This window comes from Schistocerca americana, chromosome X, assembly GCF_021461395.2.
Source record: "Schistocerca americana isolate TAMUIC-IGC-003095 chromosome X, iqSchAmer2.1, whole genome shotgun sequence".
NCBI lineage: Eukaryota > Metazoa > Arthropoda > Insecta > Orthoptera > Acrididae > Schistocerca > Schistocerca americana.
Genome location: NC_060130.1, coordinates 807727879 through 807872057, shown reverse-complemented (window position 1 = coordinate 807872057; position 144179 = coordinate 807727879).

Below are 144179 nucleotides of genomic sequence, written 5' to 3'. Positions count from 1 at the left end.
CCTCATGCATTGGAGTAAGCTTGGATCCTTTCTAGTATTGTGACCACAAGGTGACCAAGACATTACTGCTCAAGCCTGTCTCACTCTCATGTGGGTCCTTCTGATGCCATCCAGTGTATGAGATTTATTGTGATGACTTACTGCAATTTAAAAAAAATAAAAAGTAAATCTTTGCTAAAGATACCATATACATTAAAGTTAACAGTTTTCTACTTTGAACTGAAATTCACGGTATTTGTTTTCTTCTTCTTCAAGTTAGCTTTATTGTATACGGGTTCCATTTGCTGTCCCACCAGGAAGTTCTCTCATTTTTTCTAGTGACTATAACATTGCTGCATTCTGCAAAGGAAACTGATGATAAGCTCAAACAGATTCCTACAGTTTAAAGGTAATCTAAAAGTGAAAATGCAGTTTATTTTGCACTTAGTAGAAGTACACTGCATGTTGTTCATATGTAAAAAGCAAACTGCCAGCATATGTCACTGAACAAGATGAAGTGTGTATTCTTTGCACTTATAAGTACACTGCATGTTGCTGATGATGTAGACAGCAAACTGCTAGTACATTTTACCAAACAGGAATAAATCGGAAAAAAAGTGGGATATAAGTTTATTGTGCAACAACTGAAAACAAGTGTACTGCCAATTCTCTATACATACTTGAGATTTTGTGCACTTAGAGATTCAAATGTTCAGTGTTTAATACTGTTTGAGGCAAACTACAAGAATTAAAATTTCAATTTTAGGCCTAGTGGATACACTATATTATGCCACATATACAAAAATAATTCTTTGAAACTCTGTACATGCATCAAGTCTTCAGAATGGATTCCTAGATGTTACACATTCTGGTACAAATATCTGTAAGAATTTGGTATGGTACTTGCATGAGACATGATGCTAACTCATCTGGGCTAGAAATGAATGTCTTCAACAGGATCTCTGATCATCACACAGAAAGATTAGCACTACTTCTTCAGTACTGTTGATCTCAAAGCTTGTGAATTCCTGTTGTCACCTTAACTGCATTTTAATTCAAGCTTATGTCTCTTCATGATTTATAATGGGACCATGTGAGGCAAAGCTATTTGACCATGGAATAAGCCAAGAAATAATTCACAGATACCTGATAATGACATTTAAAAACCAGGAAAACAAGCTTTAAAAATGGACTCAAAAGAAATATTTAGAATAGTTTGTTGTTTGGGTCATCAGCCCAAAGGTTTGTTTGCCAGCTAACATCTTCAGTTCATACTGATTGCTGCATGCCACATCATCAATTATTTACCGCACAGACACTCATATATAGGCTTACCCCTGTGATTCTTACCTTCTACCAACTCTTCAACTATGATTTTTCATCAATAACTTACATTATAAAATGTGCCCAACCATTCCATCTCTATGTTCTGTTTTGTTCTTTGTTAGATATACACTGATCAGCCAGAACATTATGACCATCAACCTACTATTGGCATAAACTCATCCACAACATATCAGTGTCACCTGGTGGGGAATGTCTGTTAGAAAGACCCATGAATAGTGCATGTAGTATCAGTGAGCATGCTCCCTGTGTGTAGAATGAGGAAGGCACATCACCTATCTGAGTTTGTAATGCCCCAGAAGCTCAGAATGAGTGCTGTGTGGAGTATTTTCAACACATGGTGAAACCAAGAAGAAACCACGTCCAGATGTTGTGGGGTTGGGCAGCCACCTCTTATTGCAGATGTCTGATGTTGTAAGCTGGGCAGACTTGAAAAACAGGACAGGCAGTAAACTGTGGTGGAGCTAAGCTCAGACTTTAATGCTGGGTAGACTACAGCTGCGCCTGAACACTCAGTGCACCGAACACTCCTAATGATGGGCCTTTGTAGCCGATGAGCCACACATGTGCCAATGTTAGCACCATGACATCAGCAACTATGACTGAAATGGACATGTGACTGTTGGCACTGGATGTTGGCCAATAGGACGGCATGAATCCATTGTCTTCCAGGGGAACAGCTCCTTGGCAGCTGTGCTGAGGGACAAAGACAAGCCAGTGGAGGCTCAATTATTTCTGGGGAACATTCACAAGGGCATTCGTGCATCCAGTGGGGCTCATGCAAGGCATCATGATGGCCAAGGAGTATCGTATACTGGTTGCAGACCATGTACACCCCTTCATGATTATTATGTTTCCTGATGGCAGTGGCATTTTTCAACAAGACCGTGTGCCATGCCACAAGGTCAGGAGTGTGATGGAATGGTTCAAGAAACTCAGTGACGAGTTTCAGTTGATATTAGGGCTCCCCAGCTTGCCAGATCTGAAACTGACCAAACACATCTGGGATGTAACTGAACATGGCATCGTGGCATCAGAGCTCATTGCCCCTCCCCCCATCCCCCTCCCCTCCTGAAGTTATGGGAATTAGGTGATTTATGTGTACAGATATGGTGCGAACTCACTCCAGTGACCTAGCAAGGCCTCATTGCTTCCATGGCATGATGCGTGACCACTGTTTCCTGTGCCAAAAATGGACATAGCGGCTATTAGATAGGTGGTAATAGGGTTCTGACTGATGAGTGTAGTTTCTCATTGGCTTGTTGAAGGATGTCTTCGTACCTGACTCAGTCAATCCCTCTGATTTTCAATAGTCTACTGTGATATCACTCTCAGAGACTTCTGATCAATTCATTTCTGTCTTTCCTGTTAAACACGTTTCATACCCTTACAGAACTGTGCTCCAATGACAACTTTTAAAGGACATTTTTCTGGTCAGAATGTTTATATTTTTGGAAGTTATCAGCTCTTTCTCTTACAGAAAGTCCATTTACATTGAGTAATCCTGGCTACTTTACCTTCCTTGCATATTCCTTCTTTTGATCTACTTCCTAGATAACAGGGTGTGTCCACTTCTTCAATAGTCTCTCATCCAAGTATAAAATTTAGCCCCCCAGCATGTCCACATACTGCACATACCATTACCTTATTTTTCTTTTTGTTTATGTGCAGATTATTACCATCAGCTAGCAAACATTTCATTTCATTCAGCTCCAAACTTGATTCCTGTCAGTTTCAGCAACTACTGGTATGTAATCAGCAAAATGTATTATTGTCTCAAATTATGATAGGCATTTACTTCCTCCATGGTTTCTTCAATATCTGTACTAAATATCAGAGGTGATAATGAACAATGCTGTGCTGGATGCTTTTCTAATTTAGGCCTCTTGTATCATTCTATCAGTGCTGACTGCTCCAGTTTGCTTTGTGTAAAGACAATGGGCTATCTTCCTATTCCTGAAATTGACACTGGACTGTCTAAGAATTAAAAACAAATTCATTTCACCTATCGAAAGCCTTCTTCAAATCTTTGAACATAATGCATGTTCTCTTGTGGTTTCTACATTTTTCCTCTATTAATAAATTGTTAATGCTTTCGTGGCCACTTGTTGACAAACTGGCTATTGGCTTCTGTCTCGGGTACTTCGGCCAACGTTCATCTAATGATTTTACTGACGTTTCACCAGCACGAGTGGCTGGCATTGTCAAAGCTTCACGCTCTACTGCCGGTGGTAAACTGGAGCCGAGCTCATAGCCGCAGACTATATGTAGCTGGCGCGCCAATGTCCGAGGGCTTCTCCATGGTCATTTCCAGTGCGGTTCTCCTCTTGATACCTACGATGGTCGTTCGCTGCAGTATGGGAAGCCAGGATCCATTTACCTTAAGGCTTTCCTCTTTCTTGTTGAAACTGTTCTCGTGTTTTTGCATTTCTACAGCTTCTCTGAACAAGCGTGTCTAATAGTGCTTCTCTACCGCCAGAACTTCCATGTCGGCGAATTTTATTACGTGGTCGGGCTCACTCAGTGTGTGCTCTGCCACGGCCGATTTCTCCACCTGCCCCAACCTGCAATGTCGCTTATGTTCCTTGATCGTGGTGTTGATTGATTGTCCAGTCATTCCGACATAAACTTTTCTGGTATACGGTATATTCCTGACATTGCAAGTGGGTCCCTTTTCTCCTTTGCTGATCTAAGACACTCTTTGATCTTCCTTGTCAGTTTGAAAATCATCTTCAAGCCATGTTTGCGCAATATACAGCTGATTCTGTCCATCACTCTGGGAACATATGGCAGAAAGGCCATACCTGACATTTCTTTTTCTGATTCTCTACTTCGATGAGCGTTTGGCTCTGTTACACTTCTAATATAATTTGTGGAGTACCCATTGCTCCTCAGAACACTTTCCAGGCATTGCATTTCATGCCTGAGGTGCTGCAGCTCACATATTCATCCTGCTTGCATTACGAGTGTATTAATCATGCCCCTTTTCTGGCTCGGGTGGTGGTTTGATAGTTTGTGCAGGTATCGGTCCATATGTGTTGGTTTTCTATACATGCTGTGACCCAGGTTTTCGCCATCCCTTGTAACCAGCACATCTAGAAATTGCAGTTTTTTGTCCTTTTCTACTTCCATGGTAAATTTTATGTTGGCATGGAGGCTGTTCAAGTGTCTTAGGAAATCACCGAGCTGTTCTTCATCATGGCTCCACACAACAAAAGTATCATCAACGTATCTGTACCACACCTTAGGTTTGCAAGTCTTTAAGTCCAGTGCCTGTGCTTCATATTGTTCCATGAAGAAGTTGGCCACCACTGGAATAAGAGGCCTACCCATGGTGAAGCCTTCCAGCTATTCATAGAAAGTGCCATCCCATGTGAAATAGCTTGTGGTGAGACATGCATGGAAGTACTTTGTGATGTCTTGCGGGAAAATGGAACTGATGTGCTCCAGAGCGTCACTAAGTGCCACTTTGCTGGCTGCAGTGGCCGAGTGGTTCTAGGCGCTTCAGTCTGAAACTGCGCGACTGCTATGGTCGCAGGTTCAAATCCTGCCTCGGGCATGGATGTGTGTGATGTCCTTAGGTTAGTTAGGTTTAAGTAGTTCTAAGTTCTAGGGGACTGATGGCCTCAGATGTTAAGTCCCATAGTGCTCAGTGCCATTTGAAAATTTGAGTTGCACTTTCGTAAGCAAACAAACAACATCAAAGCTGACCAGGATGTCATTTGGTGCAAGTTTCAGTATCTTCAGCCTTTCAGTTAAATGTCCTGAGTCCTTTATGTATGTGTCAGTCTTCCCCACCTGTGGCTGGGGCAGAGAGGCCAAGTGTTTTGACAGTTTATACATCGGTGAGCCAGGAGCGGTAACAATCACTCTTAGGGAATGTTGTTCTTATGGATCTTGGGTATTCCATACAGCCGAGGTGGTAGGGCTTCTGTGTTGTGCAGGTTTCTCTGTATGTCTGCCAGCACAGAAGATCCCTTGATTAATCGATTTGTATTCCATGTAATACGCTGCGTCTGATCTGAGCTTAGTTTTCAGTACTTCATCAGATCTAATAGGTCTCGGATCTTTTGCTCATAAACTTCGGTCTTCATTACTACGGTTGCATTCCCCTTATCAGCAGGCAGTACCAATATATTCTTGTCGGTACTGAGATTCTTTACAGCTTGTACCTCTTCTTTCTTCAGGTTGCAAGCTGGTGGTTTTGCTCTGTGCAGTATCCTGGCTGTTTCAGTGCATTTTTCCTCTGCCCTTTCAAAAGGTGGGTCCGAATGGCTGCTTTGGTGTTGGCAATGATGTCAGAATGACTGGATGATCAATCAACACCAGGATCAAAATACATAAGCGACATTTGCAGGTTGGGGCATGTGGAGAAATTGGCCGTGGCAGAGCACACACTGAGTGAGACCGACCACGTAATAAAATTCGCTGAAATGGAAGTTCTGGCTGTAGAGAAGCAGTATCAGACGCGCTTATTGTTCAGAGAAGCTGTAGAAATGCAAAAACACGAGAACAGTTTCAACAAGAAAGAGGAAAGCCTTAAGGTAAATGGATCCTGGCTTCCCATACTGCAGCGAATGACCATCGTAGGTATCAAGAGGTGAACCACACTGGAAATGACCATGGAGAAGCCCTCGGACATTGGCGCGCCAGCTACATGTAGTCTGCGGCTGTGAGCTTGGCTCCAGTTTACCACCGGCAGTGGAGGGTGAAGCTTTGACAATGCCAGCCACTCATGCTGCTGAAATGTCAGTAAAAACATTAGATGAATGTCGGCCAAAGTACCTGAGACAGAAGCCAATTTTCCTCTATTCTTAAACACAGGGCTAAAACTACTTCTCAAGTGCCTTTGATTGTCCTGAAACAAAACTGGTTCTCTCCTAATGTGCTTTTAATTCCCTTTGCCACTTTTCGCCAAAGTATTCTGGAATACTAGACTGAATGTGCATTAATTTTGACATGCATTAATTCTTGATTTCTTTGGAGGGCTATAATCTCATACTTTTCAAAATATGATGGAGTTTTCTCAGTTAAATTAATTTGATTCACAAGCTTGTATAATTCCTGCTACACTCTTTGTCCTGATGTCCACAAGAGTTCCACTGGTATTTCATCAATCCCTGGACATTTTATACTTCTGAATTTGTGTAAATGGTTTTGAAATTCAGAAAAGATTGCTGTATTTCCCTTATCTTCTTACTGTACTGTGTGCTCAATTTAGACTGGCTTGGTTTCTCCTGGAAAATTACAATGTTTCTCCAAGTAAGGTATTGTTTCCATCTTCTCATGTAATAGTCTGCTTCCCTTGCCCATCTACCTTTCTCATCTCTGATCATTGTGCTCCTTATTCTGTGCTCTTTAAAGTGATCTTTAGTCTCTGTGCAGCATTTATATTACACTGTTTCAATTTTGTAATTATCCCATGATCAAGTATTCTTCAGGTTATCTACATTTTTGGACAGTTTCACTTCTGAGTTGCTGTTTAGTTTCAACATTTTTGCATTTTCATTATTCATTTATTTATTAAAGTATAACGTCTGTTATCCATGGCTGTCTGTATTCTGACTTTTTCAATCCTAGTATTTTTCTGCTGCATTTTCATAACCTTATCCAAGTCCATTCCATCAGTTTTCCATACCAGTAACATCTTTTGTCACATTTTCTTTCAAAGCAGTTCGAAATTTTGGTTCCTTCAACTTGTCTAGGTTCCAAAATTTGAATAACTCTCTGCAATTTCTTGAATGTCAACTGGTATTTCATTAGTACTTGGTTATTGCCACTACTAATGACTGCTGTTGCATAACACTTGTAGCCCTTAAGCTGATTCCTAAAACTCAGCTTTACCAAAATATAGTCAGCCCAACATCTTATTTGATCTCAAGGGATCTTCTATGTTCTCGTAGAACTTGGCTCTACCAAAACTGTGGTTTGGTAGTTTTGGTGTAGTACATAAATGATGTCATAAATGGTAGGATTACTGGTATTATTGCTAGAATTGGTAGAGAAAGAAACACAAATGAATGTGTAAGAGAAAAAAAATGGGAGTCAACTTCTCTTTGTTTCTGTTTGTTTGTTTGTTTTGCATATAATTAGAATTGCATATGATTCAGTATTAGTCCAGTGTGTATTTTCGATCTTTACAGATTGTAAGTTGAGTTTTATAAGTAATAAAAATTATTTGATCATGTAAGTTTCACACTTTTATGTAACCGAAGCAATTAGTTTTTATACAAAGAATATATATACATTTGTCATTATGTTGTACTGGATAGACTATCATTCATTACAATCAAATTCAAGAGGTTCTTGTTATTACTGATAAATGCTAAAGCTGTTAGTAATAACAAAAAGATATTTTATATAATTTTGATGAAATATTGAAGCAAAGTTTGATGTATTTTGGTTTCATAGTTTCTTTTTTTATTTTACTGTTTTGTTGAGGAAATTGTTTTCTGGCTCCATATGATAAATCTGTATTGTCTACTCTGTTTTTATTACAACATCTTTCTAATTCACATTACCAATCAAACATTTTTGTATAAAACCTGAATTAAACCTTGACAATTTCATTTTTCTGTAAAAACTGTTCATTCTTAAATAGTAGACAGGAGGATAACAATGTAGAACAAAAATGTTTTGTATGTTATCTGGTCTTTTATGTATCCTCACTCAGTTTCTAAACAGTTCACTGTTTCCAGTTTTTCATGAAATCTGGTAATACACTGATTGCATATACCATATAAAGAATGTGATTGTTATGTCTGATAAGTATGCAGCAAACTCAGCATACAGGTAATGCAGGTATGACTTCAACAGTTCAAATCTGCTAGGAAACCTACCATAGTTCACACTTATTTATGATAGACAACCATAGTTTTACAACTCTACTTCCTTGTCTATGGGTTCTTGAAAAGTTTGTTCACAATGAGTAACTTGTGCCCTCCATAAAATTCCAATCTCTCTTCCCTCCCATTTCACTTGCTTAGGCCAGATGCTCTCATTATTTTCTATTTCCTACCTTCAATTATGACAGCATTTCAGTCTCCCATTATTATTAAATTCTCATCCATCTTGACATATTTCACAAGTTCATTAATATTACAATATACTTTTTCAATTTCATTGTCATCTACATCTGTGATTGGAGTGTAAACTTGCGTGATTAAAATGTCTGTTGAATATCCATTTGGCTTGAGCATTAACATTTTTTCTGTTTGTGGCAAAAAATCCTTTACTGTGCTGCCAGTTTCCCTACACATTATTATTCTTACTACTGCTCTACCATTACCTGATCCAATAGAAATAATCCCATGATGATTTTCCTACTTTTGTTCGTTGCATCATGATGATTACTAAAATATTTATCTGCATCCTTTCCATTTCTACCTTTACATTTCCTAGTTTTCCACAATGCCTTAGCATTCCTAACCAACATAGAATTTTCTTTTTTTCTGATAGTTTCTCCCACATAGCTGTCACTCAGAGATCAAAATTGATAACTCTTTTTACCCTTGGATTATTTTATGCGTGGAAAAGTCATGATGATATTTTCAACAGAGAGCTGCACATATTAGGAAAAGATAATGTGATGGTTTGTGGCTGCCTTCCACAGCCCAGCACTGCAGCTATTGAAGTCACCAAACTGGAGAGGGAATCAAGGTTGCCATACAAAGCTCCATTATTTTTGCCAAGAGTGACTACTTTCCACCAGGATGTCAGTCTTCTGTGTAACATTCCCAACAGAGATATCTGCTGCTTCTGATCTATCAGCTGTATTGGTGATTACCTGGTCCCATTTAGCTCACAGACCACTGCATTCCACATTGTAACTCTTGCGAGAGGCTCTTATAAAGTGCTACCAGCCAAGCCAGATGGATAGATTTTTTTTAAGGAGGTGTTACTATTCCATCACTGTAAATATGTACTTGGAATCTGCCTCACTTTAAACCCCGGGGTAACAAAACACAGTTTCTGCCCCCCACCCTCCCTCAAATTTGCTTAGAGATGTATATGATTTACAGACAGATTTGGACAAAATTAATGACTTTTAATATTTATGAATTTTTCTTTTTGTGGAACAACATACTGTAGACAGCCTAATATACCTCTCCACACTGCTGTGTGCATGTATGCTCAGCACACTTGCTGAAAGGTGCATGTCTAATTCAATGGAATCAGTGAAGAGGATTGCTTGCTGCCAGCTGCCACCCCCCCCCCCCCCTCCCCCTTCCCCAGCAATCAGAGAACAGAGAATGGGGAATAGGTTTGCTTGCCACCCCAGCTCCTCCTAAATAAAAAAAAATTGGAAAATTGGTATACCACTGATATTTTTTCTTCCATATTCACAGATGTAACACAACATTCAAACACCAATGCAGAAGATTTGCATATTTAACAATTATGGCTCATGTAAAATTCACTTAAGCATTGGTCAATAGCAAATGTGTGACTGGTGGGAAGGAGGGTGGTGGTGATTTTGAAGGGGGGGGGGGGGGGAAGGGAGGGTGCAGCAGTGGATAATATATGCCAGCTTTGAGTTTCTGACAGTGAAGACCATGTGCAACAACTTCTTCCTTTCTGGATAAACACATAATTCATCTGTACTGATAACAAGTGGTGTCCTATTTGGTTAGAAATTGGCTTCATTACCTCACCTAAATGACTTAGAAGCAAGACCTCTATAGGAACTAAGAATCACGAAGTGCCTTGGGCACCAATCCTGGAAAGCACACGTAGCATATATTCTCCTGTTATGTAAGGCTTTTGTGTGGTCCCAGCTAGACACTGACTGTTAAATGTATGGAACAGTAAGACTAACATGAATAAATATCATTAATGTCATTCACTGTGAACAAATTAGGCTTCCCGCAGGAGCCAACTGAACCAGCATCACAGTCAATCTCTGTAATCAGAATTATAATCTGTCACAATCTATAATACAGCAACTCTTTGGTGCATATCAGGCATACAGATGGTTATCGGATCCTCATCAGATGTATTCGACTAACTAGCATGTCAGCCATTGAGTTGGCTAATAAAGACAATCGGACATCTACAAAAATATAACTCATTAATAAGTTTATTTACACTATGTACACTTAATAACTGAGATATACATAACTTTGAAGTGCTGGGTGTTCTTCAGTGGTGTTGAGTTATTTACAAAGAGAGTAAAGTTCTTGACTGTAGCCTATAGTCTTGAATGTTAATTCATTTATATAAGTCCCTGAATATTAATAATGCTTAGTTACATTGTGCTACACTAGTGTAATGTCCTCACTGAAGTCTTCTGTACTAATGTTGATAAGTCTATAGATGCGATGAATCTGGGCATAGTTCTGAACTGCAGCTGCTTAAGAAGATGTGCTAGCTAATCAGAGTTGCAGCAGTGAGGCCATGTCACTTTAACGTAGTCTGCTGGTGTCTATGCATGGCACTCCTCATCAGAGACCATGAGCAATGAGAGAGTGAGTTCACTCAGCAGTGCACTGGTGATATATTTAAAAGTGCTGTCTCTCACGTAGCTGTGAGCAGTACACAGTGTGCCATGGGTGGTCAATGAAGATGCCATTGATAGCACACTAGCTTCCATAGGAATGGCATTTAGAGATTATCCACAAGTGCCAAAGGTTATTATGATCTGTGTGGAAACAATGATACATGATGAGGACCATGAATCAGTGCTTACCCACAAGTATAGGCAATGTGCTTCAACCCCCTTCCCACATGATGCTCAAGAGATCTGGTATTATTTTGAAACTGCTGAAGCATATGCACTCAATATTTTGTTTAAAAACAATGTTTTGCATTATATTAAATTAAAACTGCGAATATATCCTTATCAGCACTGGTAGGCTGAGTCGTGGGAGTTCCTCAATTGCAGTTTAACTAGTCCCAATCATTTCCTGGAGATTAGCTTAGCAAAAGAATTAGCAGTGTATGAGACTAGGTCATCATCATCATCATCATCATCATCATTATCATCATCATCATCATCTTCTTCTTCTTCTTCTTTTCTTCTTCTTCTTCTAAGTTTCCAAACCCTGATTGGGGCCTGTTTCAGACATAAGCCTTTCCATCTTTTCCTCCCCTGAGACAAACCTTCAGTTTGAGAAAGAAACCAAGAAACACAATTGTAGCTTATTACATCAGCATAAACAGCCATTGGTTAAGAATTTTCAACAGTCAGCAGATATTTTAACTCTACCCAATTTTAACTCAGTCAATGTGAAATGTCAGCTATCTTTATTGCTTCAAAATATTTGAGGACTGAGAAATAAAATTAATGAATTAATTATCTGCATAGATGAATTAGAGTCTTCAAACCCAGCTGACATAATCTACCTCTCTGAACATCATGTGACCACTGGTATAGAACTTTTAAGTGTTACAGGGTTTAGGTTAGCATCTCACTTTCGTAGATCAGAAATGGAGAAAGGAGGAGTTGCCACATTCATCAGGAACTGTCATAAATTTAAGAACATAGACATTCACAAATTTTGCATAGGACAGCATATGGAAGCATGTGCAACAGAAGTAGAATTTCACAAAAAATCCTTCATAATATTAAGTGTATATCGAGCACCTGCAGGTAACCTTAATCTGTTCGTAAACCACCTTGAAGCTGTACTGGCCCATTTAACAACCAAAAACAAAGAAATATTGGTTTCTCGTGATTTCAATGTAGATTTCCTTAAAGGCTCTCCCAATAAGAACTTATCTGAGCTAGTAACACTATCATTTAACTTAATTCCCACTATAAAGTTCCCCACTAGGGTATCCAATTGCTCACAAACAGCCATTGGTAATATCTTTATAGAAAAGTCCAATGAACAAAATTATATTACAAAACCAATAGTCAATGGCCTCTCAGATCATGACATGCAGTTCCTTCTGTTAAATGTTAACACTGAACAGGATAGAAAATCTGTTAAATCTGAGCTCAAGAGGGTAATCAATAAGCCAAAAATTGATTATTTTAGGACACTCCTCAGAGACATTCACTAGACTGATGTTTACAGTGCTCATGGCATGAATGAAAAATATAACACTTTTGCTAATAAAGTGCTTACCTTATTCAAACACTGTTTTCCCCCAAAACTTACCAAGGTTAGAGCAAAGTCTACAAAGAAGCCATGGATTGCTCAAGAAATATGGGTATCTTCAAACACAAAAAGAGAACTGTATCTGTCAATCCGAAACAGTTCTGATGTTGATGCTATAGCACATAACAAGAAATACTGCAAAATATTAAAGACTGTAATACGGACATCAAAGCAAATATATTACAAGGAAAAGATAGTCATATCAGACAACAAAATAAAGACAATATGGGATATAGTGAAGGAGGAGACCGGTAGAACCAGACATGAAGAGGAACAAATAGCATTAAGAGTAAATGATACATTGGTGACATGTGTACAGTGTTGCAGAACTTTTTAACAAACATTTTATAACTGTTACTGAAAAGATGGGGTTGTCAGGTTCGGTAGATGCTGCTACGGAAAACCTCAGACCAGACATTTCAAGTAACTTCCATAATATGAATTTGACCTTCACTAACCCAGCAGAAATAATGTCCATAATAAAATCTTTAAAATCAAAAACATCCAGTGGGCATGATTAAATATCAACAAAGTTAATTAAAGAATGTGATTCTGAGCTAAGTAACATATTAAGCTATCTGTGTAACCAGTCGTTTATCAGTGAAATATTTCCTGAATGGTTGAAATATGCTGAAGTTAAGACTCTGTTTAAGAAGGGAGATACAGAAATAGCATCAAATTTCCGTCCTTTTTCACTGTTGCCAGCATTCTCAAAAATTTTAGAAAAAGTAATGTACAATCGGCTTTATAACCATCTTATCTCAAATAACATACTGTCAAAGTCACAGTTTGGATTTCACTTACAATGAAAATGTGCTTAATTCATTAGACAAAAAACTGCAGGCAACTGGCATATTTTGTGATCTGTCAAAGTCCTTTGACTGTGTAAATCACAATATCCTTTTAAGTAAATTCGAATATTATAGCGTAACAGGAAATGCTGCAAAATGGTTCAAATCTTATATCTGTGGCAGGAAACAAAGGGTCTTATTAGGAAAGAGACATGTATCGAGTTATCAGGCATCATCCAACTAGGAACTAATTACATGTGCGGTCCCACAAGGTTCCATTTTAGGGCCCTTACTTTTTTTTGTGTATATCAATGACCTTTCATCAGTAACATTACCAGATGCCAAGTCCGTTTTGTTTGTCGATGATACAAACATTGCAATAAATAGCAAATCAAGTGTAGTCTTAGAAAGATCAGCTAATAAAATATTTGTGGACATTAATCACTGGTCCCTAGCCAATTCCTTGTCACTAAACTTTGAAAAAACATACTACATGCAGTTCAGAACTTATAAGGGGTGTCCCATGAGTATATGCCTAACATATGATGACACGCAGATAGAAGAAGTGGACAGTGTTAAATTCTTGGGATTACAGCTATATAATAAATTCAACTGGGAAAAGCACACCACAGAACTGCTGAAGCATCTTAACAAATCTCTGTTTGCAATGCGAATTGTGTCAGACATAGTGGATATAAAAATGAAAAAGCTGGCATACTATGATTACTTTCATTCCATAATGTCATATGGGATTATTTTTTGGGGTAATTAATCATGCCAAGCTAAAGTTTTCGTGGCACAAAAACATGCAGTGAGAATTATATGTTGTGTGAACTCAAGAACATCCTGCAGAAGCCTGTTTAGGGAACTAGGTATATTAACTACTGCTTCCCAATATATTTATTCCTTAACGAAATTTGTCATTAAAAATATATCACTTTTTCAAGCCAACAGCTCAATTCATGGAATCAATACTAGAAATAAGAATAATCTTCACAAGGATTTAAAGTCACTTAGTCTTGTACAAAAAGGTGTGCATTATTCAGGAACACACATTTTCAATAACTTGCCAGCAGCCATAAAAAAGCTTAACAACCAATGAAATTCAGTTTGTGTAAGTACAATCTAACTTCTGCACAGTAGTTGTATTACATGTTTATTACCTTATAAATAAATAAATAAATAAAATTATTTTAAATTCAGTGCATTACTATTTGTAAAATGATTCTTTCATATAGTGTTCATTAAAAATGACAATCATTCCACTTGGGACCTGTGGAATGGTACATTAGCTTATTTTTTAGTTGCAAATATTTGTCATGTATTGTTGTTTTTCTGACATGTTCTATATCCTGGAGGACCTCCTCACTACGGATCAATAGGAATGAAAGTAAATCTAATCTAATCTAATCTAAAACCTCCTACCACATTTCTCTCCACTCTGCCCCAGTCTTCTCTCTTCTTCACACATTCCATCAGTGCAATGATCCATCTTTCTCTTGATCTTCCTCCAGGTATTTTGCCTCCTTTGTCAATTCATGAGCCTATATTGGTATCCTGCCAGTTCCCTTTCCTTTAATGTGTTTACTCTTATCTTTCCTACGGTCTCTTTCATGGGCTTCTCTTTCACTATTACTCCCACCATATCATTACTTACTCTGTCCATTCTGGTAAATCCTATCCCACTTCTTGGAAATTTCATTTCTCAAGCTTGTATCCTGCTCACCTGCCTTTTCTCCACTGCCCACATTTCTGATCCATATGTGAGTATTTGGAGATAATATGCTAGCATAAGACCTGATTTCTTTTGAGTGGTGCATCATTGCTTTATACCAATCTTCTTACAGTCTGCTGGAATCCATGAGTTTGTCCCCTTTCGCTAATCTCCTTATCATTCCTCCCACTGTCTTCTTCCATGCTTCACAGGTAATTAAAACTTCCCACTTTCTTTAGCACTTGCTCTCTATTGTTTATATCCCTTGCTACTCTCATCTTATTCCTCTCTGTCACCATCACTTCACACTTCCTTGCATTAAATTTCAATCTGCACTGTACCACCTCTTCCTCCCATACATTTAGCCTTTCTTGCACGTCTTTTTCTACACTTCCCCACACCATTAAATCATATGCAAATACTATTGCTTTCATACACTCCTGGAAATTGAAATAAGAACACCGTGAATTCATTGTCCCAGGAAGGGGAAACTTTATTGACACATTCCTGGGGTCAGATACATCACATGATCACACTGACAGAACCACAGGCACATAGACACAGGCAACAGAGCATGCACAATGTCGGCACTAGTACAGTGTATATCCACCTTTCGCAGCAATGCAGGCTGCTATTCTCCCATGGAGACGATCGTAGAGATGCTGGATGTAGTCCTGTGGAACGGCTTGCCATGCCATTTCCACCTGGAGCCTCAGTTGGACCAGCGTTCGTGCTGGACGTGCAGACCGCGTGAGACGACGCTTCATCCAGTCCCAAACATGCTCAATGGGGGACAGATCCGGAGATCTTGCTGGCCAGGGTAGTTGACTTACACCTTCTAGAGCACGTTGGGTGGCACGGGATACATGCAGACGTGCATTGTCCTGTTGGAACAGCAAGTTCCCTTGCCGGTCTAGGAATGGTAGAACGATGGGTTCGATGACGGTTTGGATGTACCGTGCACTATTCAGTGTCCCCTCGACGATCACCAGTGGTGTACAGCCAGTGTAGGACATCGCTCCCCACACCATGATGCCGGGTGTTGGCCCTGTGTGCCTCGGTCGTATGCAGTCCTGATTGTGGCGCTCACCTGCACGGCGCCAAACATACATACGACCATCATTGGCACCAAGGCAGAAGCGACTCCATTCGTCCCTCCATTCACGCCTGTCGCGACACCACTGGAGGCGGGCTGCACGATGTTGGGGCGTGAGCGGAAGACGGCCTACCGGTGTGCGGGACCGTAGCCCAGCTTCATGGAGACGGTTGCGAATGGTCCTCGCCGATACCCCAGGAGCAACAGTGTCCCTAATTTGCTGGGAAGTGGCGGTGCGGTCCCCTGCGGCACTGCGTAGGATCCTACGGTCTTGGCGTGCATCCGTGCGTCGCTGCGGTCCAGTCCCAGGTCGACGGGCACGTGCACCTTCCGCCGACCACTGGCAACAACATCGATGTACTGTGGAGACCTCACGCCCCACATGTTGAGCAATTCGGCGGTACGTCCACCCGGCCTATCGCATGCCCACTATACGCCATCGCGCAATGTCCGTCAACTGCACATACGGTTCACGTCCACGCTGTCGCGGCATGCTACCAGTGTTAAAGACTGCGATGGAGCTCCGTATGCCACGGCAAACTGGCTGACACTGACGGCGGCGGTGCACAAACGCTGCGCAGCTAGCGCCATTCGACGGCCAACACCGCGGTTCCTGGTGTGTCCGCTGTGCCGTGCGTGTGATCATTGCTTGTACAGCCCTCTCGCAGTGTCCTGAGCAAGTATGGTGGGTCTGACACACCGGTGTCAATGTGTTCTTTTTTCCATTTCCAGGAGTGTATTTTAATCTCTTGTTCATGCTACCACTGTTGCCATTATCTCATCCATAACGGCGACGAAAAGTAGTGGGGATAGTGCATTCCATTTCTTTACCTCATTTTCTGTTCTAACTAGTCAGTCTTCTATTATGTGAAATAGAGAACGGGGATAGAAAGGGAATGTATGGGTGGGAATTTGTGATTTCCAACCACACAGGACAGACTGACTCAAATTTCCAGCTTATCGCACACTGCAATGCAACGTCCCTTGTCCACTAACCCCCTACTCGCAAACTGTTGATTCCTGTAGGAGTTTGGACAATATTAGTGCATTCACACTCTTATAGAAATGTATATACATATTTGACTGGTGTCTGTTATGTCAGGCATGTCTATCATCTTCCCTCTTCCTTATTTTACACTTGTCACACTTACATAACACACTTACATAATCAGCATTCCAATTCCTCTTTTCTGAGGAGTTTCCCACATATTGCTTCTTTTCACATTGTCATACACCTTCTCATTGTCCAAGAAAACCCTTACTAAATCCTTAACATGTTCACAGTGTCTCTCTTGGAGCTGCCTCACACTAAAAATTAGATCCACCGTCTACCTTTCTGGTCTAATTCCATATTATTCCTCTCAGTCTTCCTCCTACTGTCTTCTCTACCCTCTTTTCCAAATTCTTCTCAAATATCCTGACAGCAAGACCCATCCAAGTAACATTCCAATCATTTTGACATAGTCTTCCACAATCTCTCTTAAAAATTGGCACAGTTGTTCATTTATTCCAGTCTTCAAGTGTCTGTCTTTCATATTGTTCACTTCACTCCAATAATACCAGCTACTCTCACCATATCCACACTTAATTGAGCCAGTTCAGATTTACACAGGTACAGGTAATGTTATATTTAGGGCACATAATTAGCTGTAAAACTCTTCATCCACTCTGACTTCTGATTCCACTGCAAGTCATCCCCTTCATTTGACCAGCAGAACAAAAGAACCAATACCATACCAGTTCAGACCATTCATGACTCTCTCATTTGCCTATAGAAACTGATAAATGAGGAAACAGTTTCCTCGATAAGGTAAAAGGTTATATTTTCTGGAGAAGAAGTGTGGCTGCAAGTGAGGAACAACGACTTATGGTTAGCAAAACCTACTGTGATGCTATGCTACTTTCTACCCCTGATGTGGGCCTAGCTTGCTTCCATCAAGAACATTGTCCTTCTATGTATAAATTCCTTCCCCAGTGCGAGACACCAGGAGCTTTGAGTTAGTTATTTAGTTATTTGTGTGTTCCATGGGCCATAGTTGTCACCTCTTGCTGAGATGTGGAATGAGTAAGTTTTACAAGTATACTGCACTTACTCAGCAAGAAATGTGGCAACTTGTTGGTCATTTATATGAATTCTTATGTTAGGGATGTTTTTTTCATACACACTGTGATTTGCACTTAAGTATGTTCAGTCTCTCTCTCTCTTAAACACACACACACACACACACACACACACACACACACACTGGGCAGGTGGTCACTGATTTTTGTGGCTGAATACCTTACTCCTTTCTGTACCACACTGTTGCTGAATGATAAATAGTGCAAATCATTTCTCCTTCTAGTACCTATTATACTCATGAATCTTATTGGTTTCATATTGTAATTGATTGTTGACAACAATATTCATAAGGGAGTAAACGTACTGAGAAGCCGTAGTCAGTATGCCCTACTGTTTAGAGAGCTGTCTGCCTGAGGTACTGGAATGGACATGACATATTATCCTTATTACAAGGTTCTGTACAACAAGAACTTTTTCCCTCAATGATGAGGTACCCCAGAATATGATGCCATAAGACATTAGTGAATGTGAATAGGAACAATAAGTCAATGTTTCGACACTTTCATCACCAAAGTCTGATATTACCTCTAGCACAAATGTTACAGAGCTTAGATGTTTAAGATGACTTGTAAAATATGACTTGCCATTAAGCTTTGTATCGATATAAAAACATATGAATTTTGAATATTCTGTTTCATGTATTGATTTACTAATGATCACCATCATTATCAGTACTTGTATGGCACACATAAAAATATTCATGTCTAACATCTTCTAAGCATTACAGCATTTATTATTAATTGTACTGGAGTTCATATTTACTTTAGTGAATTATAGCACTATTTTCTTTATTTTCCTCTATTTTATACACAACAATAAAATTACATTAAGAAGAATGAAGGCTATATAGCACATGTTTGTAATGGGTTTACTATGTAATTATTCAAAATTATGTATCAACAACTTATGCAAACAAAAACTGTAACTTACATTTTCTCTGAATTTCATGATGCTAAACTTATTACTTGTCCACCCATATGAGCACATATCCCAAGGTAATTTTGTAAGTACCTGTTGTTGTAATACTACAATCAAGTCAAAATAAATATGTATAATCTGTGAATGTTCTTAATAGAAATATCTTCCTCAGCAGTGGACACCATCCATGGGAGATGTTACATTTAATTATATTCAAGGCATAGTATGAATAGTATTATTTATGTTTGTGATACATGAAGAACTTCCACTCTCAGTGCTGAATGCTCAGCACCTCTGATGTTTCAGAAAAGTGACTTCATAATGGATGTAATGTTGCTATTACTGTATACGTCTTCTTGTGATTTTGTGATCACCTTCGAGAAGATCCTTATAGCATGCAGTGAACCGATTTCTACTGGAATATGTACTGTGTAAGTTTATAGACATCATGTTACAATGAATAAAACAAGATCAAAATGTTAGTAAATTTGATATAGGCATCATGTCCACTGTTAAAGGATCATGGTAAAACTGTATGTACCAAAAGGTAGCTGGAGCAAACCAAAAAATATGAAACGCAAGAACACAGTAGAATATTCCTTAATGTATGTGAAACTGTTGAATGGTCAGAGTGCTTTGATATGACAGTTGTGACGTCATATTGTGTTTGCCGCATAGTATTCACGTCACAGGAAAAGCAGAATGGTGCACTGAACACATTTTGATGAGATTGTGTATGGCTTGTCACTGGCAAGTCGGAAGCCAACATCAGTCAGTGAAAAGAAGACCAGGAGTTAGATGTTGACTGTGTTTGTGGCCGTCCACATAAATTTATCAGAAGGGGGAGGGGGAGGCAAGAGACAAGACTCTAAAATTGCCATTTTGTGTGTACATGAATTGGTCAGCTTTGAAGATGATGTGGTATAACAACTAAGTTTCATACATAACACAAAAAGCTTATTATATCCCAGAGAATTGTAGGTTATCCACCTACTTCTACAAGTGAGTGATAATTCCATATTGAGCAAAATCTCTGTAGTCCAGATTCCAGGTGGAGAAGCAGATGCCCTCTCTAACCCCTCTCCCCTCCAGTTTCCCATAGTGCTATTTCATAGCTATGGATGTGACTCCGTAAGGTAGTAAATGTTCAATGGCACAGGTTGATCGTATCTTAAAACCTAGTATAATGATTGTTATTTACATGTACATCTACATTTACAACTGCATATTTACTCTACAAGCCACCTTGGAGTGTGAGGAGGGTACTTTGTGTAACATTGTCACTTTCCTCTCTTTCTTGTTCCAGTTGCAGATTGTTAGTGGGAAAATGAATACCGGTAAGCCTCTGTGTGGGCTTGAAACTCTCCAATTTTATCGTCATGATCTTTTTGCAAGATATATGTCTGAGGAAGCAACATATTCATTGACTATTCTAGGAACACCTCTAGAGTTGGTTGATCATCTTTGTGATACTTCCGTGCTTCCTAAATGAGTCTGTAACAAAACACACTGCTCTTCTTTGGATCTTCTTCATTTCCTCTATCAGTCCTATCTGGTATGGATCCCATACTGATGAGCAAAATTTAAGAATTGGCCAAATGAGTGTTTTATGAGCTGCTCCCTTTGTTGATGGACTATGCTTCCTGAGGATTCTTCCAGTGAATCATAGTCTGGCATCTGACTTACTCATGATTAGTTTTATGTGCGTGTTCCAATTCAGATGACTCTGCATGCATATGCTTAGATATTTTATGGAAGTAACTGTTTCCAACAATTGTTCTGAAATTGTGTACTCACGCAATAAGGGGTGTTTTTGTCTATTTATTTATAATACGCTATATTTGTTTATGTTGAGGGTCAATTGCCACTCACTGCACCAGCTTCAATTGTCTGCAGGTTTTCCTGAATTTTGCTACAGTTTTATAGGGTCAAGACTTATGAGTATACAATAACATCATCCCCAAAAAGACTTGTGGAACTTCCACCATTATCTACTAGGTTATTTATAACACACATATCAAAAAAAGTTTTGCATCACCCCAGAACTCCTGAAGATAGACACTAACTGTGGATATTGTATCACAGACACAGTCGCTTTCACTGTTCAGAGATGTCACTAAACCTGCCCAAAGATGTAAACAATCATGCATGAGCAGCTCCTATTAGATGGAGGGGGTGTGACAGCCTATCAGTTCCAGTCATTCCACCAGGAAGGAGGTACACAGCTCATGTTGTCTGTAATTCAACCATGTCTAGACAGTCAATACAAGGGTCTGATCGTGTCCGCATTGTTAGTTTGTGCCAGGAAGGACTCTCAACAAGGAATGTGTCCAGGAGTCTCGAAGTGAACCAAAGCTATGTTGCTCGGACACGCAGGAGATACAGAGATGGGAACTGTCGATGACATGCCTCGCTCCAGCCGCCCAAGGACTACTACTGCAGTGGATTACCTTTACATATGGATTATGGCTTGAAGGAATCCTGACAGCAACACTACCGTGTTGAATAACCCTTTTTGTGCAGCCACAGGACATCGTGTTATCACTCAAACTGTGTGCAATAGGCTGCATGATGTGCAACTTCACTCCCGATGTCTATGGCGAGGTTCATCTTTGCAACCACGACACTATGTAGCGCGACACAGACAGGCCCAACAACATGCCGAATGGACTGCTCAGGATTGGCATCACGTTATCTCACTGATGAGTGTCACATATGTTTTCAACCACACAATCGTTGGAGACGTGTTTGGAGGCAACCTGGTCAGGCTGAATGCCTTAGACACACTGTCCAGTGAGTGCAGCAAGGTGGAGGTTCCCTGATGTTTCGGGGTGGTATTATGTGAGGCCGACGTACGCTGCTGGTAAGCCACAGCTTTATTGTTTGGTTAAATTCCACTTTTAAGCTAATGTTTGAAATATGGAATAGTAAACAGTTGTACAGTTCTACTAAAAGTAAATGTCGTGTGACTAGGGCCTCCTGTTGGGTAGACCGTTTGCCGGGTGCAAGTCCTTCGATGTGATGCCACTTCAGCGATGTGTGCATAGATGGGGATGAAATGATGATGATTAGGACAACAAAATACCCAGTCCCTGAGCAGAGAAAATCTCCGACCCAGCCGGGAATTGAACCCGGGCCGTTAAGATTGACATTCTGTTGCGCTGACCATTCAGCTACTGGGGTGGACTAAAGTTTTTCTGGTGTATGTGCATTATTTATTTCTGTTAGTGGAATTCTTTGTAACTTCATGCTTTCTAGTTTAGTTGTGTTGTGGGACTCTTAACTTTATACTATTTCTGGTCACATGATTATGTGTATTTAATTTTTATTGAACTTGTTTTTATGTTCCCATGCAAACAGTAGTATTTTATATATAGGGTGAAAATTATTTAAACTGACAAACTCTAGGAAGCTGCATGTGACACCAAAACAAACATTTTTCTTTGATGTTATATTTTCCTGTGAGGATTTTTTTCAGCCAGTAGAGAAAGTTTTCTCTATACGAAAATTAATTAAACTAGCAAACTCTTAGAGGTTGCATGGGACAATGAAAACACCTTTCTAATGTGCTTTCCTGTGAGGACAAAAAGTAACACAAGCTAGTTTTAATTCCTTATTAACAAGAAACAACATTAACACAACACAATTACTTCAGTTAAAGTAGAGGTTCAAAAAAAATGCCCCCATTTACTTGTAAACAGAGGTTACATGGGTGGGTAATGTTCTGTCTAACATGGTGAAAGATGCAGGAGTGTCTTTAATTCCTACTGCTGGTACCGCTATCTGGGCTACCAGATCATCTTCTAATTAGACAGGGGTTTTGTAAACAAGGTTGCTCATCTGTCATTACTCAAAAAAATTCCAGAGGCGTCAGACCAGGGAATCAAGTAGGTGATATACAGGACCATCATTCCCTATCCACTTTTCTGGAAACTGTCGGTTCAAGAATTGACTCACAGGATGACTGAAATCTGCCAGCACCCCATCATGCTGGAATGACTTGTACAGTCTTGCAGCGAGTGGCACATCATCCAGCAACTCTGGCAATGCTCTGGCAAGGTAATTGCTATAATGCCTGTCATTTCATTGCCTAGGCGGGAGATATGTGTCCAATTAAACAGTCACCAACAACATCTGGTGACACAAACTGCAATTGATGAGTGCGAATTGTGGATGTTGAAGATGCCATCATGCCATCTGTAAACAGCAAAAAGGAACCACTGAAAAAACTGTTGTGAGTGTATAATCATCTGGTTTCAGGTTGTGCACACGCTTTAAGTGAAATGGTTTACAATTGTTCATGAAGGATATTTCTTACATTCATCTGATTTGTCCCCATGTTACATGCAATTGCACAAGTACTGAGAGTGATAATGCCCTCTACCGCATTAAAAAATGTTTACAGGTAATTAAGTTTGTTTTGGTGTCACATGCAACTTCCCAGAGTTTGCCGTTTTAAATAATTTTCATCTTGTATACATACTTAGAAAAAGTAGTACATTCTTTCAAAGGTTTCCAATTCACTCAGGATTTATTGTTGCAATGGTCCATTAGGAGTACATTAAATGATAACATGTACACTTCAATACACAAGCAGTTCTGAGGTGGCATGTATCATCCCATGCCGAAACACTGATATTAGTATGTGGTATTGCCTCCATCGGTGGCAATGCAGTCATACACTCTGACAACCAGTTGATTGTACAGATGGTGAATACTGTCCTGGGGTATGTTGACATATTCCCATAGTTCTATAAGGGTTGTTGGTTGATGACAAACCGTGAATTTACTTTCAAAACTTTTTCTTAAGAATTTACTTTATTTACTAGCAATTCATCAAGAACATTAACACATTTAATCACACTATGTGAGTGTAGAAGTAGTTGCCAGGGAATAACTGATGAAATCAAAATGAAATTGCTTTTAACAAATGGGAATTTTATTCCTAAAAGCTTTCTTTATTTAAAAAAAAAAAAAAAAAAAAAGCGGATTTAAAATTATAAGCAAAAAGCACCCTCTAAATATCAAGTTACAATTTATTCAGAGGCAGAAAGAAACAAATTTTTGAGTGTATGAGCTTACGGGCTGAGAACCTTGCCGCTCCCTTTTGACATGGCCGTAGTCACAACCGCTCACAACAACCTCTGAAAGGCTACACAGGTGTAAATCTGCAACACACCAGGTTACCTTAAGTAAAAGTTTTAACAATTCACACAAGCACACAAAATATGCTCCCCGTAGGAGGGATGGAAATGGTACAAAACACTAAAATTAAAAGATTAACTTGCCACTGACAGTGCAACTTGATTTTAACTTCTAAGAAAAGCCTTACGGTGGAAGGGTGGTAACTTTATATACTGAAATAACCATTTCAATAAAAGCCCATGAAATGCAATCTTATATAAAATTATACAAGATTGGCCAAACACGCTCTACAGTACACATATACAACCTCTCAAGATGATAGGCAAGATAAAAACATATTTCAGTAATTAGGCCATTACACTTCAAACAATAAATTCGTTAACACACCGAATCCGACAAACATGACCGAGGCAACTATTAACTTACGGCAGATTGATATGGTGATTACTGAACAACCCGAACTGCAGGTTGCTCTAACCCGCCCCTACTCCACAAGGGAAAAATGGACCACACAATTCATAAATAACCACCTTCCCTCGGGTGTGCAAATGGAGAAGAGTGGTGGGACAACCCCAAAACAAAGCAGCTGGTGACCTCACCAAGAAAACAAGTAGAATTTAACAAGTAAATGAAGCAACATATCACCAATCACTTAACTTCTAATAAACTGCGATTTCTGGCGAAGACCTGGCCCAGCACCCCCAAAAACACTCTCCTGAACTGTCTGCTGCCAGCCACTTCAACGGATGCAGGAAGGTGCGCCGACCTCCCATCTCACGGCGTTGCAGCCCGCACCGGCCAGACTGATGTCGTAGGTTGACTCCTGTTGCTCTCGTGTCGGCCGCGAAGCCACTACCCTTTGCTATACAGCATGGCCCACTGGACTCACGTGGTGACCTCACATGCGCCAACACTCAAGGCGGATGAGTCAACTTGTGTCTCAGTGCGTGACCGACCAACTGATCGATCCAACCACCAATGACCATTGCCTGAGCAACTCAAGGAGACTGGTGACCTAACGCGCAGACTCAGATGCAGGAACTAAGCCCCCGACCGGGTGACCACTCGTTGAGTTCTCTCACTGCACCACAGTTTCGGACGAGAGACAGATTAGCAAGCTGGGGACGAGGGACTGACCCCAGACTGACTCCAGACTCACCCAGACTGACCAACTGGCGAGCTCATAGCACCCCTTAAATGCACGTGAACACGCAACCTTTCTCCTTTTCCACCAGAGGGAGACAACAAAGGTGCGATTGCCACAGCAGCGCCACCGCCAGAAACGGAGGGTAACTAATTCACACAACGCACTGCAGTGCGCTCTTCAAAACAGCAATTTTTACCACAGCTCAGATGAGTCACACGAATCACTTCTCATTCCATCATACCCCACACATACTTGATTGAAGACAAGTCCAGGATTGTGCTGACCAGGGAAGTTGCTGTACGTCTTGAGAACGTATTGAGTTTGACAGGCAGTGTGTAGGCAAGCATTATCCTGTTGGAACAATGCATCACCTTCCCGTTGCAAGAGCAGCAAAAGAATGGGTGTAACAACATTCTGCATACTCTGGTCAGCATATCCTCCAGAAACATCTAAGGTGAATATGAGCTATAGCTTATTGCATCCCTGGCCATAAGGCCTGGGGTGGAGCCAGTGTGTCTTCTATGAATGCACTCTACAAGATAGCCCTCATCAGGTTTACATCTTACATGCAAACGACCGTCGCTTGTGTGCAGGCAGAATCTGCTTTCATCACAGAAGACCACAGTGCACCATTCCATCTTCCAAGTGATTCTCTGATGGCACCAGTTGGGCTGTGCATGTTGATGCTGTGACAATAGAGGTGTGTGTGTGTGTGTGTGTGTGTGTGTGTGTGTGTGTGTGTGTGTGTGTGTGCCCGCGCGCAGTCCCAGTGCTAATAACAAGTTTGTAACAGTTTGTGTTGACACATCTGGACTCACAAGCCCTCTTATCTCTTTGAAGTGCAGGCAAAATTATAACAGTTTCAATGGGCAGTGGTCGCTGTGGCTAACCACATAATACACTCCTGGAAATGGAAAAAAGAACACATTGACACCGGTGTGTCAGACCCACCATACTTGCTCCGGACACTGCGAGAGGGCTGTACAAGCAATGATCACACGCACGGCACAGCGGACACACCAGGAACCGCGGTGTTGGCCGTCGAATGGCGCTAGCTGCGCAGCATTTGTGCACCGCCGCCGTCAGTGTCAGCCAGTTTGCCGTGGCATACGGAGCTCCATCGCAGTCTTTAACACTGGTAGCATGCCGCGACAGCGTGGACGTGAACCGTATGTGCAGTTGACGGACTTTGAGCGAGGGCGTATAGTTGGCATGCGGGCGGCCGGGTGGACGTACCGCCGAATTGCTCAACACGTGGGGCGTGAGGTCTCCACAGTACATCGATGTTGTCGCCAGTGGTCGGCGGAAGGTGCACGTGCCCGTCGACCTCGGACCGGACCGCAGCGACACACGGATGCACGCCAAGACCGTAGGATCCTACGCAGTGCCGTAGGGGACCACACCGCCACTTCCCAGCAAATTAGGGACACTGTTGCTCCTGGGGTATCGGCGAGGACCATTCGCAACCGTCTCCATGAAGCTGGGCTACGGTCCCGCACACCGTTAGGCCGTCTTCCGCTCACGCCCCAACATCGTGCAGCCCGCCTCCAGTGGTGTCGCGACAGGCGTGAATGGAGGGACGAATGGAGACGTGTCGTCTTCAGCGATGAGAGTCGCTTCTGCCTTGGTGCCAATGATGGTCGTATGCGTGTTTGGCGCCGTGCAGGTGAGCGCCACAATCAGGACTGCATACGACCGAGGCACACAGGGCCAACACCCGGCATCATGGTGTGGGGAGCGATCTCCTACACTGGGCGTACACCACTGGTGATCGTCGAGGGGACACTGAATAGTGCACGGTACATCCAAACCGTCATCGAACCCATCGTTCTACCATTCCTAGACCGGCAAGGGAACTTGCTGTTCCAACAGGACAATGCACGTCCGCATGTATCCCGTGCCACCCAACGTGCTCTAGAAGGTGTAAGTCAACTACCCTGGACAGCAAGATCTCCGGATCTGTCCCCCATTGAGCATGATTGGGACTGGATGAAGCGTCGTCTCACGCGGTCTGGACGTCCAGCACGAACGCTGGTCCAACTGAGGCGCCAGGTGGAAATGGCATGGCAAGCCGTTCCACAGGACTACATCCAGCATCTCTACGATCGTCTCCATGGGAGAATAGCATCCTGCATTGCTGCGAAAGGTGGATATACACTGTACTAGTGCCGACATTGTGCATGCTCTGTTGCCTGTGTCTATGTGCCTGTGGTTCTGTCAGTGTGATCATGTGATGTATCTGACCCCAGGAATGTGTCAATAAAGTTTCCCCTTCCTGGGACAATGAATTCACGGTGTTTTTATTTCAATTTCCAGGAGTGTATTTTCTCCCTTTACCGCTCAGGGGCCAGTAGTCTCTCTGCCAACCACCTAATTGTTGCCTAAAATGCCGCTAGATGGCAGTGCAGGTCTTCTTCGCGAATTTTTGCCGTGTATTCAGAACAATAGTTGATACTTCTTCATTGTTAGCACTGTTCTTGGAAGTGGCGTGCAGTATTCTCTGTAGCTCTTCTTTATACGACAACTTTTTGTAAGTAATTGCTTATATTTATGTGTTGAACATATTTAAGTCTACGTGTAATGTAACTTTAAATTGAAACAGAATTTTCCATGTTTTACAGACAAATTTCTGTGTGGTTAGTGCTGCTAACCACCGTCCATCTGCTCCACCCAGTATATTTTCTTCGCCTCCATCGAATATGTCTAGCCGAAAAGGAATAACTGAGGACGAATGTTTCCGAATTTTATTTGAAGAAATACCTTCTAGTGACAGCAGTGTTGACAGTGATGGCAGTGATGGAAATGACCCCACATTCACGACTAGCTGTGCAAGTTCTAGTCTTGTGCGCAGTCGTGTGTCGAGCAGTAGTGATTCTCGGGATGACCGTGAAATTGATGACGTCAGTGAAAATAATATTTTAACATCTACTGTTCCATCAACAGTCACGGTAAACTAGAGTCAAGAAACAAGTGTTGACCAAGTGCCATTATTTATTGGAGAAGGTGGTGTGACCGCAGAAATAAAGAACAAAGTGAAGCTAAAGCCAATTGACTTGTTTCTTGAATTTTTAGATGAAACACTAATAAAACACATAGTGTTCCAAACTAATTTGTATGCTACACAGAGAGGCAAAACTTTTGTGCCCACCAACGAAGTTGAAATTAAGACTTTTATTGGAATAAATCTTTATATGGGTATCACTAAAAAGCCTAGCTATAGAGATTACTGGAGCACTTCAAAATGGCTCTGAGCACTATGGGACTTAACATCTGAGGTCATCAGTCCCATAGAACTTAGAACTACTTAAACCTAACTAACCTAAGGACATCACACACATCCATGCCCGAGGCAGGATTCGAACCTGCAACCGTAGCAGTCGCGCGGTTTCGGACTTAAGCGCCTAGAACCGCTCGGCCACCGCGGCCGGCTAATGGAGCACTGATCCAGATCTTGGTGAAAGTTACATATCAAAGCTGTTGCCAGTAAAACGGTTTAGTTGGCTACTGAGTAACTTGCACCTCAATGAAAATTTGGTCACTCCCGACAGAAACAGTCAGAATTATGATAAACTGTACAAATTATGTCCATTTCTAGACCATTTGAACAGGAATTTCCAGGATTGCTATAAACCACATCAAAAACTTGCTATTGATGAAGCAATGGTTAAATCCAAAGGCAGATGATCTCTCAAACAATATATGAGGGACAAACCTACAAAAAGAGGGTACAAAGTGTGGATGTTATGTGATCAGTCGTCATACAATCTTAAATTTGATGTTTATACAGGAAAAGTTTCACATTCTCCAGTAGTGGGCCTAGGATCGAAAGTGGTTCTAAATTTAACCAATGGTCTTCATGAAAAGAATCATATTATTTTCATGGACAGTTATTTTACATCATATGATCTGTTGAAGGGTCTAAAATCCAATGGTGTTTACGCTTGTGGAACAGTAAATCCCAGAAGGAAAAACATGCCAAAACTCAAGGAGGAAAAGGAACTGGAAACAGGGGAATTTGATTACAAAATAAGCAATGATGGCATAGTAATCTATAGATGGAAAGCTAACAGGACAGTCAACTTGATTTCAACATGTCATTCACCATCAGATGTGTCCACAGTAACTCGAAAAATGAAAGATGGAACAATAACCAATACCACTTGTCCAATTGTATTGAAAGACTACAATTCTAGTATGAACTATGTGGATAATTTTGATCGACTGAAGTCAGACTACGCTATTGACAGAAAAAGCAAGAAATGGTGGATGAGATTGTTTTTTCACTTTTTAGACTGCAGTGTGACAAACGCGTTCATTATGCACAAAGAAATCGAAATGGAGCAGTTCTCCAATAAAGACTTCCGTCTAGAGGTGTACAAGATCTTGTTGGCTCCAAAAATAGTTTCAGTAGCAGCTAATTTTGCTTCTGTATCCCAAAGTAGTATAGCAACCCAGATCAAATCACACAAACCATACGTAGACGAAAGTATTCGCCACGAAAGCAGTAAACATCAAACAATTCACTCATCATCTAGAAGATGCGCTTGCAGTTCAAAGAAAAATTCTGTGCGAACAGTGTGGATGTGTTCAGTGTGCAAAGTACCTATGTGTTCTGAGAGCAGACAAGAACTGTTTCAAGAGATTCCACGAAAGTTAAACACTAGTTATTTCAAAGTTCAACCACCAAATATCGAATTTGTATACTGTAATTGGGTGGTTATTACCTATAGTGACGACATTTCATGTTAATATTTTGTTGTTGTTTAAGTGAATTTTTACAAACTCAATGTATAAAACATGTCAAAACAATAAAACAAATGTGTTAAAAGTAAAAGAAATTTGAAATTTGCAGATATTTTTTCTTGCCCCACTAGGGTAAATTCTAGTGGTGTTTACCTGCCCCTCAAAGAGTTATCTGTGCTGTGGTAGCTGTACAATCTGCTGCATCTGCCCTTACAGTATGGTGATCCTGGTGGGCAGCTGTGCCTATGGGTGTGACGATGTTCACTTGACCACTGGTACCAGCGTCATTGCACAACTGATGCATAGTGATGGGAATAGCCAAATGAGAACAATAGATTCACTTGGTTGTTGGAAAACAAATGACTCGTTTGGTTGTCGTTTTACATATTGACCGAATTATTCACTCATCCATTCATTCATTCATTCATTCATTTAATTCATTCATTCCTTTCATGTGATACCAGTCTCTGGGAGCAAAATAATGGAAACAGCTGACACATGTTGACTCAGTTATTTGTTCTTCCTTTTCAAGTGAAATGAGTCTTTAGTGTTACTGTTGGTTCATTAATTAATTAATTGGCTCTAAGCAGTGTGGGACTTAACATCTGAGGTCATCAGTCCCCTAGACTTAGAACTACTTAAACCTAACTAACCTAAGGACATCACACACATCCATGCCCGAGGCAGGATTCGAACCTGCGACCGTAGCAATCATGTGGTTCCGGATTGAAGCGCCTACAACCGCTTGACCACAGAGTCCGGCAATTAATTAATTCAGTTGAGACAAACTGCTATTTAGTGGTTTAGTCAACTCTTATTCTTCTGAGTGAAACCAGTCTGCAGTATTTTCATTAGGTGAAGTAAACCAGGGATATAAAATGGTTCAAATGGTTCTGAGCACTATGGGACTTAACTTCTGAGGTCATCAGTCCCCTAGACTTAGAACTACTTAAACCTAACTAACCTAAGGATATCACACACATCCATGCCCGAGGCAGGATTCGAACCTGCGACTGTAGCGGTTGCGCAGCTCCAGACTGTAGCGCCTAGAACCGCTCGGCCCAGGGGTATACAATACACACTGGTGTACAAGTATGACCAGAGGGGTCATCCCATCTTCACGTCTACACATAGACATTTCAGTGGGTATGCCAAAGTTAAAGTAAGCAATATACATGTTCATTAATTATGTACTGGCCATTTAAAAATGATAGATAGATTGCTGTGCATTGTATTGTTATATTATATTTAGCTCAACCTTATATTAATAAATATATTAATTGTATTCTTTTAATTAGTTTTGGATGGAGTTCTAGATTTCTTAAAATTTTTAATACTGAAGGTGTGTCATATGCCTTCTTAAAATCTACAAATGTTATTGCCAGAGGTTTGTTCCATTTCTTGTAGTATGCTAATTTTATGGCCTTCATCGGACCACTCTAGTAAAAACTACAAAGTTGTAAACAAGTTGTTACACAGGGATACAATTTAGCTCAACAGTAACATAATTTGATATTTAGGTAATATAATTATTAGAGTCTAAACAAAGCTTCATTAGCAGTAAAAAGTGGAGCAAGCATTAAATTTCGATTAGGTGTATGTGAAGAAGAAAGGAACATTGCCAAATTTCAGCTACAGTTTGCATTGCATTTTACTGAGAAAGTGTGATGATGTCCATTAATTAAAATGTTTTCATTCAGTCTCTGGATTTAAGTGATTTAACTTATATACTTTATCGCCTTTTCCCGGGAAGGGGAGGGCGAAGGTCGTTGGGGCGGGCGCGTGCGCTGTCACCGTAGCCTTCTCCTTCGGCTGCCGTGGCCAGGGGTACAGCCGGTGCGCGGAGGTGGCGAGGTGACTGGCTACCTCCTCCCGACATCTGCCAGCCGTGTCCTGGCCCTCGCGTAAGAGCAGGATGCTAGCTTCTGACTCCTGCGTCAAGTTAGCAGCGGAGGGAGGAGGTAGCCACTCACCGTTAGAGCATGTCCCGGCAGTACAGTGCTTGCGCCGACCACCTCGCCACCTCCTCGCACCGGCTGTCCCCCTAGTCATGGCAGCCGAAGGAGAAGGAAGGCTACGGCGACAGCGCCACGCGCCACGCCTCCCCTCCTTCCCCCGCAAAAGGCGATAAAATCACTTAAATCCAGAGACTGAATGAAAACATGGTGCAGTGAACACAAACTACACATAAGCATAACAATGCGGAAATCAGCATCAGAGGACAAAAAACAAAAATCTCATCAGACTTTAAATACCTTGGAGTGACATTGCAACCAACAGCCAAATGCTTCACAAAACATACAACAGGACGTGCAGCCCGAGCAATAATAGCAATACAGGACATCAAAAACATCCGCCTACTCAGTCTAGAAACAACCACGAAATTATTCAACACAAAAATCTTGGCAATCCTGGCCTATGAGATGGAGGTTATATGGGACCAGCTGACAGAAAAAAACCTAGAAACACTAGAAAAGGTAAAATCGACCTATCTAAAAAGAGCACTAGCTCTCTCAAAGAGAACAAGATCTAGATTAGTGTACCTGTTAGCGAGAGAGACATTCCTAATTGAAGGCATCAGACATCGATATATTGATGCCACACACCAGGGCTTCCACAAAGCAACTGAAGATCGTGGAGGACAAATGAAAAAAAAAAAATGGCCGGAGTGCTATAGCACCGAAGCAATGACGAACCGCTCATGGACAGCACCAAACTTCGAACAGCGACATGTCGTAACTAGACTTTCTATTCACGGCTTTCATCATCTAATCTGCAAAAACATAACTTATCACAACCCAACCACAACATGTGTATGTGAACGATATCACATAGAAGTGTGCAGTAAAAGAGTGAAATCGATAAATGAATATGCAAAAATGTAAAATGTAAATCTAAAATGTTACGCAACGTAACTGTATATGGCTATTTGGCTGCAGTTTTATTAAATAATAAAAAAAAACTGATGTAACTGACATACACTTGTGTCAGTCGGCTGTCTCACTTCAAGTGAAACCAAACCTGCTGCTGCCCTTTCGAACTCGCCCAGATTTTTTCCTTTTATTATTATTATTATTTATTTTATGGCCTTCATTGGACCACTCTAGTCAAAAATACAAAGTTGTAAACAAGTTGTTACACAGGGATACAATTTGGCTCAACAATAACTTAATATGATATTTAGGTAATATAATTAGAGTCTATTCATATATGAAAGGTGTTTTGCTCTTCTGTCTGCCCAATATTTCTTCATTCTTTCAGATATTTTCTTTCTTTCTTCATCTGAGACCACTCTTCCTGTACTCCTTGTATTGATTTTCATTTGTGGTCTGGTCTGCGGGTCTTGCAGTATTCTGGTTTTCTCTGTCTTGTTTTTTAGGTCATCTACTGTAATTTGGAGTTCTTTTATATCTTCCTTAATTTTTGTGACCCATTAAATGTCGCTCTTGCTATTCCACAATTTTTGTAAAATATTTTACTAATTTTGTTTTATGGAGTTCTCATCAGATGTCCAAAGAATGAGATGCGTTTCTTCCTGATCGTGCTCATGACTGGTTCTATTTTCTCATATACTGTCTCATTTGATGCTATTCGCCAATGTCCATTTATTTTATACTGTTTATTTATACATGTCCTAATTATTCTTCTTTGGTTGTGTAACTGTTTTATAGTGTTTTAATTTTGCATCATAGATAGGCTTTTTTGTTGTATGTAGTTTTGGTAATGTGATTTGCGTAGTTCAGGTTTTTATTCTATTCTGCCATGATGGCTTCTCATTTAGATTGTATGTTATTATTTCGCCTAAATATTTAAATTTATCAACAATTTTGATTTCTTGTTCTCCTATTGTAATTTTGTTTGCAAGCGGTGGATCAGTTAGCATAATCTCCGTTTTTCAAATGATATTCTAAGGCCTACTTTCTCTGGTATTTCTTGTAGTGATTTCACTTGTTGCCTGGCTTCTTGAACAGTGTTGACTTGGAGAACAAGTTCATCAGCGAAGCCCAAGCAGTTTAAGCTAATATCATCTTTTGCACTTCCAATTCTTATCATCTTTGGTTGTCCTTGTACCATTCTCTCATTATGTATTCCAGTGCACAGCTGAACAGTAATGGTAATAGGCAGTCACCTTGTCTTAAGCCTGTTTTTATGAGGAATAGTTCCGAAGTTTCTCCTCTAAACTTCACTTTTGATTTGGTGTTGGTTAGAGCGAGTTGTATTATTTTAATTAGTTTTGGGTGGAGTCCTAGGTTTCTTAAAATTTTCAATACTGAAGGTCTGTGGAGACAGTCATATGCCTTCTTAAAATCTACAAATGTTATTGCCAGAGGTTTGTTCCGTTTCTTTTAGTATGCCATAATCAATTTTAAACTAATTATCTGCTCTGCGCAGCTTCTCCATGGTCTGAAACCTCCCTGATATTCCCCTAACTCCTTGCTCCTTGATTCTTTCATATAGGATCTTGGACAGAATTTTGTATGTGCAATCTAGGAGAGAGATTCCTCTGTAGTTGTCTGGGTTGTTCTTATCTCCCTCTTTGTGTAGTGGGTGGATGATAGCTGTGGTCCAATGTTCGGGGAATCGTTCTGTTACCCAACTTTTTGTTAGAGCCATGTGTAAGGAGGTCTTGACTGTGTCACTTGCATATTTCCACATTTCAACAAAAACCTGATCTTCTCCACATGCCTTACAATTTTTTTGTTCTTTAAGAATTTTTTCTACTTCTCGGAAAGTTGGAGGGTCTAGTTAGGTTTGGTTTTTATTGGGTTATTTATGTTGATTTGTAAGGGTTCTTTGGGTTCCTCGCAATTCAGAAGTTTGTTAAATGCTTTTGCCATGATTTCTACATTTTCCTTGTTACTGTGTGTCATTCTTCCATCTTCATCTTTCAGTATTAGTCTAGGGGCCTCATACTGTTGTAGTTGTTTCCCAAAGATTTTATAGTAGTTCCTGGAGTTGGTTTTATGATAATTACCTTTTTTCTTTATTGTTATTTCATCACCCCCCCCCCCCCCCCATCTCCTTATGCGGAGCGGGCGGGCTGTCAGCGGATACAATTTGCCGTGCCGCTCTTCAGCGACATGAGATCAAAATTTTAAAAAACATTATGTATATAAAAGCTGGACATGGTGGTGCACAAAAATAAATGTTTTGTACAATAAAAGGATAGATCATCAGTTCCGTAAGTTAAAATATAAAAGACTGATTTGGTGATTAATTAATATATAAACACAGATGAATAGAGAATAAGTGTCACACGTGAATATATATAAATAGATAGACGGTTGCGTAAGATAAAACGGAAAGTCCGATGTGGTGACTAATTAAATAGGCACATAGATGAGTGAAGAGATGAGTGGATGTAGACTGCCAGGGATAAGGGTATCATGGGAACACAGCATTAGAGGCAATGCATAGGAGGGGTTTGTGTGTCGTGGGTGCTTGGAGGAGTCATGGGGGGAAGACTTCGGAAGTGGGTGGAGGGGGTTGGAGGGCACGGGAGCCCTGGCAAGGGGAGAGTGGTAGGTATCTCCTAGATCTGGTAGGACAGGTACAGATCAGGGCGCATTTCGTGGTCCGGTAAACGAGGGCGATTAAAGTTTCATTGGGAGAGGATGTGCAGAGTGTGGAGGCATAGTGTGGGGGGAGTGCGGTGGTGGTAGAGCCGCGGCAGAATAACAGGATCAGTGAGCATGGTGGGGACTAAGGGGGGGGGGGGGCAAGATGGAATAGCAGACTGGGGAATTTTCTGAGCCTTCTGGCTGTGAACATTCCCTATTGAAGGGTAGACACGGATGGCGCTCTGGTAGCTATGCCACTACACTATCTGTTGGTGACGACGATGAAACCATTATGAGTACCTCTACCCCAAAATCGACGTAATCCTTTCATATGTACTGATTTTATTTCGGCTGTGTAAATACTGTAAAAATTTAAAATTTTAAGTTTTTTGAATAATGATGTACAGCCATCTGGTCTTCTTGTATTAGCCGTTATTCTGATGGCAACTTTTTGCAGTGTGATTTTTTTTTTTTTTTTGCATCGCTCGACTGACTCCATATTTCTATTCCATAAGTCATATTAGTTTTAAAATATGAGAAATGCACCATTCGCATAGCATCATCCGTTGCTAGTGGTTTAATGTTTCTGGGAACAAATATAGCTAACTTAGTTTGCTTGTTAGTGTAGCAGTGTGGTCTTTCGACAGTAAACAGTTATCTACGGCGAGCCCTAAGAACTTAGTGATTCCTCTGCAATAAAAAAAAACTGAGTGAATGGATCGTCAATGAACTCGAACGGGTGCCATGGCACGCCCGCCCGAACAAATGCAACGAACAGTATCGAACAAAAGAAAATTAAAAAAAGGTGGTTTGAACATATCCAATTCCTGTGATTGCGGCAATTCTTCTATTCTCCTTCTGTTGTTATTACTAAATAGTACTGTTTTAGTTTTCCCTTTATTGAGAATTAGAATGACTGGTACACTCAAGTATCAATTTGCTTTTTGTTATGGTATCATGTAAATTTGTGCCAGTAGTTATGTTAGTGGTAGCATCTGCAAAAAGAATCATTTCGCTTTGAGTATTAAAGGATAAGTAATTTGTGTATATCAGAAACAACAGGGGTCCTGATATGCTGCCTTGTTGTACGCTATGACTTATTTGTCGAAATTCTTCTAATTTTTCTTTCGTTCGAATTGTATTGCTACTGCTTGGTTCCTATTTTGCAGGTATGAGAATACGAAGGGGTCGATGGAAGGAAGTGCTTACCGACGAGAGGATATTATGAATTATTGCATTTTATGAGTTTCGTTAAATTCAAAGGCAAGAAGCTAAATAAAGTACGCGAAAACAGATCATATGGCAGACAGTAAATTCTAGCGGTACCTATGGAGCTGCCTGTTACCAGCATGCCGAGAATCCGAAATTGCACGTAAAATGATCAGACTAATCCTTACCATATTGAGGATCAGCAATTTCTTCTGACGAGCTCTTCAGATGGAACTTGATTCCATCCAATGGTTGATAATGCTGGAGCACATGAGACGGTCTGGTAGGCTTAAATCCTACTGAACATGCGTGTAACGATATAGATTGCAGAACTGCAGATCTACAATCGTCGCCATCGGCCTACCAGTATCGACAGCGCAGTTATCAAGGAACAGGGAACTTTGCCACAAAGTCATCAAATCCCTGTTTGGTTACTGACACCGTACAAGTTACTTGCCACCTATGAAACGCTGATGGTCTAAATCTTGAAGCTCCACTCCCCCACGGCCCACCCCCAGTTCTTATTTAGCGTAACAGTAGCCAGAGATGGCATGTCATTTCATGTAACTGCATCAAAGGAGCCATCCCAACATTCATCGAAATGGTTTACAGAAAACAGGGAAAATGAAATACAGAGCGGTCAGAAACGACGAGAATTGCTTGTAAGGGTGTTGGCTGGCTCTGAGCACTATGGGACTTAACATCGATGGTCATCAGTCCCCTAGAACTTAGAACTACTTAAACCTAACTAACCTAAGGACATCACAAAACACCCAGCCATCACGAGGCAGAGAAAATCCCTGATCCCGACGGGAATCGAACCCGGGAACCCGGGCGTGGGAAGCGAGAACGCTACCGCACGACCACGAGATGCGGGCTAAGGGTGTTGCAGGGGATGTTGTGCTGAGAAATAATTGTTAAGAAAAAAAAAATCGATACTCTGCGTTTCCCAGTTATTTAGCATTGAAGTTAGCCAGTCAGGTAGCTGCATGCACAAATTCGAGCACGCGCTAAAATGCGATCATGCACAGACATCTGTGGGTCCGTGAGTTACCACTTGTTCAAATGCTCATTACCAGTTAAAATGTGCCTTTTTCGGAAGTGATAAATTTCAGCTAGTAGAGCAAAAGCTACGTTCTTTCGGTTTGAGGTAACCAAACAAAGAATAAATCTGGCGACGCTGTCTCTGGCAGGCTGCTTAAATTTGCGCGCGCCACGACCTGATTGGCTGACTTCAGCGCTAAATAACTCGGAAACGGCGCACGGATCGAACTTTTTTCTTAACAATTATTTTCAGCACACCGTCCCCTGCAACACACTTACAAGCTTTTCAGACTGTTTCTGACCACCCTGTATAAGTTTTTGGGCGGATATTTAAAGCCAGCTTCCTACTAATACAGTCCAGGAGGTTATACCATCTCGCTCTATTGGACTGGACTTGATCTTTCAAGAAATTAATAAATGCTTTATTCTTTGAAGTGGAAGAATTTTCGGTTAGTTTAACTATACAAGGATGGTATTAACCGAAGGAACTCGTATTTTTGAGATATAAAACTTTGACTAAATAACCTAACAACAACGAATAAGGAAGCTGGAGATAATGAAAGTAGGTTTGACAGTTTACTCGTAAATACTATGCACGGAAGAAATAATATTTGCATTTTGGGTTTAAAAACATTTAAACACACGTGAGAAAGGGAAACCAGGCCAACACACAGCAAAGACTGAAACATAATGTTATCTGTAATCGAATGAGTAGTTACTGACGATGGTGATACGATATTACTTAGGTACGTTGCATTCTTTCTGCTACGAAACATTACAGATTTGGTATTTCTCATGAGACGCCAAGGCAGCCGTGTCCGCCTTACTTGCAACAGATGCCATGCGACAACCGATACACAGATTTGTTTCGTAGAGACGAAACATCGTTAATTAAAATACCTTAATGTCTGATCTTTAGGAGCTTTATATTATTGTAAGTTGTCTCTTTTTCGTTTACTCTACCCTTTCTTTGTCTGTTAGGTGTTTTATTAATGGAAATTACATAAATTCACTACAGTGAGTCTCCCGCGTCAAACCATTAACGGGAAAGTTACTGTAGACTATATTTTACTGTGTCACCTACTGCACGTCGTTTTATTTCGTTTATGGTTCTTTGGCGTTTTATTGTTATTGATTGTCATTTGCTTTAATCGTCACATATAACTGAAAGAATAAACGCACTTACTTTCTTACATGTAATTCGAAAACAGGCTGTTCGCTCCGACGCGAAAGAACACGTCTGATGTCCGTGCCTGTAGCGGTGCGGAGCTTCATACGCACCTCAGGGAGTAGGTACAGCGTTAATTCTTTATGATGTCTCCCTAGCACCATGTCTTCATTTTAATCTGGCTTCTACCTCTGCAAAATTGTCCCGTAAACTATTTTGTCCTCGATTGGATTTCGATTTATGAGTTTCCAGGAGGCGAGACACAAATCCTCCAGGGAAATTTTCCTCGGTTTTCGCGTTTATTTAAAGTGATGTGACAGTTTCCAAATGGATTACTCTTCGGGCGCGGACTCAGAACAAGCTGGCACTGAAGTAACTCCTCACTCCCTTCAATTTAACTGTTTATTATTGCATAGAACGAAAGGGTTTCCCCGTCCCAAAGGATGTTTCATTCGGAATCAATATTACTCAATTATTCTGCTTACGATGTCCGCGCATCTTGAGCTTTGTCGGGGTGGCAACAGATGGCAGCGCCATGTCTTGATTTGTAGTGATGCTGGCTTTGCAGGGGGAAGGGTGAAGGGTGGCGTGTTCCAGGTCAGACGTGGGTTCTGCAGCTGCGACAGATTTAGCCACGCTGTTTTGCTTCCATTCACGCCGCGTCTCGGCGAAACACATTCTTCCCGTTTGATCGTCGACAGCGAGTGTATGGTTTCCTTAACATGCTCCTTTTAGTACCGGGAAAAAACATACAGAGCGAAAGAAAGAGAGAGAATTAACCAACCATAGCGAGGCTACGCGATTGTAAGAGAATGGACACGTACCGGTAACCCTGAAGTGTAGGGATCAACATTAGCTTTCATGGTTTACATTTTTCACGTTTTCCGTAAATCACTTCTGATGGGTGCCGATATTATTCATTGTAAGAAGTTTTATTCGAGTCCTCCGATCATATTAGCCAAGTTTTGGTTTGGCTTAAGGCATCGTTTCCGATTGTATAAAAATGGTAAGAAGAAAGCTGCCCTTAACTTAGAAATCATTTAAAGAGCTAACACTATTTATCAGACGATATACAGGTTAGCACAAGTCTTTCTGTTCCTTCCAAAGGCTGCTGAACAGAATTTTACTGGCAGAAATTGCGAGGTTCAATGTATAGCATCGGTTATTTATTTCCCATAGTGTACACTGAATTAGTCATTTATGTTACGAAAATCCGTTGTTTCACCCTGCATGTTATCATTAAATTGATCTCCGTACTCTGTAAAATGTAGCAACAAACTTCAGTGCACTATACGTGTATGCATTTGTTGTTGCCCTCTGAATATATTCGACCATAAGTACATTCAATCTCATAAATAGATATATATTTTTAATTTGCCATCAACTGTACACCAGGAGTGCACGTACAACGTGGAATGCGATATAACCCGATTTTGACAAGTTTCAAGATGTTAGAATCTGATTACGTGGCATTCCACGTTTTTTCATTGTCACATGTGGTATACGAAAATGTCTTCTGTGTGAAATATGCATTTTGAAAGCAACAGATAATAAACAGAAATCGATCAAGAATAAATATTACATATACAGCTGATGGCAAACAAATGTCTCGCAGCTGTAACTAGTTACAGACACAAATTTTTCATTTCGTAAGTAATTTTTATATCAACACGACTGTAATTTATGCACACTACAATTAAAATTCAACCATATTATCGTACTTTGTTTTAAATGTGAGCCATTGTAGCCAAGCAGCGTTACTTAGTGTACATTTGATCAAGTACATTATTTTGGACTCTTAATCGGCGCTGATTATATCCCGTCGTAATCGACCGGCGAAAGAAATTAGTTTTCTCTTAGCTAGGGAAATAAAACTGATGTATAATCATTGTAGCTACTTCTTACGTTGATATGTAATTACACGTCTGAGCTCTGAAATGGGCGAGAAGTGACGAGTAAATTTTTTCGGAACGAACTGGCGCTGTGGTAAGACTCTTAAGTCGGTTTCGGGAAGACATGGCTGGTTCAAATCTCCGCTCGGCCATCCACATTTAGGTTTCACATGGTTTCCCCGAAATCACTTAAAGCAAATGCTGTGATGGTTCCTTTGAAAAGAACGATTTTCTTTCCTTCCCATTTCGTGCTAATGCTTCGTCGCTAATGGCCTCGTCGTCGAACGGACTTTAAACTGTAATATTCCTGTCTTCTTTCTAAGATTAACTTTTCGATTTACTTCATGAGACAGGCTTTTTCGTGTTAATGTCATTAGAGACGTATTATGTTCGTGTCGATGATCTATATGATTCTCACATGTCCACTGGTGCATTTTGCATTGATAAATGTTAATTTAGAAATGCTGTCGAGATCCAGATTTGCAACATCATAACAGAAGATGAAGTTCGCTGACTGTGTAGCTGTCAGGAAATATAGAATGTTGTAAGGAAAATCATTAGCCGGCCGAAGTGGCCGTGCGGTTAAAGGCGCTGCAGTCTGGAACCGCAAGACCGCTACGGTCGCAGGTTCGAATCCTGCCTCGGGAATGGATGTTTGTGATGTCCTTAGGTTAGTTAGGTTTAACTAGTTCTAAGTTCTAGGGGACTAATGACCTCAGCAGTTGAGTCCCATAGTGCTCAGAGCCATTTGAACCATTTTTGAAAATCATTAGTAGTATTTAATGAGATAGAGGAATACCGTTAACTAGTCGTAGACTTTTTTTAGAACGGAAGTATCGAAACGTAAATTTCAAAATTGAAGAGAAAACTGTATCATTTATAGAGATCACAAGTAGGAGAAACCTAGAAACAACGAAATAAGTTTTCCCACAAATAGTTTTGTAACCAGTTATTACGGTCTCATCCCCGTGTATGCTTGTATGAGTAAGCAGTGCTAAATAGAATTCCATCTTTAATCTCAAACAGCGAAAAAAGAAATATTTGTGGGAGATGGGAACTTGCCTAGATCAACCAGATAAACTTCTTCCTAGGCTGCACGGTTCAAAAAATGGTTCAAATGGCTCTGAGCACTATGACACTTAACTTCTGAGGTCATCAGTCCCCTAGAACTTAGAACTACTTAAACCTAACTAACCTAAGAACATCACACACACCCATGCCCGAAGCAGGATTCGAACCTGCGACCGCAGCAGTCTCGCGGTTCCAGACAGTAGCGCCTAGAACCGCTCGGCCACTCTGGCCGGCAGCTGCACGGTGGTGATCACTGCCGACACAATATTAAATTCGCAAAACATAAAGAGTCATGTGAGGATTGTCACTTGAAGAATCTGGGTCTATAAAATTGATGTCAACGATTGACTTACAAGGCTTTGTTGAAAACTAGCACTTGGAAGTAATTGGCTTTTGCTCTCAGGCACATTCAAGTTATGGCGTCGCTCCTGAGCAAATTTTGGACAAGTTCAAATATCAGTAACTCAGTGTTTATTACGCATATAAGGACTAAAACGCACGTCTTAGGCTACATGGAATGTTAGATTACTGTATGACTGGATAACTGTACTTATGTAAAGGATCTGCATGACGTGTCAAAAAAATGTGTTACAAGGTGTGATAGTTGGTAGATGGGTGTCATGAGAGCATACTTTGCTAGTAAATGTTCGCAAACACTTCGTTTGCGTGCTAGCGTTTCTGAAATGTGAAGGAGGACGGAGGCAGTTTGGACCACAAAGGCTAAGCAAAGAATAAAGAAGACAATGTGCATTACTGTCAGTAAACAACAGTTTAATTCACACACATGAAGTGTTCAATATGACCGCTCCTACCTTCGATACATTTTGTGTGTTGGAAAGATTCCCGGCATATCAGGGATGACTTCACCTGCTATTTGTACTCGCGCTACAAGATCTTTCGGTGACTCCACGGGTGTCTTGTACACCAATGTCTACGTGTACCCCCAAAAATGAAAAAAACCAGTCGTGTCAAGTCGGGTGAGTGAGGGGGCCAGGCTACGGGGCTTCCACATCCAATCTATCTGTTGTCAAAGGTGTCATTCAAGCGGTCACATACCATACTGCTGTAGTGTGCTGTAGCGCCACTCTGTTGGAAACACATGGCGCTATGGGTGTCTAAAGGCACGTCCTCCAAGAACCTCTCGCAGAATCACGAGGTAATTGGGACCATAGACATACACGGACATGAGGTACAGACCTATGACATGATCATCAATGAGACCTGCCCACATTACTGTAATTTTCATTGCGTCCTTCTCTTCTTCCCTACCTTGCGGGGTCCAAGCTACCCATGTCGTCCTCCACATTTCAGAGAGTGTAGCACACACACGAAGCGTTTTCGAACACACGTGTATATTTCATCTGACGTTAACTAACGTTTGAATGACAGTTATGGTTTGATGTGTTATAGTATTAATTATGCGCATCCGTGTTAAGTGGATGTCGTACACTGCAATCCACTGGGAGATGTTTAGGTTGTATCACAGGAATTGGTATGAATTAACAGTTGACACATGGCGCCATGCAGTTTTTACTTTGATTTCATAGATCTTATAGTCTTTATTTTTCTCAACTTTCGTCATGTCTTCGCTAACTACAAAACGTTCGACTGCGCCAGGTGGCACGTTGGACTCATATTCGGAAGGAGCCAGCTTCAAATGTTCGTTCGGCCATCCTGATATAGGTTTAACGAGTTTTACCTAAAGTGATTAAAGCGAATGACGGGGAACGACCACGTACAGTTTCATTCTAAATCTTTGTCCTTAACAGATAGTGTTCTATTTCTAATAAAACCGTCGTAGACGTCTCGTTACATCTGTCTCTTCCTTTCTCCTTACAAGACGTTTAAAATGTCTCAGTATTCACCTTTCCCTTGGCGGATACTTTCGAAATACAGACGGTGGTGTTGTATGAAAATATAGCTGGAAGAGGGTTAGGAAGGAATCAAAAAATCGGAGACTCTTTACCATCGGGGGCTGTTATCAACTTCTGAGGAACACAGAATTTTTGTTGGATGAAATACTGCAATATTGTCTCTAATGAATACTGAGCACTTAGACCACCAATGCCGAGGGCCGGAAATTGTACTGTCAGCAACGGCTGGAGAGAATAAGTACGTCAGAGATAAGAAGCTGTTGACGTATTATAATACAGACATGGAACAGGCTACATCTGCTTGTCCTGCCAGAAAGCTCGAATGGCTGTCTATGACATTCAGTTGTCGATTTCTTTTCTAGACTGTAGCAGTTCTACGCAAAGATATTTTCTTTAAATGATTAATATTCAGATTGAGTGTTAAACTCCGAATCTACACTCATTTTTCTTATAAGTAATCGTTATTATGTTGCGTGTGATGTTTCTGTCATAAGGATGTTAGAAGTTTGTCAAACCATACACAAAGACATAAAATTTAACAAGAGAAAAGGTTCAAAAAAATGGCTCTGAGCACTATGCGACTTAACTTCTGAGGTCATCAGTCGCCTAGAACTTAGAACTAATTAAACCTAACTAACCTAAGGACAACACACACATCCATGCCCGAGGCAGGATTCGAACCTGCGACCGTAGCGGTCACGCGGTTCCAGACTGAAGCGCCTTTAAAGAGAAAAGGAAACGAAAGAAAAAGCAACATACGTATTGACAGTATCGAATAAAATAAACCAAATCTTAAACAAAACAACCATAAAAATAGCTTTCCGAATAACAAACAATCTAAGAACGAAAATTTGATATGGTAAAATCAAAATCTTGGTTTTTGTCAACCCAGGCATATACAAAGTTTCATTTAACAACTGCGCAAAGATTCGATATCGCTCAAACGGGAAGAAATTTTAGCATTAGAGACAAAGAACACACAAGGAATTGCTACAGCAATTAATCAAGCTATTACCTGTACTTCAAAAACCAAACCTACAAAGCAGAACATATCGAAAATACATTGCAGGTTTTACGTGGAATACCAAAAGGACATGTCATGGACATCCTAGAAGAACTGGAAATATATATGCACACAAAAAGAATCATCCAAACGATATCTTTAATGAAGAAATTGATCTCAGACATAAAAATTATCTAGAAAGTTTTATTAACGGTTTGTACAAGGAGAACTGATAAAAAAATAGGAGACAAAAAACAAAAGATAACCATAGACAAAAATCATTGCAAAATTATAAAATCAATGAAATACAACTAACATCACCTACTAGTAAACTTTACACTGTAAACATAAAGCATCGACGAGAATAAGCTGTCAGTCCAGTTGTAAAAAGTATTTCTCGAAAATATTCTACACAAATAGAACTTACGTGATTATAACAATCCAGCAACAAACAGACAGTCGACAATTTACTCGCTGGTGCAGTTTGGGCATTTGTTCCAATTAGATGTATGTATATAAACTGACTTTTATATATAACTTTATAAACGTAAGTAGACTCAGCAAATGTAACATCTACAGGTTTCCTTGATAATGGCATGGCACTGTAGCCGAAAAAGCTTGTAGTAAATGAGAAATATTACTTATTAAACTATTGCAACTTACCTGATATCATTCATCATAAAATTTGTCAAAAGCCTTTTTTCGTTTTCATTCACAAATGTACTGGTGATGAGAAATTGCATACAACTTCGGAAACTTAATGTGTGTGACTGTTTTAAAGAACATACTCCCTGAAAGAAATAAAAAAAATTGAAAATTAACCAATGTCGCTGGAAACATCACAAACCGTTGTTTTAAAACTGCGTTTGTTTGAAGACTTTTCACAAGGAGGTTTTAGTTTAGCTTTTTAAGGTGTTATCGGATTTTTGTGAGTACTGCATTTTTTTGTGAGTGTGTTAACACACATTGTGGACATCAACAGAGTCTAATGCAGTTCGAGATTTCGTTACTACTAACAAGCTCATACGAATGTAATACAACACGCTCAAGTATTTATGTTTGCATAACACATATAAAAGTATGCGCTGGAGTACCATAGACTACTTATGATTTGTCTTGGATAGGAAGGTCTGCAACTCAAGTTCCTGAGTGAAAATGAAAATTTCCTTCAATAAATAACCGGTGACACTGATAAGCAACTCCTGGAAATGTTATCAGCGTTATTAAAGACAAATTTAATGGAACAGCATGCATTTGGACTGGTTTTGCATCCATTAATCTCCTACATGTTTACATAATGAAATGTTAAAATTGCTTACGAAATTGGAGTCGATTGACGAAGCTATAAAAGTCATGGAAAGATTCGTCTGAAGAAAATCGATTAAATAAAAGCTTTTATGAGAAAATTCTCCTCACAACTAAAGTTAACAGTTTTTGTAGTGCAGCACCACTGGTGAAGCATGAGGAGACCAGAAAGTTTTCACAATAAATAATCGGAATTCTCCACTAAAAGAAAATGTAAACCTAGATCTTAGCGAGATTGGAGACGGTGCGTATATTTCCGTTATTAATATTTATATTACCATCTTTTGTTTGACGTCTGTAACAGCTATTCAAAGGATTATGATAAGTCTTGTAAGACTCTGATTTGGGTCTGTTTCTATTTATTACTTGAAGCATCAGTGCTATTGTTTTGCCAGGCACTCCAAATTATTTGAACATTTTAATCAGTTTTTCTCTGTCTATGAGTCGTGATCTCTACTGAAGCCTTTTAATGCCATACTACCCTTTTACCTAATGCTGTTGTATTGTTTCACTGGGAACTTTAGGGAGAATTTCTAGTCTTCACGGGTCCTCTTTTTTACGCGCCGCCGGCCGGCGTGGCCGTGCTGTTCTAGGCGCTACAGTCTGGAGCCGAGCGACCGCTATGGTCGCAGGTTCGAATCCTGCCTCGGGCATGAATGTGTGTGATGTCCTTAGGTTACTTAGGTTTAATTAGTTCTAAGTTCCAGGCGACTGATGACCTCAGAAGTTAAGTCGCATAGTGCTCAGAGCCATTTGAACCATTTTTTACGCACCACGCTTGTAACACGCCAGTTTGTAATTGCTTCAAATTTTTATCTACGCTGTAGCGCTCAGTACGGTGTTGTGTATACAATTCGTAGAAGCAGTATTCTTCTGTTGTATTAACTTTTATTTTGTCTCCCATCTTGAGTAACTGATAGATTATCTCATCTCACAATTTGTCAGCTACCATCTCGGAGTTGTTGATCCGCTGATTTTTTCTAACTGTCCGAGTAACATCTGCCCTGCACACCCCAGAAGTTTCGAAACGAACGAGTCTTTTTCAAAAGTTTTCTTAATCTCTACACTAATATTTGGTGTTTCCCGCCCATCTGGTGGAATTCTGTTGGTAAGCTTGCACGTGCAATATAATTTTGTTCCACGGAAGTTCTTCGGAGTATTTGGACATGTGTTTCCTTTGTCAGTGAAAATGAGTTTGTCCATCGTGTTTAAGCTTACGATAGACAAAGACAAATCAAAAACACTGATATGTAAGCGTTCCAATATACTCCAGTCCTTTTGCCTTAAATCTGAGTCCCTTCCCTCGGAACTGATAATGAATTCTCGGCAGTCATACCACGGAGTTATATAGATTACAAGCATCAGAACGACTTCTTACGAAGTCATTACACTCACCATCCCTTTAGTAAGCTTGTGGATAAAACAGAAAGTAAGAGAGTGTAAAGTCAGCAACTGACTGATGCAGTTTGCTGCGATAACATAAATCCGAGGGCGACGATGGACGAAATTGCTTCAGTACCTGTATCATAGCTTTGGACACATTAACGTGTCATACTCCAACAGAATAAAGTTTTTTCCTGCGTCTGCGAGCCTCGTGCAACGTCTCATGACGGCAAAGTGATATTAGTACTCTCTAAGGACTGGCTATTATAATCCAGTGGTTTGTTAGCTCAGTAGGTCAGCATTAGAACTCAAAACCAAGGATATGAAAGTTAATGGTAAGATTATTATCTGGCCATTCCTATGACTCTGCTGTCCGAAAAAGCTCTTCGGCTGTGAAAAACTTTAACTTGAACGGATTATACATTAAATTTTAGATGTTTCCGTAACTGGCTGTTCAAAGTGTTTCACGTATCACAGGATGAGAAATATATACTGTCTTCAGTAGTGTCCCGCCTACTGAAGCACGGCCATGGTCAACCATACCTTCAGGTTTATGAACGCTTTACTTATGATTGTGAAACTTTTTTTCTCTGAAGACAAACTGTGCTCCATATTCTGGTTCACATGAAACTAACATCGGATCGAAATAACGCGGTTGGTTAAGCTCTGGAGTATTATTGTAGCGTGTTAGCGCTGGTCCACACTTGTTTCGAACTGAGATCGACGTTTCGAATATTGACAGTATATTGCATATTCGTCAGCTCAGGCACTTTATTTTACTCCTAAAGCAAGGAGGTAATAGGAGGTGAAAAGTTTTTGGTGACAATGAAATGAAAGAAACGACACATGAATAGTCGAATTGAACATGGTACAGACTACGGCGACAAGCGTTAGCAATTTTCATCCTACTGTAGGTCCCCTTGTATTTAAAGGGGTTGGACATAAATATGGAAACACTGCGACAAATGCGTGCTTGAACATAAATGCCAATAGTAGCAAAACCTGCAGGTTTCACTATGGTATATGCCAACGAACGGCATCCGTGCAATGTTCTCAATACGTTGCCAGTATCTACCGTGGTCAGAGCAGTGTCCCGTGAAGCTGTGAGTGCATTATATCGGACCTAAGTGAATTCGAACGTGGGAAAACTGTTGGCGCTCGTATGGTGGGTGATTCCGTAACCAAGATAGTAGAAGTGTTTAGTGTTTCAAAAAGCACCATATCGAAAATTTAAAAGTGTACTGCATACAGGAAAAGCCGAAAAAACGTCATCCACTAAGTCGCAACACAGACAAAAAAGTGTGTTGCGTGAACGTGACAGACAGCCATTGAAGAAGAGTGTGACGAAAAATAACGGGACTGCAGATGCGAAGGTCCCTGCAGGATTTAATGTCGCACTTGTGAACCACGTCAGCACCAAAACAACACGAGGGGAACTCCGTAAGCAAGGAACTGCAGAGCTGGCCGGGATTCTAAGACTACTCATCAATGATGCACATGCCTGCAGCAGGAAAACGTAGTACCGTAGCCATGAAACCTGGACTATGGAGCAATGGAAGAAAGTCGTTTGGTCGGTGAGACTTGTTGCACATTATTTCCAAATTCTGGCCGAGTTTACGACCCAGGAGTGAAACGTGGCCGGTGTTTGGTGATTATTTGGGCAGACATATCGTGGTATCACATTGGCACCGTGGTTACCAACAAGGTCACATTACTGCCAGGGATTATGTGACCATTTTGGTTGATCAGGTCTATCCCATGGTACAATATTTATTCTCCAATTGTGATACTGCGTTGTCAGATGACAGAGCCCCTGTTCACACAGCTCACGTCTTCCAGAACCGTTTCTGTGAACACGAGAATGAGCTGTCGCGTCTCCCATGACCATCACAGTCACCAGATCTCAATATAATTGAGCTTTTGTGGTCTACTACGGACTAGCCACTAATTTTGTTGGAAAACTGGCGTACTATTCCCTTGGAAACCATAGAGAACCTTAATTTATCCATTTCGAGACCACTGAAGGGTGCTTTGAATGCCAACTGTTTTCCTGCAACGTATTAGGACGAAAATGTATTTTTGGTGTATATTCGTCTCCAACCCCGCCCACCCACCCTGTACTTTTACGTATTCAGTTATTTCTGGCACTTCAAATGTTCAAAATTGTGTGTCAGTTTCTAAGGGACCAAACTGCTGAGGTCATCCGTCCATAGACTTACACACTACTTAAACTAACTTATGCTAAGAACAACACACACACATCCATGCCTGAGGGAGGACTCGAACCTCCGGCGGGAAGGGCCGCTCAGTCCGTGACATGACGCCTTAAACCGCGCGTCCACTCCGCTCGGCTCTGGTACTTCAATTGAGACTTACAAGATACTGTAGGAGATCGTCACCCGCAGTTTGTTAAGTACCAAAGTACACTAGCGTTATGTGACGCGGTACAGTAAACGCTACGTTTCACCACTTTCGTCTTGATTTTCAGGTTTTGGCAGTTCACGGCATAAAATAGAAGAAAAGAAAGGATTATCTAGCGCAGAAGAACAATTATCGGCATCAGTGACAATATCAGACTGGTTTTTCATGTAACTAACAGTACTAAGTGTTATTAAAATCGATTTTACCCCGGTACTGCCTGATACTGTTTCTCTGCAATCATATGTCTCAGCTGCCAGTCTTTGAAAATAGTTAAATACTCTACATGACTTTTTTGTTCATACAGACAACTGGTTATTCAAGGAAGGATGAAAGCTGTGCTTATGCTCTGTTTCCCCACCGTCCGGCCATCTAGATAAGAAATATGGTTTCCCCAACACAATTAAGATAAAGCCGGAAGGGTTCTTTTTAAAATGGCACAGCTGGTTTTCTCCAGCATTTTTCTCGAATATGAGCTTGTACTCCATCTCTAACGAGACCATCGTTTACAGGACGTTAAACCATAATCATCCTTCTTCATTCATTCAATCTACTTTCTCATGGAAACATTCGAGGTGGTTCAAATGGCTCTGAGCACTATGGGACTTAACGTCTGAGGTCATCAGTCCCCTAGAACTTAGAACTACTTTAACCTAACTAACCTAGGGACGTCACACACATCCATGCCCGAGGCAGGATTCGAACCTGCGACCGTAGCGGTCGCGCGGTTCCAGGCCGCTCCCGCCGGCATTCGAGGTGCTGCGTTGAATTGTAAAGATTATGAAGGCCAAGGAAGTACATTTCTTATACCGAAAGATCAATTCTTCATAGCTCCTTTAGATTTTACTTTCATTCACCGATAGTCTGTAGCTCATTCCTTTTTACTAATATTTGTATTTTGCGCGTTTGTTTCATATTCAAACTTTATGCAGTCACGAAAATGAAATGTTAAAGCATTTACGATTTTCTTCACAGCTCTGCTTTTGGTTTTTATCGTTCCTCTCAACAGTGTCATTTCTCGTTACAGGTTGCTCACCTTCTCAACTGATTTGAACATGCAGACTTTTCGTTCCTCCCCTTTTCTCCTCTCTTGTAGTACTTTGAAACAGTACGGACGAGAGAGTAATGTGGCGAGTTCCTTCCATCATATATTCGAGTGAGTTGCGAAGAGTCAGCGTAAATTGAACAGTTAACTGAACTTGTAAAGCTTAGCTGCCCCTACTGGAATTGGTTGAATACCCAGACTTTCGAGCAGCCAGCTATCGAATATTCTCGTTCTACATTGCTCTTTCGTCCGCGTTGTCTCTCAGCGAATGACGTCCCACTTTCCCTGTATGCTCGTTTTAGTGACGTATAATTTTCATCGGTAACGTACTCGTAATGCTGTAAAATTGGCGATATAATCTGAAAACAGAGAAGAAAAGGCACAATGAAGGCTATAAATAATTTTTCTGCTAGAAATTAGTCCTTCGCTATTGTCATAAGGATAAGAGGCATATCAGTTGAATGTTCAACTCATATACTTCGTCCACTTGAATCACGAGCGCATGGGTGTCTGTGTATGATTGGTTCGAGAAGACACTAACTGAATAGCCCATAAGTGTTCACGAACCTGATTCCCTCTGATGTTTCTTCTGGTTGAGAGATGGTTATCCGCACTGTTCGAAATAATTAGGGTGTCTTTCCGATCCACTCGCATATGGATCGTTGGAAGTATAACTATTTAAATGCGTCTGTGCGTGCCATAAAAAAATCTAACCTGATATTCGTGGACCCAAGGAAGTGATAGGTTTGAGACTGTGTTATATTCCTAGATTCTGCACTTAATACTGTACTGGTTCCTGAAACTCTGTATGTTGACTTTTGCGTGATTACTGGCATGTATAAAAGTTGGACAAAAACATCAAAACACAACACATTACCACGGCTAATACCGTGCATGGAACCTGTTGGTATTCAGAACAGCTTCCGGTCGTCTGGGAATGGATAAATAAAGGTCTTCTATGTTTTTCAAGGGAATATTATACCATAGTGGAAAACTCAGGAAACGATGATGGGGGCGAATAGCGATCACACACCTTTCTCTCCAAAGTAGACTTCAAAGGCTCAGTAATACTGAGATCTGGTGACTATAGTGGGCAGGGGAGATGTGACAATTGATCCTAGTGCTCACAAAACCAGTTCTGGACGATCTTTGCTGTGTGAACAGCGTATCTGTTGTCTTGGAACACAGGGTCACCACTGGGGAGCAAACATTCTACCACGGAATAGACTTGATCAGTCATAATGGTCCCAATAATCCTTGCAGAGTAACCATGGTACCCATGGAATATCACGATATGGCTACCTAAATCATCACCGAACCTCCGCCATATTTCACTGTTCGGACGTAAATTCGACCAGAAGCTGGAAACAGTGTGATGCAAGAGTCATCCGACCAAATGACTTGCTTCCATTGCTCCATAGTCCAGGTTTTATGGCACCGCTTTCCTTTACGTGTTTCTCCAGCACTGAGGAGTGGTTTCGAAATTCCAGCTTGCCCAGCAATTCCCAGCTTATAGAGATCCGTTTGTGTTGTTTTGAGCCTCGCGGTCTTATGCGTCTTGCACGGTCCGCGCGGCTTCCCCCGTCGAAGGTTCGAGTCCTCCCTCGGGCATGGGTGTGTGTGTTATCCATAGCGTACGTTAGGGACCGATGACCTAAGCTGTTTGGTCCCATAGTAACTTTCCACAAATTAATTAATTCCGTGTTGTTTTGGTTCAAATGGTTCAAATGGCTCTAAGCACTATGGGACTGAACATCTGAGGTCATAAGTCACCGAGAACTTAGAACTACTTAAACCTAACTAACCTAAGGACATCACACACATCCATGCCCGAGGCAGGATTCGAACCTGCGTCCATAGCGGTCGCGCGGTTCCAGACTAAAGACACCGGCCGGCGTTGTTTTGGTGCTGAAACGGCTCTCGAACGCGACATTCAATTCTGCAGTGACTTTTGCACTTGTCGTCATATTATTTTTCAACACAATCCTCTTCAATGACCGTCTCTCACCATCACTCAAGACATACTTTTGTCCGGTTGTGACAGATGATGTTTTTCCGCTTCTTCTATATGCGGTGTAAATCTTCGACACGGCGCCTCCTTGAAACATGAGACACCTCGGCTACCTTGGTTAGGTAAACACCACCATACGAACATCAATTCTTTGTCCTCGTCCGAATTCACTTAGCCCCGGTACAATGCACTCACTACCACACAGAACACTGTTTTGACCATAACTGACCAGTGCAACATACTGAATGTGTTGCGCTGGTGTTGTTCGTGCTCAAATACAACAGCACAACCTGCAGACTTGGCTAGCATCTGCATTTATGTTCAAGCATGCATTTCTCGCGGTGTTTCCATGTTTTTGTCCAACCCCTGCATCTTCATGTGTCTTCCAGATCAGGTAGTTCAGAATTTCCATGACGCTTTCCCTTGTGTCGAACAAACCTGTAACTTTTCGTGCTTCTCGTCTTTGTGTTCGTCCAGTATCCCATTTCGTCTTGTTCGGTATTCTACACGTTTGAACAAAACTCTACATCGAGTGTTTTACAAGAAGTCTCTTTTGTAGGTTGACAGCATTTTCCCAGTATCCTACCAATGAACCGAAGTCTGCCACCTAGTTTACATACTATTCAGTCCATGAGAGCATTTCATTTCACATCCCTAGAAACTATTGCACTTACGTATTTGTGTGAGTAGACTGATTCCAATTGCGTTTAATTGATATTGTGGTCATAGAGTACCACTTGTCTACGTTTTGTGAAGTGCACAGTTTTTAGTTTTAATGCAAATCCCCAATCATTCCACTACTTTGGAATCTTATTATCGTCAGACTCTGTGTAGAATTTTCCAGATAGTATTTCATTCCAGATAACTGTATTATCTGCAAAAGTCTGAGGTTACTGTTAATATCGTCTGCCAGGTAACAAACGAGCGAGATACCGCATATATCAGAAATGTTCGTGTTTCTGCAATTGGCACTCCATTTTCTAGCGTCCACAGCTCCACTCACTATCTCCAAAGACAGAATGACAATACGTAAACTCAAATAGCAACACTGAACTACAAATAAAAAATGACGAACGATAAATAAACACATAGCAACCGTAATGCCAACAAGCAAATCAAAAACGATATGAACTTATGCACCAATCTAATACCGGGTGATCAAAAAGTCAGTATAAATTTGAAAACTGAATAAATCACGGAATAATGTAGATGGGGAGGTACAAATTAACACACATGCTTGGAATGACATGGGGTTTTATCAGAACCAAAAAAATACGAACATTCAAAAAACGTCCGACAGGTGGCGCTTCATCTGATCAGAATAGCAATAATTAAATGGTTCAAATGGCTCTGAGCACTATGGGACTTAACTTCTGAGGTCATCAGTCACCTAGAACTTAGAACTACTTAAACCTAACTAACCTAAGGATATCACATACTCCCATGCCCGAGGCAGGATTCGAACCTGCGACCGTAGCGGTCGCGCGGTTCCAGACTATAGCGCCTATAACCGCTCGGCCACCCCTGCCGGCAGCAATAATTAGCATAACAAAGTAAGACAAAGCAAAGATGATGTTCTTTACAGGAATGCTCAATATGTCCACCATCATTCCTCAACAATAGCTGTAGTCGAGGAATAATGTTGTGAACAGCACTGTAAAGCATGTCCGGAGTTATGGTGAGGCATTGACGTCGGATGTTGTCTTTCAGCATCCCTAGAGATATCGGTCTATCACGATACACTGGCGACTTCTGGTAACCCCAAAGCCAATAATCGCACGGACAGAGGTCTGGGGACCTGGGAGGCGAAGCATGAAGAAAGTGGCGGCTGAGCACACGATCATCACCAAACGACGCGTGCAAGAGATCTTTCACGCGTTTATCAATATGGAAAGTTTTTTTAGGTTCTAATAAAACCCCATGTCATTCCAAAGTGTGTCAATTTTTATCTCTCTATCTACATTGTTCCGTGGTTTATAAAGTTTTCAAATTTATACTAACTTTTTGATCACCACCGGCCGGAGTGGCCGAGCGGTTCTAGGCGCTGCAGTCTGGAGCCGAGCGACCGCTACGGTCGCAGGTTCGAATCCTGCCTCGGGCACGGATGTGTGTGATGTCCTTAGGTTACTTAGGTTTAATCAGTTCTAAGTTCTAGGCGACTGATGACCTCAGAAGTTAAGTCGCATAGTGCTCAGAGCCATTTTTTTTTTTTTTTGATCACCCGGTATTTGACTATTGTCACATCTATAATGCCGCAACCTGCACTACAACCGCAACACCCGCTCATATGGCTCAGTTGACGCCATACTACGAGGGTTATCCAGAAAGTAAGTTACGATCGCTCACGAAATGGAAACGACTATGAAAATCCGATAAAGCTTTGCACAGATGTGTTGGGCAGTGTCTCTAGTATGATCCTAGGTAGAATTATGTCGCTCTTTTCATTCCTGAGCTCTTAGTGAGCGCGTAAAGATGTTATAGAAAATAGTCTCTCCCGCCAAGCACGAGGGCCTGGTGAGAATTGTCCCCTGAAGCTATGCAACCAACATTACATAACTGTCGTGCGGTTTCTTCTTCAAGACAATTCTCAGCCTCATTCTGCAGGGGCAATGAAGATGTTCCTGCGTCGTTTCAATTGGAAATGTTTGGTTACCCACAATACAGCCCGTAATTGTCTCCCACTGAGTTTCATCTCTGCTCAAACGAACCGTTGGCTATGAAGACAACATTATGGCACGGACAACGAGCTTTAGGCCAGCGTAGAGAATTGGCGGAAAGCACTGGCGGCTGCCTTCTATGATGAGGGTATTGGAAAGTTGGTACAACGCTACGACGAATGTCTGAGTCAGAACGGCGACTACGTAGAGACGTAGCTGAAAGGTGTAGCTAACTGTTACAAACGAAACATTTCTGATTTTCAGTGTGATTTTCATTTCGCTATCAATCGTAACTTACTTTCTGGACAGCCCTCGTAGAAACAGAGTTTGTGGCATTCTATGTGAACGGTAGCTGATGGTATCACTGCAGTTTACCACTAGCTATGGAGTCACTGTAGCTGCGAGTGTCAACCGCGCTTAATAAGTCGTTTATAAGCGTCTACATTTGCTAGAATTTAAGGTAACTGCTTGAAACGCTTCATTCTGTTGTAGTCTTCCGAGGCCGTTCATTTTCCCGACATTCTTAGAGTTCTCAACCAGTCTGTGGCATCGCACTTTAATTCCGTGTAGAACAAGGAGTAGGTGGACCATACCGCAGCGTGGTGTGTGTTGCGCTGTGCAGAGGCAGCGCTAATTTCTGTTGCAGCGGGGCGGCGTGCGGCCGTTCGTGACGACGAGGCGCATAATGAGCATAAAAGTGGTGATGATGAGCGCAGGCCCCGCCCTGCAGCCAATGAGCGCGGCCGCCGTCAGCCACCATCACGCAAGACGCGCCTCGCCGCGCCACCGCCCGTCTTCGTATTGATCTGTCACCGCCCGCTACCCGCCGCCGGCCGCGCCGCTGCTTCGCTCCCAGCCAAATCTACTTTAAGGCAGCGGCGCGCTCACCGCTTCTTATCCACTGGCTGCGCGCCCATCACGGGGGTGCTGGCAACGGCACACTTTCCTATCACCTCCTGTCGTCACTGCACCGCGAGAGGGAGGGGTCGAAAGCGATCCGTAAAATCGTTGCAAGGTGAATCCCTTTGTTAAACGGATGGACTTTGTGGCAACATCATCCGACTCGCTAAAAGAATTATTCGTCAGAACGTGCTTCCAAGTTGCAGGCAGATCTTCAATGCTAACGACATTTTACGGAAATGTTTTATTATCAATGTGAAACAGTCCAACTGTCATCATCTGTGGTCATCAGTCCCCTAGAACTTAGAACTACTTAAACCTAACTAACCTAAAGACATCACACACATCCATGCCCGAGGCAGGATTCGAACCTGCGACTGTAGCCGTCACGCGGTTCCAGACGGAAGCGCCTAGAACCGCACGGCCACACCGGCCAGCCAAAATATTTCAGGTTCCACGCACGAAATCCTTATTAAAAATGAAATTCACTTATTTTTATAGCAAATCTTTATATATTTATCCGAACATTTGTACAACGAAATCTAAATTACAACGAGAATACCCGTGGCGGGCCTCATAGAAATATGCGGCTTTATCCACAATAATTATTCACTAATCTATCCTTTTGGCGTTTACAATGCAGTACCAGAATATCTGCTCAGGCTTTTGTATCTCTTATATTACGACAACTGTGTTGCAACTGCGATTGCGTATAATGAGCATGACAACCGAATAAAAGACGTACTGTATGTTAAAAAATGAGGACGCTAACTTCGCAGTTGTGTAATACTTTTCCACGGAAAAATATGTGACGACAAACAGCCCAAAAGCCTCGAACAGTGCGTGTTGCGCTAATTGTCGTACGAATTTTAGTTTTGATTTTTTGGAGAGGATTTAATATACGATCTAAGGCAAAGGCTTTAGTGACGGAGTTCTCCTTTAGTTGGTCAAATAATGTAGGAATTGATTACCTGTGTCTTTCTTGAAAAAGTAATTTAAATTTAGTGATTTAAACAAACCACTGAAAATATCGATGAAGATAGAAAGTTTGTGAATTGAAGCTTATTCTGCTGTATCCTTCTTTCGTTTCATTCCGTGGAATTGTCACAGACGGTCCATCTAAGACAATGTTGCGGAACATTTAATTAGATGTCCTTGAACACTACGCAAATTCTCTTTGCTTATGATATTCCAGAGAATTGTTACACAATTTAAAGTAATTGTAGGAGTGTTTCCTTAGACAAGTCAATAATTATCTTCTCGAAAACTGCAAAAAAATACAAAATATATTCAGTCATTCGAGTTAACAATTTTGAGGGAAACGTAACAATCGTTAAGAGTCGCTAAGAGTCGACTTTTTCTACTGCACAAAAATATTTGTACAATGTGACATGGCATGATAGCTATGAACTACTACAGAGGAATCCCAAATATTACAGTAATTTGAGTCAAAGAAACCTACTGTTGGGTAGTGTTTGCGAACATACGAGGGCTGTCCAGAAAGTAAGTTCCGATTGATCGCGAAATGGGAACCACAGTGGAAATCAGAAATGTTTTATTTGTAACAGTTAGCTACACCTTCCAGCTACTTCTCTACGTAGTTGCCGTCCTGACTTAGACGTTTGTCGTAGCGTTGTACCAACTTTCCAATACCCTCATCACAGAAGACAGCCGCCAGCGCTTTCCGCCAATTCTCTACGCTGGCCTACAGCTCGTTTTTTGTGCCAAAATGTTGTCTTCATAGCCAGCGGTTCATGTGAGCAGAGATGAAACTCAGAGGGAGAAAATTACGGGCTGTATTGTGGGTAATCAGACATTTCCAATTGAAAACGATGCAGGAGCATCTTCATTGGCCCTGCAGAATGCGGCTGACAATTGTCTTGAAGAAGAAACCGCACGACAGTTACGTAATGTTGGCTGCATAGCTTCAGGCGAAATTTCTCACCAGGCCCTCGTACTTGGCGGGAGACACTATTTTCTAGACATGTTTACGCGCTCATTGTGAGCTTAGAAATGAGAAGAAGCGACAGTGATGCTGTCTAGGGTCATACTAGAGACACTGCCCAACACATCTGTGCAAAGCTTTATCGGATTTTCATAGTCGTTTCCATTTCGCGACCGATCGTAACTTACTTTCTGCACACCCCTCGTATCTGATTTCCTACCAACTGTTCTGAATTTCTTCTGTACATTTATTTGTCCATGCATAACTGGAATGGGTCTCTTGTCTTCAGTTTATTTTTCAAAGGCGCCGAGAGTACTGACGGTCTTTTCATGTTAGGAGAAGGGGATGCTGTAATACAGCCTCAGTACAGAGAAGATAATGCCATCCTTATTTCATACGAGGGCTATTCGGAAAGTAAGGTTCGATCGATGGCGAAACGGCAACCACAGTGAAAATTCAATGAAACTTTGCATAGATATGTTGGACAGTGTCTCTAGTATACCTGTCGATCGCGTAACGTCGCTCTTCTCAGTTGTGCGCGCACAGTGAGCACGTAAAAGTGCTTGGAAAATAGTCTTTCCCACCAAATGTGAGTGTCTATGAAAGATTTCGCCTGATTTCATGCAGCCCGCACAACGTAACTATCACGCATTTCTTTCTTCATGACAGTTGTCGGCCACACACTGCAGGGCAATGAGGACGCTCCTGCAGCGTTTCCGATGTGAAGTGTTTGGTCACTCACCGTACAGCCCGGACATAGTTCCCTCTGATTTTTATCTCTGCTCACATGAGACAACATTTTAGCACAAACAGAAAGCTGCAGATCAGCGTACAGAATGGGCAAAAAGCACAGGTGTACAATGCTACGAGAAATTTCTCAGTCGGAGCGGCGACCATGTAGAGAAGTAGCTGAAGATGAAGCTAACTGGTGCAAAAAACATTTTTGATTTTCACTGTGGTTTCCATTAGGCAACCGATTGGACCTTACTTTCCGAATAGCCCTCGTATAAATAAAATATAAGCTATATAGTTTCTATAGATACGAGTTGCATGAGTACTGGGAAGGGGTGTGGAAATTGTTACTTATATTGCTTAGACACAACTAATCTCTGTTCGGCATAAACGTTGACGATAAGTGTGTTTACGAGCAGTAAAGCGCATATATTGCTACTTTTTCAGCAGATGACATAAAAGTTCTGTGGCTGTGTTGTGAGATATGTTAAAAAAACAGCTATCGATCACTAACTTCACGACATTTTTCTGTAACTCATTTTATTGTTTCTGGTCCTTACAGCTTTCGAACGTTTCGTTCATCTTCAAATGGACGCATTGTTTTTGGAGATGACCTATTAATCAGCTGTTCAGTGCTTTGATTGCCATGGTAGCTTACAGTAAATATATTTCAGACTGAAACTTCCTGGCAGATCAAAACTGTGTGCCGGACCGAGACTCGAACTCGGGAGCTTTGCATTTCGCGGGCAAGTGCTCTACCAACTGAGCTACCCAAGCACGACTCACGCCCCGTCCTCACAGCTTTACTTCTGCCAGTACCTCGTCTCCTACCTTCCAAACTTTACAGAAGCTCTCCTGCGAACCAGTAGCTCAGTTGGTAGAGGACTTGCACACGAAAGGCAAAGGTCCCGAGTTCGAGTCTCGGTCCGGCACACAGTTTTAATCTGCCAGGAAGTTTCATATCAGCGCACACTCCGCTGTAGAGTGAAAATTTCATTCTAGATATTTCAGATTGACAGATCATCGAAAAGGAAAAGAAAATTGAGGATAAACTCAAGTTGTAATTGTATGAGAAATGAGTAGCACAAGAACTTAACAGTGAGTGTATCGTAGCTGCTTTGAATGCTTGCAATTTTTTTCGTGTACAATGAGATATTGCACTGAATAAATGTAACGGAATAACTATGATGCGTGTTTTATATATTCAAACACAGCTGATAAAGTGACTCATGCAAATAATGTAAAGAACAGAAACAGATATTTCTGTACGTTTAAGATGTTCGTCAGTCTTATTTATTAGATTTTACTGGAACTAAAGAAAAAATGTACACTCATAGCTTACGTAAATGCGTGAAGAAATGGTAACAGTTGGGCTTGTTATTCTTAAGCGTTAAAAATTCTCTGAAAGATACTTGTCCGTCTACTTTTTGTCTCTCTGTAGCAGGGAGAGAAAGGTAGCAGACGGGGTCTAGTAAACAGCATAATTATATCCTTACTGTATAAAAATCGCAAATTTAGTTACAGAAACATTGCACGAAAAATGGACCACATCGACAGAAATTCGAAAATGGCGCAGAGAATAGGATTGGTCTTCGTCCAGCTATTTAGTTATCCGTTTTTCACAGAAGAACCAAATACTACATCAAACTTTAGTACAAAAATTTACTCTACATTGTCCAGGTGTATTCGAAACAGTTTTAGAAATCATTCTGGAGATGCTATACAGACATTATGTCACAGCAGAATACTGCTTTATTCTAAAGCTATATACTGTACTCGGTGAACATGTAATGCAGAAGTTGGACAGATGATGCTACATTGCACACGAGATAGGGAAATTTATCACTGTTCTTTTCTTCAGATACGTAATTGCATTTACATCTGCGCAGCACTCTATTGGTTTTTTCAAGTGAATCTGTTTTTATCATAATTTTTTATCACAAATTAGATAATTTTTTAAAGGAAGTTACGTAGAGTAAACGACAAGAAACCTTTCTGCACGGATTACTTTTAATTATTTCTTGAACATAAAGATTCGGTTAAAAAGGTAACTATTGAGGGCAGTTCCATGTCAGAAATTTGCCACAAGAAACGTATTAAATTAAATCTTAATAGCAGACATAATTCCAATTAGAGTATCGACTCACCATTTAAAAAAAACCTCTTTCACGGAATTCTGCTGTAGCGGGAACTGTTGCAAGAGATACTTCTGTAACATCTTGGATACAATAAATTTATAATGAGTGTTGAAAATGAAATAATAGAGATAATCTTCATTTGGAACTACTCTAACAATACGGGTTTCGAGTACAATACTTTCTCTCGTGTTGTGGTCTGTAAAGTTGTTTAAAGAAAGTGTGGAAACTTTGAGATTAAAAGATATGCTAATTTTCTTTCGGAATTTCAACATTTTGATAAAATGTCGTTGACCTCACTCACCTGAATACGAAGTGTAACGCCTTTATTGATATCTCTTTTTTTGTATTAATGCTACGATATGTCTCAGTTCGCTACTATATCAGTGCTAAAACCTCGGCTCAAAAACCTATTTACAGTGTAAGAAACACTAGAATTTACACGTTTCGAAGGTCAAGGGTTCATCTTCAGAATTACTGTACAAGAAATTTCTAAGAGCGATCAATATAAAACATAAACAAGAGCAATAAAAATAGTAAAATAAGGTGACTGCTTACCTTGCAGCCTTGTCTTCTTAACATGCACATCCAAATCAACGTAACTGATCAAATGCTAGATTAAAACGGAGTGGGATACGTTTTCCATAGGTACTGGCAGCTTCACAATCATGGACTTACGCGTGCACAGCCGGTGTGTCATTCTAAAAACCACATCCCGTAGACAAAACACAGAAATAACACGAGTAAGCTCTTCATGAATGTAAACATGAAATAAAAGAGATACCGAAAAAAAAACTTGATGTATAACCATGCTGGGTAGCCCGGAAACTCGAATTCTGTCGTGAGCAGAAAGTTAACGGTATACTGTAGAGACGCTGAATGATTATACATATTAAAAAAGATGTGCAAAGTTTTGAGAAAGTTATTTGTGTCACTCGTAAGTTGTTCATTCAATGTATTACAATTTCCCGCGCTATGTACATCTTTAATTTAACAGATCTAGTTTGTTGGCTTCCTCCTCTATGTGCAAAACTGCGGTATCTTCATAAGTTCCTATCATGAGGTAGCCAGTTTCGTGAATATGAATGACTACGGCTTACTTCTCTCAATTATTAAGCCGAAAAGCGTTCCTACGTCCTATGTACCTTAACTTAAAGGACCTTCCAGCTTAGCCTATGTAGTTCGCATTGCAGATGTTGCATTCAGTTTTGTAGGCATCGTTTCTCCCGTATTTGTCGACTTCATGTTATAAATTGTTCCTGGATTAAATCGCAGCGTGGTGTTTGTCTTAAATAGATAAGATTTGGAAATACTAGCCACTTTCTGAGAAATTATATAGAAGTGTGAAATTTTGTATTTTTTAGTATTCCGTGCGGCGTTCTCCTTTACATTCGTGCGCTGTTTCTGCGTGTGTTTTTTATGATAACCGTTAGCCCTGGCTAGCTGTTTTATGACGTTCAGCTCAGTCATTGTGTCTTTCTTATTCATCTACATTTACATACATACTATGCAAGCCTCGGTATGGTGCATGACGGAGGGTTCCTTGTACCACACTGCTAGTAATTTTCTTGCCTGTTCCATTCGCAAATATAGCGAGGGAAAAGTGAGTGACTATATGCCACCGTACGAGTCCTAATATTTATTTTCTTGCCTTTGTGTTCTTTACTCGAAATGTACGTTGGTGGCAGGAGAATCGTTCTGCAGTCAACTTCAAATGCCGTTTCTCTAAATTCTCTCAGTAGTGTCTCTTGAAAAGAACGTCGCCCTCCCTCCAGGGAGTTCCATTTGAGTTTCCAAAGAGTCTCCGTAATACTTATATGTTGATCGAGCGTACCGGTAACAAATCTAGCAGCCCGCCTCTGAATTGCTCAGATATCTTCCTTTAATCCGATCTCGTGGGTATCTCTATCAGTACTCAAGAATGTGTCGTACTAATATTATATACTCGATCTCCTCTACAGATGACCCACACTTTCCTAAAATTCTCCCTGTAAACTGAAGTCAACCATTCGCCTTCCCCACCACTATCCTTACATGATCGTTCCATATCATTATCGCTTTGAATCATTACGCCTACATATTTAATCGACATGACAATGTCTAGCAGCACTTTACTATTACTGTATTCGAAAATTAAAGAATTGTTTTTCCTATTCATCTACATTAACTTACATTTTTCTACATTTAGAGCTAACGGACATTTATCACAACAACTAGAAATTTTGCCCAAGTGATCCTGTATCCTTGTACAATCAATCAACGGCGATACCTTCCCGCACACAACAGCATCATCAGCAAATAACCGCAGATTGCTGTTCGCTGTGTCCGTTCAATGATTTGTGTATGTAAAGAATATTAACGGTCCTATCAAACCTCCCTGGAGCACTCCTGACGATACCATTGTCTGCGATGAACCTTCTCAGCCGAGGACAACGCACTGGGTTGTATTACTGAAGAAGTCATCGAGTCACTCAAATATCTGGGAACCTACTCCGTATGCTCGTACCTCCGTTAACAGTTCGCCGTAGGACACGGTGGCAAATGTCTTTCAGAAATCTAGGAATATGGAATCTGCCTATTTGCCCTTCATCCGTGGTTCGCAGCATATAATGTGAGAAAAGGGTAAGCTGAGTTTCGCACGAGCGGGGCTCTACATGCTGTATGTATTAGACATAGAAAGGCAGAAATTTTTTGGCTAGTCAGGTGACAAGAGTTACTGTGTATTAAAATATCTGTTGCAGTCTTCAAAGGCGTGTCTACCATATTCCTTCATAATATTTAAATCGAAAAATTGCAGTTAAACATTACGGAAAAATCGAAGTCGCTACTATACGTTAGAGCTGTGACGTTAAACATGGAGATAAGAAGTTTAAATCCAGGTAATAGAGAAAATTATCGTCACAAGCATTTGGCTAAAAAGAAGAGGGAGGTAGTAGCGTTTAGGTTAACATCACTGGGCAGTATGGTAATGTTGTGGGCTAAATCACTTAGCAGCGTATTATGGAAGAAAGACTTGGGACGCAATGTGATGCTAACCGCAGCAGCCCCATACGCTATGTGACAGCAACTTCTTCTTCCGTTATCAACAAAGCAAAATATACAACATTAAATTCCAAACCCACTCATCGCTCTAATCTACAGTAAACAAATGCATTTAAGAGACAACTTCCACAATATCACTAAGGGAAGGCCCTTTGTACGCAAAGGAAGACAAACTTTCCAGTTAAGTGAGGTCTCCCACTAAAAAATTACATACGCTTTTATTTTTCTATGCCAGGCATTTGATTTTTGTGTACCTTGTAGACGTTCTGACACTCACAGTTTCACAGATGAATTCTTAAGAATATCACATTCTGGCTCTTAAAGGCATGATGTATCGGTCGACTGCCCATCTGGCAGAACAGGTTTGCATTCCTGCTACATGTTCTCAATCCCTGTGATCAGGGAAAACTCGTAGCTATTCATAGAATCAGATAGTCGACTTCCGAAATTACTCGAAGTGGACAAAAATTAGGCAAACTGGGGTTAAAATTAATTAATTATGGAATTTGAGGATTTCGGTTCAGTCACTAACAAACATCGCGGCCACCCACAGGGTCACTAACCCCAAATTACGCCAATTTTGCTCTCACTTAGCGGTGCCGTCGCAAATTAAAGGCAACAAAATGAAGCAGCATTTTACCGTTGATTCTTTATACGACAGTCAGCTGTTTTAATTTTCTATTTGTAGCTCGTTAGTTTATTTTTTAATTACGAATTAGTGACTCGTGAATAATACGTTTGTCAGATAAGTGTGAAGTGAAGCTATTTATTGTTCAACTTACAGGGTGACGCAAAACAGCTTTTACAAAGTTTTTGTCTACCACGACATAGTACGGGGTGATAGATTTTTCTTATCATATGTATACTACAGAAATTTAATGGGAAAGGTTTCCAGAATGATTTACTTCTGCAGAAACGAGTGTGCAGAGTCTTGAACTGAATTCTGTGATGAATTACCGAAGATCACGATTTTCAACTGCACGGATATTTCTTGAAATTGTGGTACGAGTGTCCTGGCGTGTTGTAGGTACATCTGAAAGACTCTGTCCTTTAGATAGTACCAAAATAATAATCATACGAATTGAGATCGGGACTATAAGGGGGCCATTCTACACCATGTCCAGCAGCTTCAACGTATGGGTTCACAGTACCCAGTGGAGGCAGATCTGTTTGTTGACGTCGCCTTGGAGAAGGAAGTGTGCCTCATCACTAAACCTGATGCTTAACCCTTAACGACTGTTCCATTTTCAAGCGCCTCAGTCAGATCATCTGCAAAAGAATATTGCTGCTCCACATCTTTGCCCTTCGAAAGTGGGTACAGTTGAATTTTGTATGGGAAGAGTTCAATTTTCTCTTTCATTATCCTCAGGAGAGACAGTAATAACATCCTGAGTTCCTATGCTGAATGTCTTTTTCATTCTCCAGGGTTTCAGCTGAGGCTAGTAGTCCTGAGTGGTCTTTCCTTGAGTCATGTAGGTATCCAGTCTTAACAAAAAAAGAAAAAAAAGAAGGCTTAAATTTTGTCGTCACACGCGGGCTTTCTTTCAGTACTACAGTTTCACGGAGAAAAGGTAATTCTGGATGGCGCTGTTCTTGAATAGACTAAAATGTGCTGTTGAATACGCTCTTCACAATAACAATACGTCCAGAGCTTTTGTAAATTATCTTTACCATAAACAAACGTTGTTCCAACGTTCGTGCTTCCATTCTGAAAAGCGAACTGAGGCATTTTTGAGTGATCTATAGAATTTTCGGAGCTACAGTAGTACCACAAGGAGAGTCCTTTAAGGCATACGATTGAACCACAGTAGACAAACACTTTACAAAATCTATTTTGTCGAGTGGCTCTAGGCGCTTCAGTCTGGAACCGCGCGACCGCTACGGTCGCAAGTTCGAATCCCGCCTCGGTCATGGATGTGTGTGATGTCCTTAGGTTGGTTAGGTTTAAGTAGTTCTAAGTTCTAGGGTACTGATGACCTCAGACGTTAAGTGCCATAGTGCTCAGAGCCATTTGAACCAAACCTATTTTGCACAACGCTGTATCTCTATTATCTATTTTTTCTGCGTCTGTTGTGATTCTGTGCGAGTGGAACAACCTGTATCGGAATTAACTGTGGGACAGATTCACCCTTAAGAATCAGTACTGGTTTAACTGTGCACAACGGATTGAATTACAGCCTTAGAAATTTTCGGCCGTTGGCAGTGAACTTAAGATAGGATGTTCACAATTCATGAGAGAATTTTTGCTGACTACCTTCATCAAAATCATGATTTGTGTGGTTCTGAATTTATTCCAAAAGTTTATAGGTGCAAAATAAGAAAAAGACATCACAAGAAATAGCTTGATGCACAGTTAATCCTTGACAAAGAATGAAACTGGGATAATATAATGAATGGCTGGCAAAGTTAATTTGTCGGGGAGTCGCTGTGCTAATCATCATCTCCCTGTCCTACTGAAATGATCGCAATCTGTGTAAGCATAGATAACAGTGGCTGTATGGTTTCAAAGAGAAATTGAAGTTGTCAGTGTAACTGTGGCTGTACTGTCGAACATGGGAAGACTGAAAAGTAAATGATGTCGAGTCCCTAAATTCTGTTTGTTCGAACATGCCGGTGCTACAAGTTACTGTCAGTATACTCGTCGGTGCCATGTGAGCAGACTGCTGATGGCGTGGCCACCTGACACACCTCTGAGTGTGCTGCTATGATCTCGAACACTGGACTCTACCTGTCTCCACTGCCAATGAGAGCTTCCTTCCAAGTCTGCCATTCCGGATTCCCGAAGTATGTCTCAAAGTTGAGCTGCCAAGAGCCAGAAGCCGAGAGTCGAAGTTGAGAGACCGAGAACCAAACGCAAGTTCCGTCTTTTTAGAAATTAGAACGAAGCAACCCTGCATTTTGTGCCAAGAGAATTCCGTCAACCAATCGTTAAAAACTTGCAATTTCTCCATCAATGGCTTAACTCTCTTGTTATTAAAATTCTACCACCAAATGCTGGTAAAACGTCAGATCCAATCAGCTCATTTTCCGCCCTTCTATTCTCTAAAATGTCAACTCAAACACTATGTCGTACTGATGTCACACGACAGACACCAATCAACGATTTTTTAAAGTATTCATGCGGTTTCCTCTGGCCGTAGCAAAGAATTAAGGTAAAAAAGTAATTTATTTCCTTGGTAACAGTCTTTTGGCCACGTGCAACCTGTGGTGTCACCGCCAGACACCACACTTGCTAGGTGGTAGCCTTTAAATCGGCCGCGGTCCGGTAGTATACGTCGGACCCGCGTGTCGCCACTGTCAGTGATTGCAGACCGAGCGCCACCACACAGCAGGTCTAGAGAGACGTACTAGCACTCGCCCCAGTTGTACAGCCGACTTTGCCAGAGATGGATCACTGACAACTACGCTCTCATTTGCCGAGACGATAGTTAGCATAGCCTTTAGCTACGTCATTTGCTACGACCTAGCAAGGCGCCATAGCCTTTGATATTATTTTATGAAGCATGTACAGTCAAGAGAGATGTTCTACAATTATGGATTAAAGTTAAGTATTACATCAACTACGTACTTTATTTGCTACTATTAATTCCCTTAACTGTTCCAGACCTCACGCCATACTGTGTGAGCTTAAAAGCGTGCATTTCGGCCTCCTCTAGCAATACGGTGTTGGCTCTTCTGCCAACACTTCACAACCTGCAATTTTTAGGGTCCTCTTTTGGTGTGTTTTAGGTTAGTCAGGAGACAGCTATCTCACACAATGTTCTTTTCCACCCACTGCTTCGCCAAAATTCCTTGCAGCAGACCTAAAACTTTCAGTGTATCTTTCTCTAACAGCACAGAGCATCATTCCCCAGCTGGACATTGCCTCTTTACTATGTTTTTCCACCTTGGCTCAAGTTGTTCCTAACTGAGTGACTCTGTGCCATGATTGCCACTGTCCGGTTGTCCGGTCCTCTCTTTCCCTGTGGACAGTGCATGTGGCCCTCTCTGCCTTTACCTGCATGGTCCAGCCAATTCTCAAAGCAACTTGTCCTTTATCTGTGGAGTTCCGTCGGCTTGTGTTTCTCCCCAAATGTCAAGTCCCCAACACTCCACAGTTTGGAAATTCTCACAAACAAGTCATTATAACATGCATTAGGTTAATTGTAGTACAGTAAAAAAATAAAACGCAGTCGCCGCTAACAATCAGTGTCTTCGATTTATCCAACACAAAAATTTATCTGCACAATCTGAATAAGTTTAATTACGTTAAATCAAATCTACCTAGCAAACTGAATGAGAAGTGAGCAGCCAAAACGGCTTGATGCTTTTCACTGTCTTTCTCTCTAGCCTGTTCTTTTCAATTATTTATTGGAAACCCTTAGAACAAGACAAGATAGGTCAGGTCGCACACTCCCTGAGAAGATGGACACCTCATCCGAATGGCATTGCAGGACAGACTTGCGTCCTCCTTGGCTCTGGCGCAACAGTAGAACAGCAACAAATCATGTACTATTAGGGGTGACAGTCCGTCGCCATTTATTACGGAATGGGTTACGTGCGTGTCGTCCATTTTTCCGCCTACCTTTGACGAATGTGCAGAAACATGCTAGGTGACAACGGTGTATGGAACGACGTCACTGGTGACAGAAATGGCATCAGATAGCGTTTTCTGACGAATCCAGGTTCTGTTTGTTTGAAAATTGTGGCTGCATTTTGGTTCGCCGCAGACAAGGGGAGCGGTATGATAGTGACTATTCGCGCAAGACATACAGCGTCAACTCAAGACCTTATGGTGTGGGGTGCTATTGGGTAAAACCACAAATCACAGTTGGTGCGTGTCCAGGGCACTGTGACCAGTGTGGCCTATGTGAGTGACACCCTGGTATCCGTTGTCACACTCTTTCTGCACATCGCCGCAGACGCCATTTTTCAACAAGACAATGCACGAGCACATGTTGCTGCACGAATACGTCCCTTCTTGGTGTCACAGGATGTCAGCATTTTATCCTGGCTCGGTAGATCACCAGACTTGTCACCAGTCGAAAATGTGTGGGATATAGTGAAACGACTAGTGCAGCGTTGTGACCCAATGCCAACCACCATAGATGAACTTTGGAACCGGGAGAATGCAAGATGGATGGCTATACCACAGGACGCCGTTCACGCCTTAACACGCGTCGATGCCACCACGCATAGAACACGTTATCAGGGCCAATGGCGGACTCTATGCCTACTGGGCAAAAGAACACATTCTGAACCGAGTTGACTGAAATGCCGGCCGAAGTGGCCGTGCGGTTAAAGGCGCTGCAGTCTGGAACCGCAAGACCGCTACGGTCGCAGGTTCGAATCCTACCTCGGGCATGGATGTTTGTGATGTCCTTAGGTTAGTTAGGTTTAACTAGTTCTAAGTTCTAGGGGACTAATGACCTCAGCAGTTGAGTCCCATAGTGCTCAGAGCCATTTGAACCATTTGACTGAAATCCTAATCATTCCTGTCAGTATGACATCCTATCTCTAGTCGTTCAAGGTGTTCCGTTTTATCTGAACATGAGTGTATTTCGTTTTTTTACAATGATGTAAAGTTTTCACTACCATATAGGAATATCGAGCAGTAAAATAAATGTTGTGCTTTCCAGTAATAAGAGTTTGATATACTAAAAATTTTCCTTTCCTGTAAAATATTGTTTACTCACAACAATCCAGCTTTTCGTTTTGGCATCATGTTTAATGTCCAATTTCATTAGCTTGCAAACGTAAAGGAGTGTGTGCGCATGGACCAGGGTGGGAAGAGCTAGTTTCAAATGCCACCCCCAATGATCTTTATTTCTGTGTTTAATGATTTCTCTGAAACATTTGATTTAAAAGACGGAAAGGTGCCTTCATCACGGTCACGGTTGATTTGCTTCTCATCCTCTAGATGTTGTGCGCTTTCTCTAGCTTTGTCACAGTTGATTACATATTATATAGTGATAAAGGAAGAAAAGAATGAACTGAATTCGCCATGCGTTAATATTCAGAATTAATTTCACTATGGTCCTTTAGTTTTTGGCAATAAACTTTTCTTTTAATTCTTTGATGTCATCAGTTGCTTGAACTTTTTTGGTGAAAGAAGCTTTAGTTTATTAAAAATTTTACTGGATTTTGGTTTGTTAATAAGTAAGACAACACATACAACCTTCACTTTCTGAGGAATATCTATTTATAAAAGAAAACCTGCATTTATTTGTGATTTTTATACGCTATCGTTATGCGTACTTCATGAAGTAGTGAGAGGGATTGAGCAGTGGTGAGGCCGTAGCTGCCATTCATGGAGGTCAAGATGTCCAGCCTTTAGCCGAGTTCTGGATTTGACAGTTGGGACGAGCAATTGTTGCCATGAAATGGTGGCAGAAGCACATCCAAAAACTAGCGTCTCTTACGACAGGGCTAGCTAAAGGGGACTGATATGCTGGAGGCATGCGAAACGTGCTTATATGTCTTATAGTCGCAAACACCGCCGACATGACTACATGACGACTCCTAATAGTCTAGTAGAAAGTTTCTGCAATAACCACCAGTCTCTAATTTCAAACCTTTTAAAACATAAGTTTCATGTTTACAGTGTAACTAGCGACCTGCGCTGCCTTCGAAAGAGAGGCACTAACAAATAAACCTACCCAAGGGGTACACTTCGATTTTGATCGGCTTTCGGATATTTCGTAGTGTAGAGCAAAATAAGACACATATTTTTTTATAGACCGTTACATTGATGAAACACCCCATTGAAAAAAACTAAGATTTATGTTTATGAATGAATACCGTTGAAACGGCGACAGATACAAAAAAACTTCAAATAAAACGATGCTTCCAGATTTGTCAAAAAAGTAATTTTTTTGGAAATACGCAACACCCTTCCCCACACTATTATGGTTTTCATTTTTGTATTCGATTAACAGCAGAACGTATAGCATCGTTAATATCAAATTCAATCATATATGATGAAGTGGTATCCCAAAGACACATTGGTCAGTAATAAGCTAGAAATATCTCTATATCGCAGTACTTGCGCCTGGTATGTGTCTGCCTGCAGCTATAATGGTCTATTTTGTATAACTGTGTATTAAGGCATTCAGGGATTTTGCTAGAATTTCAATCTCTGAATGGTCGTCCTGCACGCAGTTAGAAATTGAAATTTGACTGTTCAGATTTATACTCATTGGCTCCTCCAGTCAGTACAATTTTCAATTTTACGGTCTCCACAAATTCGTAAGCTTTTTCCCCTGAATTCTTCTTTATTCGTTATTAACGCTTGAAAGATGGATTTATTGATTTTCCTTTAAACAGTTCGATGTCCATTTCGAAGAAGCCTTGAACAAATGCTGTGATAAATTAGCATCATCCCTTACTTGTAAAGCCCACCTCTTTATATCTAGGTCATGTATCTTGAACTGATTTATCCATGGAAATTTGAAATTTATCTAATACATGCCTGGAAAAACCTAATAACTTTTTATTTCTCGGTCCGGCACTCAGCGTGTACCTCACACCACTCCGCTGCCTGTGTGCTTGTGTAAGGCTGGTTCAAATGGCTCTAAGCACTATGGGACTTAAGATCTGAGGCCATCGGTCCCCTAGACTTAGAACTACTTAAACGACATCACACTCATCCATACCCGAGGCAGGATTCGAACCTGCGACCGTAGCAGCAGCGCGGTTTCGGATTGAAGTGCCTAGAACCGCGCGGTCACAGCGGCCGGCCTGTAAGGCTGGTCGCCCAAGGGAAAGAGAGGGGGAATCATCTCTTCCTTTCGGCACCTGTCATGAAACTGCAGTTGTTCAATGTGCTTGGGACACAATATCAAAGCACATTCAGCATTTCTTTGATCCGAACAATTCTGCGCTACCTCATTACTGTACAGATTTACAATAATGCTACACCAGTAATCTAGGAACAATTTCAAATACAACATAATTAAATCTTCTAAGGTTATAACTTGAAAAAAAAAAAAATACACCAAATGTAAATAGAAAACGCAAATACAACACGAGATATTTTATAAAAGTAAAAGGAAATCTGTATACAGAACAATTTCTGTAGAATATACATTTAGAATACGTTAATCTGGAAAAGACTTATTAAACAACCCAATATGACAACTGGTGTTGAAGTGGCCACATATCGAGAACGGGTACGACAGTACAGAAATATTTCTAGCTTATTTCTGACAAATCCATCTTTGGAAGATCACTTCATCATACATGATTGAATTTGGTATTAATGATGTTATATGTTTTCTGTTAGTTTAATGTCGAAACGGAAAACAAAATAGTGTATGTGGGTGGGGGAGGGTTTCCAAAAAAATGACTTTTTCGACAAATCTGGGTGCACCTACGTAAAGTACTTGAAAAACCGTAGAGTTTTAATTTGCTTTTTTATACGTGTTACCGTTTCAACGCTATTCATTCAGAAATATTAAACTCAGTTTTTTTCAAGGGGGTATTTCACACCATTAACGGCCGTGGCCACGTATAAAAAAATATGGGTCTCTTGTTGTGCTCTACACTAAAACATATTCAAATCCGATCAAGATCAAAGTGTATCTCTTGGGTAGGTTCATAAGACATTTCTGGTGTAGCGGTAATAAGTCATATACACAAACCTTTCTCGTACATCAGCCCACCTATTATTTAAAACCGTATCAAAATCCCTATACCTGAGACCGTTCTTCACCAGTGGCGCCCGGTGGGATGGAGTTTAAAAGAGGCGGCACTACTGTCCAAACACTCCTATGCAACATTTTGTCTCTTCAGAACAATTTTTAACGGAGAAAATATAGCATTTAATATATTAACAACTGACGTAATTTAAACCTTCCGCTAACACAATTTTCTACTCTAATTCCAATATATAAAAATTTTTACTCACAAATATGTAGTTTTTATGTTCTCTGCAGGCAGGACGGTAATTTAGGAAATAAAATTAAAACGATGTTCTTACCTTAATTCATAGGTTTGTAGACGAAGTCCACTGTCCTCGCCTTCCCTTCACCAAAGTGGTCCATTACAAGCTCATTAAAATGATACACATTCAGAAGTGTTCTATCTATACAGCACATAGCCAACGTATTCAGTTTCTTTTCTTTCATTGTCTTTTAGTGAAAATCTTTATTCTTTTCAGTGTTAAGAAACATCTCTCACTTTTCGCTGTAGTCACTGGTATCATTTCACTGATTCCGGTAAAAAACTTTCTAAATTATTCACATAGATACAGTTCAGAAGTGTGAAAGCTCCGTTTGCAGTCTGTAAAGTCCTGTGGCAGTTTATTTTCACTGAAGTCAAATAAATTCTTTGTCGGGGAATAACAGCTCGTGCCTGGAAAAAACTGCTGGAATAATTTAATTACTGACATGTAATTGCTAAATGGGAAACGCTAGTCGGTGTTAGCCATAACAAGGTCACAGACTTCCTTTGCAATAATTTTACATGAGTCTACAAAACGGAAACATTTTGGGCCGGCGATTTATCGATTTCCATTCCCGATATCCCAATGATGATCGAGATCAAGAGAATTTCTTGGCAGTTGTATCTCTGACTTGAAATTAGAGACAATCTTAACAGCTTTCACACCATCAACATCTCTATGTTGCAGCTGATTAAACAGGATGTAGTAGTGTGGCAGGACCTTATTGAAAAACTCAAGGCAAAAGAGAAACTCTCGGTCGTTGTTGAGAAGTTCAGCTGCTTTCCTGGTTGTTGGATAATCATTACTATAACCATCATCAATGAAGCCAAGGCACTCAGTTTACTTCTTTTTTGTTCACACATCGCGTTCCATCTTGTGTCAGCATACCTTGGAATATGTTTCTTCACAGCATTATCCAATATGGCAGTTGCTGTCACTCAATTTGAGAAGGAAGCAGCGAATGCCTGAAAATTCCTAAAAAATACTCTAAGTTCTTTGTGCTGTGTTGCACAGCGCTCTACAATGAGGCTGAGTTAGTGGGCGTAATAATGTACAAAATCTGCTCTTTCATAGACTGCTTTCAGTCTTGCCTGTATCCCATTGTATCAAATTTTAATTAAATATGTGCCACTGAAACTGAACAAAAAATGAGAATTATCTGAAATATCAAGATTCTCTGGAGTAAACTTCTCGTCTTGTCCCCTAGTTCAAACTTCTCACAGAACTTAACAGAGTCGATCAAGTTGCTGAGGATCTAACTGCTCTTACAAATATCTTCATTAAACTTCTTAATCCTCACTCTGTAAGCTGTATCCAGCTGACACTTTATATCGACGCACACTGGTCGGAAATCCAAAACAGCTGACAAAAAGTAGGAAAAAAATTTTTTTCTAGGGACTTTCAATCGTTGGAGTATTTGTAGCGGTACACCTAGTATGTATTATGACCGATAAGAAAGGGGTATCGTCTGTATCTGGCTCAAGAACGCACTTCGTTCGTGAGTATAGGACCTGCCGCGTTGTTTACTCGTCGTGCGTCGAAAGTTACACTAAGTTCGGACGCATGAAGCATCGCGAAAAGCTAACGAGTTTGAACTCTGCAAAATTGATCTTTATCCAGAAAGTAAGTACGATTTGAATGTGTTGCTCGAAATTATTCAAATGGTTCAAATGGCTCTGAGCACTATGGGACTCAACTGCTGAGGTCATTAGTCCCCTAGAACTTAGAACTAGTTAAACCTAACTAACCTAAGGACATCACAAACATCCATGCCCGAGGCAGGATTCGAACCTGCGACCGCAGCGGTCTTGCGGTTCCAGACTGCAGCGCCTTTAACCGCACGGCCACTTCGGCCGGCTCGAAATTATTATTGCCAATGTATGAAATAGTAAATCATTAATGAAAATAGTGGTATTTTTATTGGTCACGTTCCGAGAAGTCCTGCTGAAAAAAGCAATAAGTAAAAACCCTGCCAACCCCCGCTCTTAAGCCGAATGCAAATAGTAGCTTAAACATTTCTTCAAAACATATCTAAAAATTAGCTGCGACTAGCTACGAATTCGCTTTCGGTTATAATTTTTAAGTGATGATGTGTGCTCTCTTGGCAGTTTTTCGTAATGTTTGCGTCTGATATATTGTTTATAGGAAATTAGTTAAGATAATTCTTCTGTTAATGCTATTCTTCCATTTTCTACAGAACCTCTGGATAATACCGAAGAAATTTCTTTCACGAGAAAGGAAACTTTCATATTTGTGAAATCAACGTGGTCACTGACATTGTTGAGATGAAGGTGACAAAAAAATGGAAGCATCCATACATATTGCTGAAAGTCTGAAAGATGCCACGGCTAGATTGGTATCGGAATTCAAGAAGAGGTGGCAATAAGTGAGCGGGAACGAAATCCAATTCTTCCAAAAAATAGACGAGTGACTCAACGTTCCTGTGTCTTCCACAATTAAATATGAAGGTTCGAAGACACAATGGGGCGTCCTTCCACAAGCTGGAACGATCTGAGTAATCGGACGCAACGAAGGAGGACAGAAAAGGTTAGAAAAGAAGGTACCGTCCACGAACTGGCCTACGCTACACAAATGGGTCTTCGTGCTTCTGCAGATGTAATTAGCAACATCACACAAGGCAGTCTATCAAAAGCACCATAGTACCAGAAATCTATGGAACGCGTTTCAGATGATGTGGTGTCAGGAAACGAAGCGTTATCGCCTATAATAGAAGGTAAAATGATCAAAAGTCTGTACCAATTAATATGTTCTGTAAGCATGAACAAGAATTGTAAATTATATTCGCCAATAAATGTGTATTGCATGCTAAAAATTGCGTTATCCTGTAAAGTCAGAAATTTCCGCAACTGAAAGTGGAGCCACAATTGGACTAAGCATGAAACACTCAATAAGGCAGTCTACTCCTCAGGGTCACCTGCTGTCACCAGATGAGTACCTGTGCGATCGACATCCATTGTGTCTGAGGGCCCAGCGAGATCTAGCTCAGCGGACGTCAGAATCTCCACCTCATCCTCAGACACAGAGCTTGTAGGTAGTGGTGGTCTGGGTGCCACTACAGTGCCTTGGTTCTTGGGTTTCTTTTCCTTTTTAGGTTTCTCTCGCTGCTCCTTATGTTTGTCCGGCGGGGAGGCTTCACTAATTTAGTCTCAGGGACTGAGGAGGCCCATGAAGCCCTACGACCAGCTACCTGTGGTTGTTTCAGCCACTGACTGGTGTCAGCTTTGCCACTGGTAGAAACCTGGGAAGGGAGTGACCCAAGGCATCCCTTCCTGGCGAGAGGAGTCGAAGAAGACTTACGCTTCTCCGGCTGAGAAGTGGGGATTGACGTCCCCAATGGTTGAGGGGGTGTTGTTCCTGAAGTAGGTTGTGCAAGAGCAACAGGGAGGGAAGTGCCACCCACCATCAAGGAGGCAGATGGAGTCTGACGGCTCTGAACGCCAATGTACGCGACGGAACGGAAGATGGTAGAACCGTTGTCGTAGTGGCGGCGTAGGTTGACGTCATATGCACAGGATGTAGCCTCTCGTATTTTCTCTAAGCCTCGGCGTAGGTCAGTCAGTCCAGGGTCTTGTGTTCCATTATTTTTCTCTCTTTCTGGAGAATCCTGCAGTCTGGCGAGCAAGGCAAATGGTGCTCTCAGCAGTAGACACAGATGGGAGGCGGGGCACAGAGAGTATTGGGATGTGAAGGTCGTTCACAATTCAGACAGGTGACGCTGGAAGTACAGCGGGAAGACGTATGACCGAACTTCCAGCACTTAAAGCACTGCATCGGGGGAGGGATGTATGGCTTTAGGTCACAGCTAGGGCGTCTTTCCACGGTTCGCGCGGCTCCTCCTCTCTGAGGTTCGAGTCCTCCCTCGGGCATGGGTGTGTGTGTCGTCCTTAGCGTAAGTTAGTTTAAGTTACATTAAGCAGTGTGTATGTAGAATTATATACTAAGAACAATAACCAAGTAGGGACTGCAGCGACTCAAACTAACTTGGCCAGCCCAGTGCCAGGGGCAAGTTCACTGGGATTAGCTGGGTGAGCAGGCCACAACAGTAGGTTTATATATGAACTGACACAACTGTAATGCTGCAGAGTAGATTAGAATTAGAGTACATTGATAAATGAGAGTAACCTTGTTCATAGGTATGCCAGTACTTGAAAGTTTCTCGTAACAAATCTGCTTTGTTTTCATGTTGCATCACGTATAGACCCACTAATTAGATAAGGTGGTGGGTTTTGATGTATCATTATATTGTATATTGTATTGTATCAATAAAGATTTTTTTTTAAAGTGTAGTGTGTAAGACTAGGGACTGATGACGTCAGAAGTTTGGTCTCATAGTAACTTACCACCACGTCACAGTGGTAGATCGTCACCTCGACCTTCTCGGGTAATGTGTCACCCCCGAAGGCCAAGATGAAGGTGCTGGTGGCAACCTGATTACCCTAGGACCCTAGTGGACGCGCCGGACAAAATGGACACCTCGCCGCGCTAAACTGACGTGCAGCTCATCGTCAGGCTACAACCAACAGGGTACATAGCAGCCCCACCACAACGGACTCGCTACCGTGCTGGATATCAGGTGCAAACGAGCTAAGAAGTCCATTACCGTCGACAGCACAGAAAACGATACTGCACAGAGGATGAAGGAAAACGCACGCCGGATGGTGACCTCACCCAACAGCTGGAGAATGAACGGAAGTGCAGATCCGCGTCGACGAAGGATGCGAGAGGTCTCAGCGCATGATAGACACTATGCACCATGTAAGGCGCCCTTCCTCAATTGGCTCGCAACTTCTGGATAATTTTGAATAATGGAGGCCAGACCCTACAGAGGACCATCTCATTAAGGCCGAAACGTGTGAGACTCCCTTCAGTCACCTCTTACGCAGGCAGAAATACCTTGGGCCTATTCTAACCCCCGGTTCCGCAGGGGGTGACTAGATGGATGGTTTCACCATCGAGAGGACGTGTTGTGCGCGTGAGAGGCGAGCTTCTCGAGCTTTGAGCTCGGGAGAACTTCGCATTTGATGGTTTCTGCATACAAATTATGCTAAGAAAATATTTAACATTTCCTTCTTATAGCGGAGAAGTGGTGAGTTTAAAATCTTCTAAGAACGGCAAGAGCTGTGAAGGCCTTGGTCGAAACAGCTTCTCGGTCCCAGAAGGAACTAGAGATCGTTAAGAGGCAAGGTGGTCCTCCGGGGGATGCTCGTTAGTACTCCAAATACCAAAGGGAACAACTGTACTAAACCGAAGTCCAACGTCATCGACAAACAGTGTCCAGTTCTCAGTGAGTACATACACTCCTGGAAATGGAAAAAAGAACACATTGACACCGGTGTGTCAGACCCACCATACTTGCTCCGGACACTGCGAGAGGGCTGTACAAGCAATGATCACACGCACGGCACAGCGGACACACCAGGAACCACGGTGTTGGCCGTCGAATGGCGCTAGCTGCGCAGCATTTGTGCACCGCCGCCGTCAGTGTCAGCCAGTTTGCCGTGGCATACGCAGCTCCATCGCAGTCTTTAACACTGGTAGCATGCCGCGACAGCGTGGACGTGAACCGTATGTGCAGTTGACGGACTTTGAGCGAGGGCGTATAGTGGGCATGCGGGAGGCCGGGTGGACGTACCGCCTAACTGCTCAACACGTGGGGCGTGAGGTCTCCACAGTACATCGATGTTGTCGCCAGTGGTCGGCGGAAGGTGCACGTGCCCGTCGACCTGGGACCGGACCGCAGCGACGCACGGATGCACGCCAAGACCGTAGGATCCTACGCAGTGCCGTAGGGGACCGCACCGCCACTTCCCAGCAAATTAGGGACACTGTTGCTCCTGGGGTATCGGCGAGGACCATTCGCAACCGTCTCCATGAAGCTGGGCTACGGTCCCGCACACCGTTAGGCCGTCTTCCGCTCACGCCCCAACATCGTGCAGCCCGCCTCCAGTGGTGTCGCGACAGGCGTGAATGGAGTCACGAATGGAGACGTGTCGTCTTTAGCGATGAGAGTCGCTTCTGCCTTGGTGCCAATGATGGTCGTATGCGTGTTTGGCGCCGTGCAGGTGAGCGCCACAATCAGGACTGCATACGACCGAGGCACACAGGGTCAACACCCGGCATCATGGTGTGGGGAGCGATCTCCTACACTGGCCGTACACCACTGGTGATCGTCGAGGGGACACTGAATAGTGCACGGTACATCCAAACCGTCATCGAAACCCATCGTTCTACCATTCCTAAACCGGCAAGGGAACTTGCTGTTCCAACAGGACAATGCACGTCCGCATGTATCTCGTGCCACCCAACGTGCTCTAGAAGGTGTAAGTCAACTACCCTGGCCAGCAAGATCTCCGGATCTGTCCCCCATTGAGCATGTTTGGGACTGGATGAAGCGTCGTCTCACGCGGTCTGCACGTCCAGCACGAACGCTGGTCCAACTGAGGCGCCAGGTGGAAATGGCATGGCAAGCCGTTCCACAGGACTACATCCAGCATCTCTACGATCGTCTCCATGGGAGAATAGCAGCCTGCATTGCTGCGAAAGATGGATATACACTGCACTAGTGCCGACATTGTGCATGCTCTGTTGCCTGTGTCAATGTGCCTGTGATTCTGTCAGTGTGATCATGTGATGTATCTGACCCCAGGAATGTGTCAATAAAGTTTCCCCTTCCTGGGACAATGAATTCACGGTGTTCTTATTTCAATTTCCAGGAGTGTATATAGTTTTCATTGCGTGTCTCCAGATGTGAAAAGAAACAACTGTGTGGCCAGAAAACAAATTTGCTCATGTCGTTCCTAATTTTTTGCACTTCTACCGATTTTTTTCGCACTCTCTTTCTTTTATAGACACATCAAAAAAGTTTTGCATCATCTCGGTTCCGAGAGTTTCGGAACCTGTACAGAAAATTGGAATAGAGATCAACATAAACATCATTTCCGCCCGTTTTATTGCTCATGAAAACCACACATTGCGTGTTGTGCCACCATACAGCGAGACCTTCATAGGTGGTGGTCCAGATTGCTGTACACACCGGTACCTCTAATACGTCCTCTTGCATTGCGGCATTCCCTGTATTCGTCGTGGCATACTATCCACAAGTTCATCAAGGCACTGTTGGTCCAGATTGTCCGACTCCTCAACGGCAATTCGACGTAGTTCCCTCCGTGGTGGGTCACGTCGTCCATAAACAGCCCTTTTCAATATATCCCAGGCATGTTCGATAGGGTTCATGTCTGGAGAACATGCTGGCCACTCTAGTCGAGCGATGTCGTTATCCTGAAGGCAGTAATTCACAAGATGTGCACGATGGGGGCGCAAATTGAAGTCCATGAAGACGAATGCCTTGCCACTATGCTGCCGATATGGTTGCACTATCGGTCAGAGGATGGTATTCAAGTATCGTACAGCCGTTATGGCGCCTTCCATGACCAACTGCGGCGTACGTCGGCCCCACATAATGCCACCCCAAAACAGCAGGGAACCTCCACCTTGCTGCACCCGATGGACAGTGTGTCTAAGGCATTCATCGTTACCGGGTTGCCTCTAGGACGATTGTCTGGTTAAAGGCATATGCGACAGTCATCGATGAAGAGAACGTGATGTCAGTCCTGAGCGGTACATTCGGTGTGTTGTTGGGCCCATCTGTACCGCGCGCTGCATGGTGTCGTGGTTGCAAAGATGGACCTCGCTATGGACGTCGCGAGTGAAGTTGCGCATCATGCAACCTATTGCGCACAGTTTGAGTAGTAAAACGACGTCCTGTGGCTGCACGAAAAACATTATTCAACATGGTGGCGTTGCTGTCAGGATTCCTCCGAGCCATAATCCGTAGGTAGCGGTCATCCACTGCAGTAGTAGCCCTTGGGCGGCCTGAGCGAGGCATGTCAGCAACAGTTCCTGTCTCTCTGTATTCCCCCCCCCCCCCCCCCCCCGTGTCCGAACAACATCGCTTTGCTTCATTCCGAGACGCCTGGACACTTCCCTTGTTGAGATCCCCTCGTGGCATAAAGTAACAATGCGGACACGATCGAACCGCGGTATTGACCGTGTAAGAATGGTTGAACTACAAACAACACGAACCCAGTACCTCCTTCCTGGTGGAATGACTGGAACTGAGCGACTATCGGACACCCTCTGTCTAATAGGCGCTGGCCATGGATGGTTGTTTATATCTTTGGGCCGGCTTAGTGACATCTCTGGTAAAAGGGACTATGTCTGTGATACAATATCCACACTCAACGTCTATCTTCAGGAGTTCTGGGAACTGGGGTGATGCAAAACTTTTTCTATGTGTGTACATTCAGTTTACTAATTCTGTCTCTCTAAACCAGAGACTGTAAAACTTAAGAACGAGGTAGATAAAATAAAATAACATTCTCACTACTTGATGGAAATGAATGAAAGTGCGGGAGCATGTTGTCAAGTGTCTGCCAGTCGTACACAGGAAGACTGACGTCACACGGCGTGAGGTCAGCGTGACTATACCGCCAAATGGGGTTGGCCCCGTAGCTCGAGATAGTTGAAGGAACGGGAAAAGACAGAGTGTATCAATTAGCAATCACTTAAGGTCCACTGTGGTGGTGTTCTTAATTACAACATGGCCAGGAGACAACATCTGGATAACTTTACACGTGAAAGACTCATCGGAAAAACGGAAGAAGGACGAAACGTGACGAGTGTAGCCCAGGAGTTTGATATTTCTCACAGCCTTGATTCACGTATTGGGGAGCTTCCCGAAACACATACTCTGCCGCTCGAAGGAGAGGATGTGATCGATCACGGTCAGCTACAGCAGCAGATGACCTCTACATTATGCGATAGACAAGAAGGGATCGACTTCAAGCAGCGGATGCAATTGCAACCATATATAACACGACTGCAAGGCACGCATCTCACGTTCCACAGTGGCACTGGGACAGCATGGAGATGATCTCATTGGCCGACAACTAGTTCCTTGCGTTCTGTTGACACGCGCACATCAGCGACACTTTTTGCGATGGTGCCAAGTGCGTAGGGACCGAAACAACGATGAATGGGGTGCCGTGTCCTTCTTGGATGGGAGCAGATTCTGTCTGAGTATTGATTCCGGATGTACTCTCATATGGTGAGAGGCGGGAACACCTAATACACTCATGAACACTGTCAGACATGATCAATTTGGTGGTCCAGGTGTTCTGGTGTGGTGAGGCGTTGTCTAGGCAAATTGACCTCCGACTCTACATCTACATCTACTTGCATCTACATTTAGACTCCGCAAGCCACCCAACGGTGTGTGGCGGAGGGCACTTTACGTGACACTGTCATTATCTCCCTTTCCTGTTCCAGTTGTGTATGGTTCGCGGGGAGAACGACTGCCGGAAAGCCTCCGTGCGCGCTCGAATCTCTCTAATGTTACATTCGTGATCTCCTCGGGAGGTATAAGTAGGGGGAAGCAATATATTCGATACTTCATCCAGAAACGCACCCTCTCGAAACCTGGACAGCAAGCTACACCGCGATGCAGAAAACGGTACGCTCACCAGTCAACGTGATTGTGGCGCTGTACTCCTTCCCCGTGTACGGTACGTCTCTTCATTGGTGCATTCGGCCCTGACTACATTTTTTGGATGACGATGTACGATCGCACTGTGTAGCACAGATGGAGGAGCCTTGCAACAAGAGGATTTTCGGTGAATGGACTGACCTATCCGTTCCCCATACTTAAATCCCATCAAGCACGTTTTGGACGCGTTGGAGACACGTATTTCAGCACGTCCACATCCATCTAACAGTTGTCAACCGCTCTGGTGCAGAAATGGAACGTCCTATCATGAGAATTCCTCACCAACATGGTGCCCAGCACGCGAGCACATTGCAGAGCGGGCCACTGCTATCCACGGTGATCACACACCTTACTGAGAACCATGTCCCGACCTCTGTAATTACAGGAAACCATCATAAATCGTGCTGACTTCCACGTAATAATGGCCTTTGAACAAAAGTGTCACTTCTGTTCGTCCCATTGCATGTTTGTTTCAGTTACCTTCTGTACCATACAGTAGAAGATCTTTCTATGTATGGTCCAAGTTTCATCGAGCTAGGTTATGTGGCAATGACACATGATGCGAAAGCTACTCTCGACCAACGTATCTTTTCTGAAGCATCAGAGGTAAAATACGGTAAGCCGTAGCATTCTTTCAATCAGAACCATAAGGGGCAGTCAAATGAAAAGGAGACAAATAAAAACTAAGTAAACTGTTTATTATTATCATTCGTCCGAAGCAAATCTACGACTGCGATTGTCTTCCTCCAGGTCTTCAAAAATATGGTAATCGCACGGAGAGAGTTCGGGACTGTATGGGGGATGGGTAAAGACTTTCGGGCGGAACTTCTGCAACCTCGTCAGCAACCATCATACATTTCCAATCTCTCCCCGTGCGGTTTCCACAGTTTTGGGACCCCAAAGAAATATTCGTGGCTTTTGATTTGTTTCGGACGAAGGGGTGCACGTCCAGATACAATCATGGCTCGGCGGGCAACGGCAAACATTTTTCCACGAAGGCAATGACCGTCTTGTATCGCAGTGAGATAAATGTATTAACGGTTATGGCGATTATTTTCGAAATAATAAACTGTCTACTTAATTTTTTCCCATCTGTTTGGCCCCTTATATTAAATGCTGCAACATGCTTCTCTGACGTCTTTTGTAGTACTCATAATAATCTTCGCAATTATTGGCTAAATGCAATTCAGTTATTCGCCTTTTATCGTTTTGTACATTAAACATCCACTCGAATGGCATAGTATCCGAGGAGATAGTGTAGCGGTTGCAGATGGGTTGTCAACATTAAAGTATCACGTTGTCAGCCAAATATGGCACTAAATACACTATTGTCGTTGTGATCTTCAGTCCGAAGACTGGTTTGATGCAGCTCTCCTCGCTAATCTATCCTGACGTAGTCTCTTCATCTCTGTATAATTACTGAAACCAATATCCATTTGAAAATGTTTACTGCATTCGAGCTTTGCTCTCCCAAAGCTTCTCGTTGTTATCAAATCGTCAATTCCTTGATGCCTCAGGGTGTGTCGTAATAGCCATTCCTTTCCTTTAGTCGGGTAGTGCCATAATTTGTTTTTACTCCAGTTTGGATAATTGCGGTACCTCCTCGTTAGTTGAATGATCTAGCCATCCAATCTCCAGCGTTCTTCTATAGCACCAAATTTCAGAAGCTGCTATCATCTTCTTGTCACAGCTGCTTATAGTTCTTGTTTCAGTTCCGCACAAGGCTACTCTCCAGACGAATACTATCAAAAAGATATCCTAAAACTTTACACTCGCTATTAAAAAATTTATTTTCTTCTAGTATGCTTTTCTTGCCATTGCCTGTCTACATTTTGTATCCTTTCTGCTTCTGCGATAATCAGTTATTTTGCTGCCCAAATAGCAAAGCTCGCCTACTAGTTTTAGTGTCTTGTTCTGTAATATAATTCCCTCAGTATCGCCTGATTTAACTCCTACAGTCCATTACCGCTGCTTTATTTTTGTTGGTGTTTATCTTGTAGCCTCTTTTCAAGGTACTATCCATTCTGTCAAAGCGCCCTTCCAAGTCCTCTGCCGTTTTTGAGACAATTACAGTGTCATCAGCAATATTCAAAGACGCTATTCTTCTCCCTGAACTTTAATTTACTTTCCAAATTTCTCTTTGGTTTTCTTCATAGCTTCCTCACTTAACAGACTGAACAACATCGGAGATAGGCTACAACACTTTCTCACTCCTTTCTCAGCTACTGCTTCCCTTTCATGTCCTTCGATACTTATAACTGCAGACTTGTTTCTCTACACGTTGTGAATAGCCTTTCGCTCCCTGTATTTTATCCCTGTTGTTTCTAGCCAGTATTGTCAAAAACTTTCTTTAAATCTACAAATGATATAAACGTAGGTTTACATTTCTTTAACCTATCTTCTAAGATAGCTTGTACGGTCCATATTGCCACACCGTGTTTCTACATTTCTCCGGAACCCAAACTTTTCTCCCTGAGGCCGGTCTCCACTAGGTTTTCCTTTCTTCTGTAAATGACTAGTGTCAGTATTTTGTAACTATGAATTATTAGACTGATAGTTCTGTAATATTCACATCAGTCAGCACATGCCTGTTTTGGAATTGGAATTACTACATTCTTTTTGAAAGCTGAGGGTATTTCGCCTGTTTCATTCATCTTGAGGACCATGTGGAATAATTTGATCATCTCTGGGTCTCCCAAAGATATGAATATTTCTTATAGAATGTCGTGTATTCCAAGGGCCTTGTTTCGACTTGAGTCTTTCTTTGCTGTGGCAAACCCTTCTGGCAGTATCAAATACTCCATTTAATCTTCATTCACTTTCTCTTCCTTTTCTACAACATTAGTCTCTAGCTCACTTCACTTACATATAGCCCTTCTAAATATTCGTACCACCTTCCAGCTTTTCGTTCTTTGGTTAGTACTGGCTTGCTATCTGAGACTTGTTTACACAGCTACTTTTTTTTCTATAGGTGCCATCTATCCTTCCACTACTCAAGCATTTGTCCTCCAACGATACTTGCCGTTTTGGTATTTCTATCAGTACCATTTTAGACGTCTGTTTTCCCCTTTGCCTACTCCATGTGCTACATTTTTATGTTTTTATCTACTCTGTATTAAATTCAAGGATTTTTACTGGGCTTTTCTTTATACCTATCTGATGCTCTGTTGCCTTCGCTATTTCATCTCTCAAAGCTACCCCTTCGCTTTCTATTGCATTTCTTTCTCCTGTTTCAGTCAGTCGCTGCCTAATGTTCTCTTAGAAACTATCAACAATTTCGGGTTCTTGCAATTTATCCAGGTCCGATTTCTTATCTCTCAGCAGTTTCTTCAGTTTTAATCTACAATTCGTAAATAATAAATTATGGTCAGAGTCCACGTCCGCCCTGGGAAATGCTATAGTTTAAAATCTGACTTCGAAATCTCTGTCTTACCATTACATAATCAATCTGAAATTTTCCTGTGTCTCCAGGTCTTGTCCACGGATAAAACATTCTCTCATGATTGTTAAGGATACATGGTACTTTTTTGGCTCAATATTATGTTAAAATCAGCACCTGTGTCTTTCATGCACTGTTTATAATGCATATGTTTTACAGTTTTTTTGTTGATATCAGGTAATTCATCACACTTTCTAAACAAATTAGAATATTTTGAATTTTTCTAACCTGTTTAGGGTTATTAAAAATTACAAAGAAATTGATGTAATTTTTTTCCAAAATGCTTGCTCAAATTGAGGTACCATTTAACCCAATGTTATACATTTGAAGGAGACCCAAATTTTAACAGATATGCACTACATGATGGCTGAAGTACTAGACCTATTTAATTCCACCTATTATGTATATTACAAGGATAAATAAATATCACATCTTACATTTTAATTTTTATAATTTTTTTCCTAATAAAAATGTTATTTTTTCTATAATTTAGTTGATTCTGCAATAAAGCTTAGGTCTACTACATAAGTATGGACTATTGCAAGATACAGAAAGAAATTCGTGCAACGATTTATACACTTTAGGAAGTATTTGTACCTGAATTCTGAAAAATACAACTTGCGGGAAATTGCGAATGAAGATATGAGTCCAATTAAACTGTGCCTCAGAACATTCCTGAAGCATAGTCTTCATCCTGCAGCATTTCTTCATCTTCAAGCTTCCACTTGGCATTCCTTTTAGCACTTCTTGCTTCTTTGGTAACTTGAAGAGCGAATCTTTCAGCTTCATGCACCCGTTGTCTGTCACACGCAAGCAATTGTTCTTCCATATTAGAGCCACATTTTACGGCTAAATTTCTCAGGACTTCCAACCTTCCTATCACTCCATCATTGAAACATGTCATTGCATCTAGTACACCAACTTTTAATGTATTTAGTCCTACAAAAACATTCTTGGGTAATCTTTTCCATATACAATGGTTGAAACTTTCATTTCTATTCTGAGTGCCCCCAGGAAGACATTTACTAAGCAAAACGGGGTCACTCAGGCCTCTAAAATTTGGTTTTATTTCATTCATAACAGGATCAGGAAGAGAATGCTTATAGTGGTACATTTGCCCACTTTCTTTTGCTTTTTGGTAACCACACGAAGACTCTGCTCCTTTAGGGCAAAGTCCTTGAACAGAGTGAGCTTCCTCAATCTAGCACCCATCCTCATTTGCACATGTCAACAACACTCCAGTTTTGTTACCAAGATATCACCATAAACATTGAACTCATTAATTTTATTGAAAACTTTAGAGTCCCCATCGCTTAGGTACTTCGTATATCTGACATTATAAACGGGCACCGACCTCTGAAATATTTTTAGAGCTCCATCATACTCCATACCTTCACTGTAACCATCATAATTTTAGAACACTGATGTTTAATATGTACTTCAGTGTTACCATGGCAGGTGTGGCAGTACTTAGATAAGCACTCAACATCAACAACTTCTCCATTCTCCAGAGAAGTAGCACTTACAACACCATTCAAGGAACGATGTCCTCGACGTTGCCATGTCCCATCAAGTGCAACAGCAGTGTCCCTAGTTCCACTAATATTTAGTTTCCTCTACTGCATGTTTCATAGATGCTTTACACACAACCGTCAAGGCACCTGATAGTATTTTTATGTACTTGCTGAACATACTGGGAGGAGGAGGAAACTCCATCAAGCAACAAAACGTTTGAGCAGCCTTTTTTTCCTTTTCATATTGCACGCATTGTATACACTAACTTCAGATTCACAGCATTTGAATTATGCACAATGTTCGAAGTCATTGTCGAGGTAGATTTATTGCAGGATCTACACAGAACAACTAATTTTGACGCTAAACCCTAAACACTTCCAGTTATATCCAGACGGCCTACACCATCACGTTGTTTACATTTCGCCACTTCCTTTGTCAAAGAAGATAAGATGCCCACATCAGCAAGAACAAATCCACTACAAACAGCGTCATTGTTAACACAAAAATTTGAATCACCAGGAGGCGTGCCATGTGGGAGTTTCTTCCCTGAACAACTGATACATAGGTTACTTTCAACTTTGTTTGTGAACTGGTTACCATGGCATTTCCTTTTATTGAATTTATTGATGCGTGGCATAGTTCATATTTATTGCAAACTAAAGGATATGTACTTCCACAAATATATGTAGCCATTGGGCAACAAACATTCAGTAGTGCGTGAACAAACTGCTTCAGCGAAACAAAAGTAAATACTAGCAAAGATAATCATTTACACACACTAGAAACCTGCTCTGTTACCAACATATATAATGTATCATATGTATAATCGCTGGAAACGGAAAGTCCACAGTTCTTTTCGAAATAATACTGGTTTCTGCAACTGAAATAAAGGGGGCATGGCAGCATACATGAATGTAACTTTAAAATTCGGTATATATAGGGCAGTTTTCATTTGAAACCCTGTAATGTATATATCAATGCAATCAGGAGAGACTGTAGAATTTTAGGGGAGCCGGAGGTGCCTATGCTGCCCATGTTAAAATCACTAAGTTTGAGGAACATTTATGAATAAACTACCAAATAGAAAAACTTGAATTTTTTTACATATAGAGTGGTTTAGTATTGCAGTTATGCCAGAGGGATTTTGGAGTATCTTTTCTAGTTTCCTTCCAATTATTTTTTTTATTAATGACCCAAATTTTTTGCAAATAATTGCTTTATAATTAAACTGAAATGAAACTACTAAACATATTACCAAATGGCTGTGTTACAATGTAAGTTTGACCACTAGGAGTGCTGTATAAAAATTTCATCTCTCTAGCTTGAGTGGATTTTGAGAAAATGTTCCTTATATTCGAAAAATTCTAATTTACGGGAAATGGCTATCAAAGTTTCTCAATACATTCCTGCACTATAGGATGGATTATCAGGGTCTTCTTCTTCATCCTCCAAAAGCTTCCTCTTCTGTCTTCTTTTCTGGCCTGTTGTTCCATCATACGTCATATGCCTTTCTCTTCTTTCTGCTCCTCTTATCCTTTCTCTGTCAATATTTCTTAGTGCTCGTACAGTGTTCACCCCAGCTGTAAATCCTAATGCCTTCAGAACTTCACACTTCACACTGTTCCCTTGGTTGTAGGTTGCGATTGCATCATAAATGCCAAAGTGCAGTGTTTTTATGCTTACAAACACCCTTTTAGGAATCACTTTCCAAATCAAATTGTTTACGCTCTCATTAGGATTCTGCGTCTTTTCGTGTAGACATCTGTGTAACAATTCTGGCTGTGCTAAGTCATGAAAAATTGGTTTTATTGTTCCCTCCTGATTCTTGTACATACTGCATATTACCCGCTTTACACAAGAAGTATAATACTACCAACAACAGGCGCAAGACTGAACTAATTTGAAACGGTAAACAGCAAAGAGACGGTGTTCCGCGCTCTTATTCATTGTAGTATCGCAACTTGGTATTAGTGGAGAGTCATGTGCGGTATTGGGGCCTTCATCTGTCAGTGCACAGAACTTTCATGGCAAGCGCTTCTTCTCGCAGTGGAAGTTTCTCACGTGTAACGCAGGCAGAGACCTGCATATGAAGGCATGGCTGCTGATGCTATAGACAAGGAGGATGAAGGGAATTTATACTGCCACATGCTATCCACAAGCCAATCCAGCAGAGAGAATGATGTGAGAGCTGATAAAGCTTTTTCAGATCTATTGCAACAAAAGGTGTGACACTTGGGATGAATACATCAACGATTTGGAGTTAGTGATGAATCAGATTCCTCAAGACTCAACCAAGGTGGATACAACCGAACTTTTAATGAATCAAGAACCAGAGTACAGAATTAGAGAAATGATTGCTTTTTCATTGCAGTGTCTGAAGAGGTGTAGAAAGGTGATTGCGGTGGAAATTGATGACGCCAGGGAAAGGGCATTACAACAGCAGACGAGGAATGCACACAACATGAAGCAGTGTTTCTTCCACCGAGGACAGAAGGTTTTGGTAAGAAACCATCGCCTCTCCTGTACAGAAAAGGGTAAATGCACAAGTTTTTCTCCCTGTATGTTGGGCTGTTCCATATAAAACGCTTGGTTTTTGCAAATGCAGCCATCCTGGGTATGATAGAGGGAAAGAGGGAAATTTGAACATACCACTTCTCAAATTTGAAAGAATCTGTGCAATAGGTCTGTCTTAGTTAGTGGTACGTAGCTTGTGTGAGTTAAGTAACTCGATTAGTTATATGCTCCTCCTCATATGTTGTTGTTTGTGTTTAGTAGTAAGTTTTTATATAATTTGCTTTTATGAGACCTTGATTTCTACACTTTGTGTACAAGTTCGTATCTTTAGGGAGTAAGTCAGGAGTGGAAAGATGGGCAGGGCGTTGCAGCTAGCTGTACCCCCGAAAATATATTTTTTTTGTTAGATGTGAATGTCTGTTTGTGCACATTTACAGGTGTCTCGATCGCATGGCGTGATAATCCCAAATTGCATCAGTGTACTTGTTTTGCAAATGTTTTAGATCATGAAATGCAGCTACGATCAGTGAGAATCGTCGGTGGATTCTGATGATGTATGTTATTTGTTCTTTTTCAGAAACCTCAGGAAGGTATAAGATAACAGAATGTGATGTGTTTATTGTTCCTCTAAGATTGTATTTTTTTCTTCTCGTGCCTCACCTCATTTTCCTTTGAGTTTCTATCTGCTCGTTGCGTGAAATAATTTTTGTTGTAGGATGGTAAAATTTCTGTAGGGAAAGCATTAGTTTCTGTGACCTATATTAGAGTTTGGAAGAGGGTAGCCAATAGTATTCTGATGTGAGAGGTAACTTTTGTGTGTGGCATGAGGCTGATTTACGTATTTTAAGTTCTGCATGATCACTGAAGATATTGTTATGAGTTTTTGACGTACTACCAGCTGCTAATTATGCCCTGGTTTAATTGTTGTGATGTTTTGAGTATTTGTCAGATGACAGCTTTTGTCAATAGAGTACTGAGCGATCTTGACCGTGTTTATGTTCGGAATTGCGTCTTCCTTTGGATGGTTTATGCCAACCTTTGTGAACGAGCCGTACATACAGCACATCTCACTTAAACGATAACATGGACAGATCTATGGTAGAGTGCCAGCAGTTTGTTAAACTTTTGGGGGTTTCGAGACAAGAGTAAGATTATGAGTAATTAGATTACCTAAGTCAGGATTTGCACCTAACTTATGCTGTGGAAATCATATATTCTTTGCCTTGATTCACGATGTTAATTAACAACAAACATCACGCTAAAATTCTCTTTCATTAAATTTTTATCCTCCCTTTTGCACATTAACATTTACACGGATGTTATTCATGGGAACGATTAACGTCAGGATTACCATGTGTCATTGAAATGTTGTGCACAATTATAAAATTTGCTGATTAAATCTTACAACTGTTGTAGGAACAGATGAGCCTAGACAGATGCAAGAAGAGGAATGAGGTAAATTGGTCCTCCTTTTAAATGAGCGTAGCCTTACACAATCTGAGCTGTGTCTCAGAGTGAGGGAAGTTTTGATGGTACTCTATAAATCAAGCCCACGTGAAAACATTCCATTTTGCGGAGAACCATTTGATGTATAAAGACAGTTAATTTCTTAGGAATCACAAACACTGTCAATAATTTTTCATAACAATTCACTGCTTAATGTAAATTAGTGGTAGATGAAACTGTTTAGTGATGCAGTTCACGTCCATATCTACTGTGCTCATATCATATTTCTTAAATAACAATTGCATCTGGTCCATTGGGGCGACACTAGAGCCTATTTTCAACCTGTCGGATCAGTTCATTTATTTTGTCTCGATCTGATCACAGTTCAGTACATTATGTAACTTGTAAATAGTAAAGACAAATAAGGACACTTTATTATACAGACTATTTGATGCTATGTCAAATGCTGCTAGTTATTCGGTCCCTGTGAGACATAATGTTTACACCAAGTCCTTCTGGCACACATATTTCCAAATATTAGTCTTCCTTGCTGCACATTCATACAAACAAGTTATTCTATAATTGTAATTTCAACATCCCAGTGTTGCAAAACATTTTTGTACGACATCTAATGATTCTTTTGTTGTGGTAATTATGTGTCATAAGCTGAAATTGGTGGGAACAGCTCCACAGAATATGCATGTTGTACACAGATTTTTCAGTACGTAGCACAAGAAAATGTTGATTAATTAAATCATTTAAGTATCAGGCCTACATCTTGAACCCAGGCCAGGAGATAATTTTAATGAAAATTAGATTTATGTGATATGCAATGGAGGTTCCTGATATTGCTGCTACATTTTATGTTCAAACTTGAGGTTCCGTACTCATCTTCGTGTCATGTTTTTCGTTATAAATCAGACAGGCAACATTATGCTCTGCTATTTTCTTTATCCTGATGGAAGACTGTAAGGAGTCCTTTTGCGTTGCGGTGGTTGTTTCAGTTGGTTAATTTTTGGGATGCTTAATCCAGATGACGAATGAGTGTTGCTATTTTTGGGATGTTTTCATTCTTTTCGAGAGAGGGATGAAGGAGTGATATGATATTAGTGTCATATATCACTAAGCAATGTTATTCCACTTTCTACCACTATTCGATGGGTCTTTTATTGAGAGTACTAGACATGTGGACTTGAGACGAAGGATTCGGGAGGACGACGGTTCAATCCCGTCTCCGGCCATCCTGATTTAGGTTTTCCGTGATTTCCCTAAATCGCTTCAGGCAAATGCCGGGATGGTTCCTTTGAAAGGGCACGGCCGATTTCCTTCCCCATCCTTCCCTCACCCGAGCTTGCGCTCCGTCTCTAACGACCTCGTTGTCGACGGGACGTTAAACACTAATCTCCTCTTCCCTCCTCCTTGAGACGAAGGTTTTGCTTTTTAGCACTGGGAAGATGCACTACCGGTGTGGTAATATTAGTGGGTCGCTAACAACAAAAGAGTTATAGGACAGTTTAAAGGATCTTGAAATCTAAGTCAATACTCAGATCAACATTAATTACTTGATCTGATGAGTGACATAAATGCCGGCCGCTGTGGCCGAGCGGCTCTGGGCGATTCAGTCTGGAACCGCTTTGCTGCTACGGTCGCAGGTACGAATCCTGCCTTGGGAATGGATGTGTGTGATGTCCTTAGTTTAGTTAGGTTTAAGTAGTTATAGGTCTAGGGAACTGATGACCTCAGATGTTAAGTCCCATAGTGCTTAGAGCCATTTGAACCATTTTTGACATAAATCACAATAAAATTACCAGAGAAAAAAGTTCCCTAAAGCTCACATCAAACAACAAGATGACTCGAACACTGTGGGAAAGTACCAAAAATGTGGGAGACTGTATGGAGAAAACGCAACAACATCTGTTCACTTGGTCAGCTTGCTAAATCAACCTCAACGATACAGCAAGAAGCTACAAATGATAACCAAATCAAGCAACACACGTTGCGTAGCAAAGGAAGCAAGCAATGAGCTGCTCAGAATGTGGACCGTGCTACCACATTTCCCCAACCACAGTAGCACTCGCTGATCAACAGACTGCAGGCGGAACGCCCAACACAGCTGCCTGTAGCAGAATATCCCAGAATCTTAGTTCACGACCATCAGCTGCCATACTTTTGAAAATGGCATATGGAGGGGAAGACACATTGCTGTTGCCAGTGTGACAGACGAGAATATCGCTTATTTCATGAAAAGAAGGGGGAATACAGCAGAAAATACCCAGCCTTGGCATACAAAACGCACATTAAGAAACACAATGTTGGTACCGGGCTGTAGTATCATCTCCTCGAATGGTCGGCTACTTCGTGCAAAGTACAATGGTTACACTCTGAACTGAGTTCGACCCGTTGACCATAATTTTGGATCGAAAGTAACTGCTTTCCCATACTGGTCAGGGTGCACTGCAGCGTCTCGACCTTTGATGATCGTGCAGAAAAGGCAAAAATGTCAATTTCAATTATTCTCTGGGGATGGCAGTAGTGGCATGGCACTTTCTGCTCTAAACTAGGTCAGGTGCCAGTACTGATGGAAAAGACTCGCAGCAGGCCACAGCCTCACTTCCACTAAAGCTGCCTGTCTCCCTCGGGAGGTTCGCATCTCCTAAAGAGATTCACTGACTGCCTTCTGCCAACAACAGGACACTGAACAGAAGAACAGAAAAAAGGAGATGATACCTATTTTTAAAATTATGTTAGTGTAAATTTAACATGTGTTAGTATAAGTTACTGATCTACCACGTTTTGTTATCATGTGTGTATTTCGCGTTTCAGATGCTTGTGTATGTTGCAGTATTAAAAATTATAATATAGTACACTTCGAATCCATATAATACAACTTTAATAATTAATTGCTATTTTGGAACTACTATATATATATATGGAAGGTGTGACTGTCACGGTGTCAGATATCGATTTTGTTTACAGTGATGACAACTGCAACGACAAAAAATGAAAGATACGGATCTGTTTATAGCGTTGGCAATAACAACGACCATACATGAATGACGTCCAGTGGTGACATTAAATGTAATTACACTTAACTCACTCGTCTTTGATATCTTCCTCTTGCACAATTCCGCGTGATGTGTATGCTGCCTGGAGGAGACTTTTTTTTTGACGTAGCTATACTTCTTAAGAAAATTGGCAAAGTCTCACAAGGAAATTCTCTGCTCCATTACCATTTTGCAACTATCGAACCACGTGTTTTTTCTTATATTTGTTCTTTTCAGACATTTTGTACAATATAACTCTAATGGAAAGTCAAAATCGCTATTTTTGAACCAAGTTTGACCCCATCTATCCATCACAACTCATGCAGTTTCTGGTGCCGTGGGTTGGCAGCAAATGGTATTCCCAACGGAAGTCCAAACAATTTTGCACAGTACTCAATCTAGGAATCAAATCGCGCCACATGAGAGTAATACTAGTCGAAACATTGCTTGCTTTAGTCATCTCTATGTGATTACTGTCTATCAGAAACAGTCGCAAAAATCTGGCAGTTTTTTTTTTTTTTCTTTTCCAAGCGGCAGTCTTGTATAAACACGCTGTGAAACGATTGTTTATGGTATATATGGTGTGTAGAAGCATACGATAGACGTAAGTGAAGTAGTCTCTCAGAATTAATTATGCCGCTGTAATTTGCAGAAGCAATTAAAAATATATCCACATCAAAATGTTCCCGAAATTCGCAAATAAACCATTGAAACGATTTACAATAGATACAGTTACATTGTACTGACATTTTATTATTTTATTTTGTTATTATCTCGACACAAGACATTGCTTTAATGCGTATTGAAACAGTCACTCGGAGCGAGATTCTTTGCCGCAGAATATGTCATCGCTGCAAACAAAATCGGTATCTGGCTCCGTGACAGTCGCGCCTTCGATATATATCGCTTCCAAGCGTTCTTGAAAATTACCGGTAACTGACGACTGCGGAGACAGAAAGGACATCTGGCCCCAAAATTAAATGGTTCAAATGGCTCTGAGCACTATGGAACTTAACGTCTGAGGACATCAGTCCCCTAAAACTTAGAACTACTTAAGCCAACTAAGCTAAGGACATCACACACATCGATGCCTGAGGCAGGATTCGAATCTGCGACTGTAGCGGTCGCGCCATTCCAGACTGAAGCGCCTAGAACCGCTCGGCCACAGAGGTCGGCATCTCCAAAATTAAATAAAATAAATTTACCGCATCTTGAGTACAGTGGACCCTGTGCTAGAAGGGATTAACGCGAAGAACCAGTGAGTTACTTCATCTTCATACTGACACAGGCAAGAATCTTTTAATTTTCTTTTCAATATGCTGTCTTTTAAGGGAGAGGAATCACTTAAATGTAGTTTTTACTCCGTCGCCTAAAATGTTAGTATTTTACGATTTATGAAATAATCCTCTGAGTTCTAAACTGAATTCGTATAAGAAAAGTGACATTTTAGATACTTATCCGCATGCATCTGTATATAATGATGTTGATTTATCTTTAATTTACGTTATGTATTTAAATTTATGTTAAATTTACGAACCATTGCTATAGTTGTATTTTTCTTCTTTTCTACTAAACGTTAGTTACTGTAAGAGGAATGGTAATTCATTAGCATTAACTGGAATCGTATTAACATCTTTCTTCACCTCTTTCGATGTTCAAGACAGCAAATGTTACGTAATACAAGCGGCATGCAAGGTTCTCTAACTCTCGTGCAAGCAAATAAACTGTCATATCGCATGAGGCTCCCCTACATTCACATCGAGTGGTTGACAAGCGTTTCTGGTCAAATTTTGTCGGAATACGCATTTCTGAAGAATGGTCTCGTTCTCCGAGCCGCCTGTTTGTCGGAAGAAAGAGAGCAATTTCGTGGCGCATTAAGGAAATCGTAAATTTTATCTGGCGGCTGTGAGGGATGATATCTCGCCATCACGACAGAATGAGTGTTGCGAACAGTGGCGCGGGGAAGATAGCGGAGGCCAGTGCAGCGCCTGCCTGCACGTGACGCCCAACCCCGGCACGTGTTTGCCGGCGCCCCAAACGGTCTTATTAGCAAATTGCTGCTCTCATGTGTCTCCGAGTGTCTCCGAAGTCGTGAAATGGTACGCAGTAACTTATCGCGAACTACCTGCAAATGGAAAATAATGACGCAATGTGGAGCCTCTATTTGAGGCTGCCATTAGAAGTTTTATGTCTTTACAGAGATCCCTTTAGCTCGGCAGACTGAAACAATGATTACCTCTAAGAACCTATTCCGCACTTCTTCAGTGTGCAAAATTGTTTCAGTTTTACTCAACTTATGGACTTCCACTTTAGTTAATGTAGCCTAATAGAGAATAAATGTTGTTGTTTCGACCTTTTTTCTGTCCGAAGACTGGTTAGATGCAGCTCTCTAGCCTACCCTAGCCTATCCCCCGCAAACATCTTCATCTCTGCATAACTACTGCGGCCTACATCCATTTGAACCTGCTTAATGTACACTTCTGGCCACTAAAATTGCTACACCACGAAGATGACGTGCTACAGACGTATAATTTAGCCGACAGGAAGAAGATGCTGCGATATGCAAATGATTAGCTTCTCAGAGCATTCACACAAGGTTGGCGCCGGTGGCGATTCCTACAACGTGCTGACATGAGGAAAGTTTCCAACCGATTTCTCATACACAAACAGCAGTTGACCGGCGTTGCCTGGTGAAACGTTGTTGTGATGCCTCGTGTAAAGAGGAGAAATGTGTACCATCACGTTTCCGACATTGATAAAGGTCGGATTGCAGCCTATCGCGATTGCGGTTTATCGTATCAGGATATTGCTGCCCGCATTGTTCGAGATCCAATGACTGTTAGCAGAATATGGAATCGGTGGGTTCAGGAGGGTAATACGGAACGCCGTGCTGGGTCCCAACGGCCTCGTATCACTAGCAGTCGAGATGACAGGCATCTTATCCGCATGGCTGTAACGGATCGTGCAGCCACGTCTCGATCCCTGAGTCAACAGATGGGGACACTTGCAAGACAACAACCATCTGCACGAACAGTTCGACGACGTTTGTAGCAGCATGGACTATCATCTCGGAGATCATGGTTGCGGTTACCCTTGACGCTGCATCACAGACAGGAGCGCCTGCGATGGTGTACTCAACGAAGAACCTGGGTGCACGAATGGCAAAACGTCATTTCTTCGGATGAATCCAGGTTCTGTTTACAGCATCATGATGGCCGCATCCGTGTTTGGCAACATCACGGTGAACGCACATTGGAAGCGTGTATTCGACATCGCCATACTGGCGTGTCACCCGGCGTGATGGTATGGAGTGCCATTGGTTACATGTCTCGGACACCTCTTGTTCGCATTGACGGCACTTTGAACAGTGGACGTTACATTTCAGATGTGTTACGACCCGTGGCTCTACCCTTCATTCGATCCCTGCGAACCCTACATTTCAGCAGGATAATGCACGACCGCATGTTGCAGGTCCTGTACGGGCCTTTCTGGATACAGAAAATGTTCGACTGCTGCCCTGGCCGGCACATTCTCAAAAAATGGTTCAAATGGCTCTGAGCACTATGGGACTCAACTGCTGTAGTCATAAGTCCTAACCTAAGGACATCACAGACATCCATGCCCGAGGCAGGATTCGAACCTGCGACCGTAGCGGTCGTGCGGTTCCAGACTGTAGCGCCTTTAACCGCTCGGCCACTCCGGCCGGCGGCACATTCTCCAGATCTCTCACCAATTGAAAACGTCTGGTCAATGGTGGCCCTAGAAACTGGCTCGTCACAATACGCCACTGTGGTATCGTATTGAAGGTGCATGGGCAGCTGTACCTGTAAACGCCATCCAAGATCTGTTTGGCTCAATGCCCAGGCGTATCAAGGCCGTTAATACGGCCAGAGGTGGTTGTTCTGGGTACTGATTTCTCGGGATATATGCACCCAAATTGCGTGAAAATGTAATCACGTGTCAGTTCTAGTATAATATGTATGTGTCCAATGAATACCCGTTTATCATCTGCATTTCTTCTTGGCGTATCAATTTTAATGGCCAGTAGTGTAGTTAAGCCCTTGTCCCGCTCTACAATTTTTGCAATACACTTTCCTCCATTACCAAATTGACCATTCCTTGATTCTTTAGGACATGTTCTATCAACCGATTCCTTCTTGCTGTCAAGTTGTGCCATACATTTGTTTTCTCGGTAACTCAATACACTACTTCCTCATCAGTAGTCCGGTCTACTCATCTAATCTTTAATATTCTTCTGAAGCATACACATTTCTAAAGCTGCTATTGTCTTGTTGTCTGATCTGTTTATGGTCCGCATTCACTGCCATATCAGGTTAGACAGCCCAGACAAATACATTCAGAAAAGACTTGCTGACACTCATATTTACGTACCATGTTAACAAATTTCTCTTTAGCATAAACGTTTCGAGTCATCTTAATGGACTCTGTATTACGTAATGTAGGACGATAGCTCTGTAGTGCCTAGAAGGGAAGAAAACACGGTCCAAACAGGCTGTAATATTATTTATTTCATGTTTCTGCTACCAGTCACTTTCTATTTTATGCTTAATCTAACATAATGCAACGCGTTTCGAACATGTACTGTTCATCTTCAGCCGTTTATACATACATACATACATACATACAGAGAAATGCTGCCTAAAAATAAACAGTCTTCAAATAGCTGTTTATTTTTAAGTAACATTTCTCTGTATGTATTTATGTATGTATAAACACCGGCCGGGATGGCCGAGCGGTTCTAGGTGCTACAGTCAGGAACCACGCGACCGCTACGGTCGCAGGTTCGAATCCTGCCTCAGGCACGGATGTGTGTGATGTCCTTAGGTTAGTTAGGTTTAATTAGTTCTAAGTTCTAGGGGACTGATGACCTTAGAAGTTAAGTCCCATAGTGTTCAGAGCCATTTGAACCAAATGTATAAACGCCTGAAGATGAACAGAACATATTCGAAACGCATTGCATTATGCTAGATTAAGCATAAAATAAAAAGTGACTGGTAGCAGAAACTTGAAATAAATAACTATCCCACACAGTCACGGTTCAAAAACATAGCCATTATAGCTGAAAATAATCAAGGCTGTAATATATTTATCGTCAGTGCTATTAGTTAATTTCGGCTAAGTAACAACTTTATCCACTGCGAGCTTGCTATAGTTCCACCGCCATGTGTACACACCGCAATTCAGTGTGCAGTGTTTGATGGAAGCTCATTCGAAGCGTTGTTAATAGAAACCTTTCCTGTCCCATTCGGGAAAAATGTGTGAGTGAATGACTCCGTGCGTGTCGTAATCACTCTCAGCTTGTCATTCTTCTTCTTCATCATCACTCTTTCAGAAAACTGTTCTTGTGGGAGTCCACATCCTCAATATATATTAAGAAAGAAAACATGGTCCAAACAGGCTGTAATATATTTTTTGTCCGTGCTATTAATTAATTTCCACTATTAGTCGTTTTGAAGCATTCATCACAGAGACAAGATCCTTTTTTTATCGTGACTGTCTAGAAAGCTAAAGCTTAAGCTCGGACAGCTGGCCCATTCGCGCCATTCGGTACTGACCGACCGCCATGCCACCCTTTGCCAATGGCGTCATTGAATGCGTTGTGGGAGGGAGAGTGGGTCCAGCGCACCGCTCGCCCGGCCGCAGTCAGCTTCCGAGAACTGGGAGCCGTGACTTCTCACTGAAGCGCGCCCTCGACTGGCGTCGCGAGGCTGAGTGCACCCGTTCCGGTCCTTCTACCAAGGAAAAATTCCTGTCAGTACCGGGAGTCGAACCCAGGTCCTCCGTACTGTAGTCAGACAAGCTGACCACTTTCTTAAAATCTTAAATACAGGTTTTATACTTTAAGTGGTATTACAGTTTAAAAATGAAGTTGGTTTTAGTGTTGTTATTTTCTAACTGCCTAATACACACATTAATTTAGAAAAAAGGAAATGGCGTTTGCTGCTTTACAGCTATGAGAGAATTCTGTGCCATAGCATTCTGTACATCTTATTTTTCCAATAGTCTTCTTCGGCTATATGAAGGACAGCACACTAGCCAGCATTCGTATGGTTGGTTGGCTGATTTGGGGGAGGGAATGAAACAGCGAGTTCATCGGTCCCATCGGATTAGGGAGGGATGTGGAATGAAATCGACCGTGCACTTTCAAAGGAATCATCCCGGCATTTTCCTGAAGCAATTTAGAGAAATCACGGGAAACCTATATCAGGATGGCCGGACATAGGTTTGAACCGTCGTCCTCCTGAATGCGAGTCCAAGTGTGCAGCGTGCGTTATGATGTCATCCAGTGATCGCCAAATATGAGAAACCATCAGACGCTCTTTAAAAACATATTTCTCGAAGCTTTCGTAAATCGCTGTAGCCCTCTTAGCAGCTGATGTCATGAATTATTTTCAGGAATTTCATGGATGCGAGCAATTCAGACCCTAATCTGAAGCGGCAATGTGTGTTGCTGTGATGTAGCGCTGGCTGCAGAGAATGCAGGCGCACCTCTATCTCCATGAGAGTGTGAAACTGAGCAGCGACTGCTGAAGTTTGAAATAACACTTTCATTCTCTCGTCAACAACTTATTTTACTACCACCCAGTAGCCTTCAATTGTTGCATTATTTTCTTCTCTTTAAAAATATTCTACAATCTACAGTGTCCGCAGCCAGTCCGAATATAATATTTAGACTAATAGTAATATTGCATTGTCGTATTTAAAAGTCATATGGGAACGATATCACAAATCAGACATTATTTGATATCATCATATTTGATACGAAATTTTTGAATCCTGCGGTGTTAACTGGCGTGTTTCACTAGGAATCTGTACAGTATCTCATTAAAAATGTCAGACACCCCCATGTAATGCGGAACTGACAGCTACTACATGTGACAGGATGTGGGGAGTATACATACACAAAAATTTGTGTAAGTCAGGGATATTTTTTAAACACGTCATAAAATCCCAAAATAAGTTACCAAACTGACATTGATAACTTGAAAGCCTGTTCTCAACCTAAATGAATGCTTACGGAACTCCCATTAGAGAAATTTGTTTTAAACGTAGACTGTTCTTTCCAACTGAACTGAAGAAGCAGTTGAGGTTCAGTCCAATTTCATCCACGACACCAACTGGGTGTAACAGCGTAAGTATTTAGTAATAGTAAAGGAGTATTTAGTAAGGAACTCAATTCATAAACGAATATTTTGACAGTTACTCTGGAAAATGACCACACCAACAATTTTTTTAGCTATTTAGATCATATGGGAGGACCCTTGAAGTTAGCGAAAGGAATCACTAGTGAGTTCCAAAACGATGCGAACAGTCCAACTAGACAATAACTGGTCGTAGAAAGTTAAAAAGAATCAGGTTCAATGGTCCAGCAGCTCTTCACAATAAAAGTTCAAATAACACAATTTATCTGTGTCAATCACTTTTTATTTTCTCCGACGACGCGTTTCGAGCGTTTATACTCTCATCTGCAGATGGAAAACAGAGATATCTTGTTACATGCGTACCAGCTGGATGCAGCTAGTTGTTTGTTTTGATTTCATTTTGCTACAAAAAGTATAACACGCATTTGTTATCATCATGTATAATCTCAATGCCGTTTTTTGTGACAAAATGAAACCAAAACAAACAAGTAGCTGCATCCAGCTGGTACACATATAACAGCGTTCAAGCCATTATAAAGACGAAGGATGAACCCATCCCATATCAATGTCCAGTGATAGGGGTCCTTATATTTTTTATCGGACAGTGTGTATGGCTGAATTAGAGAGTAAATGCTTGTAATCGGCCGCTAGGCAGTTGCAAGTGTGACTGAGACTCATGCATTAATGGTAAAATAAATGAGATAGTGAGAAGAGAATCTTGATTTATCTGTTTTTACGATACACACATTTATTATTATTTCCTTTTGTTTCGATTGACAGCCTTTAATGAGAACAGGGGAGTGCTCAAAGGTTGTTTTAACGCCATTTATAATATAATTTTAAGTGCTTAACTTGCCATGCTATTCTCATGGAATAGTCAGCACTTCATTATTTTCTAAATTTCTGATATACTTCTGTATAACTACACTGCATGCTGACTTTTGTTTTAAAATTTAGTATTGCTTATATCAGCTCCAACGGATGTAGTAAAAGCTGAGAACGAACGAAGAACTGTGATGCAGGCCTTGGTATTACATTCAGAAGGATCGGCGCTCAAATCTCCATTTGTTATGTGACTGGATTTGTGGTTACCTGTCAGAGAGGTCACAGTTCGTAGTAATTGACGGAAAATCATCGAGTAAAACGGAAGTGTTTTCTGGCGTTTGCTGTTCCTTATCTATATAAACGAATTGAGAGACAATCTGAGCAGCCGTCTTCGGTTGTTTGCAGATGCCACTGTCGTTTATCGACTAATAAAGTCATCAGAAGATCAAAACAAACTGCAAAACGATTTAGAAAAGATTTCTGAATGGTGCGAAGTGTGGCAGTTGACCCTAAATAACGAAAAGTGTGAGGTCATCCACATGAGTGCTACAGGGAACTCGTTAAACTCCGATTACACGATAAATCAGTCTAATCTAAAAGCCGTAAATTCAACTAAATACCTAAGTATTACAATTACGAACAACTTGAATTGGAAAACACATAGAAATGTTGTGGGGAAGGCTAACCAAAGACTGCGTTTTATTGGCAGGACATTTAGAAAATGTAACAGACCTACTAAGGAGACTGACCTTTACTACGCTTGTCCGTCCTCTTTTAGAACAATGCTGCGCGGTGTGGGATCCCTACCAGAGAGGACTGACGGAGTACATCGAAAAAGTTCAGAGAAAGGCAGCACGTTTTGTATTATCGCGAAATATGGGACAGAGTGTCACAGAAATGATACAGGATTTAGGCTGGACATCATTAAAAGAAGGGCGTTTTTCGTTGCGACGGATTCTTCTCACGAAATTCCAATCACCAACCTTCTCCTCCGAATGCGAAAATTTTTTGTTGACAACCACCTACATAGGGAGGAACAATCACCATGATAAAATAAGGGAAATCAGAGCTCGTACGGAAAGATATAGGTGTTCATTCTTTCCGCGCGCTATACGAGATTGGAATATTAGAGAATTGTGAAGGTGGTTCGATGAACCCTCTGTCAGGCACATACATTTGATTTGCAGAGTATCCATGTAAATGTAGATGTTCATCCTGATTTAGACTGACCACAACTCCCCAAAACCAATTCCTTTGATGAGGACACTGTCGATTCCATCACTGGCCTTGTCCTAAAGCGCTAGAAGTACGTCTCTTATCGCCACGCCATCGACGATATATGAAAGATACAGTTCCTTGTTTCTTTCCTAAATGACAGGCAAAAGAATGCTGCAGATATGAGATACAAAATGTCGACGAAAAAGTGAGCTATATACAACGTCTTTTCGCGATGCAATCACTATAAAGGGGCTGTATCGCGACGTTGACATCTCTCACTGGTTACTAATATCGAGAAAGGACGATATACCTCGTCGCTTGTCTACTGAATAACGAAACTTTGCGATATGTTGATAAATGAATCATATTAAAATTTATGAAAAATGCTGATAGTGGAAATGGAATTTGAGAAAACTAGCCTGATAACTTTCATATCTTTCTTTCCTCTCCTTGGCAGTTCTTCTTCGTGTCTCATTTTGTCTTTTAATGTAAAACCAATCATTTACTAATTTCGAGAGGCAGTTGCTGCACTGCGTATTGTATTTACTGTACCTGGTTGAACCAGATGAAATATTATGCGAAATAATGTGGGCGACTCCAAATGTTTTCATGTAATTCATCTATCATTAAACTTTTCCAGTTGTGTTACAGAATCTTGGGTTAAATAATACAACGGAAAAACAGCGAGAGTTACAAATTTCGTTTATATTTACTTAATGACTAGTTACAGATCAGGACCCATTTTCAAACCATCCAGAGAGTAAAAATGGTGTTACTCAAAATATAAGAACCATGTCAAGATAATAAACATATACGTTTAAAAAAATGCAAATGAACAGTTACAGAGGTTACAGATAACTCTTATACGAGGGTTGAATGAAAAGTAATGCCTTCACCCTCGTTAATTGGGTTTGGATGGGAAAATTTTAATAAATCAAACGCAGAAATAATCCTTAGAATGTGATCTTTAATTACCAATATTCACTTTTCCACATAATCACCAGCCAATTGGATACGTTTCTGCCAACGATGAACAAGTTTTCTGAAGCCATCCCGGAAGAAGTCTACACTCTGTTTCCGCAACCACAATCTCACAGTTCTCTCACCGTCTCCATTAGAAGCATAATGATGTCCCCACAGATCGTCTTTCATTACCGGGAACAGATGGAAGTCAGACGGTACTAAATCTGGAATGTATGGAGGATGCCGTACGGTGGTGAGATTCGGTCTCAGAAGTTCTACTGTGGTGGCACGCGAAATGTGTGGTTTGGCATTGTCATGCTGCAGGAAAACGTTTCCCTTTTCCTTTCGGACCCTTTTTAGTCGTCGATTTAGAGTTCGCAGCGTTGTGATGCAACACTCTGAATTTATTGATTTTCCATGATCAAGGAAATCAACATGGATAACACCATCTGTGTCCCAGAACACTGTGGCCATGATTTTTCCAGCTGAGGGCTGTGTCTTGAATTTCTTTGTCTGGGGCGAGTCTTTGTGTCGGTATTCCATAGACTGATGTTTCGTCTCCGGGTCGCAATGGTGTACCCACGTTTCGTCTCCTGTCACAATTGAATGGAGAAAGGCGTCACCTTCATTGTCGTAAAGCGAGACGAGTTCCTGGCAAATTTCAAGTCTGTGTGCTTTCATTTAAGGGGTCAGCATCCGGGGTACCCATCGTGCACAGATCTTCCACTAGCCAAGCAAAGCAATAATGTGACCCACACGTTCTTGTGAAATGCCGATTGTGCCTGCAGTTTTTCTCTGAGTGATACGACGGTCGTCCTGAATCAATCTGTCAACATTTTGCTTGTGGAACTCTGTGGTTGCTGTCACAGGACGTCCAACTCTTTGTAACTCACGTCAGATGTTCCCGCCTCAACATCTTTAAACTTACTCGTCCAACGACGCACAGTACTCACATCAACACAATCACCATAAACTGCTTTCATTTCCTGATGAATCTCCTTTGGGGTGACACCTTCTGCAGTCAAGAATTCACAGCACGTTGCTTAAATCGCATTGACCGACCGTCTGCTCAGGGTTCCATACTTTACACTGTAACAATACAACCGATGAATGCTAAGGCTTCCCGCCAACTGGAGCTGTAGAGAAGAGGCTATAGAACAAGCCAGTACCTGCCGCATACCAATGCTGTCAACTGCTGAAGAGTTACGAAGGTGGAGGCATTACTTTTCAGTGAACCCTCTTATAACTTTTATATTTTGGGAAACACCATTTTGAAACTTGCAAATTTCACTTTTATTTATTTGATGACTAGCTTCCAATCGCGACACATTATCAAATGATGATCATTATCTGTATGCTTCGCGACTGTTCATCTGAACTTTGTTATACGTATTTGTTTGTTATCTTCAAATTTTTTTTTATATTTTGGGAAACACCATTTTCAGTATGTGGATGATTTGAAAGTGTGTCCCGACCCGAAGCTAGTCATCAAGTATATAAAAGCGAAATTTGCAGCTTCGGCTGTTTTATCGTTGTATTGACTATTGTGAATCGCGTAACAAAACAGATTAATTTAGGTACAGCTGGGGGAGGAATAACAGCACAACATGAAAACTTTTGCAGAAGTCTCCATTGGTCACGTCACGAATAAATATTGGACTTGATGCTTCGTCAGGAGGAACAAAAATCAATTTACAGTGCGGATATTCAGGTTTATATTTTCCGCAGTTTATCTGAATTGCTTGAAGCGAACAGCGGGATGGTTTCTTTAATTAACAAGATTATGACTGATTTCCTTTCCCATATGAATGCAGTACGGGATTGCACCCAGTCTCTAATGATTTTTACGTCGACGGACGTTACCGCAGATCTCGCTTCTTTGTTTTCATAAAATGATCACAGAAGCATCTGGGTCAATTTACTAATGCGGGAAAGTTTCGATGAAAAATTCGATTCAGACTTGAAACAGTGTAAACAATGATGGCGCACGGAAAAGGGAGAAGTGGTCAGTCCTGTGAAAACATCCACAGCTGAAATGGGAAAGAAGCATATTTCCGAAGATTTCAGTTTGTACAGAGAGGCAGTGCACTAATTAAAAGCGATAAAATCGTCATTTGGAACAGTACGTTCATTTCCGTTTATTCAGTAACCGTAACAGCGGGAACGGGCGACACTCCGAAATCGAGCCGGAATAAAACAGCCCGAATCGTATTTACAAACAGTGCCTTCCCTTCAGACAAGTAAGATTTGGAAGCGGCTGCAGCTCTGCGCGGAGGCCATTCCGAGAGAAGATTCTAAAGCTGTCCCATTTATTGTAGGTGGAGCGGTTATCCGGTTTTATCACGGGACAAGCGGCGAGGCGAGCACGAGCGCCGCGCATTGCGATACGCGCAGGCGGAGCTGCGCGCGCATCCCGCCCGTCGGGGGAGGCACAATTTATTGCGGGCAATTCATTTCATAACGTTCGTTTAATGGAAACGGGGGAATGACAGTGGTGGCTGGGTCGCTGGCTATAAAGCACGATATAATGGTCACGGTTTCCGCGCAGCCAGAGAACTATCTTGTTATGGGAGCTGATAATACAGCCGCCGCTACGGGTAGCCGGCGCGACCGCCCCGCTCGCCGATCTGTATGCGAGCAGGAGGCAGCAGTTCCCAGTGATAATACTGCTGATAATATTATTCATTCGTTCAGCCCAATTTGTTATTTCTATCGCACGATCTCCGACTGGCATTGCTATTGCTCTGCTAGCGCTTCTGAGTTGGCCCAGCTTCCGCAGCGCAGCGCTAAGCTACATTGTAACCTGTAACTTTGTGTAATGACAAGTCGTTTTCTTACACGATTTTCATTTTACTGAGGCGTACCGACTGTTTAAGGAGGTGATATTGCAGGCCGCTTTCAATTAAAGTGTTACAGAAACACGTGCCCAGTCTTCAGTGAGGCGTTGCAATATTACACGTAAAACAAACGCCGCAAAAATGATTCAGCACGTAAGGTTAACTTACTGCAACAATTTATAGATGAATATAAGACAGTTCACAACAGTTTTTTTTTCATTGGAGCATTTGAATCAGTCTATATTCACTTAAGTCTTCCAAGTAGAGATTCAGCTATTCAGTTTCTTCTTCTGCTCCCAAAGCTTTTTCATTGTTTCCAACATGACAGCCCATCCTTCCTCAGTTATGACGTATTGTTTTTGTTTACGCGGTTCTGGTTTATGTCTCGCGTCTCTGTTCTACTGCACATTCAATTTCTTGCACTTTTCGCCTCCGTAACTGCACGGTCATCGCGCTGCATTGCTAACCGAAAAGTACCGGATTCGATTTTCAACTAGATCTGAGATTTCCTCCGCTCGGGGACTGGGTGTTGTGTTGTCTTCACGTACGTTTCGTCATAACTGATATTCAACTATTGAAATGGCTGTATGGGAACGTCCCGAAAGGTAAGAAATTTTTCAAAATCCTGTATTGTTACATTTAACTCAGATAAATCATCCTGGATCTATTTGGATCACTTGTCCTTGCTTTTGAATAGTTGTTTCAGTAGCTTAGTTTCAGGTGATCTAGGCGTATGGCACATTCCGTCTGTTACTGACTCGCTTTCCCCATACAACACTTCACTAGGCACCAATCTACGTTGTTCATCTATTCCGTGCTTTTTGTTCGGATCATTCTTCTGTCTGCCTTACGTAGTTTATCTGCTGTTGATCTGGCGTTCAGCGCAAATAGTATTCCACTTGCGCATGTTGCTTCCAGTTTAACAACGGAGTAGTTGTGTCTGAAACTGTCGTTCATTAAGAGAGATTTCTTCTTTTAGGTTGGCCAGGTTTTCCATTGTGCTGGTTTCAGTTTAGTTGTCACGCTTTCTATTCAGCCACTTTTTGGTTGAGTTACAGGCTATGGTCTTACCACGATATTTGAATTCACTTTTAGTCTTAATTTATTTGTTATCACCCAGTCGAACCGCTGGTGTTTTCGACCTTGAAGGATGGCGTCATATCCGTTTTCTCGAACAAAATTTGTAATACAAATTTTGCTGCTATTTTTGCAAGCACTTCTGTTTGAAGTTTAGCCTTTTTCAAATTGTTTGCCAGGAATCAAGTTCGTCTACGAATGGTAAGCAATTAAGTTTGGTATTTTTTTCCAGTTTTAATGTTTGGTTGGCAGTCTTATTTTATATTCGCATGACTTTCTCCAATGCACAGTTAAGCAGTAAAGGTGAGACTCCATTCACCTGTTGAAGGCCAGATAGGATTTCGAATAGTTCAGACAATTCACCTCCAAATTTATCTTTTCATCTGATATTCTTAAGAGTGAGTCCGATGAAGTTTATGAGCTTTTGTTGTGGACGAGATTCCTGAAGGATTTCAGTAATGACTCACGATGGACATTGTTCCAAAAGAAACAGTTACGTGAATTTATTAGACTACGTCTTGGCGCACTTTTATAAACTTAGTACTATTTGTGATACGAACAATTAAAGCGTTCCAGAATGAGATTTTCACTCTGCAGCAGAGTGTGCGCTGATATGAAACTTCCTAGCAGATTAAAACTGTGTGCCGGACCGAGACTCGAACTCGGGACCTTTGCCTTTCGCGGGCACGACTCACGACCCGTCCTCACAGCTTTACTTCTGCCAGTACCTCGTTCCCGCGTTCGAGCCACGGTCCGGCACACAGTTTTAATCTGCCAGGAAGTTTCAATTAAAGCGTTTCTTGTGATTTAATTTCCTCCGTAGATTCCGTTTGTCGTCCGATCCCACGTACAAAATCTAATATAACATGCCCCGCTGAATTTAGTGGCCAAAGGATGTATACAGTGCGGTCGAAACAGTGGTCAGTGAATGTTAAAGAATTCGGTGATATATTGCCGTGCGGGAACTTCAAGGTGAGTCCGGACTCTACCTGTCAACGTCCCGAAACTGATTATGATTGCGTACTGAGTCTTTTGAATTCTTGGCGTACAGTGGTTTGCGACATAGTAGTTCGTTCGTTTTATTACCTATGTTACCTTAGCGTCTTTATAACAATGATAATGGCTGCACACCAATGCAAATGCGCGTAACACGGAATGTGTGTCGTACTATGATTAAAACTTTTCCGTTGACTCATGGTACTCGCTGTTGAGAAGACAGAAACACTCTTGCCTCTTCGCCTGAGTATTCAGGCCGGCCGCGGTGGCCGTGCGGTTCTAGGCGCTCCAGTCCGGAGCCGCGCTGCTGCTCCGGTCGCAGGTTCGAATCCTGCCTCGGGCATGGATGTGTGTGATGTCCTTAGGTTAGTTAGGTTTAAGTAGTTCTAAGTTCTAGGGGACTGATGACCACAGAAGTTGAGTCCCATAGTGCTCAGAGCCATTTGAACCATTTTTTGAGTATTCAGTTTCGTACTGACGCGTCCTGTCTCGAGTTTTATTGGGGGCAAGTAAGCAATAATACAGTATGGATGGGTTTACGCATGCAGTGTTTTCCGACAGGTTTCTCGTGTATGCAGCAGCGACGTGCAGTGGGGGAACAGCACAACAAAACAACTAAACTGGTCAAAAGCGGACGGCGACCTTCTTACATAGCCTCCGTATCTGCACGTAAGCGTTAAACAAAAAAAATGGCTCTGAGCACTATGCGACTTAACTTCTGAGGTTATCAGTCGCCTAGAACTTAGAACTAATTAAACCTAACTAACCTAAGGACATCACACACATCCGTGCCCAAGGTAGGATTCGAACCTGCGACCATAGCGGTCGCTCGGTTCCAGACAGTAGCGCCTAGAACCGCACGGCCACTCCGGCCGGCGTTAAACAAAAACCAGATCCTTTATTGCTGGGCTGGAGCATAATGAGTGTGAGAAATATGCTAGAATACCGAATCTTGAGAAGTTCGTGCTCAGAGCGATTGGTAAAATGCCGCCTTCAGATGACGGCGCCTCGCTCAAGATCTAAACTCACTTGGTACAAAATATTTGGTCAAGTGTACATCCACAACTGAGGAATATATTTATAGAATAAAAAGCCGCTTCAGTTGCTAGTAATTTTCCACGTATATTCCACGACTGGTTTCGAATCTTAAAGCTTCAGCTTCAGGTGCTACCAAATTATTGCGACATCATATATGTGTGGTGGACGGTTTACTCAGTCACTGGGGATCACACTCACTTCAAACAAACGCATTGGAGTATAAGACCGACAACCACAGCGCCCTCCTGGACAGCAACACACGAAAGTGGAATAAATAGAACATTACTAGCAACTGAAGCTGTGTTTTATTCTATAAATTAAATGAAACAACTGTCTCGAGAATTTTACGTGGACAACATCTGCATCCATATCACCCATAAAAGGCGGGGGCATTATAACTACGGTAGCTGTTCTGCCACCATGAACAATGAGCAGAAAACCACTATTTTACTCATAAACTGGTCTCGAAATGCAAATTATCGAAATCCGCCTAATCGATATGAGATATTACTGATATGCAAATACATAATATTTATACACTCCAAGCAGATTGGAGCAGTCATTGACATAATATACCCGAATTAGAAGAACCTTTCGCAGGACAGACATCTTGATTTAGGTGTTCTGTACTTCCCAGAAATCATTAAGGCACATTCTGAGATGGCTTCTTTTAGAACGACAGAGCTTACTTCCTTCCCCTCCTTGACCATCACAAACTTGTACTCCGTCTAAATGACTTCCTCGTTCACAATATTTAAAACCTAATCTTGCTTAACTTGTTCTTCACACACACACATTAGTTAATTACTTCACGTTCTGTTTTTGTAAACCTGCTAAATTTCTATAACGAATAATCAGTATTTTGAATATTATTTTTGTGGATTTGCAGTGACAAATCTACATAGAGCGTTGCGTACCTATACAGTAGCAAAAATGCTTAAAGGCTATGTAATTTTATGAGTATCTTGGAATATGGAGTAGCCTTCGTTTTTCTGTGACTGGGGAAATATCTTTTTTGCTGTTGAAGAAGCACTGCAAATTCATATTGTAACGAGAGAGAGATACTGTTGAAACATAGCTACTTTAAAAATGCTGTAAAATGCCATAATGACTTGAGTTCAGGTTTTCAGACTAGAATATGTAGCGCTGGGAAATCGCCAGCTTACATAGTTTCACATTTGCACTTGACACTAGGAATCATATTGACTTACAGTTTGGATAACGATGGATTGAACGTGATAGTCGTGATATATGGTCAGCTTGGTCCCTAAGCATGGCACCGATGGACTAATCATTTGCGATCATGTTAAGAGCATACTTTACGAGACTGACAGATAGTGCTTACGCATGATTGATAAGATCGTCACAGCCGCTGAACCTGTGACTTCTCTTCTGGGAAAGTCAGATTGTGTTAAAACGTCCATGGCACATTCCTATACAGGCTGTTGTAGTCATGGAAGATAAAATTTTGAGCGTTTCATTTATAGAACGAGTATTATGTTGTTATGTACAATATTGTACTGTAGAAGTGGTTATAACATTGCTCCTTGATTTTAAATTGCCACTATCTGTTTCTGCATATACAAGGACTCTGTTATGTTTAAATTGCGTGTCGAACACGTCACAGGACCTCTACCACATTCACGTTAACATCGAGCGAGGTAGCCTGTTTGTTGAGGTACTGTCCTCGCATTCTGTAGCGCTACGGTTCGAATCTAAAACTTTAATTAAACTTAGTTTGATATTTGGAGTTCTGATACTGCAAGCTATCGTTAAAATGTGTAATATTTTGGACTATGAAGTTACTAATTGTGTTAAATGAATACATATTCCGATTTGAATTAAACAAAATGATACTGGAAAACGGAACAAGGAAAAATTCAGAGTGAACTATAAGTGTAGAAACTGAATTATCTACGAGTATTACGAAACGTTATTGTTTGATTTCTTTATAGGAATGACTACAACAGACAATTTTAAAAAAAACGTTATTTTGATTTAAGGGGCTTAAATAGATAGAGTAACGGAACTCTGATAGATAAATGACTTCGCATTTCCATTAGTTAAACATAAATACTCTTCGCATAATAACTCAGCAGCTTGAGACACGGGTAACCTCTGAAAAGAAATAGTTTTGTCATCCTTTGGCTAGTGAATGGAACCCACTTTTTGCAGTAGCTGTTGTAGTCGTCTGGCATGTCTGACTGGCTTAGGGCGACCATAAAAGGAAAGAAAATGACAAAGCTCTTCTTAGTACTAAAGATCATTGACGGAGAAAATCGTAGTTATTCTCGACGTGAAGAAATCTCGTTCGAATCCCTGTACTGAAAGAATTTATACCATTACATTTGGGCCACAAAGGGAGGGTAGGTGACTGCGTGCGGCTTCTGATCGTTTGAGTCAGTGTGCCCGTATTCTGTGCGGAAATCTACAGTTTATTTGCAGTGTCTTATTATAATAGCATAAAAAACAAGAAATAATGAACATGGTGGAGAGTAATAAGTTCTTAGGCATGCATATTGATGAATACTTAAACTGGAGAAATCATATAGCGGACCCACTAAAACGTTTAGGTTTGACTACTTTTGGCATGAAAATAATTGGCATCTTTGAGGATATAGAAGTCAGTAAGTTAATATATTTTGTGTATTTTCATTCAATGATGTACTTATGTCATATGGGATAACATTCGGGGGTAACTCGACGCTTAAGCAAGAAGTATTCATTACTTATAAGAATGTGATTAGAATCGCGTCTGGGGTTCTCACACATACACACAAACACACCTTCCAGGCATCTCTTTCATCTACATCTACATAGATACTCCACAAGCCACCATACGGTGCGTGGCGGAAGGTACCCTGTACCACTACTACTCATTTTCCCTCCTGTTCTACTCGCAAATAAAACGTAGTCAAAATTATTTCGCATGACTGTCTGTCTGTACCCCCCGCGATGAATCCATAGACATCCCAGTCTATACTATACAGGTCAAAGTCGCCTCCATGTAGTATTGCATGATCTGGGTATTTACGAGGTATTGACCGTCTTTGAATGATTCTAGAACTGCCACAGCGGAACTGAGTGGCTGGTAAAAACATCCAACAATTAACTTAGTTTCAGCTGTACCTGTTATACGCGACCAGACGGCTTCACTGCCACGCTCAACTTCGACCTCAATGGAGACAATATTTTTGTCAACTGCAATCAAAACTCCGCCTCCGTCTTTCCGATATATGTTCCACGACTCGCTGAATATCTCAGAGCTTTTCACTTCGGGTTTCAGCCAGCTCTCAGTCCCAGGAATAATTTGAGCGCGAGAATTTCCTGGAGGGCAGTAAAATTGGAAACTTTATTACGAATACTTTGAAAGTTTACTGAAAAAATTGTGACAGTCGAAGTGTTTTTATTCTGAACGCCGTTTGATTTTCTTTGCTGTGAATCGACTGACAAGTGTTCATTAGAGCACCTCAAACTACCGCCTAGTTTCAGCTCGATGTATTAGCCATTGGCTTACATTGATTTTTTTTTACTTAAGCAGTTTTTTATCAACAGTTCATCTGAGTAAGAGTAATAGAGATATTCATGATGGCCGGAGTGGCCGAGCGGTTCTAGGCGCTACAGTCTGGAACCGCGCGACCGCTACGGACGCAGGTTCGAATTCTGCCTCGGGCATGGATGTATGTGTTGTCCTTAGGTTAGTTAGGTTTGAGTAGTTCTAAGTTCTAGGGGATTGATGACCTCCGAAGTTAAGTCCCATAGTGCTCAGAGCCAGCCAGCCAGAATTCACATCTACAGCACTAGAAGGGACACTGATCTGCATTACCCGTTAATGAATCAAACTTTGGCACAGAAGGAGTGAAATACGTAGCTATAGAACACTTTGACAATTTACGCATGGGCATAAAAAAAACCTGATAGATAGCAGAAGTGTTGTCAAATGTAAAGACGTTTCCCCATAACTAACTAACTAGCACACCTGTTAGGGATGGTAAGCATGGCGGACAAATTGTTGCTTTTCCGAGAGAAGCAGCGTATACGGTATCACTAGATTTCAGTTCTCTATCTTTGACTGTATTCAAAAAACAGATAAAAGTAGATCCCACGTTTATTCATCTGCACCGAGTACTTACGCCTGAAACGAAACTCATATTTTGCGAAGAACATTATCAATCCTTCTAAACCATACATTTCCACTGGGTGATTCACGACACTGGGTCTCCAGATGGTTTTACGTCAGCGGAGAATTGTAAGGATTTTCGAACGACGCGAAAAGTGTGATGAACTTAGCTTTCAGTAACATTTTGATTTCTCTATACATTTCTGGCCCTATGACTCCATCATCACACGTATTTTGCTTATCACGTTTTGCCCGGTTTATGAGCAACATGAAGTCGAAGAAGAGCGCTTACATTTTGCGAGAAACTCGCGTTAAATCATAAAAAACACGAATCAAACAAACGACATCAATCGAGAGGAAAATGAAAAACAGTAACTTACCAGAGAAGATAATCGTTGATGCTGTAATATCGTTTCGAATAATATCGTGACTTAAGGTGGGTTTATAAAACATCCTGTATATTCAGTCTAGTTATTTCTGCAACTATACGAATATAATTAAACTAGTAATTTGTGATTTTTATTTTTTTCTCCAGACTCTGTGTCTACAGAGACCAAAATTGCAAGATTGAAGTACTTTTACAGGCACAAAATACTTCGGAATTCGTATTCACAGCCTCAAATACTCAAGTGCTCCATAAGCGATTACAAAATTAATAACTGCGGAAAACAAAGATCATTCACTTCCATATACAATCACAAAAATGTGTATCGACTTATGACTGATGTATCCCTCAACAAACTTGAATAATGAAGACCACTGCAGGTATATGTGACAATATGAAGAACAGCATGAGTATTATTCGTTCGAGAAAGACGATGAAAACAAATGTTCCAGGAGGTCACTTCACTTCTTGCATGAGTCTATGCAACAAGTGTTACACATTTGAAACTGTAAATATTTTATCGATCTTAGGACAACTCATCTGAAACCCACAGTCCATGCGTTTTGATAAAAACACGCACGGCGCCTGACCGTGAGTGTATCAATTCGAAATCTGTAACGATATCTTTTTTCAATAAAATAAATCAAAACCAAATTGTGGCTGATTGCTACTGTGCACTACAAAGATTTTGGATCACACCAAAGCCAAGTTTCTCCAATAATCTCATTACTTGACAAAACAGATTTAAGAACATTTACTTTTCAAATGCCTCTGCAGTGTGCCACACTTACGTCCTCGAAAGGTGCAGTGCACATTTTCCTCGATAGTTTACAAATATTTCTCTGAGTAGGTAATGATTAGTAATACAAGGTGCGTCAGAAAAATGTATATACACTTTGAACTGTCATAGACAATTTATTTCCTATTCTACAAGGTTAAATATCTGTGAGAAAGTAATGTTATGTTTCTTCAACAGATGGCAGCAGTGACAAGGAAGTAACTACAACATGGCGGACGTGCGTTTGAGCTTTGAAGTGCGGAAGCAGATAATTAAGTGGTTCAAATGGTTCAAAGGGCTCTGAGCACTATGGGACTTAACTCCTAAGGTCATCAGTCCCCTAGAACTTAGAACTACTTAAACCTAACGAACCTAAGGACATCACACACATCCATGCCCGAGACAGGATTCGAACCTGCGACCGTAGCGGTCGCGCAGTTCCAGACTGTAGCGCCTAGAACCGCTCGGCCACCCCGGCCGGCAATTAAGTGGTACTGGAAGTTTGAGAATGTAGCTGCGGTTCTAAGACAGTGGAGAAGTGAGTATGGTACAGAACCACCTTCAAGGTTAACAATTATACGTCTACGAGACAAATTCGAAATTCATGGAACAGTGTGTGATGTGCATAAAAGTCGATCAGGGCGACCTCGTACAGCTACAAGTGATGATTCCACAACTGCGGTCTTGGAACTGTTTCAGCGTTCACCTCAAAAATCTTCAAGGCAAGCGGCACGTGAGAGTAATGTAAGTGCTAGTAGTGTGCTACGCGTTCTGAAGAAAGGCAAGTTTCGTGTGTACATTCCAAGGCTGGTGCAACAGCTAAGTGACGACGAACCAGACCGAAGGTTAGAACATTGTGAATGGGCTCAGGAGATGGTGAGACGTGAACCGGGATTTATGGGTAGCATAATTTGGTCGGATGAAGACCAATTCAGACTCAATGGAACTGTCAATAGGCACAATTGCGTGTACTGGGCTGAAGATAATCCTCACGTTACAGTTGAAAAGGCTGTGAATTTGCCTGGTGTAAAAGTGTGGTGTGGTTTGTCTGCAATGGGACTCATTGGGCCTTTCCGCTTTGAAGGTACTGTTACTGGAGAAACGTACATAACAATGCTTGCTGACTCCATATTCCCTGGCATACGTGCATTATACGGTAATGATGAGTTTTATTTCCAACAAGATGGCGCCCCGCCGCACTATCATAGGGACGTACGAGCATACCTGGATCACAATGTGCCAGGCCAGTGGATAGGACGCAGGGGACCAATCGAGTTTCCTGCACGCTCTCCAGACCCCACGCCGCTGGATTTCTTCTTATGGGGCACAGTAAAAGATGAGGTGCACAAACGTAAACCACCTAACCTGGATACACTTTGGAATGAGATTCAGGCGGTGTGTGCAGAAATCCCATTGGACACTTTGGTACGATGTACGGAATCAGTGGTGACTCGTACTCAGAAATGTATTCATGCTGAAGGCCACCAGTTTGAACATTAATCACATTTGCAAAGTACATTTATTTTTCCAATTGGACTTTAAGCTTTCCATTTCCAGAAATTTAATATTGTAGAACGGGAAATAAATTTTCTATAACGCTTCAAAGTGTGTATACATTTTTTGACGCACCCTGTATTTTCCCTGACATTCAAAAATGCAAACCCATTACTTTCGGAAAACTAATGTAAAGAAAAAAAGGAAAAAAAACGACAGGAGACAGAGATTTTAGTAGGCGAGTACAGGTGCGCACTTCTGTTCCTCAGGCAACAAGCGTAGCTCATCATACTCGCATTCTTGCAATTAGCAGGCTCATAAAGCGCTTAGCTGCATTTCGCAGGGATTTACGAGCGTCGAATTAATATCAGAACGAGTTTTAAAGAGCATTGGCGAAATATTCATCGTGCCGGCGCCGGCTATTTAGGGCAGACGCGAGCGCCATTGTTTTCGGGTTGGCGCGGCGCATGGCAATGAAGACAGATGAATGGCCGAGCTCCGTAATAAGTGCGCCACCCTAAATTAAAGCTATTGATCACCGACGCAGGGGCGCAGGTGTCGCCGCACCCAACAATTAATAAGTGTTTCGGCGCTAAACCTACATTTCCCAAATTACACCTTTTTTCCCCCTCTCTGGCGTCTAATTTAATTACGGCTCTGATTTAAGTCTCTACGACGAAATTTTCGGCCTCCCATTTCCCTTTTTATTGCACTGTTATTTATCCCTCGCCTTTTACGCTAACTTTCCATTATTCTAGTCCGCACCGCGGATCTTCGAACAATTTGCTCAAAATTCATTCCTTCCTCGCAAAACTAGCTTTATTTTGGTGTTGTCTACTTGCAAAATTTATAATTGCTTGTTTTTCAAAAACTGGTATATAGCCTGTAAATTTCATTTTTAACGTAAGCTATAATTTTACATCTGTCTGGACATAAGCTATGATCAAAAGTCATAATTTTATAGGGAAAAACATTCCCATGAATTTTGTTAAACTGTAGGCGTACAGAAGAAAAGATCTACACGTAAGACCGATACGTTTGTAAGCTTCGTGAATTGTTAACAACAATCCTTTCTTCGTGTCTGTTTATTGTTTTGGAATATACAACCTCTTAGAAATTAAACGGAATAACGTCACTCTCTGGACGGAAAGAGAAATCAAATGCATGTTTTCCTTTAGTAAGCATGACTGACTGTATTGTCAGTCTTTACATGCTATTAATTGTATGTCTGTTTTGGACGTTCCACTTGGTAGAGTATGAATTTCTGGGAATTATGGATTCGGTAAACGTTTATTCCCAAGGAATTCACATGGATCTTAAAGTTACTACACATTTGAAATCAAATTCATGTGTTTCTTTTTATTTTTCTTCGCTCTTGCCGTAGTCTGATCTCTACCGTGCCGGCCGCTGTGGCCGAGAGTTTCTGGGCGCTTCAGTCCCGAACCGCGCTGCTGCTACGGTTGCAGGTTCGAATCCTGCCTCGGGCATGGATGTGTGTGATGTCCTTAGGTTAGTTAGGTTTAATTAGTTCTAAGTCTAGGGGATTCATGAGCTCAGGTGTTAAGTCCCATAGTGATTAGAGCCATTTGAACCATCTCTACCGTAAGCGGGGCTACTTGCGCACCACGGGACTGCTTGGACATGCTTCCCTATGGTAATTTTATTTACGACTAGCGGTAAATAATTGATGCTGTAATTTTTTCTGAAAGCACGTTGGTTTTATCCAGTATTCCAATACACCATATTATTCCCCATTCTTTTGACTACAAAACCCTGTTTTTCAACATAATTTCCGTTCAATGCGACAACCTTACGCCACCTTACTGGGAGGCCCTATACGTCCGCATGATACCACTCTAATGGTGGACGTCGGAACCAGCGTCTTGCTGCATCAATAACCTCCCCATCATCCATGTACTGCTTGTCGCGGAGTGTGTCCTTCATTGGGCCAAACGGATGGATGTCGGAGGATGCGAGTTCCGGACTATAGGGTGGATGAGGAAGAACAGTCCAATGAAATTTTGTGAGCTTCATTCGTGTACGCAGAATTGTCTGAGGCCTTGTGTTGTCATGGAGAAGGAGAAGTTTGTTTCCATCCGTTGATTACCTCGAATGAGAGTGTCCGCACGTTCCAACATTGCAGGGGTCACAACACTGTCCGGCCAGCCGGCACGTAGGACATCGGACAGATTTGCGCGACCTTGTTGCGATGATGACAGATGCCATGCCCAACGACTCATCGTGCTTTTATTTAAAACCAGGTCTCCGTAGACATTCTACGAGCGTCTATGCATACCTGCGATGCTCTGGTTTTCCGCCAAAAGAAACTCAATAACAGCTCTCTGCTTGGAAGCACCTTCCCTCCGATACAAACGCCACTTTGAAGGCCACATATAGCTCCGTCACCTATCGCAGAATGTTCCACGATGTCCCATCACAAATTCCGTATTTTTAAAGCCGAAACTGGTCGAGAAAAAAAGTGTTACATTTGTTATTAAGCGCCCTCCGTATATTAGTTGGCCTCCATTATTATTATTATTATTGTTATTATTATTGTTTCAGTAAAGTATGGTTTCCATTGTTAGAGGTAATTAATCATCAAAAATGGTAAGAAGATATGAAAAAAAAACCTGTATTAAGACCATATGCCAACTTTAGAAAGGAGGATATGTAAAAAGCCAAATATCTCGTGAAGGAGGAAATGTCGAAGAGGGCCGCTGCCATAAAGCTCAAAGTTCCTCGGCCATGGCTTGTAACAAGCTTGTTTAGAAAGAATCCTTGGCCTGTTGGACATCCGACAGTTTTGAGTAAAAATGAAGAAGCCATCATTGCGGAAACTCTTGGTACGGTCGCAAATTGTGGATTTCCGCTGGCACAGAGAGGTTTCAGGGTTGCTGTCAAAAGCCTCGATAAAAAGGAGACAGTAGTAGCTGTCTTGAAAGATAAAACACCCATTCCGGATTTCCTTTATCCATTCATAGCTCGAAACAACCTGTCAATTAGAATTGCTTCCAATATAAAGCAGTTCAGACCATCTGTAAATCGTAATGTGGTTTTGAACTTATTCAGTAATGCTGAACTTGCTCATCAGGAAGTGAAAAGCACAGATTTCTGCTATTGTGATGAGATCAACGTTACAGATGATCCTGGATGGTTCCGAGAAACACGAGAAGCGCAGAAAGGGTACAAGGGCGTTTCCGAGCTTCAATTAGCCTTGTGGTATACGGGAACGCAAATAGAGATCTACTTCCTCCTATGATTGTGTACAAGGCACAGAAGGTGTACGACAACTGGGCTGAAGGCGGACCAGCTGGTGCAAAATATGCCAGCAGTCCAAGTGGTTGAGTTGATATCAACCTCTTCGAAGCGTGGTTCTTTGAAATTTTATTGCCACATGTTGAAGCCACTCGTGATCCTGAAGATACAGTGGTATTAAGAAGGGCGTTCAATAAGTAATACAAGACATTTCCGTTCTCGGGCAATTTCGGTTGAAAAAATGCGGAATTTGTTGTGGGACGTCGTAGAATATTCCCGCTTCAGACCCTAAAGTTTCATGGAGTTCCGATAGGTGGAAGCGCTATACGTAGCCTTCAAAATGACATAGGCCCTTGCAGAATGTTTACGGAGACCTGGCGGTGAACGAAAGCACAGTGAGTTTGATGTCCTCCCTCGTGGTGCAACGATCAACTCTAAAGTGTATTGCACTACCCTCAGAAAATTAAATAAACGACTTCGGTGGGTTCGTCTTCTCAACAATGCAAACGAACTTCTCCTTCTTCATGACAATACAAGGCCTAACACAAGTCTGCGCACTCGGGAGGGGATCACAAAACTTCATTGGACTGTTCTTCCTCATCCACCCTACAGTCCGGATCTCGCACCTTCCGACATCCATCTCTTTGGCCCAATGAAGCAGTGCATGGATGATGGGGAGATTATTGATGGAGCAAGACGCTGGCTCCACCGTCGGTCAGTAGAGAGGTACCATGGGGCATACAGCCCCTCCCCCCCTCCCCCCCTCCACGAAGGTGGTGTAAGGCCCTCGCATTGAACGGAGATTGTGTTCAAAAATATAGTTTTATAACCAAAAGAGTGAGGACCAATATACCGTATTGGAATCCTGAATGAAACCAACCCGCTTTAAGGAAAAAAAAGTATTGTGTTAGTTATTTAATACCCCTCGTATTTGGAGACAATCTTGGTACTCACTTTTCTCGTCAAGTGGTTGAGGCAAGCGGAAACAGTAAAATTTATGTCGCTCTATTCCCACCAAATGAAAAGGAAACGGAAAGAAATCTTGGACCAATGGAGAAAAGAGAGTAGAAGCCTTGGTTGTATTCAACAAGAACGTTTTCCTGTCTTGTTAAACAGACTATGGATTGGAATTTGTGAAAATGTGTACAAAAGTTTAGTATAGTTTTTAAAGCTACCGGCCTGCATCCAACAAACCCTACTGATGTGTTGAAAAGAATTCCTGATGGATTAGAGAGTGACAATGATGAAAGAAATTTAGGTGAAAGTTTGGCACAGTTATTGAAGGAAAATCGTTGAAGTTGTGAGACGAAGACTCGAAAGAGAGGAAACAAGGTAGCACCAGGAACAAATGTATCAACTACACATGTGCAGGACATTGAAATGGAACCTGCTGTAAGTTTTTCTGTGTCAGCATCGGCATCATACTGCAAAAAGGACTTTCATCCCCGAGTACCCAAAATCTTCGCAAAAACAGACCAGTTTGTGTAAGCCGCAGAACAACTGTAGACGCATCTAGTTGCAGTATTTGCTGTATAAACTGAATAGATTATAGATGCAAATCTGATTGATCTGAATTTGTAAAATGCCGCGATTGGATTTTTGGCCCATGCAATACTAGGAATACTGATCCGTACTACAACTGTCCCCGTTGCGAGGATTCAGATGATGAAATTGTGGACGCTAGTGAAAGGACAAAGAGTTCGGAATTACTTTTAATATCTCTTAGATATTAGTTCTTTGAATGGCTTCCTAATATTACTAGACGTTTATAGCATTTTCACTTATTTTCAGTAATTTAATAATTTCGTGTTAGTGTGTTGTTTTTCATTTTATGTGACATTTATGTATGACCACTTTCTTTTGATTTATTTCCAGTTTTTAATCATTCTTTGCTATTTTTGTTTGTTCAACAAATGTAAGGCTTTAATGTTCATCAAACAATTTCTGAGAAGAATTAAAATGAGCACAGAAACATTTTTTACTTGCTTATGGGGTAACATGACAGCCTTAAAGGTTATAACCCGTTTTCATACGAAATAAAGCAAGGTCTTCAAGTAGCCCCAAATACGGGATTACTTAGACCACCATGTTTTTCTTTTTTTATCAATATTTTCCAATTTTGCTATGAAGAAAGCTAACCTACCAGCTGGGTTGTTACATAGCATTTTTTTAATAAGATACTCATAATGAGAATCCTACGACCCAGATCAAAACCACACTTAAAGGGTGTCCAAGTAGCCTCATTTTAATGTAACTAAAAGCGGCATCTGAGATTTAGGTGGACCAACAACAGTAATAGTCTATTAGTATTTATGATTCCTACTTACATGACGGAAATCATTTGTGTACGTAAAACGACAAGATAATAAACCAATGGCTACGAAATGAACTCCACACATATATGATTTTCGTGTTTTGACAACGTTTGCATGAAATGAAAGATATTTTTCGTATTTTCATTTATGTGAAACACCTCACAGCTGTCATGGTGCCTTAGATTACTACCACAGGTCTCATGGAAACCCAGAAGAATGTCCCCCATAGCATAATACTGCCCCCGCTGGCCTGCGTCCACGCACCGTGCATATTTCGAACAGCATTTCACCTGGATGGCGGCGAATACAGACACGACCAACAACCTGCTGTAACAAGAAATACGATTTAGCTGACCAATCGAGACACAGCCATTGATCCATGGTGCCACCTCTAAAATCCAGTCCTCGCTGCAATCATAAATGACGACGTCATTGTGGCAACATGCGAACATGTAGGACTAGTTTGCTGCGGAGCCCCATATTAAAAAATGTGCCTTGAACGATGTGGTCCGAAATGATTTTAGCTACACCAGTTTCGTACTCTGACATGAGGTCTGCCACAGATAGCCGCCTTTCCTACTTTACAGTGCGTGCGACCCAGACGGCGGTCAGTATCGCAGAGGACAGTGGTCGTAATGTTTTGCTCATCAGTAAGTACACTAAGTCTGAATACTTTTACATATATTTTAGAGTCTCCATTCTATTTGAATTTGAGCCAGCGCATACGTACCACCCATGTTATAAACTTTTGGTCGGCCGCTGTGGAAGGGCGGTTCTAGGCGCTTCAGTCCGGAACCACGCGGCTGCTACGGTCGCAGGTTCGAATCCTGCCTCGGGCGTGGATGTGTGTGATGTCCTTAGGTTACTTAGGTTTAAGTAATTCTAAGTCTAGGGGAATGATGACCTCAGATGTTAAGTTCCATAGTGCTTAGAGCCATTTGAACCATTTGAATTTTATAAACTTTTAGGGGTTTGTGACTCACAAACAAGAAGCGTGTTAAACAATCTAATGTGTACGCCGCCACCTGATGTCACGTCACAAATGGCATCTATTGTGTAACTTTTAATAAATTTCTCCAAAAACATCATGCAGTTGTTTATATTCATCACATATCCTTTGAATTAGGCAAAATACCTTGTTTGAACCAGTTTTAATACATGATCGCATATGTAACGCACACAAATGAAAATTAAACTTTTACAAGTAAATATAACAATGGCCCACAGTGGAAGTGTTTCGAAAACCAAAGTAAACGGTTCTTATAGATTTCTATGCTCTGAACGCGAATATCACAGTTAAAATTGTTTCCTAGCTCAGGGGTACAAGTAAGCTGGGACTTTACATTTCCCATTTATTGCTACCGTACTCAACAGGATATATACATTAAACGAATTTATCTAGTTCATTTGCGCCGTGTCTTTGCCTTTCTCTTGTGGATGATGTCTGGAGTATCTGTCTGTAGCACACAGCAGAAATTAGCCAACATAGCAGTAGTCAACCGGCCTATGTTCTGCTTGTGCCTGCTTAGCTGGGTAATAACGTGCTTACCTCAGGTGCAACGGGCCCAGGTTCGATTCCCAGTCGGGTTGGAGATTTTCTCCGCTCGTGGACTGGGTGTTGTTTTGTCCTCAACATCATTTCATCTTCATCACCGGCGCGCAAGTCGCCCAATGTGGCGTCGACTAAAATCAGACTTGCACTTGGCGGCCGAACTTCCCCGAATGGGGCCTCCCGGCCAACGACGCCATACGCTCACTGCATTTCCATGAGAGAAATGCCCTGGTGGAATCGCTCACTGAATGTACTACAGTTCTCGGGAACACATCGCGGTGGGCGTAAAGGAAGTACATCTTCGAGGTCATGTTGCAGCCAATGACCTTATATGCATGATTGAGTACGTCGACAAGGTTCCTGTAATTTTTGGTTCTCTTGTTTCCCACGAAGAATGTTGCCACATTACGAAGACAATGTCAAGCATGCTGCTGATCAGGGGTTAGAGTGATCTCAAAGTGTATTCCCCCTCAACTGCTGGCGAATCTGTCGAATAATGAATATCCCCTTCGCGATCTTCTCTGGGCTTGAGTCGTGGAAACATCTTATACAGATACTGAAATGCCGCTTCATTCATGTGCACAGTCTTAGAAAATGATGTCATGAGCCCCAGTTTAATGTGCAATGGACGAGAACAATTTGGTTCGGATTCACTAGAGTTTCTTCTGAAACATTTTTTGATCCAGACAATACTGTTGTTCGTGGGGGCCATTCGTTCTGTGTGAAGTGTCCCACTCACACAGGTAGCAGCAATACGTAATGTAACCTCCCTGCAAACCCAACAGAATCGCAATGACATTTAAACCTCCTCACACAAGTCGTTCACGACTATTGAAATTAACACAGTTTACAGAGGTTTTCAACATGGTATAACTTTCTTTAGCTAAGGCAGCATGTGCGACAGGGATGTATGGCTTATCTATGCTATTGTGCAACAGTACTGACTTCAAGCTCGTTTTCGAGCCATCTACACTCCTGGAAATGGAAAAAAGAACACATTGACACCGGTGTGTCAGACCCACCATACTTGCTCCGGACACTGCGAGAGGGCTGTACAAGCAATGATCACACGCACGGCACAGCGGACACACCAGGAACCGCGGTGTTGGCCGTCGAATGGCGCTAGCTGCGCAGCATTTGTGCACCGCCGCCGTCAGTGTCAGCCAGTTTGCCGTGGCATACGGAGCTCCATCGCAGTCTTTAACACTGGTAGCATGCCGCGACAGCGTGGACGTGAACCGTATGTGCAGTTGACGGACTTTGAGCGAGGGCGTATAGTGGGCATGCGGGAGGCCGGGTGGACGTACCGCCGAATTGCTCAACACGTGGGGCGTGAGGTCTCCACAATACATCGATGTTGTCGCCAGTGGTCGGCGGGAGGTGCACGTGCCCGTCGACCTGGGACCGGACCGCAGCGACGCACGGATGCACGCCAAGACCGTAGGATCCTACGCAGTGCCGTAGGGGACCGCACCGCCACTTCCCAGCAAATTAGGGACACTGTTGCTCCTGGGGTATCGGCGAGGACCATTCGCAACCGTCTCCATGAAGCTGGGCTACGGTCCCGCACACCGTTAGGCCGTCTTCCGCTCACGCCCCAACATCGTGCAGCCCGCCTCCAGTGGTGTCGCGACAGGCGTGAATGGAGGGACGAATGGAGACGTGTCGTCTTCAGCGATGAGAGTCGCTTCTGCCTTGGTGCCAATGATGGTCGAATGCGTGTTTGGCGCCGTGCAGGTGAGCGCCACAATCAGGACTGCATACGACCAAGGCACACAGGGCCAACACCCGGCTTCATGGTGTGAGGAGCGATCTCCTACACTGGCCGTACACCACTGGTGATCGTCGAGGGGACACTGAATAGTGCACGGTACATCCAAACCGTCATCGAACCCATCGTTCTACCATTCCTAGACCGGCAAGGGAACTTGCTGTTCCAACAGGACAATGCACGTCCGCACGTATCCCGTGCCACCCAACGTGCTCTAGAAGGTGTAAGTCAACTACCCTGGCCAGCAAGATCTCCGGATCTGTCCCCCATTGAGCATGTTTGGGACTGGATGAAGCGTCGTCTCACGCGGTCTGCACGTCCAGCACGAACGCTGGTCCAACTGAGGCGCCAGGTGGAAATGGCATGGCAAGCCGTTCCACAGGACTACATCCAGCATCTCTACGATCGTCTCCATGGGAGAATAGCAGCCTGGATTGCTGCGAAAGGCGGATATACACTGTACTAGTGCCGACATTGTGCATGCTCTGTTGCCTGTGTCTATGTGCCTGTGGTTCTGTCAGTGTGATCATGTGATGTATCTGACCCCAGGAATGTGTCAATAAAGTTTCCCCTTCCTGGGACAATGAATTCACGGTGTTCTTATTTCAATTTCCAGGAGTGTAGAAGGTCTACACAAAGGCGATGTACTTGAGGACAACATTATAGAAACGGAAGAGGAGGTAGATGAAGACGAAATGGGAGATATGATACTGCGTCAAGAGTTTGACATTGCACTGAAACACCTGAGTCTAAACAAGGCACCGAGAGTAGACAACATTCCTTAGAACTACAGATAGCTTTGGGAAAGCCAGCCCTAACAAAACTCTATCATCTGGTGAACAAGACGTGATACAGGCAAAATACCCTCGAACTTCACGAAGAATATAGTAATTCCAATTCCAAAGAAAGCAGGCGTTGACAGATGTGAAAATTACCGAACTATTAGTTTAATAAGGAACGGCTGCCAAATATTAACATGAATTCTTTTCAGACGAATGGAAAAACTGGTAGAAGTCGACCTCGGAGAAGATCAGTTTGGATTTCGTACAAATGTTGGAACACGTGAAGCAGTACTGACCCTACGACTTATCTTGGAAAAAAGATTAAGGAAAGGCAAACATACGTTTCTAGTATTTGTAGACTTAGAGAAAGCTTTTGACAATGTTGACTGGAATACTCTCTTTCAAACTCTGCAGGTGGCAGGGGTCAAATACAGGGAACAAAAGGCTATTCACAATTTGTACAGAAACCAGATACCAGTTATAAGAGTCGAGGGGTATGAAACGGTAGCAGTGGTTGGGAAAGGAGTGAGACAGGGTTGTAGCCTATCCCCGATGTTATTCAATCTGTATATTGAGCAAGCAGTAAAGGAAACAAAAGAAAAATTCGGAGTAGGAATTAAAATCCATGAAGAAGAAATAAAAACTTTGTGGTTCGCCGATGACATTGTAATTCTGTCAGAGACAGCAAAGGACCTAAAAGAGCAGTTGAACGGAATGGACAGTGTCTTTAAAGGAGGATATGAGATGAACATCAACAAAAGCAAAACGAGGATAATGGAATGTAGTCGAATTAAATCGGATGATGCTGAGGGAATTAGATTAGGAAATGAGACACTTAAAGTAGTAAATGAGTTTTGCTATTTGGGGACTAAAATAACTGATGATGGTCGAAGTAGAGAGGATATAAAATGTAGACTGGCAATGGTAAGGAAAGCGTTTCTGAAGAAGAGAAATCTGTTAACATCGAGTATAGATTTAAGTGTCAGGAAGTCGCTTCTGTGAGTATTTGTATGGAGTGTAGCCATGTATGGAAGTTGAACGTGGTCGATAAATAGTTTAGACAAGAAGAGAATAGAAGCTTTCGAGATGTGGTGCTACAGAAGAATGCTGAAGATTGGCAGTTGACGATAAATGACGAAAAGTGTGAGGTGATCCATTGGATTTCGATTACTCGATAAATAGTACAATACTCAAGGCTGTCAATTCAAGTAAGTACCTGGGTGTTAAAATTACGAACAACTTCAGTTGGAAAGACCACATAGATAATATTGTGGGGAAGGCGAGCCAAAGGTTGCGTTTCATTGGCAGGACACTTAGAAGATGCAACAAGTCCACTAAAGAGACTGCTTACACTACACTCGTTCGTCCTCTGTTAGAATATTGCTGCGCGGTGTGGGATTCTTACCAGGTGGGATTGACGGAGGACATCGAAAGGGTGCAAAAAATGGCAGCTCATTTTGTATTATCACGTAATAGGGGAGAGAGTGTGGCAGATATGATACGCAAGTTGGGATGGAAGTCATTAAAGCAAAGACGTTTTTCGTCGCGGCGAGATCTATTTACGAAATTTCAGTCACCAACTTTCTCTTCCGAATGCGAAAATATTTTGTTGAGCCCAACCTACTTAGGTGGGAATGATCATCAAACTAAAATAAGAGAAATCAGAGCTCGAACAGAAAGGTTTAGGTGTTCGTTTTTCTCGCGCGCTGTTCGGGAGTGGAATAGTAGGGAGAGAGTATGATTGTGGTTCGATGAACCCTCTGCCAAGCACTTAAATGTGAATTGCAGAGTAGTCATGTAGATGAACATGTAGATGTAGATGGGTAGATCACATAACTAATGAGGAAGTATTGAATACAATTGGGGAGAAGAGTAGTTTGTGGCACAAGTTGACTAGAAGAAGGGATCGGTTGGTAGGACATGTCCTGAGGCATCAAGGGATCACCAATTTAGTATTGGAGGGCAGCGTGGAGGGTAAAAATCGTAGAGGGAGACCAAGAGGTGAATACACAGAGCATATTCAGAGGGATGTCGGTTGCATTAGTTATTCGGAGAAGAAGAGGCTTGTAGCACGCAGAGCTGCATCAAACCAGTCTCAGGACTGAAGACCAAACAACAACAACATTTTTTCAGATATTTGTTAGACTTTAACTTATTTACTGTGACAGAACGAAATATTTAATTAGTATAGCTCGTGTAATTATTATTCATAATTTTAATTATTAGAATATAAAGCAAAATTTCTACTTCTCCCTAAAGTTTGGATGATCTTGACACATGATTGTATGCGTTAGACAAAATGGGAAACAAAAGAAACAAATAACAATAAAACTTAAGAAAATGAACTTTTGCAAAAGATCAAGAAATTATAATCACCTATTTAAATTATAAAATCTGTATAAATCATATAAAGTGATTATGAACAATATTCGCTAGTCAAATTGAGTTCATCACCGTATACAACACATGTCTCATGGAACCTTCTGCTGCACTGGCCAACACATTTGACCCAATTTTGTTCAGCAGTATCATCATAATAAAAACCGTCTCGTTCACCACAGTAGTTATCTTTGTCCTTGAGATTTGCAGACGAGCATGCTAAACTCGTCCCTGAACGTCGCTTTGATTGCTATGTGGATGCTTTTTCCCGAAGTTGTCTTCGTTAATTTTCGGATGTGGGAACGACAGATACTTGTTTTCTAGACATTTTTCTTCCAGAAACCTTACTTTGTACAACTGGCACTGGTGATACGGCGATATTTCCTCAAATGACGACTGAGTAGATGATGGCCAGACGGAGTCATTATCCACAGCAATGTCATCTCATACTCTAACTTGATCATTATCGTGTGGTGTAGTGAGCAATTCATATTCAGAGACGTCGCCAGCCAATACATCTGGATTATATGGGTAGGTCCCCCATATTCTGAACCTACTCGTTAGACTGTCCGCGGTTGCTATTTGTCCAAAGCTTGTTTAAATATGTCGGCGAAATCTTCCTTTGTGATATTCTTTCCTGGGCGATGACGGATGAAGCTTCGGCGCGCCTCGCCGTAAAAGTGTTTCAGGATTTTGAAATAAATTACATCAAGAGGCTGACGCTTATGTGTTCTGCGCGGAGACACTGCATCTCAATCCCTAACTGTGATGCTTTGTCCAGCACGTTGGGATCTTTACCATGGGAAGTGTAACCATCCAAAACAAGTAAAATGTTCCCTTGAGGTTAGTGTTGTTCAGCTGGTCCAGGAAGGAAGAAAATACATCACTGACCATGTATCCGGATTCAGACATCTGAATCGATGATCCAGTTGGCAACCCTTTTGAATATGAGGGTTTCTGTCTAACGCTCTTAATGATTACAAATGGTGGAATCGGATTCGCATTTTGCACTGCTGCAAACCATTACGGTCGCAGCAGAACTCTTTTTCTCCTGTAGTAGCATGATAAACGTCCTTCTCTCCTCTCGGAGAAATGACCTATCGCGTTTTGAAAATGAACTGAGATCCAGTTTCGTCCGGATAGAATAATCTAGAAACAACACTATAGCGAAATTGTGCACCTTAAGAATAAATTAAAGTCGTAATTTTAGTATTTTCTTGAGTAGTAGTGTGTATTTCTTCAAAAATGTTTTCTGTATCTATGATTTTCTTATCTCAGTAGATTTTGGATCTCGACTGATTACAGCAATACATGAAATATATTTACAGTTGCGAATATGGAAATCCATCAGCTGTGTAATGCAATGACGGCGATGATGAAAATTTGTGTCAGACAGGGACTCGAACCCGGATTTCCCGCTTATCGCGAGCGGTCGCCTTGCCATTTTTTCTATTTTTTTAAATGTGGGAATTTGTTGTATTTTTAAATTTTTGTTTATTTATTTTTTAATATGTTTGTAATTTGTATTTCCTGTACACCACACCGAAAATAAATGTACCTAGCACCGCATCGTGCTCTGAGTAAACAAAACAAATATCTCGGTATATCTCGGTATTCTCCTATACCGAGGTAATACATATGGGGAAACGAAAAATGTGCTTCGTACATTATGCAGAAGGGTTTGTCGCTACTCTCCTTACGCGTCATCATCCAGATACTTCTTCACGCATGTCGTATGTTATTCCACCGATAATCGGACACGTTCTTGTCAGCTCAGTCAATGGGTATCTTCTCCCGCCCGTTGATGATCAGGCTGCGCGCAAGGTCACGTAGGGCACTCTTTAAGCAACAAATATTGTCCATATTTTGGGTTCCGTACAATCTTGCAATGACGTTCTTGTAGGTGGTTCCAAAAGTTCAGTATATTTTTACGTCCATCGTGAAATAAGTATTGTACTGGATGCCCACGGACCCACGTGACTGCGTTGGTTTTGGTGCGCGGGAAATACTGTTCATCCGGAAATAGTAGAAGCCGAGGTGTGATGTGTTCCGGAGTCAGTCGTAGAAAATACTGCTGTGATGTACCATGTGGATCGCACGTCTGTATCCAGTGTAACCGTTTGTATCATCCGCCACGCCACCTTCCAGCTAACCTGAGTGTTTTTGGCCTCTTCGATGTTTGCTGTAGGACGCAATATTATATCCCGCGCCGACTTCTGTTTCGTCGGTGGTACTGAGAGATGGACATAACTGTGTTCAATGCAAAAGTGCCCGAAGTTGTAGAAGGGTGGGGGTATGCCTTGGGTCGTCAGCGGGGGCATAAGGGAGGACTGAGCTAAGGAGTCCAGCAGCAAACCTAACTTTCCGAGTGGTGGCGCCACGGCTTGGATGTGCGAGCTGCCGGCCGCTGTGGCCGAGCAGTTCTAGACACTTTAGTCCGGAACCGCGCTGCTGTTACGGTCGCAGGTTCGAATCCTGCCTCGGGCATGGATGTGTGTGATGTCCTTAGGTCAGTTCGGTTTAAGTACTTCTAAGTCTAGGGGACTGATGACCTCAGATGTTAAGTCCCATAGTGCTTAGAGCCATTTTTTGATGTGCGAGCTGACAAACAGGGCCACCGCTCTGTCGTGAACATGGTCTAGGCCAAGAGCTCCCCTTTCTGGGGGAAGGGTCAGCGACTCATTACAGACTTTGAAGAGCATGCCTGTACTGACGTAGGCTCCCAATTCCGGTAATAGACGTACCATCAGTAACGGTATTGGAAGGTCACGCGCTATGTGTGAAAGGCGCGATGCGAGGTAAACATTGACGAAGTTTGTCCTCTGAAGAATGTTGAGGGTCCGCAGACGAATATTGGAGATCTGGACCCGAATTTGTTGTAATAAGCGGCGGTAGTTAAGGGCCGCAGTGCGCCGTATGTCGTCGTGAAACTCTACTCCGAGACATTTGAGAGTTGAGAGTGCCACGAAGCTGTAGGGGGTCGACACACGCTGGGGACAACCCGTCTCCTATGGCCATGGCGACCGATTTGGTGATGTTGAGACAGCTGCCGGAAGCCACACCGTATGCAGTAAACCATTTTAGTGTCCTGGTTACATCGTCGCGATTACGAAGTACGAGAACCAGGTCGTCTGCATATGCTGTACAGCGAAATGTGACATCTCGTATGGTGAATCCGGTGAGGCTTTGGCGGAGGCCACAGAGGAGAGGTTCCAGTGCCAGAGCGTAGACAGGGGGCAGAGCCTCTGTGAATTGGGAGATAAAAGTCCGTGGGTGCATAACATTGTTCTCCTCTCGATAGTGTTGGAATCTTCGTAGGCTTAAGTACTTTCTATGGTCGAACTGCTCCTCGTGTCTTGGAGCACGTTCATTTCCTTGACCCTCCTGTATACTGTAATGTGTTGGCGGTGTACTGTCTTCTCCGTTAGCACTGTTTTGTGTTTTCGCTCTGCGAGTTGCACCGTTACAAAGGTAAACAGTTCTCATGGCTGCTTCGTACCGACCTCGGCTCTGCAACTATGAGTGCCACCGTATCTTGCCCCATCACGACCTGTCTAGCTGCTTCAGTGGGACTTGTTTCATAAGTGGGAGCATCTGACTGGTTCTGTTCCGTGCTACTAGCACTGCCACCGTTTAGAAACTCTGTGTCCCTAGTTAGCGGTGTTATATTTCCTGCGCTCTCTTGTGATTTCACCGCGTCCCCAGTTATCTGCGTGCGAAGATTTTCGCGTTCTTGCTGCACGATCTGCGCGACCCTTTCGTCGATGGACTTTTCCATCTCCGCCACTCTCTCTTCAACTACTTTCTCGACATTAATCTGTGATGACTTTCCCGAACCTTTGCCAGTTTGTCCAGGCGATATTTCAGTTCAGTCATTTCCTTTTTTCCGACGGAAGCCGCCGTCTTAGTTTGCTAGCGAGCCTCTTGGCAATCCATTTCGCACCACGTGCGACTCGTCTCACCAGAACTGCGTCCTTTTAAACTTCGCCTAACTCTTTCTTAATTTCTTGCGTGAAGGAAAGCATTTTTGTTTCCAAACCTGTGCGCATTCGATCTAATTTCTCTTCGATCTTTCTGTTGTTATCGTCTATCTTTCTACTTATCTCTTCCGTCTTCCTACTTTGTGCGTCTAAATTTTCCTTGATATCTTCCTTCTTTTCTACCATCTTTCTTATTAATTGCGCGAGTGACCACTCATCTATCTTCACAGTTCCACCAGGACATCGCGGTCTCCGCGAGTGCCTAGCTTTCTCTACCCGGTGATCGTTATGGTTAAATTCATATCCGGTTGTCCTTGTTACGGTGCCATCCCGACTTGCCCCGAACGCCGGAGGCCCACTGTAGCAACGTCTGTTTGGTATCTGACTATAATTTTCCTGCCGGTTCAGATTAATTTTACTACCACGGTACTCGAGTTCAACTTCAGATTCTGAGTTGTTTTCTTCATCATTAGTATAACCATAACCTCTGCTTCCCAAGTTTTCCGTGTTTGATCGTTCTGGCTGCATTTGCTCATGTTCAATCGAAACCTTGTGAACTTCTGTGGCTGCCAACATTCTATTTTCCTCATTATGGCCTTCTATATTTCTCTCACTAGCCCGCGTTCGCTCTTCCGCCTTGGCTTGGCTACGCGTCCTCGTGTAAAAAAAAAAAAAAAAAAAAAAAAAGGTTCAAATGGCTCTGAGCACTATGGGACTTAACATCTATGGTCATCAGTCCCCTAGAACTTCTTAAACCTAACTAATCTAAGGGCAGCACACAACACCCAGTCATCACAAGGCAGAGAAAATCCCTGACCCCGCCGGGAATCGAACCCGGGAACCTGGGTGCGGGAAGCGAGAACGCTACCGCACGACCACGAGCTGCGGGCGTCCTCATGTACAAACGATTATTACCCTCAAAATAACAATTAACTACACAAAAATTCAGCACATAAAACACATATCAAATTACAAAATGAATTCAAATAAAACTTCCAGCAAAAGACAAGAAGAAGAGAGAAAAAAATTTTCGGTGATTTTGCGAAAACTACACTTATGCACAGTATAGGAAGCCCATGACATGCGCGATTTCTCTGTCACTGTCCCACCAATATTTCAACATAGTCGTAGGTTACTCTCTCGCGTCAGTACATATACAAGAACATACAAACTACATAATACATTAAATATCATGAAAAACAAAAAAAAACAAAAAAATAAAAATAAAGAAATCACCACAATTCAGCAACAACAACAAAATTATTTATTTCAATCACCAAAATCAATAACTGAAAGTAGGGTTGCCTTTAAGAAAAATTTAGAAAATCCGACTACGTCACAAAATTGTCTATTTATGAACAATCCTGGCAGGGTCGCCATGTGTAAACTTGTTTGTCCGTCGCTGACATAGAAGATCGCAAATCTTCTTTCCTCCCTGTCTGGGCAAGTTATGCAGTGACTAGGGTACACGTAAAGCTTGCTGGGACAGGTTAAATGCTAGCTACAATGAAGTCGATAATTCGATTGTAATACTGGAATTTAATTTTGATATTTCCCATAATTGACAAAAATTACAAAAATGTGAATTTTCTTTGACCACCCACACATTCCTGAGAATGGCACACTAACTAATTTGCAATTACGCTCCCCAATTATCGGTAGCTACGTTGATGAATACTCGGCACCTTGCAAGGATAACTACAAGATCAAGAATACTAGATAAGTTGTTGGAAGTGGTTAAGCGTTGGTGAAAATCTCGCTTCTGAGCACACAAAGAGCTCTAAGCGCAGAACTCTGCACGGAACGCGCGTTGGTGCAATGCTGCGATACAGACCGTTTATCTCCCGCGTTGTATCTAATCGTGTAGACCAATAAAATGCGCAATCCTACACCTGTAGTGAAGGTAATCACTCAAACTGGCCTTCTGGTGAAGATACCGATAATTCGAATGACTCTGCCGTCTCCGAATCACAGCACTCCCAGTCTGAGGTAATCTCAATTGAAAGTTGATTCTCAAACTTTCACCCACAGGACAGCGCAAATCCTGCAAGTTAGAAGTCAGATGCCAACTTTCTTTTGAGAAAACCCGTAACGCGAATACGAGAAAACTCCCTCTCTTCACTATTCTGCACAGAGGAACAATTCGCGTCTTAGATCTCGCGGGATGCTTCCTAACTCGCAGACGTCCAAGTTGAAGTCCGCTCCCTTCGAAGACGATGGTCAAGACGCCGTCTCCAAGTCCGTACCGCTCGATGGATGAAGGCGAAGTCCTCTTTCTCCACAATTCTCCCGAAAACGCGGCTGAAGAATACTCAGTTTCGGCCAATGTCGAACGCTATGACATCGCCGAAATCCCTCCAACGCCATTTTTTTGATTTTACCCAATGGTCGTGTCGGTCATATCGCCCCGAGGCAAACGAAATTCCTGTCTTCGCCACGTGCTACGGCCAGCTGCATACTTTATATTCTACTATTCTCAACTTCGACACTTTTCACCAACACTTTAAGTTAGTTACTTAATCATGCAGACATGTGTGGAATACTACTCGAGAGTGCCTCATATTCATCGTAAGTCAATAAAGTATTATTAATACTAATGTTGACAAGCTAACGTGTAACTGCCCAAATCCTAGCACCTTACAACGCCTCTCTCTCTCTCTCTCTCTCTCTCTCTCTCTCTCTCTCTCTCTCTCTATATATATATATATATATATATATATATATATATATATATATATATATATATATATATATAGGCGCATATACAGGGTGAGTCAGGAGGAAAGGTACATGCTTTGAGGGGCGACAATATTAGAGATTCTGAACAAAAAACTACATTGACATATGCTTTATTCTGAATGATTTCCGAGATAGAACACATTTAATTTCACTTTTATGCATTTTCTTTTGAGTAACTCGAAAACCACTCCCTACGGTGAAAACGTGTCACAGCACAAAGTTTCCTACAGAAAATGGTCTATTCAGGTTTTTCTCTTGCACTAATAGTTTTTGAGAAGAGAGCGCGAGAATATTCAAAATCTCGCGCAATGCGCGTGCGCTGTAACTTGGATAGTTTTTGTAGGCCAATTAGAGGCAGTTTTCCAATTTGGTAGACCGCAAATGTCCCGTATCACATTGTACGTCTCAGCTTCCTCTACAGTACTGTGTTACATTGTAAACAATTACAATGTTTGAAAATACAGAAAAACTAATACTATCACCCCTCCTGACTCACCCTATACATGTACGGATCCTCTTATGACTGCCTTGGTAAGTTCAGTGCAGATGCACAGCAGGGCGCGAGCCTCGTACGGGGGTACAGAACTCGCTACGAGGAAGTAGGTGAATGGACAGTCGACGCTGCTAGTGTGTGACAGCTGAGAATTTGAGTCGGATAGGAAGTGTGTTAAGAATGCCAATGGCGGTTAAGGGACTCGCATGCGATAAGAAGGAGATCCGGGTTTGAGTTCCAGTCCGGCATAAGTTTTCAGCTCTCAGCATCGAATCATTTCTGTTCATGACTGCTGCTAGCGTCCGTCTTTCCGTCGAAATTTGATGTTTGCCGCCGCTGAACCAACGAATAATGTCGTGTCTGTTCTTTTGGACATATCTGTTAGAACGGACACCACAGGTATGCATCTAGTGACTCTAAGTATATCTGTGGAATTGTGAGTCAGGCGATGAACGGAAAGTAAGAAGAAAAACTATATTAAGTCAACTTATGGTAATTCGTTACTATTGTTACTTTTCAACGAAAATACCTGTCGTTAAAACCGGACAATGTAAGCGGGTTGCAGCAGACGACACGGAGTTCTTAGAGATAGTGGAATCGTAAAAGAAACGGCTCATTTCGTGTCGCTCAGACAATAAAATGACAGGGAAGACATTACTGCGGGCGTGTATTGTGAACTTCTGAGAAGCGATTATATCACTAGGTTACAGTTTTAAAAGTCTACATCTACATCTACATACATACTCCGCAATCCACCATACGGTGTGTGGCGGAGGGTACCTCGTACCACAACTAGCATCTTCTCTCCCTGTTCCACTCCCAAACAGAACGAGGGAAAAATGACTGCCTATATGCCTCTGTACGATCCCTAATCTCTCTTCTCTTATCTTTGTGGTCTTTCCGCGAAATGTAAGTTGGCGGCAGTAAAATTGAACTGCAGTCAGCCTCAAATGCTGGTTCTCTAAATTTCCTCAGTAGCGATTCACGAAAAGAACGCCTCCTTTCCTCTAGAGACTCCCACCCGAGTTCCTGAAGCATTTGCGTAACACTCGCGTGATGATCAAACCTACCAGTAACAAATCTAGCAGCCCGCCTCTGAATTGCTTCATGTCCTCCCTCAATCCGACCTGATAGGGATCCCAAACGCTGGAGCAGTACTCAAGAACAGGTCGTATTAGTGTTTTATAAGCGGTCTCCTTTACAGATGAACCACATCTTCCCAAAATTCTACGAATGAACCGAAGACGACTATCCGCCTTCCCCACAACTGCCATTACATGCTTGTCCCACTTCATATCGCTCTGCAATGTTACGCCAAAATATTTAATCGACGTGACTCTGTCGAGCGCTACACTACTGATGGAGTATTCAAACATTACAGGATTCTTTTTCCTATTCATCTGCATTAATTTACATATATCTATATTTAGAGTTAGCTGCCATTCTTTACACCAATCACAAATCCTGTCCAAGTCACCTTGTATCCTCCTACAGTCTCTCAACGACGACACCTCCTCATACACCACAGCATCATCAGCAAACAGCCACACATTGCTATCCACCCTATCCAAATAATCATTTATGTAGATAGAAAACCCCAGCGGGCCTACCACACTTCCCTGGGGTACTCCAGATAATACCCTCACCTCCGATGAACACTCCCCATCGAGGACAACGTACTAGGTTCTATTACTTAAGAAGTCTTGGAGACACTCACATACTTAGGAACCAATCCCATATGCTCGTACCTTAGGAGTCTGCAGTGGGGCACCGAGTCAAACGCTTTCCGGAAGTCAAGGAATATGGCATCCGTCCGATACCCTTCATCCATGGTTCGCAAGATATCATGTGAAAAAAGGGCGAGTTGCGTTTCGCAGGAGCGATGCTTTCTAAAGCCGTGCTGATGCATGGACGGCAACTTCTCTGTCTCAAGGAAATTCATTATATTCGAACTGAGAATACGTTCAAGAATCCTGCAACATACCGATGTTAAGGATATTAGTCTGTAATTTTGAGGATACGTCCTTCTACCCTTCTTATATACAGGCGTCACCTGCGCTTTTTTCCAGTCGCTCGGGACTTTACGTTGGGCAAGAGATTCGCGATAAATGCAAGCTAAGTAAGGAGCCAATGCAGTAGAGTACTCTCTGTAAAACCGAATTGGAATCCCATCAGGACCTGGATATTTATTTATTTTCAACCCATTCAGCTGCTTCACAACCCCCAGTCTATGAAAAGTGGGAGGAAACAAAAATAGCACAGTAAAAGCAAGAGTATCAAGTATTCACCACATCTCATAATGTTGTAGTCAGTTTACACAACATTTCGCCAGGTCAAGCCAATATTCTTGAATCTGAATAGTCTGTATGATTATATGTAAATACGTTTCAGCTTATCTTTATCTCAGAATTCAAATGACGCTATAATTTTGTATTTGCTTCTCGCCATTATGCGATAAAGAAAATACTATAGAGGTATGTAAATGTCGTTGTGTCTCGTGACACCGGCTTCAGATTTGTAACAATTTATGCTTGCCGTTACCGTAGTTACGACAAGAAGTGTGTCTACCAATATATGTGATAAGAATTTGATGGCCGGTGTTAGTGATATTTTATGAGCTTGCCCTAGTCCAGCAGGTGTCCATCTCGTCAATGGCGTTCCGACTAATGCTACACCACGTATCTTCCTGCATCTAATGTTCTTTCCATGGACGATACTTGGCACCGTTACTTGTATTTGACGTTCATTTATTAATCCAGTCATTGTCACAGATGTCCATAGGTTTTATGACCTTCCGTCCGATCTAACTGTGCCTTGATTTAAATTGTTTTTTATGTAGAGGTTGATGGCTCTAAGCACTATGGGACTTAACATTTGAGGTCATCAGTCCGCTAGATTTAGAACTACGTAAACCTAACTAACCTAAGGACATCACACACATCCATGCCCGAGGCAGGATTCGAACCTGCGACCGTATCAGCCGCGTGGTTCCGGACTGAAGCGCCTAGAACCACTCGGCCACAACGGCCGGGTAGAGTTTGAATCCTTATGTTACGAATTACCAGCGATTCAAACGGTTCAAATGGCTCTGAGCACTATGGGACTTAACATCTGATGTCATCAGTCCCCTAGAACTTAGAACTACTTAAACCTAACCAACCTAAGGACATCACACACATCCATGCCCGAGGCAGGATTCGAACCTGCGACCGTAGCAGTCCCGCGGTTCCGGACTGCAGCGCCTAGAACCGCACGGAATGACTAGCGACTGATACTTCCTATTGAAATTCATTTCGTGTTTATAAAACTCTCAATGGCATGAATGTAACAATTTCTATGTGAGCGACGGGGGACGTTTACGGTATGTAGTGTGTTACCATTGCTAATCACATTTCCATGTTCTAACACCCCTTTCTGCTTAAGTATTTTAGCTGCTGAATTCTTTAAAGCAGCATCAGCAGCTTCATGTGTGACAGAGGAATAATAAGACATGGAGTGCAGTTACGTTTCAAGAACAATCGCGACTTCCATATGAGGTAGTTTTAGGAAAGAGCAAGCAAATAATTGACTGGGTTACCGGACCGGTAAATACGAAATGGGTGAAAACGGGGTTTAACATCCAGTCACAACGACAGCGTTAGAGATGGAGCACAAGCTCTGGTTGGAGACGGATGGGGTAGGAATTCGGACGTCTTCTTGCCAAAGGGACGATATCAGCATTTTCATTAAGCGACTTTGGTAAACCATGGGCAACCTAAAACTGTATTTCCGGGCAAGTACTTACACTATGATCTTCATAATTGCGAGTTTGGTGTCTTAACACTGATCAACACGGGTTTAGTTTCTTATCAGCAAGTCAATTATGTCATAGATTTTTAGAGATTTGATCTATATATACACTGAGGTGATAAAGTCAAGGAACAGCGATATGCACAGATACAGATAACGGTAGTATCGCGTACACAAGGTATAAAATAGCAATGCATTGGCTGAGTTGTCATTTGTACTCAGGTGATTATTGTGAAAAGGATTCATACGTGAGTATGGCCGCATGACGAAAATTATTAGACTCTGATCGTGGAATGAAAGTTGGAGCTAGACGCATGGGACATTCAGTTTTGGAAATCGTTATGGAATTCAATATTCCGAGATACGCAGTGTCAAGAGTGTGCTGAGAATACAAAATTTCAGGCGTTACCTCTCACTACGGTTGGCCTTCACTTAACCACATAGAATAGCGGCGTTTGCGTACAGTTGTCAGTGTTAACAGACAAGTAATATTGTGTCAAATAACTGCAGAAACCAATGTCGGACGCACGACGAACGTATCCGTTAGGACAGTGCGGCGAAATTTGGCGTTAATGGGCTACGGCAACGTACGACCGACCCGACTCTCTTTGTCAACAGTACGACATCAAAAAATGGCTCTGAGCACTATGGAACTTAACTTATAAGGTCATCAGTCCCCTAGAACTTAGAACTACTTAAACCTAACTAACCTAAGGACATCACACACATCCATGCCCGAGGCAGGATTCGAACCTGCGACCGTAGCGGTCACGCGGTTCCAGACTGTAGCGCCTAGAACCGCTCGGCCACCTCGGCCGGCAGTACGACATCGTCTGCAGAGTCTCTCCTGGACTCGTGGCCATATCGGTTGGACCCTTGACTTCTAGAAACGATTGCCTGGTCAGATGAGTCCCCATTTCAGTTGGTAAGAGCCTATGGTAGGGATCTAGTGTGGCACAGACCGCATGAAGCCATAAACACATGTTGTCAACAAGACATTGTGCAAGTTCGTGGTGGCTCCATAATGGCATGGAATGTGTTTATATGCAATGGCCTAGGTCCTCTGATCCAACTGAACCAATAATTGACTGGAAATGGTCATGTTCGGCTACTTGGAGATCACTGCAGCCATTCATGGAGTTCATGTTCCCAAACAACAATGGACTTTTTATGGATGACGCGATTGGTTTGAAGAATATTCTGAACAACTGGAGCGAATAGTTTAGTTACCCAGATTGTCCGACATGAATCCCATCGAACATTTATGGGACATAATCGAGAGGGCAGCTCGTACACAAAACTCTGACCCGACAACACTTTCGAAATTGGGGTCGGCTATAGAGGCGTCATGGCTCAATTTTTCTTCAGGGGACTTCCAACGAGTTGTTGAGTCCATGCCATGTCGAGTTGCTCGCTATTAGGAGTTATCCCATGACTTCTGTCACCTCATGTGTATTAATAAACGAATGTTACCTGCCATTCTTTTTTTTCTTTTCTTTTGTCTGTATGTGAGGCTAATCTCAGGAACAACTCTAGTGGTTTTAATACGTTTTTCAGTAATAGACGGACTGATCCACAACGAAGATGTGTGTACGTAATTCATCACGGGTACGCCAGCAAGTCGTCCAGCTGTAGATAATTAATGCTAGCAGTGCGAAACCTCGTCGAGTCGCTAGTTTTATATAAATTTTGGAAAGAAAGAGGATTGTAATAATAATAATAATAATAAACCAAAAAGCTTTTGATAGTGTACCCCACTCATGGTTACTACAAATATTGGAAATATACAAAGTAGATCCTAAATTGATACAGTTCCTAAACATAGTAATGAAAAATTGGAAAACCACACTTAATATCCGAACAAATTCAAATAATATCACATCACAGCCAATACAGATTAAGCGTGGAATACACCAAGGAGACTCATTAAGTCCTTTCTGGTTCTGTCTTGCTCTGAACCCACTATCCAACATGCTAAATAATACAAATTATGGATACAATATTACTGGAACATACCCACACAAAATCACACATTTGCTATACATGGATGATCTAAAACTATTGGCAGCAACAAATCAACAACTCAACCAATTACTAAAGATAACAGAAGTATTCAGCAATAACATAAATATGGCTTTTGGAACAGACAAATGTTAGAAAAATAGTATAGTCAAGAGAAAACACACTAAACAAGAAGATTACATATTGGATAACCACAGCGACAGCACAGATGTGATGGAAAAAACAGATGCCTATAAATATTTAGGATACAGACAAAAAATAAGAATAGGTAATACAAATATTAAAGAAGAACTAAAAGAAAAATATAGACAGAGACTAACAAAAATACTGAAAACAGAATTGACAGCAAGAAACAAGACAAAAGCTATAAATACTTATGCTACACCAATATTGACCTACTCATTTGGAGTAGTGAAATGGAGTAACACAGTCCTAGAGGCACTCAATACACTTACACGATCACAGTGCCACAAATATAGAATACATCACATACATTCAGCAACAGAAAGATTCACATTAAGCAGAAAGGAAGGAGGAAGGGGATTTATCGACATAAAAAACCTACATTATGGACAGGTAGACAATTTAAGAAAATTCTTTCTAGAACGAGCAGAAACTAGCAAAACACACAAAGGAATCACTCATATAAATACATCGGCTACACCACTGCAATTTCATAACCACTTCTACAACCCTTTAGATCACATAACATCAACAGATACGATGAAAGTAAATTGGAAAAAGAAAACACTACATGGCAAGCACCCGTATCCTCTAACACAGCCACACATCGATCAAGACACATCCAACACATGGCTAAGAAAAGGCAATATATACAGTGAGACGGAAGGATTCATGATTGCAAAACAAGACCAAACAATAAATACCAGATATTACAGAAAGCATATTATTAAAGATCCCAATACCACAACAGATAAATGCAGACTTTGCAAACAACAAATAGAAACAGTAGATCACATCACAAGCGGATATACAATACTAGCAAATACAGAATACCCCAGAAGACATGACAATGTAGCAAAAATAATACATCAACAACTTGCCATACAACATAAACTAATAAAAGAACACGTTCCCACATACAAATATGCACCACAAAATGTACTGGAGAATGATGAATACAAATTATACTGGAACAGAACCATTATAACAGATAAAACAACACCACATAACAAACCTGACACCATACTCACCAATAAAAAGAAGAAATTAACACAACTAATCGAAATATCCATACCAATA